The sequence below is a fragment of the Perissodus microlepis genome, chromosome 15 (genome assembly GCF_051167445.1).
Source record: "Perissodus microlepis isolate ML-2025 ecotype Zambia chromosome 15, ASM5116744v1, whole genome shotgun sequence".
NCBI classification, from domain to species: Eukaryota; Metazoa; Chordata; class Actinopteri; order Cichliformes; family Cichlidae; genus Perissodus; species Perissodus microlepis.
This window is the reverse complement of record NC_140475.1, coordinates 14,380,883-14,502,778: the sequence shown is the minus strand read 5'-3', so window position 1 is coordinate 14,502,778 and position 121,896 is coordinate 14,380,883. Positions and strand designations below refer to the sequence as shown.

The 121,896-nt window shown below is 40.0% G+C and overlaps 8 protein-coding genes across 14 annotated transcripts; 3 read left to right on the top strand and 5 right to left on the bottom strand.

The window, feature by feature from the left end:
• Positions 1-3,538: 3,538 nt before the first annotated feature.
• slc35b2 (solute carrier family 35 member B2) lies at positions 3,539-13,590 on the bottom strand. 2 transcript variants are annotated; one of them, XM_084952441.1, is made up of 4 exons: positions 13,502-13,590; positions 6,643-6,830; positions 6,384-6,544; positions 3,539-5,451 (listed from the first exon to the last, which is right to left on the bottom strand). In XM_084952441.1, the coding sequence occupies exons 2-4, from the start codon at positions 6,719-6,721 to the stop codon at positions 4,519-4,521; spliced, it is 1,173 nt and encodes a 390-aa protein (XP_084808567.1). In that variant the 5' UTR covers positions 6,722-6,830; positions 13,502-13,590; the 3' UTR covers positions 3,539-4,518. The 2 variants fall into 2 exon arrangements, with proteins under 2 accessions (XP_084808567.1, XP_084808566.1); XM_084952440.1 differs by lacking the exon at positions 13,502-13,590 and adding an exon at positions 8,694-8,981.
• On the bottom strand, positions 12,970-21,628 carry nfkbie (nuclear factor of kappa light polypeptide gene enhancer in B-cells inhibitor, epsilon). The gene is made up of 6 exons (XM_084952443.1): positions 20,796-21,628; positions 17,571-17,673; positions 16,014-16,224; positions 15,627-15,715; positions 14,601-14,849; positions 12,970-13,839 (listed from the first exon to the last, which is right to left on the bottom strand). The coding sequence occupies exons 1-6, from the start codon at positions 21,113-21,115 to the stop codon at positions 13,771-13,773; spliced, it is 1,041 nt and encodes a 346-aa protein (XP_084808569.1). The 5' UTR covers positions 21,116-21,628; the 3' UTR covers positions 12,970-13,770.
• A 5,165-nt stretch (positions 21,629-26,793) lies between these two features.
• Positions 26,794-34,715, top strand: tmem151ba (transmembrane protein 151Ba). The gene is made up of 2 exons (XM_084952439.1): positions 26,794-27,390; positions 29,521-34,715. Exons 1-2 carry the CDS (start codon positions 27,301-27,303, stop codon positions 30,961-30,963), a joined length of 1,533 nt encoding a protein of 510 aa, XP_084808565.1. The 5' UTR covers positions 26,794-27,300; the 3' UTR covers positions 30,964-34,715.
• An 82-nt stretch (positions 34,716-34,797) lies between these two features.
• Positions 34,798-40,679, bottom strand: drc5 (dynein regulatory complex subunit 5). The gene is made up of 4 exons (XM_084952442.1): positions 40,439-40,679; positions 39,781-40,349; positions 38,180-38,629; positions 34,798-35,661 (listed from the first exon to the last, which is right to left on the bottom strand). Exons 1-4 carry the CDS (start codon positions 40,533-40,535, stop codon positions 35,482-35,484), a joined length of 1,296 nt encoding a protein of 431 aa, XP_084808568.1. The 5' UTR covers positions 40,536-40,679; the 3' UTR covers positions 34,798-35,481.
• Positions 40,680-46,125: 5,446 nt separating this feature from the next.
• On the bottom strand, positions 46,126-52,627 carry rnf8 (ring finger protein 8, E3 ubiquitin protein ligase). 2 transcript variants are annotated; one of them, XM_084952437.1, is made up of 10 exons: positions 52,391-52,627; positions 52,042-52,170; positions 49,608-50,062; positions 49,295-49,502; positions 48,229-48,291; positions 48,026-48,115; positions 47,829-47,936; positions 47,504-47,708; positions 47,346-47,381; positions 46,126-46,545 (listed from the first exon to the last, which is right to left on the bottom strand). In XM_084952437.1, exons 1-10 carry the CDS (start codon positions 52,514-52,516, stop codon positions 46,343-46,345), a joined length of 1,623 nt encoding a protein of 540 aa, XP_084808563.1. In that variant the 5' UTR covers positions 52,517-52,627; the 3' UTR covers positions 46,126-46,342. The 2 variants fall into 2 exon arrangements, with proteins under 2 accessions (XP_084808563.1, XP_084808564.1); XM_084952438.1 differs by having other exon boundaries at positions 46,477-46,545; positions 47,497-47,708.
• Positions 52,628-53,594: 967 nt separating this feature from the next.
• Positions 53,595-63,641, top strand: aida (axin interactor, dorsalization associated). Of its 3 annotated transcripts, none has more exons than XM_084952860.1 (11): positions 53,595-53,951; positions 54,676-54,742; positions 54,833-54,886; positions 56,370-56,424; positions 56,786-56,849; positions 57,155-57,258; positions 57,417-57,425; positions 59,847-59,969; positions 60,133-60,255; positions 61,189-61,306; positions 61,403-63,641. In XM_084952860.1, exons 1-11 carry the CDS (start codon positions 53,845-53,847, stop codon positions 61,500-61,502), a joined length of 924 nt encoding a protein of 307 aa, XP_084808986.1. In that variant the 5' UTR covers positions 53,595-53,844; the 3' UTR covers positions 61,503-63,641. The 3 variants fall into 3 exon arrangements, with proteins under 3 accessions (XP_084808986.1, XP_084808985.1, XP_084808987.1); XM_084952859.1 differs by having other exon boundaries at positions 57,414-57,425; XM_084952861.1 differs by lacking the exon at positions 57,417-57,425 and having other exon boundaries at positions 53,596-53,951.
• A 1,337-nt stretch (positions 63,642-64,978) lies between these two features.
• mia3 (MIA SH3 domain ER export factor 3) lies at positions 64,979-85,487 on the bottom strand. 2 transcript variants are annotated; one of them, XM_084952858.1, is made up of 28 exons: positions 85,291-85,486; positions 83,531-83,664; positions 83,362-83,448; positions 80,323-83,275; positions 78,773-79,081; positions 78,183-78,313; positions 72,892-73,023; positions 72,653-72,674; positions 72,475-72,563; positions 72,306-72,383; positions 72,076-72,186; positions 71,915-71,986; positions 71,711-71,815; positions 71,493-71,615; positions 71,298-71,385; positions 71,137-71,201; positions 70,945-71,035; positions 70,642-70,780; positions 70,283-70,445; positions 70,136-70,171; positions 69,961-70,028; positions 69,543-69,628; positions 69,166-69,279; positions 68,580-68,639; positions 68,448-68,493; positions 68,263-68,338; positions 67,431-67,809; positions 64,979-65,743 (listed from the first exon to the last, which is right to left on the bottom strand). In XM_084952858.1, exons 1-28 carry the CDS (start codon positions 85,409-85,411, stop codon positions 65,484-65,486), a joined length of 6,138 nt encoding a protein of 2,045 aa, XP_084808984.1. In that variant the 5' UTR covers positions 85,412-85,486; the 3' UTR covers positions 64,979-65,483. The 2 variants fall into 2 exon arrangements, with proteins under 2 accessions (XP_084808984.1, XP_084808983.1); XM_084952857.1 differs by lacking the exon at positions 68,263-68,338 and having other exon boundaries at positions 68,447-68,493; positions 85,291-85,487.
• A 1,872-nt stretch (positions 85,488-87,359) lies between these two features.
• taf1a (TATA box binding protein (TBP)-associated factor, RNA polymerase I, A) lies at positions 87,360-94,083 on the top strand. 2 transcript variants are annotated; one of them, XM_084954141.1, is made up of 11 exons: positions 87,360-87,580; positions 89,006-89,179; positions 89,486-89,649; positions 89,935-90,048; positions 90,142-90,340; positions 90,569-90,690; positions 91,601-91,759; positions 92,060-92,126; positions 92,378-92,501; positions 92,594-92,748; positions 93,298-94,083. In XM_084954141.1, the coding sequence occupies exons 2-11, from the start codon at positions 89,053-89,055 to the stop codon at positions 93,378-93,380; spliced, it is 1,314 nt and encodes a 437-aa protein (XP_084810267.1). In that variant the 5' UTR covers positions 87,360-87,580; positions 89,006-89,052; the 3' UTR covers positions 93,381-94,083. The 2 variants fall into 2 exon arrangements, with proteins under 2 accessions (XP_084810267.1, XP_084810266.1); XM_084954140.1 differs by having other exon boundaries at positions 87,360-87,584.
• The last annotated feature ends 27,813 nt before the right edge of the window (positions 94,084-121,896 follow it).

The following is a 121,896-nucleotide window of genomic DNA, read 5'->3' as shown; positions in this document are numbered from 1 at the left end:
TCATCCCTGCAGTCAGAGTGAGAGCTCACAGTGACTGGTCCAGTGGGGGCTGAAACCAAAGGTCAATCTGTCTGCAGCTCCTATTATACCCCACCTCTCGTTTGTTTTTTTCTTTTTAAATCTCTCTCACTGAAAAGAAGAGTGCTAAGACTGACGCAGTGACGCACTTCTACAACCCAGATGGGGTGTAGGACTTGTGAAAACGAGAGGTGTAGGGAAATTCCCCAATTGAGCCGCTTTGAGATCGATAAACCAGGGGGAAATGTTTTCTGGCACTTCACAGTCAAACCCAGTCTTCGTTTTGATGTTCAGTGAATCATAATAGTGGACTGATTAATGAATCAGTGACAAGCGCAAAGAGTACCTCAAACGTATTTCGAAAATTATATTTGCTGTCTTGCCGCTCGATGAGACAGGAGAGGGTGGAAGGGGCACGGGAGCCGTGGCATTTCGGAAAGAGAATCAAATGATTTGAACCGAACAACTTGCAGTTATGGTAAAAACGCAGGCCCCTAAAGCTTTGAAGCACAGCAACCTCAGCACTGTGCTGCTGCTGCTGCTGCTATCGCTGCCAATACAGAAATATACATTCGCTTCATGAAAATCGATTATCAGCTTTTTTTTGCAGATGACACCCACCTTTACACAGATGTAAATCCTATTCACCAAAGCCAAATTTACTCCTTTGAAATCTGTATCTCTGACATGAACAGATGGCCCAAAGTAACCTCCAAGGGACAAAAGACAAAACCGAGATTCTAGTTATTGGTTGTGAAAGAGCAGAGAGTAAAACTGTACTTTGATTTTACCATCTCGGGACCTCACACCTCCTGAAAGTGTGTTGTATGTGACTCAGACTGAACTTAGTAGCAACATAAGATTACTGAAATAATATCACCAGATTCAGACCTGCCAAGTGTGCTTTATAACCACATTGAACTTTTCATACATGTTCAGAAAAAGTCGGTAAATCAAATACCACTCATACAAAACGTGACACCAATTTTATCATAGACTAACCTTATGACAGTCTGCTTAATATTTCCACCAGTCAATCACCAGTGGGCCATTGGGCAAGTGGGCCATTGGGCCACTGGTGATTGACTCATTATGAGCAAGATTACAGAAAAAGTAGAGTAAAGTTTCTTCCTGCTCGTGATCCTGTAACAAATCTCAGTATACTACAATGAAGGAGGTCTTCATTCCTGAAATGCAACTACAAGCGAGAAGCAATTTGCTAAATTAACTATAATCAAGGATGCACAGGTGTATTCCTGCAGAAATGCATAAAACAGGCTTGATTCATGTGGCACACTGTTGGAATTTACAAATCACATCACAGAAGAAGGCCCATAAGGCGCACTTAAAATCTTTTAGTTTTCTCAAAAATCTACAGTGCGCCTTATGAATGAATTCTGGTTGTGCTTACTGACCTCGAACCGATTTTATGTGGTACACAGCGCTCACAAATCTGTCAAAAAAGGTTTTAGTACCACTTTGGTAAAGTACGAAGCCGCACCGATCATTAGTCAGGAGCCTCGCAGAGTGATCTGGGTCCAAAACTATGCCTGCTTCAGGTCCCAAAGTCAAATGACCACTGCAGTAGGGCTTGGCCATATCATACCGTTCACGGTAATACCGGTATGTTAGGCAATAATAAGAAAATTTAATATCGCGATAGAATATGGGTAAAACGTGCATGCGCAGTGCCCTTGTTTTTATACGCACATGGCGGAAAAAGCAGGGCGGCGACGGAAGGGCGAAAGCGGATTGTTTAAAGCTGAACTAGAATTGGTTTGTAAAAATGGTGCAACTTCAGTGGTGTGGAACTGGTTTGTCTTTCTTCCGTCAGATACACACCAAAGCACATTTTTTGGTAGAGCATGCAAGCGGGCCGTCGTTATTACCGAACTGATTTTATGTGGTACACGGTGTTCTGACAAACCATCCTACTTTGGCAAAACGTCCTACCGTAAGTAGTTTATGCACATTTCTGCTGTCACAGAGTAATTCCAGCACAAATGTAAGTAGGTATGACGGTTTGCCACTTAACTTTGCCCATCAGAGTATGCTTGTAGCTCATATTCACAAAGGTAGGACGGATTGCCGCATTGTGTGTGTATAACCTCTTTTTAAGTTTTGTGGAAATTATACATGGTTATGCTCAGGATATGTTGGCCAATTTCCACTGGAAATGCCTTTTGGTTAAACTGTGAGCAAGGAATTTGCATTTGCACTGTTAAATTTTTATATAGCTTCAATGCACATAAAAAACAGCTGCTTGTTTAAGTGAAAATACATCAATGGGGTTTTTTTTGCACTAATAAAGTTGTGGAGATGTAAAGTATTTTGTCTCATGTCAATTATATCGTCAGTTATATCGTTATCGCAAATTTTCAAATATATATCGTGATGAATATTTTTGGCCATATTGCCCTGCCCTACACTGCAGGATCACTGAGAGTTAAAAACGGTCTAAATTCTTTCATCTTTAATGAAATGATCAGCGTTGCTGCTTTACCAGGTGTAACAATTAAGTTTAACATCCAAGCATCCATGAAAACAGGATTTATTAAATTTAAATAAGTTAGAAGTTAGCAGGAAGTTAGCTCGCTAGTTACCTAAGCATGATATAGCATGTTCTGACTGAGAGATTTCTGAAAAAAATTTAAACGTACAGCTCTGCTATCACTTCCAACATAAATGAAGACAGAAAACTAAACAGCAGTGACTGTTGTAGGGTTACTGAAGTTGGACTAGCTGGTATATAATGATTTGCTATGACATCACTAGCGACACAGCTATGTTAGCATAAACACAGTGAAGCTGGAGGAGGAACGCTTACTTTTTCCACTCGAAAAAAGTTAACGTGAGGGTTTCTGATGGTTAGGGATAAATGCAATCGCAACGCAGGATGCTGTAAATGGACCAAACTTGAGTCATGAGAACAAATGAATTAATCAATCCACAATACGAGATTAGTCATTAATATACTGCAACAACATAGGAACAGAGCAGCTGCAAGAGAATTCAACATTAATTAATCAATGGTACGGAAGTGGAGAAAGCAAGAAAAATGAGTTGAGTAAAGTTTGACTTATCTGACTGTTTCGTTTCGCTTAATGCGCCTTATGTATGAAAACAGTCCCATCCATCGACAGTGCACCTTATAATCCGGTGCACCTCATGGTCCGAAAAATGTATAATTCCATTTAGTTTCTTTTTGTATTTTTCACCTGGTTTTACCCAATTTGATAAAAATGATAGCTTCAAAGAAATTGCTCATTTACACAAAAAATGGAGTGTATTAGATAAAAATGATTCAAACCATTGCAATGAACTCCCTGTAAATACCAGGTTCTAAGATTGTGGTCAATGCCATTGAATGTCGGGCTGAGGCCTAACAGGAAAAATGATAGGTGACGTCCAATAACTCTTTGGCGACATGGCTGGTTCGATTTCTCCAGATGTTACTACCCTCTTTTCAGTCTCCTCTGGTTAAATAAAAACAATGTAAACATCACTGCAAAACACTTGATAGTATTAAGTTATTTTAATATTAATCCAGTTATCAGAGGAAATAGTAGAATGATAAAAACAAGGTACCAGTTACATTGCATTTCCCTTGTATGCACTCCGTTCTGCAAACTGACCCAAGGGTCTACAGTATCTTCACATCATTTGTGACAGCAATGAGGCATCAGAATCATCCATTCAGTGTTCCCCAAACATTCACATCAAAGCAGTCCTTTTACAAAAGTACACAACTGACAAGTTGGCTTGAAAAAACTGATTTAAGAGATATATATATATTTATACATTTTTTTTTTGCCCAAAGTTCAAAACATTAAGTAAAACATAGTGTGGAAAAAAAATTCTAAAACAACCCACAGCAGCATTCTGATTCTTTCATTATGACCCAGAATTTTGTTTACCTGAACCCCAACTGATGCTAGCCTATGTGACATGTTAATATATCTTAAATTAAACAAATGTATGCAACATGTTTTGACACCATCTTAAGCCACATAAAGACCCCTGCTCTCCAACACAATAGGTTGATAGATAAACATCTGGCTGCTGCGACTGAAGGATAACCCAACAAACGGTGCCATTAGCCTGGATAAAGTTAAATAAGGGACAATATCAGTAATGCTTGGGAAATAATGCCTAGCTATTAAACTCGTACATTTTCCATGGTCATAGAAACCCTAAACTGGATGCATGGGCAACGTATGGAGGTTTAAGAAAAAAAAAAGATAACAAAGAGCTGAAGAGGCAGTTTGCAGGCACTCAAAACTTCTCTGACCTAACGAATCACATGAACCCCTTGGGGGTACCTTGGTGTAAGAGTAAAAACTGCAGAATCCCTTTCTGTACCATTGCTAATAAAAATAAAATTAAAAAGAACTGAACGGTAAAAAAAAATTAATAAAAGAAAGAAAGATGCACACAAATAGACAAATAGCACCACAGAAAACGTGGTCTTAGTTCCCAGTTTGGTGCGACTTTGGAGCGCTACACCTTCTGTGCAAGCGGCTGCGCTCCCCGCCGACCTGACTTCATACGGCTACGTGCATACACCCGTAGGAAAAGTGCCAGGAACACTACAACGACACCAAAGCCACCTACTAAGGTAACAGTGTGACCGTAAAGGAAACACGAGAGAAGGATGGCGAAAGCCTGCCGTAAGGTCATAATGATGGTGAAGACGGCAGCACCAAACTGGCTGATAGTGTAAAAGATGAAGAGCTGACCGCATGCCGAGCACACGGACAGCAGCACGGCATGAAAGGCAAACTCGGAGTGGCGGGTCATGAAACCCAATGACTCAAAGAAGGCACCCTGCTCCAGCAGCGACCCGACGGTGAAGAGGCAGGAGAACAGGTTGACTCCAAACATCATCTGCACTGATGACATTTTGTACTTGAACAGGTTGTCCTGCCAGTTGGAGGTAAAGCTGTCGAAGACGATGTAGCCGATGAGGATGATGACCCCGCTGAAAGTGGTGACGGTGGATGGATGTTTGTCGGTTGTGCTTGAGAGCAAAAACATGCTGACGCCGACCGAGATCAGCACAGCAGTGAAGTACTCCCAGTATTCGTAGCTTTTATGGGACACGATCTTGCCCATGAGCATGACAGGAATGACTTTGGAGGCCTTGGCCAGGACTTGAGTGGGGAAACTGATGAACTTGAGGGCCTCGTACTGGCACCAACTGCTCAGGATGTTGGAGAGCGAGGCGAAGGAGTACTTGTACATGGGTGCTCCATGGCGAGGCTGCTTGAACATGACGCACCAGATGCCCGACACAGTCAGAGCAAGGATACGGTTCATGAAGACCAAGAACTGCGAGTCCTTAAATTTCTCTCCCTCCTGATCTGTAGTTGCGGCTCCGTAAGAACGAGTCATCACCCTCTCCTGGAGGACTCCCCATGTCAAATATGAAACCTAAGATAAGAAAAGAAGTTTATTCTTAACACTGAGTTAAATCACTTTATCAAATAAGAGCGTTAAAAGAGTTATTTCAGGTGGTGTGAATTTACTCTTTTTACATTTAACCGTGTTACTGTCAATGGCTGAATTAAATCCATCATTTCCCCTATTATAAACTCACTGCCTGTATATTGAAAGGAAAGCGGAAGTATTCAGGCCCTTTACTGAGTACTTAGCTGAAGCTTTGAAGTTTTGTACACCTCGTTTTTGGAAATGTTTTGCCATTCTTGACTGCAGAGTATCTAAAGCTCTATCACAATGGAAGATGAGTGTCAGAAATTTGAGATCTCACCAGCGATGTATGTTTCTGTTTGAGAAGGGGGTTCAACTGTGCCACTCAAGAGTTATCCCAAAGCCACTCCAGTGTTGTTTTAAAGTCACTCAGACAACACTGGAGTGGGCTTACAAAGAGGAGAGCCTATCTGAGCTATCACTGGGTGAGAGGCGGGCACACCCTAAGCAGCCATCCCCGGTCGCCAGTCTAATTCAACACAAGTGAAATTTATGGTCCAGCAGGTGTGGCGTGTTTGCGATCTGCTTTAATCTGAGGATGTCCGGTCTGCCTGTAGTGAGCTCTGTTATCAACGAAGGCAGAGAACAAAGTATCTAGTACGACTGGTCTGTGACGACGTTACCATCATGCCGCCTTTTTAAAAAAAATGAATTATACAACCTTCACTCCTTGAACAAATCTTGTAAATAACTAATTTGTCTGCATGGATCAGTACCTTTATTGCTGTACTGCATTGTGCTGGGTGTTGCTCTAAATACAGTATCGACAAACAGTGGCATACTTCAACCTCCAAACATTGGGTCCTCAGAAATAGGACATAATGTGGTAGCATTAGCATATGCAATTAATGACTGAAGGTTTTGGGGGAGGATACCTGAAGTCCGGCAGCGCAAAAGATTAACTTTAACGCCTGTTTGAGTGTTGAACCCGAATCAGCCTCATTCCTGCTTGCTCCAGACGTGTCATCCAACAAGCTGGTCTTGGCCTCGTTTCCAAACACGCAGGTCTTTATGAGAGGAAAGCAAAACCCACTCCCTAAATAAACGTGAGAAAGACAAAAGCCCAACGAGTTTTAGATCAGCAGCTTTCGTCCATTTAAAAATAAGACAGTAAAATTCTCTCAAAACCCGAACCTGTTTCTGCATAATTGGTGCGCTTGAAATAGCTAATGAGGAGGTAGCCAGGGATGATAATGGTTGAGTATCCCAGCATGTTGACGAGAAAGCGGAAGAGCCAGACATCGTGCCAGCCATCCAGCAGCGAAGGCTCTTCTGCAGTCACAGCGGAAGGGAACAGGAGCAACACGAGTGCAGGCCAAATCCTACAGGGTGACACAAAACTACCAATCAGGCTACATAACAGAAACAATATCAATGAGAGTCTGCTGGTGATTACAGCTTATACACATAAACAAGACAGTTTACATTACTTTATATTTTAACAAGGCTGATGATAAATATTAAATGAACAATACACAAATGTTGTTTATGTCTGCTCATTTAAGCATCTAAAATTAAAGCTAATTTGTGAGCATTGCATTGGTTATTCAATTTTCACGCACTTTCATTAAAATCTAATCAATCCTCTACACGGAGTAGCGATTCTTAGCAAAAATGAAAACATGCCCGTAAAATGACATACACAGTTTGGGTGAAGGTTTGATTAAACTGACCAATACTGTAGAAGAAAACACCATCACATTATGCATCTTCACAATATCTTTAATAATTATCTTTCCCTGATCTGTCTGTCTGTAGGTGGATCTGTCTATTTAAGATCCACCTATATGACGGAACCACTACACCCTTATTCTCCAAACTGGGTTATCAAGTCCTCAAATATCTCCCTTTCTCTGAAACTAAGGGGGATTCTGCCTTCCTTCCAGACCTGAGCCCCAAAACTATGGGGCAACTTACCACTCTCTGTGCCTTTAACTCTGTAGCATCCTTTAAAAAAAGCAGCTTTTTCTTGAAAATAGTTACACACAGTTTGTAGCATGTTAAAACTTTTTTTTTTTTTAAATAAATAGGGCAATTTTTTCAGAAAACCTCCTCCAGAGCCAGAAATCCCACCTTAAAACTTTTTTCCAAGCTAATAACATAATAATAAAGCATCAAGCATAGTGTAGTCTGGTTGTGGCTACAGCATGAGAGCACTGGATGATGAAATGAGCTGATGGAATCAGTTAAAACAACCAACTTGCTAACTGAGCCGTGACGACATAAGATGTGCTTCATCACCCATTCCCACAAACAGCTTAAGTGTTACTAATGACTAAAGGACACCTGTGGTGAAACTCAGGCTTCCTGTGAAAAGGTGTGCTCCTTGCCGACAACAGCACTGAGATGTATCCCATTTGGAGTGAGGCAGGGCCTCCTCCTGTGGGGGCCTGTGAGCCCGGCTAACACAGAGCCTCTTTGTGTTGGGACTCTGCAGCGCCCTGGTCAGCCAATAGCCTACTGCAGGGAGACCTGGGCCCTGAACAAGAAGCTTATTACATGAAGGAATGCACTGCACCAGACAAGCCATCCTACATGCTGCTACGCCATAGACACACAAACAGAGAAAATGAGCACTTGTTTAGATTGACGTGTGCACATATATGTACCACTAAAACTGGAGCAACAGGTCTTCATTACAATAACGGAACTGTTTCTCCCAAGTTGCTAAAAAAAAAAAAGGCTGGTGGGGTAGATGTAGAAAGTGTAGAGTGGAAAAACACCAATACTTGTACCAGTAGTAGGTATTTTTCCATAGGTGTTGGAACCATTTATTAAACCTTTAATGAATGCACACTGTTCGATAACTCTTGGGTTAGTTGCAGTAAATTGACTTGGATATGAAACATATTTCAACATATTTGCCTGCAGACAGACACGCCCACTATCAAACGGCCGTAGACTGTACAGAAAAAGCGGACTCTCTCTCTCACTCGCTATAAAACTAAATTAACCTATTTTTGGTAAAGGCTGGCAAACGAAAGGGTGTTTTAGTCGGACCGTTAGTTGCTAAATTAGTGTAAGCTAATACCAGTTCCGTAGGCTGCTTACAGCTTCAAAAATCTGCACCCGTAAGGCTGCATCACAGAAAGGTTCACCGTGAGCTGAATGAGCCCATACCTCAAACTCATCTTCAGCGTGACACATTTTCCCGGTTAGCTACACTTCTGTCTGAAAAATATTACCTCCGTGAGAAAGAAGGCATTTTCCCTGCACTCCGTGGCCGACACCCGGCGTAGCACACACGCCGACAGACTCAAGCGTCCCCGCTGTGACACACCATGAAGCCCCGTGGGTCCGCCAGGTGAAAAATGACTAAATAATGAGATGCTGTTTTCTTTCAGGCTAGTCGCCTTTAGATCAGAGGTCTTCGACTTTTCCTCAATAGCCGATGTGTTCACTTTAGCAGGAAAGGCCACCTCCTCTTTACTCAGCAGCATCACCACAGGATGCTGGCGAGAGATAACGGCGCCCTCCCGGCGGCCCTGACCCCTGTCGGTGTGGAGGAGGAACTGCAGAGCTGTTGGGCTATGACGTGTACAGACAGCAGAGCACTGAGTGGGCCCACCATAGCCCTGTGATCAACTATTGTGATTGGAATGCCATGAATTTTCACCATGGTGATCTTTTGTCCAGTATATCCACCATCTCTCCTGCGCACATGCCCAAACCATCTGAGCCTCGCCTCTGTTTGTCTCCAAAAGGCCCAACCTAAGCTGTCAGTCTGATCTACTCATTTCTAATCCTGTCCATCCTGGTTACGCCCATCTTCAACTCTGCCACTTCCAGCTCAGCCTTCTTTTTATCAGTGCTGCTGTCTACATCATCATCTTGTAAACTTTCATACTATTGCTGCTGACACTTATCCTGAGCCAAACCTCAGCCCGGACACTCATTTACACTCACTCCACCTTGCTTGCACTCTCTCCTGCACTTCTCTTGTGCATTGTCCTTTGCTTTGGATGGTTAACTCCATAAGTAATTAAACTCACTTCCACACTCTTGCCTTTCTTTCTCTCTCGCTGCCTCTTAACATGCTTTCTCCCTCTCCTCTTTGGCCAACAGTAGCACAAGTTTCTCAACCAATCTAATATTGAAATCTTCTTTGGGCCAAGATTTTACACCAGATGGTGGAAGCTATAGTTTGGAAGTATTCTACTCTATACTCCGTGTTATTCATTTTAAAGCTTGACATACATACTATTTGTCACATTTTAAAGTATAAATATACCACTGGGTTATATTGTGCTACGCTATGTGTTATTATAGATAAAGCCACCCAGTCGTAAGTAAGAAATTAAAACAATCACCAGCTACAAAGATAGACTAATAGACATATTAATCAAACATTATAATCCAGTAGTCAAATGTATGCTTTAAATAATCATTCTGCATAATTAGTACTTTAGGTACTTTAAGTGTATTTTGATGCTAAAACTGCTGTATCTCTTTGAGTACACCACTTTACAAAACATTTATTCAACACAAAACAATGATTAAACTCTTGTGTATTGCTTTTTCTTTTTTTAATCAAGTACAATCTATAAGATGGCACATGAGCCTAAAAATCATACCTGAAATAATTATCTGCTCTAGTTAAAGAAATACCTAAATTCGGACCAAAACATATCATATTTGTGGTGGAAACGTAAATACATAAGAAAATTAACAATCCAAAGATTCAGATCTTTGAAAATGAATCAAACAAACAAACAGGGGGAAAAAAGATTAAAATGTAAAGATACGGGTCTTTACTTCGATGCCAGTGCTTCCCACTGCTCAGTGTCTGAAAATCTTCATAGTCTAAACTTTTAAGCTGTTGTTGTGTTTCTTAATTTGGCTTTTCCCCCCTGCTCATAGAGATGACTGTCTGGATGACATTCCTTATTTTTATTGATATTTAAGTAAATACAAATAAATGCAAAAGCAGCAAACAGATCTTCTCTTCTTTACATGTAATGACTCATTTCTCCCGTTTCTTGGAAACATGAAGCGTCGCATATAAGACGTGACATACTGTTTTTATATGTATATATAAGAAAAAAAAGATTAAAATGTAAGGATATATATAGTTTTTGAAGAGTTCCAGTCTAAAAGACAGTAAACAAGGCCCAGACAACCAAAACATCCACTCTATGCATCTCTGAAGAAGGTTAAGCTGTGCTGGAAAGCCTTATGCATGAGGCATTTCAAATGAATCCTACTTCATAAACACGTGCACAGTAAAGCACTTCCTTCATGCCAGTGAGTGAGCATCTAAATAGGCTGCTGTCATTGTTGCTGATAAACACATCTGAGCTGCTTCTTCAACGACGCCACAGTGCCTGCCGTACCCCTGACTCACTTCTAAAACAGGTCACCAGTAAGGAATTCCGTTTATTTTCACGCAGGGGAATGTGTGCCCTCGTTCCACTACACCTAGGTAGTAGAGAGACTTTCCGTCATTAAAAAAAAATTCAATACAGCAGCTAATCATTAACTAAACCAAGATATTACAGCGAAACCGTATTTCAAGATATCACATAATAGCAGCTGATATATTTATCTGAATAATATCCCACGTAGGCTATGTTGCGCCTTTCACTGACCACAGCCTGAAGGTGGATGTCTGCAAGAATGGAAATTCCGGCATTCCATTAGAAAGAAATGTTATTTCCAGGAGTATTAGTCAGACCTGATGAGATAATTGACCTGCTGAGTGTATTATGCATACTATCATCATAGATGTTGATTGAGAAGGATCGCACAGAGCAGAATACATGACTTGAACACACCATTTTTAAAACATTTTGCAGCACTAGCATGCTCTTAAATGTACATAACACAACAGTATCAGTTTTCCAGATTACACTTGAATGGGGAAGTAGACTGGTATAGTTTCATAATTCTGTTCTAGCTACTGACCACAGAGGTTTGTCGGTTTGGTAGCTGTTGCCATAAGTTTTGTTTGTGCACATGTGATAATGAAAGATGAGAAAATCCCATAAAATTAACTGTTATATTCAATATAAAACTTAAGTTGTGCTTTGCAACCGTACAGCTAATTTGACCGGGAAATAGATAAAGACAAATCTGCTGCTACTGCTTCTGCTGTCATGTTTACCTGGTCAAAGGAAAGTAATTTTGTAATTGCCAGGTAGTTATTCAGGACAATATACCTGTATGAACATGAAGTGAACCTGTTCTGCGGTGGGTATGTGTTTATAATAGAAATCCAACCAACTGGAATTTCCACAGTTCCACCGGTCATTGGACTGTAGGAACCACAAGGAAGAAGCCACTTACAGGAAAACAAAAATAAACCGTGTTTCCAGTCAGCTGATTTTTTGTTGTTAGGAGCATTCCTGTACAACATAACATTTAATCATCTCACCTTTACTTTCATTTAAGTGGAAGCTAAAATATATCTGCATCACCTGTCTCTGTGCGTATTTGAAACACCTTGTTTTGAAGCTTTCAACAACTTGGAATTGCACATGTAAGACCGTTGGTAAACCGTGTCAGGCTTGTGCACGTGCACACATTAGATAGAGATGCATGCTTGATCGGACACCCTCTTTCAATTCTAAGGTTTTATATATGAGGAGATTTTAAAAAAATCCAGTTTTTAATCAGGTTTTAAATTAGTTAAACAGCCTCAGATGAACAGCAACACGTGGCATACTGGCAGTATGTGAAAAATTTGGTATTCAGTATTCCCCATGATTCCATAGCTTGTAGAAGCATTTTTGTTTCTATTTCACTATCACCCGCTCACATCGTTACGGAGGAATTTTGCCTTTCCCTTTTTACAACGTTGCCTCAGGAAGTCTGTGGGGATTCGTTTAGGCCCCGCCTAGGCATTTGGCAGGTTCAGGTCTGGACTTTGACTCAGCCATTGCACTCCCTTGATTCTTTTCTGTTGTAGACTTGCTGCTGCGCTTGAGATCATTGTCCTGAATAAGCTTTAACCGCTGAACAGATGGTGTCACGTTGGGCTCTAGAATACTTTGGTAAACAGAGGATTTTACAGGTGACTCAGTGAGTGCAAAACAAACTCAAATCATGACTCCTCCACCACTGTGCTTGACAGTTGGTCTGCACACTTGTGAAGAAATGGCTGTATAATCCTTCCCAGATTTGTCCTCCTCTGTCGTCATGTTAACACACACCCTAAAGTTTCAGAGCAGCAAACTACCAAAGCTTCTATTTTCATAGAGGTGCTTACACTTGCCCGTGCTCAGTTAAAGTTTACTTGATTGGCTGCTGTTTATCTATTTAGTTCCTAAAGAAGTCAGACTTAGTTTTTCACACATAAATAATGAAACCGTGCCACATTTTGTAGTTTATCTGAAGCTGTATTCAGCTAATTTTAAGATCTGATTTTTTTTTTTTTTATTATGTGCTGATATGTAAAACCTTCAAAATTAAACACGTCCTTTTCCATGACTGTTTTTGCAATTAAAAAAGACACAACATTCATGAATTTCCTGTCTTTTTATTACAAAATAAATGAACTCTTAACTAGACAGGCCAGTGTAATTACACAAAGAACAGTTTCTGCTGATGAAAGCTAGGTTGAGATAAATAGTTTCACTATTTCAAGCAAAAAACAAAAAAAAACAACTACAAATCAAAAAGATCAAGCTGCATTTCCTGTTATATACATTACATTTTTAACCACTTGTCACTTTTTTTTTTAGCAAAAGCAGAGATGAGAATAGTTTGTTTTTGCAGGATTTACATTTTTTTAATATCTGTTCACACCTGATTGCATTCTTCCAAAAATCTCTTTTATGCACTACAGTGAAAGGCCACATTTTCAGAGTTAAAAACAAAATTAAAAAATAAAATTAACTTCAATTTCAATGCAAAGTCACTGATAAAGTTTGAGAAACTGAAACTATGCATTTTGCATACTCTATTTGTAGCCACTGAAACCAGGTCAAAATGATAAAGAGGTAGATTTTTTTTTGTGGGCACTGAACAGGTTTAGAGACAGTCTGGTACTCACAGTGAGGTGGGGTTTTACAGCTGAGTACAACCATCTCCAGAGGCATGCGGAAGGAAGCAAAATAACCAAGCTTGTAAAATCTTTCAATTAAGCGGTACTACTCTGTTTAATCAGAGCGAAGTGAGATTTATACTGTGCACATACTTGTCTAAGCATATGTATACTAATCAACAATGTTAGCTCAAAATATAGGTTTTTAAATTTTTTTTAAATGAGCTGCAGTGAGGCTCCAGACAATTAGAGGACTGTTGTTCAGCCCGTGACTCAGCTCAAAACTTCACGCCAACCAACGACCTTCCAGAGATCTGGATGTCATCAAAAGGAAATAGAGCCAGAATCTGAAAGACAAGAACAAGAAGCAGGTCTAACTTTACTGATCCTTAAATAATGATTAGAAAAAATACCAGAGAACAGCATTTATACAAACGCTGCCGTACAGATGACTTATCCCTTATCTAAATGTCTTTCTAGGAAACCCAGAACTAAGCAGAGAATTTAGAGCACAAGAGGTCAAAATTGAAACCATGAATAGTGTTTGTCTGTGAGCTTCATACAAACTGGAGTAAAATAAATGAAAACAAATGAACCAAATCCACTTCTGCTGTGACTACTCTGCTTTTTAAAAGAGTACCAGGTCCCCTGCTTGTATGCTTTGGTAGGTTATTCTGAACTGGTAGCTTAGTGATGTTCAGGGTAAACCCAGCCTGACATGATGTTGACGTCAAGACTCTGTAGGGGCTATAACATCTGTTGCAGATGGGATGGCCCCACTAAATGTTTGTTTTAAAATGTGCACCATTACTTGAGGGGGGTCGTTGAGTGCCCCAGACTTTTAAACCACTTAAAGAGTAAACGAAGAATGAGTTCAGTCAGGCAGTAGGAGGAGGCTTGACAGATTAGGTTTAATAAACCAAACAGTGTGCAGTTGAGTTAGTGCACAGTTACCACTGAAAGTCTGCAAAACTTACATATTGCTGGTTTTGTTTTGTGGGGGTTTTTTTGTTTTTTTAAAACAGGATTTAATGGGTGAAAAATAAAAGACAGTCTTATTATTTAAAATATGTACAGCAGTGCATTTCAACCCTTGATATTTGCTTACATCATCATTGCCGTCAGCCAAATCCAACGCCGTCTCGTCCTCCATGTTTCGCAGCATTTTGTCGGCGCCATTCTGACAGAGGATGGTGGCGATGGTGGCGTCCTGTCTCCCCACCGCAAGATGTAGGGGTGTGCAGCCATTAAACATTGCAGCGTCCACATTGGCTCGGCTGCCGAGCAGCAGCTTCACAGACGTGATGTCATGCAGCTCCACAGCGAGGTGAAGAGGCGTTTTGCCGCTGGTTCCTTCCTACGAGGGGAGCGGACGGAGAAAAGCGATGAGAAATTCCACAAAAAGGGCAGAAATTCATTACGAAATTTAAACAGTTTCACAGTTTTCTTTTTGCAATTCCACATTCTTGAAATCAGCGAGTAAAAAGGTCAAAGTACATTCTAATTAGAATAATGAATAATTCAATACATCGGACGTGAGGCAGACTGATATGTTAGGCCAGTGATTTAAACTAAGAGGAATGTCTGGGGTGGTTTCGGGACTGCCACGTTCCCTACCATCAATAGAAAGTTAAGAGCGGCCGGCCAGTCTGACCTAATCATATCTCAATTCTAATTATGTCTCACTGAATCTTGCAGGAAGCCCCGAGCTCAGCTCATATCACTATCAGCATTGCACAGGTGCAGCTGATTTATGATAGGAACACAACATAAGGTCCCAATGTGGTAAACACAGTTTAAACAGGACGTATGTGATTATAAATGCAGACATATGACTGGATTAAACAAGTACGGAAAGCCCTCTTAGGGGAAAAATAAATAAATAAAGATTGCAGCTTTGCTTCCACAAAAACAAACTCATCATCCAGTCCTTCAACCTTTTCCTTTTCAGTGTTATGAGTGGAAGTCTGCAAGTGCAGCTGCACTGTTTGTGATCATTTCAGGCTGAATTACACGAGTGCAAAAAAAGGCTTTCTGTTTAGTGTGAATTCTGCCTTTATGCAAAATTTAATTACACAAATACAGCTCATATGATGCATTGAGTTAGGGGTGGGTGGGGGATCCACAGACTAACCTGTATATTCAGATCTGCACCCTTTTTGATCAGGAGCTTCATAATTTCATGTTGCCTGTTCAGTGCAGCCAAGTGAAGACAGCCAAGACCTGAAATTACAAATGTTGTCTGAAATCTGCAATGTGGAGCTCACTTTTAGGTCAAACAGTTTTTACAAACTTCAAGCAGAATACAGACCAACACTGTATCGATACAACACAAAACATGTTCTACATCAGTGCTAAATGTGGGCGTTATTTCTTCTGCTACTGTCCAAGAAAATCCTAATGTATCTTTTAGGAGGACATCAGGGAAAGACAAGCTAGTTAAATAAAACAACTTTTGACTTTAATGCATAAAAACTCGCATAAACAGATTTAGTAGCAGCCATGACTGTTTTCCCCTCACCTCTCCAGTTCTGGGTCTCGAGGACCGGAGCTAACTTGCTGGGAGAAACGTCTTTGGTCATCTCGGTTGCACACTCTAACTGCCCGTGCTGGCAGGCCACGTGGAGCGCCGTGTTCCCGTCCTGGTCCTGCAGCTCTATGCTGACCTGTTTCTCCATCAGACTCTGCACCACCTCTCTCAGGTTTAGGTAGGTGGCGAGGTGCAAAGGGCTCTGAGGAACAAAACAAGAACTTTACCTGTGTGTCTCTGGTTAAAATAAACAAAAACACGTCAGAAGTTCATATTTAAGTTGAGATGTTAAATAATCTACTACAATGTTGAGTTGATATTAAGCAAAGACACAAAAAAAATTCTAGCTGTCCATTGATTCATCAAACATACTGACAATAACAGGTTGATGGTGGTCTTATATATTTCTTCAGCTGTTGTCCTTATACCATGTCACTTCTCCTTCACAGCTGCAGCTTCCCTGTATTTCCAAGAATGCTCTTATCCTCATTTCTAACTCCTCATTATTATTTTTGGACTCTAGTAGAGTAGCTTAGCATGAATGATGATTCTGAGCGTTAGAGTAATCCAAAGCTTCACTAAAATGTCGGCTCATTGAGATTACCAACCTCATTATACCAAACTTCTGACATGTTTAATGTGAGCACCCATTACTGAAGTGGTATAAATATGAGAGGAAATAGGTAAAAGTCTAATAGTTCCCTTTGAAAATCCCCAGAGCGCCGGCCTGTACCTGCTGCATTCAGGTACAAGTGAGGAAAAGAGAAAACCCTTTCCGAGAAATTGAGTTTTATCTTTAATCCACAACAAGTGATGCGGTTACTCTGCACTGTGGTTTACTGAGACTGCTGTAGGTGTAGAGTATGATAGTGCTGTCTCTCTCTTTCCTTTTTTTAAAAATGTGTTTTGCATTTTTTTTTTGTTATCAGAATTTTGCTGCGAGACTGTACTCACAGGACCACGTGTTAAAATATGGCAAAAATCCCTAATCCATTTGTTTTCCTTTTCCTTCAGAAATAAAGATGCATTTTTATTTTAAACCCCCTGGGTTGCAAACAAATTTCTTCTTGGTAATGTGTCCAAATGTGAAATCTTAGAATGACTACTAAGAGGAAATTAGGAAACCAAAAGAGCCCAGCACAGAGCTAACTGAGTCACTACATGAAGTGCTGAGTCTCAACTTCACATGTTTCCTTTTGACAGTTCTGCAAGTTCAAGTTAAGTCTCTGGTCGGACTTCTTGAAGGACTGGAACAACTCCTCCACCCACATCCACACAAGGATACACTCCACAGCTCCCTGTGGTTCTATTTCTACATGAAGTAGAGGAGGGGAGTTTCCATTCAAAGTCCCTTATGAGTTAACACTGGAACCACCCACAGTGACGTCCCCGAGTGAGGACGGACTGCAAATAAAGAGGAACAAGAGTTCTCTGGAAGTACAGAGATATAAATAAAGCCACCGCTTCCACAATCAAGGTGCAGATGAGGAAGTATTTGTGGATTAAAAAATTCCAGCAGAAGCAACTTGTAGGACCTGTTGCACCTACCTGATATAAATTATTTTGGATGTCCAGGACTTCTGTTGGGAATATCTGTATCAACTCCTTAGCAAGTGGTGATATTTCGTGGATAATTGCTAAGTGCAGGATTCTACAGGAGTGAGAAAGAAAAAGAGAAGATGAACATTAACCGTTATGCCTGGAAAAATCTGCAGCCCTACTTTATCTCAAATTGAGCAACTTACTCCCCCCTCAAAAAAAAAAAAAAAAAAGCAAAAAGCAGCGCTGTGAATTTCAACAAATGTTGCCTAACAATTTTCCTCGGTATTCATTTCAAGAGACTACCTCGAAATGTAACACTTAGTGGGCTGAATGGCAAGACTGAGTCGTTGGGGTATTGAGCAATACAAAAAATTCTAGACAGCGCAGCAAGGTGCTGGTGGTTTAAAAAAAAAAAAAAAAAAAATCAAACATCTGTGAGCAGATATAATCGCACAGACTTCAGTTTAAACGCTTACAGCAAAAGACAAAACAAAAAGCACGCCACCCAAAAAAAAAAAAAAAAAAAAAAAAAAAAAAAAAACACAGTGGGAAGTTGTAGCAAACAAATGTGTGCGCAAAGCAGGAAATGGAACTGAGCATTAGTGCTTAATTTAGACTCAACAGCAACACAGTGAGGGCCCCATCTGGAAAAGGGATCTTAACAGATTAAAATCAAAGTTTGAGGCTTCAAGTTCTTTAAACTCGCTGCCGAGTCCAAATTCTGTGGACGTCAGGTTTTATCTTACGGGCTTGAAGCGTTGATGTTTTACTGCTGCACGATTCGCCGCAGCAGTTACTTCTCTGTTAGTTTAGCAGCGAGACGTTCTGCTTTCAGAGTAAATGTCATTTAACCCAACGCTGGACGCCGCGGGCTGCTTCAGACGCAGACAGAGTGGGATCAAAAGTTCCCACGACGTCTCGCTGTACACTCAGCTTTGAACGCTTACAGTGCCACATGTCTAATTATACAAAGTAGTAAACAACGTGGCATTTATCGATTTGTTAAATGGTAAATGTGGTTACTTTCTTTCAAAAGACCCACACCAAAGGGGGGAAAAAAGAATTCAGTTTTATTTAGTCACAAATTTAAAATATCAGTGTTTCAAAAACTAATGTGCAGCGGTAGCGATAATACAGCTGCTTTTTTAAAGTGATCAGTTATTGAAATCTATAAGGATTAATCATGCAACTGAACATTTTGTTTGCAGCTACTGACATTGAGAAACAAAGAAAAAAAAGATAAAGTACCTGCATAAGGTTTATTTTAAAAAGGTGACAATATTTTACGCTTATTTTTGTCACAAAACAAGGGGAAAAAAGCATTTCTTGTAGTTACTGCCATAAATACATAAAACGTATTACTACTTTACTATTATCAACACCGATTAAGCATATAAGTTGGCTTTTTTTTCCACTGAATTAAATATCTTTGGGCTGTTTGAGAAGAAGCAATGAGGAAACAGATGTGGGGCATTTCTCACTGTTAGTAAATTAGGAAGGCTGCAGGTGACGAAGTGCATGATTCCTTGTGCATTTCTAGGAATGTAAAATTCCCAAAAACTGTAGAGAAAATGAAAATAAATGTAAAAATACAAAGCTGCTTGTGAGTGTTAATCCATCGCTCCAGTACCCCAGTAATGGTTAAGATGAGAGGATACTGCACGAGAAGCCACATTACATTTTTGTGATGCTTAAATGTCAGCTACGTCTGCAGACTGATGGAGCTGCACTGACATAAACGTGTCAGCAAATGTCTTTGTGTGAAAGGGACTTCCTGGTTTGAGTAAGACTTGAATGAATAAGAACTTAAAAAAAAAATCCCACAGGGGAAAATTAGTGTTTGCATGATTCTGTCAGTCGAAGCAATGCACTGTGGTGTGTTTCAGGTGTTTTTTTTCCCCCTCCACCAGGTATCTATAGTTAGGGTGTGAGAATGAAACCATGTGGCCCTAACAATCAGCAAGCGGAAATGAAAAGAGGTCAGAGACACAACAACACTTGTGCAGTGTGATGTGACTACATCAGGATCACACCGGCTGGTCGTGGCTGCAGGATTCATTAAATCGGTCTGCTGGTTGATGACGCTGCAACTCTAGATGAGTGGGTCACATAAGAAACAAGAAGGTCTGCATGGGCTGATAAGGTTGTGTGTGTGTGGAGGTTGAGGTGTTTAGATTGTGTGCAAAAGTTTCACTGACTCAAATTGAGAAATGAAGAGCAGCGAAAAGCCGCTCAGTCGCAAATGATTTTTTTAGCTGTCTGGAAGAAGGAAGGGGGAAGAAAGTAAAAAAAAAAAAAAAAAAAAAAAAGCAAGGGGGAAAGAAAGAAGCCTGTGAGGAATGAAAACATGCGTACACACTGTCCTGTCCTGATCAACAAGTTTCTTGGATGAAAAGCGGGCCACACAGCTACCTCACAGCATGTGCTTTGTCTGTGCTGCATGGGGGAAGTCCAGACCTATCTGTTTCACTTCTGTTTTCTGACTGAGAGTCGACAACTCAATGGAGACCGGTCACATATGCGACAAGGACAAAGTTCATTATAAAAGTCTGCAGTATCACACTCTTATGAAATCCCCTTTAAAACCTGTATCGCCATGGGAAAACTGTGCCTGAAATTTAATGTGATTTACAGACTCCAGCTGCAGTAGAAATGCCATTCATGAGGATTTTAAGTTCATCAGCTTACAGCAGACTAAAAAAAAAAACAAAAAAAACAACAACTGAGAAGCTACTACCCTGCTCAAAATTAAACCAGCAACTATTCTGGTAACCTTTAAATTATTCTGTGCAATATTTAGAGCAAATACACAAAAAGATCTCTAATTACAGGTCACCAATTATAAAAAATATATGTACTTTTTTTCTTGTTTTAAATCATTTTGAATCGTACATTGTCTAATAAATCCCCATCACTACATATCAGGCAGTGATCCAATTAAAACTAATGTGGTGGCACTAATGTACAAATCACTAGACAATGGAAATGATAATCATAAAGAGCTTGTGCAAACTAACTGTAGGATATTGCCAACCATATCAACTAAGGATAAAAATCACGGGTGCCAAAAAAGCTGGTGAAACCTCTAAGAGAGAAACAGTTAAAATGCAAAAAGGTTTGTATTCACCCACCAGTGTGCAGCAGCATTCCTTTCAGCAAATATTCTAGCAAGCTGAGCAAGAATTTTTAATTTTTTGATGGAAATTAAATGAATAACAATTAAAAACCTACGTGTCTCCATCCTCTGTAATAGTTGTAAGCAAGTTCTCCTCCTGCTCCTGCTCAGAGAGTTCAGAGCTCTGTACTTGCTGGTTGCTGCTGGAAATCGTGCAGCCCTCCACTATATCCGACAGACTCTCTACCGTGAGAGACGAGGAACCGTAGGCTGAGTCCAGCCATTCCTCCCCGCCGGAGAACTTGTCCCTCGGCCCGAGGTCATTGCTCGGCCCCCGGGGCTCCTCCGACTTCACTATGGAGCGGTACGACTCAATGCCTGAGTCTGTGCGGTTATCCTCCGGCAAGTGTTCTTTAGTACAGTCATGGCTCGCCATGGTAGTGCTGCTGTGGTGATGATGATGGTGGCCTCGCTGGGTTTCCCCCTCCCGCCTTCCCCGAGGATTTAAAGGCTTCCTGCGGGCGCTGTAGCCGCTCGGTGCTCGGTGATGTGACCGGACAGCCCGGTGACACCTGTGATAACCGCCGCACCGTCTTCGTGAAACCAGAGGAACGAGCCGCTGCGTATCATGCCATTAACCGACAACACTGTGCCCTCTGTGTAGGAAGAGGCGTTCACTTTTTACCGATTTAACGCGTTTTAAAAAGTTTCGAAAACATGGTGTATCGGGTTTAAAACGAGTGAAACGAGACACTAACGACTACCCGTCGACTAAATATCCGGTAAATGCGTGAGCTCCAGGCGGAGAGCATATGAGCAATGAAAGGCGAGAAGGGGAAGAGCTGACATGTGAAAGGCAAAGCTGTTTTTGTCACGCGGGGGAATCCCCAGTGGCGTGATCGAACGCACACACACAGTATGTTCCCTCGCGAACACGCGCGCGCAGAAACGCCGGAGAGTCGGGTGTGAGAGCGGAATTACTTTGTGATTATCAAAATAAAAGCACACTATCTAAGGCTTATATATATATATATATATATATATATATATATATATATATATATATATATATCCATTGATGACTTTCCATTTCGTGTCTTCTCATTTTTTTTGTTAAGTTCATTTATTAATATAATATAGCCACAAATCACAACAGCAGTCTCCTCATGTTGTATAGAGTAAGGTAAAGACCCTGCAATAATACAGGGTAAACCCCAAAATTAAAACAACCCCCTTGGGCAAGCACTTGATGACATTGGGAATTTAAAAAAAAAACTCCCCTTTAAAAGAAAGAAACCAGGCTCATGGAGGAACAGCCATCTGCAACCATCTTTTGAGAGCGAGCGGAAGAAGACAAGACAAAAGACATACTATGGAAGAGCGTCAGAGATTAGTAATAACTAATGATTAAATGCAAAGTGGAGTGTGAGTACATAATGAGTGAAAAAGATGAGTGAAGAAGAAATACTTAGTGTATGGGAAGCCCCCAGCAGCCTAGGACTATTGCAGCATAACTAAGGGGGGATTCAAGGTCACCTGATCCAAAAGTAGAGAGAGTGTCTGTCTCCTGAATCCAAACTGGGAGCTGGTTCCACAGAAGTGTAGCCTGAAACCCGACGGCTCTGCCTCTCATTCTACTTTTAAATATCCTTGGAACCACAATTAAACCTGCAGTCTGAGAGCAAAGTGCCCTATTAGGATGACATGGTAACAGTTTGCAGGCTTCTAACTAACTCTTACTGGAATTTATTTTCAGGGGCATGTCCAGAGGGGGGCATAGGGTGACATCTCCCCCCCCCCTCCAAAAAAAAAAAAGACTGTTTGTTAATCTTACAGTGCTAAACATAGATAAGACCTGTTGTCTAATGTAATCATGATACCTACAATCACGAGATCTGGGTAGTGGCTGAAAGAATGAGATTGTGGAAGAAGTTCAGTAATTTGGGAGGGATTTGGAGATTAAAGTGATAAACACATTAATAAATCAATAAGGAAACGACTAATAACTATTATTTTAAAAAATGATAATGATTCTGAAAAAGGACGATTCTGTATAATCTTCATTTTCCATTAAGTGCACTTTGATGCCTCGCTGCACAGTCACAGTGGAAAAACCCCAAAAGTCAAGGGGATAAGGAGGAGTACAATCAGTAGCTTTTCCCACACCCTCTCCTTTTCCCCCATCGGTCTTTATCTAAGAGTAAAGTTGAACTATTAAACTCCAGCTTCGCTCAAATGACTTCAGTAAGCTCATCATTCATTTCTGACTGTCGGCAGTGTCAGGAGAATCCCCGCTCATGGGTTTTTGCAAAGTTGAAATACCTTTAATGCAGATTAGTGTCTATTCACATCATCCAGTGCAAATTTCACTTTGTGGCTAACATGAATACATCTTTAGGCTAAGAAATATGAAACATGATATTCGCTTACACAAAGAGTCTTTCATGTAACATCATTTATATTAGGGCATAGAGCTACACCAGCCTCAAATTGTATTTACTTCTGATCAAATATTCTGATTTCCAGCCTCCCCTCTTCCACCCAACCTGCCCTGTTATTCTTCTATCCTGTTCCACCCCATTAATAATTCCTGGAAACACCCCTGTTTCTTTCATATCAACATTCAATGAGGTTTAGGCCAATAAACGTGCAAAATAAGAAATATACAAAATGCTTAATAACAATACCTCCCCCACACTATGAAATCAACCTTGTCTAGTGTGCTAATAAAAAAAACCCAGTAAATATATAATCAAATAAATGAACTGTGTTGGTTTGCATTTCCAATTTTTGATGTTTAAGTCTCAGTTGTTCTGAGAACCTTAGTCTTCACTGTGTACCACAGCTGCAGGGATACCGAAAGCAGCAACATCACATACAATAACGAAAAAAATGAAACATTAAAATCAAAATACCAAACAACTTGTTTATGTGATTATTCCCCGCTTGAGTTGTGTGATTATTACTGCCTCTGAATGATGCATGAGCCCATGCACACTTTCTTAAACAGCATTAAATGAACTGCTTTAACAAAACAAATACTCAACTGTCAATAAAACCAATTGCAAAATCTGATCACAGAACTAAAACTTGCTAACACAATGACATGTTCCTTTAAGCCCTTTTGGAGCATATGCAGGCCTCACATCTTCACAACTTGTAATCCTGGTGACACCCTGTGCAATACGATTTACCACAGAGGCTACAAATACTTTGGAAGGTATGCTTGTCTGTACATGGACTAATTATATCACCACAATAGCATGTGTGCAAGATGCACTCATCAGACTTCACATGTGTGCAGTAGATATCAAAATAAAGTTTGACCACGGGTGTCATCTGACCCATAGAAAGGAAGAAAGTTCTATTATTTTTGTTTGAAAGATGCCATATAAAGTAACCTTCATCCAGTGTGCATTTACAAGATCAACACAAAGCCAATTTGTGTTTATTTGTGATTTTTTTTATAAATAAACCTGTTGGCCTATTCATTAGGTGTGATAGAAGAGCTTATCAGTCTGAGTCTGTCTGCGTCAAAACAATCACTCGGAACTGTGCAAGGTGCACTCATGAAACCTTATTGATGTGTATTTGGTATCAAAACAGCGGGGGAGTTCAAAGGTGAGCGTGGTTCAGAGCACAATCACAGTAAAGTGTGATAATCTAAGTATGGGATCTAAGTCTGACTTACATAGAAGTATCAAATCTCACTAATGTACTCATTCAGAACACAACAAGCATCCCACTGTGATACTCCGTTCATCTGGCTTTTGTTTTTGAAGTCCACAGCGGAAGTCTCGGTTTTCAGGCTTGTCACTGGTAGCAACAATAAACCACAAGCACATTATTATTCATTGAGCTTTAGTCCTTTTTCTAAGAAGCTGCAAAACCAGAGCTTGGTTTATATAAATCTCATTTTGCTGGATTTAAAAGTGAGGAGACATTAAACATAAGCAGCTACTGATATGTGCTGAGGGGTCCTGTCTGTAGCAGCAGCAGCTCAAAGTGTCAGTCTGTAGTTGTTTTGCATGCTTTTGTGATTGATGCAGTCAAATAAACAGAAGAAAATATTCAGAGCTTTCCTTTTTTATCATCTGTATTTTTACTTTTACTTTTTTGAGACACTTCCTGTGGTTTGGCCTTTAGAGGGCTCACTTACACAGCTGCTTCTGTACTTTAATGGGAGGGGGGTAGGTCCATGATGAAAACAGTCTACAACATAAAACAATGCTGACTGTTAGAAGGAAGCATTTAGTGCTGTTAAGAGTTACCATCTGTTTTCCTATACTGTTGTGTTTACTTTTTCCACTTTACACCAGGAGTCCAGTCCAATGTCCATACTGTGCTCTGTGCTAAACACAGGTCGGTGTTCCAGGATCATACAGGAAAGTGTTCTTGTTTAAATAGGGCTGTGCACAACAAAAGCAAGGATAAATATTCAGTTTTCCCTACTTGGTCTTCTTATGGTCTCTTCTTTCACAAAAAACAATGAAATTATGACAAACGCTTTGGGGCAATTCTGTCTTTTTGCCCTCTTCTCCTTATTCACAGCATTAAGTAAACCATATCTCAGCTTAAACTTGAACTTTTGTACTCTTTTTCTTTTTGTCTGAAAGCTATATTTGGTGGAGTGATGAGATTAATTTGCTAAGAATTCAAAATACAACTTTATTGTAGAATCATCACATGTTCTTTAGGAAGTTTATTTGAAATGAAAAGTGGAATCATCCAATCACATGACAGCAACTCAGTGCATTTAGGCATGCTGACATTGTCAAGATGACCAGCTGAAAATCAAACTGAGCATCAGAATGGGGAAGAAAGGTGAATTAAGTGACCTTGAAAATGGTATGTTTGTTGGTGCCAGATGTGCTGGTCTGAGTATTTCAGAAACTGCTGGGATTTTCCCATGCAACTATCTCTATGATTTGCAGAGAAGAAAATGAGAAAATATGCTTTGAGCAGCAGGTCACTGGGTGGAACTGCCTTGTTGATGTCAAAGGTCAGACGAGAATGGGGAGACTGCTTTGCGCTGACAGGAAGGCAACAGTAACTCAAAATAATCACTCGTTACAACCAAAGTATGCAAAAGAGCATCTCTGAATCCACAGGACATAGAACCTCGAAGCCGATGGTCTGGAGCAGCACAAGACCACACCGGATGCCCACTCTTGTCAGCTTAGAACAGGAAACTGAGTGTATAATTCACACAGGCTGAACAAAACCGGACAACAGAAGATTGGAAAATTTTTGGCTGCTTTGATCGATTTCTGCTGTGACACTTGGATGACAAGGTCAGAACTCGACATAAACAACATGAAAGCATGGATCTATCCTGCCTTGCATATAGAGTTCAGGCTGCTAATGGCGTGGGCCACTTTGGGCCACTCGAGCGTCACTTAAACATCACAGCCTGTAGCCGATTGTGTCCATCCCTTTATGACTACAGTGAAATTATTTTCTAATGGCTCCTTCCTGTAGGATAAAAGCTATTAAAGTCTGACCAAAGTGTCTAACTAAAACACTTTTCATCGCAAACGCTGTCTCATGTTTCATCTTGTACAGCATGTCTTCAAACTGCGGTGGTGTCCAGGGTGGAAGAGAGGGACCCAAATGCAGCACACATAGGCAGACTAAAACGAAAGAGAGACATTTATTGACCCATATAAAGTCCAAATGGATAGATCCAGGGAATAGCCAATATACACAAACAATACATAACAAAAACCCACAGAAATAAAACAGCTGCAAAAAAAGGAAACATGACCTGGGAATTATATTTGCATTATATTATCTGATGATTAGGCCCCTGGTTATCTTTTGGGGAGTCCCATTTAACAAACGGTTATCTTGTCTATTATGTTGGAATTTGTATTTTTGATTGATTTGCGAATAAACTAAACTAAACTAAACCCTTTGACAAAAAGAAACAAAGCCATTTCCAAACAAGCCAAAAAATCATACCATCTGAGGAGCATCACAGGTGGCTTATTTAATTTCATATATATAACGAATTTAAACCCTACGTGAGCTTTTACTATTACTGTTTTTCAAAGAACTTGCTTAAATACAGATCAGAATAAAGATCTCTGCTGAGAGGAGCCACCCCCTCCTCAGCAGCGGCAGCAGCAGCGCCCCTCTGTGCTGTTGTGAGTTACGTGGACACGTACGTGCGTGTTATTTACATCGTGGTGTCGGGCTGGCTGCTCGCATGTGCCGCTGCCTGTCTCCTTTGTCCTGCTTCACAGCTTCACTGGGTGTCATGGGCCCTGCCTGCAGGGAGCGGAGCTTTGTCACTTCCCTCATCACACTGGATCCCTCGCCGCAGCAGTCCTCATCACCATCACCATCGCATCGCGAGAAGAGTCACAGCCTCTCAGTCTTCTTCGGAGGCACAATGACCGCGTTCCCGTAGGCTACACCATGCGAAGTGTGCCCACCTGAAACAGGCAGGGGATGCAGCATCCTTTGAGCCCTTCTGTTTGGGTTCCTGCTGCACTGGTTTCCTGCGGATGATGCGCGGAGGAGTTCGCGGCGTGTTTATGTCTCACTCTGCTTTGGAAAGCCCCCATCCCATCAGGAGATCCATGCACCACCGGTCTTTGTGTTGTTGTTATTACCATGTCCCCAGCATCGGCTGCAACGGCAAGTGAAAGCGCCACCGCCACCACCACCGTCCCCGAGGAGGAGACGGAAAGCCCCCGGGAAGAGGTAAGAACTGTTTGCAGTAAATTAAGGCTTTTGAGTAGTGTGGCATGTTTAAGTGACAGGCTGCCTCTGTGCATGCTCACTGTAATAATCTCACTGTAATAATCATTTGGCTTTTTTTTTTTTAGATTATGATTTAAGTGTTTGCACAGCACTTAAAGCGCTTTATTTGCCTATTATACGAACCCATGCGCGCACTCGAGCGTGTGAACGCCATGATTACGCTCCTGGCAGGCTTCCAAAATTAGGTTTAAGAATCTATCACGGTCCAATCAAGTGTTAAAACAAAAACTTATTTTGCTAATATCTTTCCAGAAGATATTGAAAGTCACGCAGCATTTAAAAGACATGTTGACGTTACTAGGGCGGGGAGAAGTGAGATGTTGTATTGGGGGGGGGGGGGGGAGTCTGTAAATTTCCCTTAAGGGAAAAACTAAAACAGATTTGGAAACATAAGGACTCAACAGCAGTTTTCCTGAATTAAACTATAACACCCAATTCCTCTCCTTCTTCTCCAGTCTTCCCCTACATGCACACATGCTGGGCAAGTTACATATCCATTACACAAGAGAGTCTTTTTATATAACCTAGCTGGTCTTATTATGTCAAGAGAAAGTGTCCATGACTGCGAGAGGCACTAAAGGCACCACGGCAGCCTCCTGAATGTGAAAACTGTACAGATTTGAACCTTCTTGAAACTGTTTTTCCTTTTAACCATAGCCACTTTCATATTAAAATCTATGACTCCTATGAGTGCAAACTGTAAAATTACATTAGGATATAAGCACGTAAGGTGGTGTGCTGAGGTGATTCTCAGTTGTTGCTGTCATGCAAAAGGAATTTTCACTAAATACAAAACAACACTGAAACCAAATATTAAAAAATTATACAAGAGCCTTCAGCTAACTGTACACAGAAGACTTTTAGAGCTGTTTCATACAATAACTGCCTTAAATATAAATGTAACTCAGTACAATTAAAAAACTGGATTCTCCTTTCATATTTTAGGACCAGCGCAAGGTTTTTCTAACACATTTTTAATCAGATTGTAAAATGCAGAGATGCATTTGCTTTGCAGGCACATAATCAGAACGATATCTCCTACTGCACAACTGTTCATCATTAACCTCGAGCCTGTAAAATGTAACAGTAGCCACAAAGTGTGCCACGTAGTATTGGTTGTAATTTTCGAACGTGGCCAGAATGCCGGTGAGCGAGCACTCCTCCTGCAGGAGGTTTATCTTAGTGGGGAATTTCACTGTTAATCCCTTTTGCTCTGTGGGGTGTAGCCTTGGGTTGGCAGTGTGCTTGAGGACCATGTGACCAAGGTCGGGAAGTTAATTATGATGCAAGAACATTGATTATTTATGCTCGTCTGTCACTCGAAGAGCACAGAGCTGACATGTCGAGTTCAATAAATCAGCGCTGTGATAGAGCAGATGCTTTTTTTTTTTAATGTGGTGTTTAGAGGCGACCTATAGATCAAAATCTAGACATTTACAGTCTAATCTGAAGTGTTTGAAGTGAGGTCTGTCATGCAAATGTTTTTTGAATGAATTTAGTGATAATCTTCCCCTTCCTGGGACTTTTGAATCTCTGCCAGGTTTTGTGTGGCTGTGCTCCTGCAGGGCGTAACCAGCTCTCGAGCTCTTTGATGCAGCCGCTGGGGTTTGCTGTGCCCCGAGGAGATAAAGGATGGCACCATCTAAATGCTGCCCAAGTCAGACTACAGCCTTTTTTTCTGCCTGTCTGCCTAAATGTTTTTGACTCTTTAAAATCATATCAGTTCTTTCAAGTCTTCAACTCTCACGTGACAACAGGATTTCTTTTGCATTTTAATGGTAATAATGAAGGAATCGTCTGATTATAACATGCACAGAGCAAGAAATGAGCAGTTGGCTCTTGGCTCATGCATAAACTATGCAAAAGCACTTACAACGAAGAATATTTCCTTAAATATTTTATACACATGAGCCGCTGCTCCTTAACTTTTTGCCTACAGGTATTTAGGTTGTGTTCATCAATGCCACATTAAAATGTGCCATTCATTTAAATCTTCAGGTATAGGTTACTCCTTCTTATATTATTATGTTAATACCTGTGTTTGTAATCATTTCTTTTTCTCTTTTGCAGCAACTGCCTCAGAAACAGTCTCTGGCTAAGTCCTTGTGTCAGGAAACTCACTGGAAATGCCTGCTGCTGTCACTGCTGATGTACGGCTGTGTCGGGGTGATGGCCTGGTGCCAGGTGACAGAGGTCACGCGCCTCACCTTCAATAGCGCCTACAAGGGAAACTCTATGATGTACCATGACAGTCCCTGCTCCAATGGCTACATCTACATCCCCCTGGCCTTCCTGGTCATGCTCTATGTGGTCTACCTGGTCGAATGCTGGCACTGCTACACCAGGAATGAGCTGCAGTACAAGGTTGATGTGGACAGCGTGACGGAGCGCATGCAGCGCATGCAGCAGGCTACGCCTTGCATCTGGTGGAAGGCCATCAGCTATCACTATGTCAGGAGAACGCGACAGGTGACACGTTACCGTAACGGAGATGCCTACACCACTACACAGGTCTACCATGAGAGAGTAAACACCCACGTAGCCGAGGCGGAGTTTGACTACGGTAACTGTGGGGTTAAGGACATCTCGAAGAACCTGCTGGGCCTGGATGGTTTCCCCATCACCAAGCTGAGGTTCACCAAGTGCTTTAGCTTTGCCAATGTGGAGTCTGAAAACTCCTACCTGAACCAGCGGGCCAGGTTCTTTACAGAAAACGAGGGCCTTGATGATTACATGGAGGCACGTGAGGGGATGCACCTGAAGAATGTCGACTTTAAGGAGTATATGATTGCCTTTTCTGACCCTGATCACCTTCCCTGGTATGCTTCCAACTCCACCTTCTGGGTAGCGGCTGCTTTCACCTTGTCCTGGCCTCTGAGGGTGCTGACAGAGTATCGTACTGCCTGTGTGCACTACCATGTGGAGAAGCTGTTCGGCTTTGACTACGTGCCAGTAACGCCATCTGAGGAGCGGGTGTATTGCAGACACATCCCACGGGTCAACACAATTGACAGCACAGAGCTCGAGTGGCACATCCGCTCCAACCAGCAGCTAGTGCCCAGCTACTCTGAGGCGGTTCTCATGGACCTGGCCCAGCTCTCAGGGAGCTGTAACAGCTACTCCTTATCCGGAGGCTACGGTAGCTACAGGCAGAACTGCGAACGCTGCCACCGTGCCATAAGCAGCTCCTCCATCTTCTCCCGAAGCGCCCTCAGCATCTGCAACACTGGGAGCCCCCGCATCCCGTTCAGCGCCAGCCGCTTCTCGCTGGGTCGGCTGTACGGCTCCAGGCGGAGCTGCCTGTGGAGGAGCAGCGGGAGCCTGAATGAGCAGTCGTGTCCCACAGAGAGCACGCGCTGTCTGTCAGGCCAGCAGGCCAGTGAGGAGAACCCTCCAGCCTATCAGGACGCGCTGTACTTCCCAGTGCTCATCGTGCATCGCAACGAAGGCTGCCTCAACCACGACCACCGCTCGCTGCACAGAAATGGCTCCTGTGTAGAAACTTCACTCTGATGACACGAGCTAAGGCCAAGGAAACTCTTCACACATGGACTCTTGTGTCTCTTTAACACAGAGATTTTTTAAAAAAAAGAGCATTCTCTGAGTTACCACAACAAAGGATTTGTTAACATTTCTAAACATACTGTCACCTGACACAACAGCAATTACAACAAAGTATGTGTGTGGAATTTATCACTCAATACATCAGGGAAAAACAGACCCGATGAGACTGTTGTTTAAAATACACCGAGGCTTTAAAGGATACTGCCAAAGTGTCATGTGCAGCCCTAAAGAGTCTGTTGAGATTCAGATAACCAATGAAAATCAAGGGCCATCCCATCCTAGTATAAATGCCATATTTACAGATCTTAGTGACAGACAATTTACAAAGATATGAGTAACATTTCCCGGTATATGAAGCCTGAAATGGGCTTTGACTCAGCAGCAAATTAAAAAATTAAATGGATGCCAAACGAGAAATGGAACGCAAAGATAAGCAACCTTGTCAAAACACACTAACGAGACTAAGTAGTTTTGCTGAAACCAAACACCCTAACCCTCTCATGGCTCTTATCAAAGTGAAGTCAGTACAGTCGACAAATACAGAAATCTGCATGTTAACACATTTTGATCCTGGATGATTTAATGTCTCCATTCAAAGTTAATGCTCATGGAAATCCATTCAAAGAGAAAAAAACTGAAAATAAATGTGCGGATAAAACATTCAGTCAGCTGATATGTGCTTGGCTGCAATGACATTAAACTCCGTGGCTCGCCAAATATAGCACAGGAGGAGTTTGAATAATTTAGCAGACGAGGGCTGAAGGACACGAGGATTTAAAACTGATTCATAAACACTTCTTTAAACTGTTCAAACTGTACATTTTGTAAAGCAGTAAAAAATACCCTCACTGCACTGCTGAGAAATCAGTGTCAACTCCGCCAGTTTAAAATCTTAAAGATCCATTTAGGTTCGCGTTGGGCAATATTTTCATTGAGCCTACCTCTTTATTTAAGTGCCTAGCATCAACCGTTACTGACAAGCACAAGCTGCAATGACTTCTCATCTCATCTCACTATCCTCCCATTAAAACAAGCAGAAGAACACCCCAAGGTTATTGAAAACATAGGCAAAAATGCACAAGTTTGTAAGAATCAGACACAAAATGCTTTTCAGATTTCTTTTTCACATTACTCACACAGCCAGCCCTGTGCTGCTGCTGCTGCTGATGCATATCAGAGAGACAGCTAGAGAGCTGGCCATCGAAAACACTCGAAATAGGCAGAGGCCTGGATTCACTACTGATAGTGTCAGATTTAATAATATAAAAGGATTACTTTAAAACACTAAAACCTACTTCCTCTCAGCTGAGTGCATGCGCTATCTGATGGGAAATTTACTTTTGCAGCCAAGAACCGAAGCAGTGTTTAATGCAAACAGTGACAAAAGCCACTCCCTGCATCACAACCCATCGCTCAAAGTTTGGTTTATTTCTTCCAGCACTCCTTAATATTTTTGGACAGTCTTTTAGCCACTTGAAGGAATGGAGGCTAAGCATAGAGGACGTCCATAACGACGGATGTACATGGATCACACTCCCATTACGGCCATCACTGAATACTATGAACCTCACCTGTGTTTAGACATTTGGTGTTGAGATTTGCCTTCCCGATAAAGTGATCAATCAGCCATACTCATTACATTCCATGTGTGTTGTTGTGTTTGGAGCTGTGGACTTAGACACAACCCCCTCATAACAGACTGAGTCACGTTTAACTAACAATTTTAACCTGTTTTCACAACTCAAGGTCATCTATGCAACCTCACCCCAAACTCAGGATAGTATTCAGGTCAACGATTCTGCTTGCAACAACATCCCGATAATTCACTCATGTTCTTATCTGCACATAAAGAAGGTAGAGGTGCAGATGCAAACATCTCCAGTCATTGAGTTTCACTTCTGCACTTGCTATTCATAAATCCATCACTTAGTCTGTGTGTAAAGGTCCGGTAAACTGCAACGTTTTAAAGTCGATTTTTGCTAAAATTGATTCCACCGTGAAACACAAGAAAAATGCGGTATCTTAGCATGAAAAACAGGTTATTACCAGAGAAATCTTCCACTAGAAAAAACATCTGCATTATCAAAGAAAACAAAACAACTCTTCAGAATAATACGTCTCATATTACCTCTCTAACAACTTAATGCGGTGGGTTATGAACAGCTTCAGGCTCCTGTATTCAAGATGCTAACACCAAAATCTCACCGGAAATCTTGAGATAGGGGGACATTTATGACAAGTGTTTGAAATTAATTAGTTTAATCACAGAAAAACTGAAGTGTACAAATGGCAAGTTATTATTTTAGGCTCTCTATACATCTCTATTTTGAGTGGTTCCAGTGTGTATGGTAAACTATTCACAGAACAGATGTCAGTGATCTGAGCTAAAATGGCTGGGAATCAATTGAGCTAACAAGTTAATTTTTAGCCCATTCAGATTCTTTACTTACTTATTTTGTAGCTGTGAAGGACTGGATCGCAACCGAGCTCGTGCTGGTCAGAAGTCAGAGACTCAAGTGGACGTGCATGACTCAGAGGACAACACAAATAACAGCATGCAGTCTCCACAGGGCATTTAAATGTACCGAAATGTCTTTTTTGTTATGTTAATCAAAATATAGGAGGATGCACTGGATGTCAATGCTAAAGTCACTGTGCCACCAAAATCATCACAATCTCTCCTTCATCATCATCATCAAGCCTCTCAGGTGGCTTCACTGTGATATTCATACATAGTCCCGTGTAAGAATAGAAAAATGTGTTTACCCGTGAAATGTTTACGCAGCAACAGAAACAAGCTATTTGACCGATTACAATCTGACTGAAACTTTAAAAGCTATACACTTTTCCTCTATAGATGACTGTTAGAATAACATTTCTGCAAAGAAAGCAGCTATAGCCGTTATCATGTCTTATGAGGTAGATTAGGCTCGTACGATGATTTGTATTCTTTCACTCAATGATGCTTTGGGCCTCATCTTTTTATACTTCCATAAATCTGTGGATTTTTAACATTGTAGAGCAGGATGGCTTTGTACTGTAAATAAATAGAGACAGGAGTGTAGAATGTCAGTACATGTGGATATTGTGTGCACACATGCACACAAACACACACTTAATGGTAACTGGAGCAGGGACAGATTTGATGTGTTGCTATTAAATGGAGAGAAGCAGAACAGTCCCCCTAAAAAGGCTGTTTTGGGATGGTTTTGTTTCCCTTTAAACACGTTTTTAATCATTTTAGAATACTTTTTTTAAAAATACAAATGCTGTTGGTGTGATTTGACTGCTTTGGCATAAGGTATATCTAAGCATAAACATATGCTTAGTGATTACTAAGGATCTAAATATAATAAATCAGTATCCTGTCATAGATTTTTCTGCTTTTTGGCTAAATTAGTCCAGAATAACCTCTATTCAAATGGCTCTGGAGACTGATTTGTGATTTTAGGTGTGACACCTGTGACATACACCTGATTCATGGCTATGACTGTAAATTACATCTGACTGATAATTTTGTTGCCGCCTAGTTCAAGAGTTACACTATTTACCAGTAGATTATAGGTAAAAATAAAACAATGCAAGTCTGTATGTATTCCAACACCATCACGACGTTGCCTTGATGTTACATAAGGACTGAATACCAAACATGTGTATCAAAGTAGAACAAAAAACTCAATAAACTGAAATGCTCACTAAAATATCTGGTCTATTTGTTTAAAAATACACAACAGACATGCCAGAAAGACTATGATCACTGATCTGAGGTCAACTGATGCAACCAGTGTTGCATGTTTGTGAGCCAAAGGAAACTTTGGATACTGTCAACAAGTGTAGTAAATAGAACAGAAGCAACAGTGTGCTGGTCCATCCCCTCGGTCCCAAGCTCATTGGTTCCTGTTGCTTCATATGAATCAAAACAGGACATATTTATTCACACTTACTCATTGTCTAAAAAGTCTCAGCTGGAAGATTTCTGGAAATGTTACTCGAACTGGAGTAAATGTGCATTGATTGTGTTTTCAGGTGTCCACAGAGCACACAGAAAGGCAATTAAATTCTAAATGTCATCCCTCCCCCTGCTGGCTATGCAAAGTGGGTAGATCCCGATATAAACTTTGCTCAACTTGCAGGAGACTGTTTGAAACAACAACTAATGACAGCGCAGGATACCCATGATTGATACATGACCTGGTCTGCCAGCAACCAATCATCTGCTTCAATCATTATGAATTAAGTAGATATCAGACAACTCATTTGAGATAGTTTAAAGATCTTAATGACACATCATATCCTGCATTTTTCTCACGTTAGAATTAATGTAGGGCTCACTTACATCTGTTGTGTTTTAGACCAAATTTGGTTGAATTTTGCTGCATATTTTTGTTTATTGTGGTTTTAGATGAATACGTTCATCTATTGCAAAGACAGACGGCTGATAAAGATGGGTTTATATTATAAAAACCATCAGTTGGCATTCTCAGTATTCTTCTCTCTTGGGTTTGTTTCTTGTTTTCTAAACTGGTTGTTCCAAACCATTTGGTTAATGACGGAAACTCTCCGCTCTTCGATGCCTGTCAGGTGGATATTGCATTCTGTCACACTGGTGTTGTGAGACATCGCCTCCTCCAAAGCGTTCCCTCCAACCTGCACAAATGCAAACACACACACACCTAAAAGCTCTGCTGATGGCCTCAATAACCTTGGAAAAACATCTCACTGCTAACCTTGCAGTTCGAAATACGGCACACTTTATAAGCTCCCCTTTGCTGGTGCTACCAGTCTTTTGCTGTTTTTTGTAAAACAGACATTTCTATTTCTGAAACCAAGGTTAAAAATATTGATGGTACTGCATGTTGGATTTCTGCTATGTGGGTGATTTTTGATCCTCCGCAGTGTATTCCAGTCAGAGATACAATATGCAGTTAAAATCCGAAGAAGAGAGCGCATGAGAAGGGGGAATTCAGATCTACCTCTCTTGGGGAAACAACACTTACTCAGTTTTCCATTATTACATGTTTTCCCACACATATCTATGAATAATTGAAAATCCTAGTACTTTACAGCTGCTCTGTTGACTTCACTGTGCTGTGTCTGCACAGGCGTAAGCATGCTTTGAGAGTTTTTCAAAATAAACCAGCATTCCTGACAAATTTAACAAGAAGTAATAAGTGGTTACAGTGAAACCATAACTTAAAATAACAGTTTCACTCTTCCTCTCTTTCTTTTTTTTTTAAATCAATTATCAGTTTTATTAACTTATTGATATACTGTTTATGAGCCATGTTGACTAAATTAAAATAGCTTCTTTGGTCTAAACAGAAGTCAAAAATAATTAAAGAAGAAATAATATCACAGAATAAAAAAACGCATACACTTTAGTAGCTCGGACAGATGGATGTTTTCAACGCTATCCTTAATTGTTGCTGAGTAAAGTTCTAATAAATGAATAATCAGTTAATTATCAGTTAATTATTTTACACATGAAATTACATGAAAAGATGTGATATGGTCTTTACAAGCCTACGATGGCAATAGCCTCCTACATGGCATAGAGGACCTAGAGGGCGAGATGAAGAGAAGGGCACTATGCAAATAAAATAATTTTGGACCTACTTCTAGACAATAAGAAGAAATGTATCAACTGAATGTCTGAATTTAAAGGAAACTATTCAAATGTCTTAATTCTTATGCAAGGACACCCAATTTATCCATAAAATGTTTGTTTGTTAATGGTCTTTTAAGGATTCACTTTCTTGGTGGCACTTGGTTCCAGATTCAAAATACAACACTAGGAACATAGTTAAATCAAAAGAGAAACTTGGATGTGCATGTGAAAATAAGGAAAGTTTTGAAGTCTAACCTTAAAATTAAAGAGTGTGTCTGTCGCCTGATACACTATATTGCCAAAAGTATCCACTCCCTCATCAAAATTATTTAATTTAGGTGTTCCTATAAATTATATAATTGTATAAATTGTATAAAATCAAGCACCAGGACATGCAGACTGTTTCTACAAACATTTGTGAAAGACCGGGTCATTCTCAGGAGCTCAGTGAATTCCAAGTGTAATGCAAAGCGTTGAATGCAGTGGTGTAAAGCAAGCCGCCACTGGACTCTAGAGCAGTGGAGATATGTTCTCTGGAGTGATGAATCATGTTTCTCCATCTGGCAATCTGATGGATGAGTCTGGCTTTGGCCTCATAGTTCTACTGAAAGGAACTCTTAATACCAAAGACATTTTGGACAATTTTATGCTTCCAACTTTGTGGGAAAAGTTTGGAGATGGCCCCTTCCTGTTCCAACATGACTGTGCACAAGTGTACAAAGCAAGGTCCATAAAGGTCTCGATGAGCGAGTTCAGTGTGGCAGAATTTGAGTGGCCTGCACAGAGTCCTGACCTTAATCTGATAGCTTTGGGATGAAATAGACTGGAGACTGCTAGCTAGACCTTCTTGTCCAACATCAGTGTCTGACCTCACAAATGTGCTTCTGGTAAAATGGTCAAAAATTCCCATAAACACACTATTAAATCTTGTGGAAAGCCTTCCCAGAAGAGTTGAAGCTGTTATAGCACCAAAGGGTGGGCCAACATCATATTGAACCCTATGGATTACGAATGGGACGTCACTTAAGTTCATATGCGTGAGAAGGCAGATGAGCGAATATGTTTGGCACTATAGTGTAGCTCAAGGCTTAGTCTCCAATTATAGGAACTCTGAGCATAAAGGGCTCTGTTGGGATAATAATCAAACCAAAAGGTCTTCAAGATATGAAGGGGCATGGTCATTCAGGACTTTGTATGTACTTTGTATGTGCGGACAAGGATTTTAAATTCACTTCTGGATTTAATTAACTAACAAGGCAGAAACATGATCTTTCTATTCCTGTTAGTGCTTTCTTGAATATAGGGTTGTAGGGTTTTAATGGAAATTTTATCTTTGTCAACGCAAATTTCATAGGATGGTTAGGGTGCAGAATTTATACATTTTGGATAAAATGCATTCTGCAGTCTGGAGAAATGCAATCAGTTTTCTTTCAATAATAAAACAGCCACATAATAAGGAATTACAATAGACTACTTTTTCAGCATCTTTCTGAGACAGCATGTTTCTAATTTTAGCAGTTTTCCTTGCTGCAAAAAGTAGACTTATGGCTCTCTTACCTCACCCAGTGTGTTGCAGGAGAGATTGATGCTCTTCAGGGTGTTATTCTGTGCTAACATACTAGACAGGGAAAGCGCAGTAAGCCAAGTCACCCCATTGGCTCCCAGTTGCAGGTGAAGTAGGGTTTTGTTGTTCAACAAGGCCTTACAAATAGCCTGACCACCCTCATCATTCAGACGGTTCAGACATAGGTTGAGGGACACAAGAGTTGTGTTCTTGGACAAGGCATGAGCTATAGCCTTGGCCCCAGGGCCGCCAATATTGTTGTCATACAGGTTAAGGATCTCCAGCTTGCTCTTTGTGAGCAATTTGCCGATGGCTCTGGCTCCGCTGTCTCCAATCACATTGTGAGAAAAATCTAGAGTGCGCAGGGAGGTGTGGTCTAAAAGGTACTTCACCAACAAACGACACTTTTTATCCTCAAGGTGGCTTAGATGGAGCCTAAAGAGCTGAGGAAACAGTAAGAACCTGTGATGGGTCTTTCCAAGCAACACACAAAAAATAACATGCTTACGCATCAGCACCACACGATCAGATAAGTAATGTTTTATGGGTAAACATTGAAAAATTAATCAGGACACCCTCAGAATATGCTTGCCTTCATTTTTAGTGCTACAGGCTCTCAAAGTACAAAGTGGATGCTGGAAATTTGGCACTTTTTAGATCGGATTAAAATGTATTTTGGGGGGGGGGTGTACCATCATACCATTGTGTTTCTGTTGGATAAGTAGAAGAAAAACAGATGGAATAGATGTTCGGATAGACACTTAAAAACTGACTATCCATACATACATCCATACATAAAAACAGTTATTTTATCAGCTTTTTTGTTCAGCAAAATTTCTTCTATAATCAACTTTAAGCATCAGTATTGGAATATGAAATAGATAGAGCTTGGTTATTCAGAAGAGTAGCAGCTCTACTCAGAGCTGCTACTCTTCCACATTGAAAGTCCATGTCAGGGGCTTCTGGCATCTGATTAGGATACCTAATGGATGCAGGTGAGGTATTTGGGTGTGCACTAGTAGAAGAAGGTGCCAGGGCAGACCCATTACTCACATTAGAGATTACATCTATTGGCCTGCTTAAGAATGCCTTGGTGTCCGCCCAGATGAGCTCTGAGCGTCTCTGCTAAGACTTCTGCCCCCCGCAGCCAGAACCCAGATAAAAATTAATGGATAGATTGCAAGTATTACAATATTACACAAAATGCATTTGTGCATTTTTTTCTGAAGAACTTTTGACACATCCTTTGATGTTGATGCTCAAAGTTGGTCACAGGAAAACAACTGCAATGAGCAACAAGTAGATTTTGACTCTTGAGTGCAACACTTGTCCTGGGTTTTAAAACTGATATTTTGCTGTAGCTTTTTGAGCTTTTTTGTTCCAAAAATATCCTGCAGCTATCCTGCAGGATCAAACTGCTTGAAAACAAAATAAGGTGCCAAATTTCAACCCAATCCCACTCCTGTTATTTGAGGGCTTGTGTAAATGGAAAAAACGTACATAGAATGGGGATATTTCTGCACGAAGTTGGGCGGGAGCTTTTTTCAGATAGGATATCTGGAATGGGTACTATGTCATTTAATGCAATACTTACCTTTAATGTCTTACAGGACTTAAGTGCCTTGGCAAGGGACTCACAGTCCCGGTTGGTCATCTCAAACATGCTCCATTCAAAGTTCATACCACATGATTTGACTTTGTACACCAAGTGCAGCTCTTCCAGGTTTGTAAGCTTGCCAAGCAAGATCCTAAAGTCAAAGTGGTCCATACCAGATTTATCATCCTCATTTGCAAGTGTCAGCTCTGATGCTTGCTCCTCATCCTCCGTCTGCGGCTCCTTGACAGGTGGCAGAAGCTGAGCAATGTTTAGCTTCTTGATGTGGTCTTTACAAAGCGTGACCATGTCTAGAACTGTCTTTGGCTCTGTTATGCCTGGAACGAAAAGTTCAATGATGTTCTCCAGCTGCCTTTCAAAAAACATTCGCTTCCAGCTTTCGCCGTAATTAGAGACGTCACAAACTTTCCACTTCTGCTCACAGCATCGCTTCCAGTAAACGCCATCTGGGAAAACATTGGCTGCGAAATGCAGAGGCAGGGAAAGGGACACTCTGTTCTGAATGAAGTCCTTCTCACTGGATGTAAGCTCTTCATATATTGGCCTTTCTGCAACAGGTATACATTTTGCAATTAAGTTCCAGCTTTATTACAAGTGAGATTATAAACTTCTGGATAATAGCGATACTAAAAACCACCTTCAAAGTTGTTCACTATGCACTGGAGAGAGAGGTTTGACAAACTAGACACTGTAGCCAGTGACCAGTCTAGATCTTCAGCAATGATCCTCCTCATGTTACTGCAATCTTCACTTTGGATAAGATTATCCCTGGAGGATAAAGAGAGGCATTATAATATAGAGATAAGGCACTTAAGTGAAATGTATGGGGAAAATACAGAGCTGTATTTGGCCCCTTCCTTATTTCTAACTTTTTTGCATATTTGTCACATTTACATATTTCGGAACATCAAACTAAGTTTAACATTAGACAAAGATAGCCTGAGTAAATACAATATGTAGTTTTTAAATGATCATTTCATTTATTAAGGGAAAAAGCTATTTAAATCTATCTGGCCCATCACCTTACAAATAGCCTGGTGATGTGAAAAAGTATTTGTCCCTTAAATCTAATACCTGGTTATGCAACCCTTGGAAGCAAGAACTGTAACGAAACATTTGCAGTAACTGGCAATGAGTCTTTCACATCAGTGTGGATAAATTTGGGCCCTAATTTTGGATGAATATTTTCCCAAAAGTCTTGGGGATCATCAAGGTATTTTTTGGCAAACGCGAGACGAGCCTTTGTATCGTTTTTGTTAGCGGGGGTTTTCTCCTTGGAACTCTCCCATGGGTGCCATTTTGCCCAGAATGAGTGGTCACTGTCCTCTTGGAGTAACTTTGCTATGGCGGCAACTCCTGGGAAGGTTCATCGCCATTCCGAGTTTTGTCTATTTGTGGATAATGGCTCTCACCGTGGTTTGTTGGAGTCCCAAAGCCTTAGAAATTGCTTTGTCATTGACTGATAGATCTCAATGACTTTGTTTCTCAACAGCTTTTTTCAACCGTGGCATGGTGTGTTACTTTTTGTGGTCTTTTAGTCTACTACAATGATCACTGCAGTGATCAGTCCTGGGTGTGGATAGAAAATTGAACTCAGCTTTCTGAAAATGTGGTTAAAATAATAATTTAACAAACGGGGTGGCAGGCAGGCCAGGTAGGTTCAAATAGCTTTTCCCCCTTAATAAATAAAATAATAATTTATAAACTGCATCAGCGTAGTTTAAATTCAGTTAACGAACTCACTTACTTTGATTACATTTTGCGATTACGTGCAGTTTTTATTTCCTAATAATGTTCGAATAAAGTTATTACAGTAATTTTACAAAATAAGTGCCAGAAGTGGACTAAATAAATAAATAATGAATAATAAAAAAGAATAAGTCAATAAATAAATCACACATTTAAAGTTTCCTTCATAGACAGATATTATATTTTCAATTGTAGTTATATGGTGAGTCTAACTAGCTCAGCTATTGGGCTATTGAGTTGCTTTTGAAGCTGGGCAGAAGTTGCTAGCTTCTGGCCAATACGGTATCTTACATAGTTAGCTTAAGAGCATGTAGCTATCGAATAAAAACTTCTTCGCGGAGCTATTTAATATTTGTTTTATGTCATTTAGTTAGATATACACAGCCTAATCCTTGTCGTATGCATGCTAACATACCTGCAGTACTGGTTTAGGGTTCATCTGTTCCCATGGGAACGGAACGCAGTGAGTTTACTTTAACGTCTCTGGGAAATTTGAGTTTTTACTCTGAATGTTGACCGATACCTCGATGTACGTATAAACGTAATGTTTATACTGTTTACTGCTGTGTTTAGGGGACAAAAAATAAATACAAAATTTAATTTTCCATGTGAAATGTACGCATTTCACATGGAAATCATTTTCATTTTTGTGAGTCACCAGTATATGTTCGGGAAAACAAATTTCCGATTTTCATGAAATGAAACAGTTTTTCTTAAATACACAACACAGACAATGACAAGCTATAGTATTACTACTACCACTACTACTACTAATATTAATAATAATAACAATGAGCTGTAGAAAGAGAAGAAGAGTACAATCATAAGTTGCTTAATTTGGGAATCAAAGCTACCTGGAAGAAATCGCATGTTTAAATAACATCCAGTATTTATACAACCACAGCTTTATTTTCACAGAGAAACGAGTGCTTTGTGTTTAGGTTTGCATCTGAGGAAGCAGTGATCATGCTGTGAAACACTCAGATGCCACCAAACTGCCAGATGGACCTTGGGTCTGGACCATGGGCCTTTTGGAAAAGAGCACACTGGAGTGGATCCATCTGTCTCACAAGCAACACAAAACAGGTGCAAGGCTACTGTGTAGGAGGTGAGGAATCTGTAAATACCACCTTAAGAGACTCATGGTTGTTATTAAGCAAAACATCATTTAAAGCCAAGTTATTTTACATGGATAGAGGTGGAGTCACAAATTTGTAGGAGCTAATTGCACTGAGAGAATGAGATGTTTGAACTTGACACCACTGTTATCACATAAGCCACAAATTACACTTAGAGCATTTTTTCATAGTCTGAAAAGCATTGTAGCATTGTAAAGACGGAACGAGAGTGTGTAGCCTTGCTGCTTTGATGCAGTGGAAAGATGTAACACTTAATTTCATACATTTGTGTGAATCTTTGCTTTAAAGTGCCCGAATCAAATACCAAGTAGATGCAAGATAAATTTGTTCCTTGAATTAATCATCTGTGGACTTCATCAGCTTTCATCAGTTGTGTAACATTCAAGCATGGATGAAAGCAGGTACATGATGCTGCAATCCTGACTCTGCTCCCCATATGCTTGGGCGGAGAGAGCGTGACTGAGTAACAGTTAGATAGCTGTTACTGGCATCGTGAGGTTGCTTCCAGGAGTCGGATGGCGGCTCGGATGGAGGAACGAGAGGCTCCAACTGTAGCCCCGAGGCAGTCCATCACTGTCGTCCTCGTGTAACGCGGTCTGACAGACACACGCGTCCCTCGTACTCCTGCTTTAATGGACTGGCGTGACATCAGGCATCCACAGCACAGAAGGCAAACTCACTCTGTAGGCTGCTGTCCCAGTGCTCTCTGTGGAGTGAATCACAGTGTTCGAAGGGAGGGGTTGTCACTGCACCACATAAGAGGTGCACATGTTTACTGATCAGAGTGGCATCTCTGATGTTTTGGCATGAAGCAAACAAGAGAAATGAGAAAAACAAAAAATTAAAAGTAAAGAGTGTATGAGCAAGTTAGGCTTTGTAAGTACGATTTTAATTATTACTTTTAACTCTTAGCTCTGTGATGACAGTGAAGAGTGGCATCCCTAATGTTTATCTTATGGACACAGTTCTGGCTATGAGCATAGAAGCCCCACCCACCAGCAATTCAACCCTACTGTTTGCCAGAGGTATCAAATCAGAAGATGCAAAAGAAAGAATAACATGCCTGGGTACTTTTACTTTTACTTTCTGGTAATGCATTGACCATCCAAGCATTGGGCAATGTAAGTATTTTATTTTTAAGATATAATAATAATTAATTTAAGAATGTGTGAATATTTACATTCGAATCGACCTTTCCCCCCCTAACAAATAGTGCAGCGCGGCAGGATATTTGCTTATACATCTTCCTGAATAATTGCTGTTTCTCAGGGATAATAAGTGATTTAGTTCAGGAGCATTAGATAGATGCAGTGATTATAGTGCAATTAAGACCTCAACCAAAGCCAGGCCATGGAGTTAACACAGGATCAAAGCTGTCTGTCTGCAGTCTGAGGACTGTGTGCATTAGCACCGGAGCAGCCGGTGCCATCTCTCTTTCATTTTCTTTCAGATCCCAAGGAGCTGTTGCATTAGTTACCAGGCAACAGAGCGTGTGTCTAATTACTAAAAGATAGAAGGATTTAGCAAAATAAAGTGCTTCTTTCCAAGATGGAAATCTATTTTTAAATGTGACGCCCACCGCTGGTAGATTTAGAAGTGTAACATTGAGAAGCAACTCATGATCTCATGATCTTTTTCAGATGACAGCTCTAATGGTCAAGGGTCAGGATGACAATAAAGCCTTTTGGAAGTGGTGCCCTTTAAATATCGCTCTGTGCACTTCAACAGCCCATGTAAACATCCTAATTTTAAAAAAAGAAACATAATCTCAGCAACTATGAATCATGCGAAGCTACTGAAAATTCCCACACTATGTTAAGACTTGAAGTCATTCAGTTGTTTGTTTATATGAGGCTGAAGCAGTGAGAGCTGAGGTAAACTGTGGAGTGCTGCCAGACTCTTCTGCAGGCCTCTCAGCTCCACAGCCTGTCTGCAAGGCAGGGCGACTCCCAGGTGACTCAGGGCATGAATTGAAGGCAGGGAGCCACAGAAAACAAATGACAGTATGTCGTTTTAAAAACATGTTGCCTTTATTTTTTCTAACACACTGAGACTTGTTAGTTTTGTTAACCTATTAAATGCAGGAGGATGTTTTCCAACTGAAGAACAAAAAGCTTAATGGATTTATGCTAGTTAACCAGCATTAATGTGCTTTTACCTCTTTTTCTTTTAATGGAAAAACAAACTGAACCAACAAAGCTGACGAAGGAGATTATGTTTGATCTCAACACTTCTATATAAGATTCAGTTTACTGGGGTTCAGTTAACAGATCTTCTCTTGATTTCTAATCCCTGACTCACAGCCAGAAACCATGGCAGGCTATAATAAATGAGAGTAGCTCTGGAAAGTGTTACTATTACAGCATCACCACATTATAAACTGTGCTGCAGCCCATCAGCATAGACATATTTCATCATAGGAGATTTATATCCATCCGTATATATCCATTCTCTTCCCCTTATCCAATTCAGGGTCACAGGGGGCTGGACTCTATCCCACTTGAAAGGCAGATAGGTTGTCAGCCAATCCCGAGGCTAACATAGAGAGACAGACCACCATTCACAGTCAGCCAATTAAGATAATATGCATTTCTTTGGACAGGGGGAGGAAGCCAGAGTACCCATAAAGAAGCCAGGCAGGCACAGGGGGACCATACAAGATGGATATGGACCCAGGATCTTCTTGCTGTGATGTTGGTCTCCTAATTGCAGTTTTTTCTTTTTCTGTTTTTAATAATTACATTTTTTTAAATAACTTAATAACTCCACAGTATTTTTTGTCATTATGTTGTGAATAGTTTTTTTTTTAAAATCTGAATGCTCCATCTGCCTATCACTTTGCTGCTGGACCACCCGAATTTCCCCAATGAGGGTCAATAAGGGATATTTCTATTCTAATCTAATTAAACATCCCTTTTCCAAAGCATAAAAGAGCCACTAGATCCCCTTTTTCTGCCTGTATCTGCTTTTGATAACACAATAGTTGTCTGGTCATAAGGGACTGATGTTGCTGTGGTACCAGCTTTAAACATTTGTTGTTTAAACACATTGTTTGAACTGTGAGGCTGTTTGCGAATGTAACTCAACACCAAGGTGACGACTTTCAAAACACAGCAAATTTTTAGTTACCTGGGCCAGTGAATGTTAAAGAAGTGAAACATGTATCACTAAACGCACGCAGTACACCTGCAGCTATTGGTTGAGCTCTAAATTTGCAAGTGTTTGGTCAATAATGGACGAATCAAAATACTTAAGGAAAAATGAGAGGATTACCCTTAGTGCTGGTGGCACCATATAAAAAGACAAATCACTATAGTTAAAGTATGAAGCATGGCTAGTACTGAGTCCCAGAAAACATTCTAGTAGGATTTCTGTGCCACTGACAAAAGTTTGAATTCCCAGGTTTACTTGAAATATAAAGAATCAGAAATTGAACTTGAAATGCATATGAATAAACTTTATTCATTTAGTTGAAAATAAAGACAACACAAATGATTATTTTAGAAAAAAAAACAAACAAAACTAAACATAAACCTCCCTGGACCAAACTTTGCATCCTCTATCCTAAATGTCCCGGGAACATTCCATGGAAAAGCAAAATTCAACAGCAGAAAAGTCTAATTCCATATTACAGCCCAGAGGAGAAAAAGGGGCTAATCCTCATCTTCATCAGAACTGTCATCAGAGTATCCACTGTACGGAGAGCTGGACTCCAAATGGATGCTACTGTCCGTGTCCACAGACAACACGGAGCTGAGGCTGCTATCTATGGACACCATGCTGCTATCGCTGTTGCTGTCGCTGTTGCTGCTACTGTCATCATCGGGGATCACCATCACCTCTGCAGATTCAGCTGCTGTGAAACACAAAAAGGCAAAAAGTTGCATTTTGCAAACATTTCAAGAGGGACTCTCAAGCTCTTTGTCAGACTTTAAAAAGATGAGATCAGCATTGCTCTGTCTTTCAAATTGGAAACAAACCTGATGAAAACTAAAACCACCAACATCAGGACCAGACGATGCTCATTTTCACCACCACTATACCGCACATTAATAGACTAACTCAACTATACATAATGTTGTAGCTCCTTCTGTAGGAAAGCTCAATTTTTTTGCAATTTTAATAGAGAGAAAATGCTTCATTGTGCTGCCATCTTGTGTTTGAAAAATCCACCTCTCCTCATCACAACCCCAACTGGTGCTATAGGGTGATGATTTGGGGTTGTTTTAGAGCTACGGGACCTGGGCACCCTGCAGTCTTTGAGTCGACCATGAATCCTCCGTGTACCAAGGCAATCGAGAGTGAAATGTGAAGCCATTTTTTGACAGCTAATGCTTGGCTGAAACTGAGTCATGCAACAAGCAATGATCACAAGCACAGCACAGAGACTTAAAGTCTTACAGAAAATGGTTACTTCAAGTTATTGCTGCTAAATGACTACAAGCTATAAGCTACTGAATCATGCGGTACACTCAGTTTTTCATAGGACTGAACAAAGTTTTATTTTTCACTATGAACTAAAAAGTGACATCAGCATATAAATCCACAGACACCCACAGATGACACACTACTGAACTCCTCCCCGTTGAATAAGCCGACCGACTCTGTTACTGGACTCAACAGCATCAAGGAAACATTTCACTGCTTTCCACTGACCTGATCTGATGACTTCATGGTCAACAGGTCGCTTATCTGAAACAAGGAAAACTTACTCTGAGTGGTTTGTGTTTGTAAGTGAAAGCAGACGTCATAATCCCACACATGCATCTCTGACTGTATTTGATGTAGGACACCACTGTTAACGCACCTCTCACCTTTCCTCTCAGAGATGAGGGTCTGCCGCCTCGCCTTCATGTCCAGGCTCAGGTTTTCCACCATACGGTCGATGCAGTTGTCCAGCGCCAGACAGCGGGTCTGAGACTGGATGGCCTGCCGGCAGATGGGACACTCATCTTTCTTTTTGCGCCACTGATTGATGCAGTAACAGCAGAAGCTATGAGCGCAGTTCAGAATGACGGCCTGCAGGGGATCGACCAAGGTGATGACATTTAGAGGCGTCTAGTATACAAATCAGCTCAAAGACAAAACAACGTATAATAAGTTTCATAATAATTGCTTTTAAACTGTAATCAGTTCTACCTCAATGAAGAGCTCTGAGCAGATGATGCACTGAAGCTCGTTCTCCAGCACTTCGGTCACTTGTGTAACTACTTCCTCTTTTTGGGCTCTTGCCTTTTCCTTTTCCTCCTGTAACAGATGAAATGGAGTGAAGCCCCGAAAGCAAAAGCAGGTGGAAATATGTGAAGGGAAAAAATAAATGCATTAATTAAATATACCTTTGTCACCTCCAACTCCTTGTTTTTGGCCAAGAGAATCTCTTCAAAGCCTTGTCGGGAGAGCGCAAGTTCACCTATCACTTTCTTTTGCTAATGATTTGTGGAAAACAAATTCACATATTAAAACGTATTCTGCTTTACCAAAATGCAAGCACTCTAAATAATAACAGCTACTGCACACAAATTAGTTTGATCCTACATACTTCTTGCAGGGCCTCTTCAAGCTGCTTTTTTAAAAGCTCCTCTTGTTGCTGCGTTTTCTGCTCCTACAAGCATAAAAGGGTGAAAGAGAATATTTTGAGTTTTGCAATTATTTATGCAAAAATTGTATTCTTTGGATTATAGGTGCAAAAGTATTGGGCCTACACTGCTTAATCTTTGGTATTTGTGAAAGAATGGACCTTTCAAGAGAGCTCACTGAATTTGAGTGTGGTGCTATTGCAACAAGTCAAGTTGGATTTATTTGTACAGCACCATTCAGACACGAGGAAATTCAGAGCACTTTGCAGAGGAAAAGAAAGACACATAACCCCCCAATATGAATGCATACTCACATACAATCATAATAAAATATAATAACACTAATAACAGTGGGAAAAACATCCAAGACTAGTTTTTGTCCATCTGCTGTAGAACTGCTCATCACCATGAAACATGCTGAAAGCGTATCAGCATATCATCCCAATATCTGTGCATCTACTTTCACACAGAGGCTGTATTTTCCCTCTATGTGAGCGTAGAGGCCTGTGTGTTCCTCAATGGATATGCCTCCACAGACCATCATGAACGCAACACCAAATCAGTTGTGCTAAACAATGTTACAGGCAGCACAACATTTTCCAGTGTCTATCATTCGTGCTTTGGGTCAACTGCTCTCATCCGCGAAAAGGAGAGACCTGCCAATTCTGGTATTCTATAGCTAATCCCAATCGGGCACCACAGCGCAGGGCAGTGAGCACAGCCCTCAGCGGAGGACGTCAGCCCCTCAGGCCACCCTTATGAGTCTGTTTCTGACTGTTTGGTCAGAGACACTCACACCAGAGGCCTGCTGGCTGTCAAATAACTAAAATTTAATGACAGATTTGATTTATAATAGCAGCTTACAAAGCAGTGCCAATCAAGCATGAACTCTCACTTGTAGGAGCTTTTAAAAAAAAAAGTAACAACAAGACAACAAACAGAGGCTATTTTTAAAATGGGTGCTAATGAAGGAAATCCTGTACATAAAAGACACTACAACAAAACAAAACAAAACAAAAAACAACTCACCTCTAGCAGCCTTTTAGTCTCACTAAAAGACTTCTCTAATGTCTCCATCCTGTGCATTTTAGCTCTGAGTGTATCTAGCTGACCCCGCAGCTCCCTGACCTGCTCCTCTCTGAGCGGGTCAGCCTGTCGGGGCTCCCCCTCCAGGGAGGCGACCTGCCTCTGGGTGTTATCCACCTGCTCCCTTAAGAGCAGAATGTTCTGACTGTACCTGCAGACAATAAACAAGGAAAATAAAACTTCGGAGCAGTATTTTTCACTCACTCTTTTATTACTGGGTACATTTGTTTCTTATATTGCTGTTACTCTGGCTTACATTTGCAAGTTGTCAAAGTCACGGGTAGCACTGGAGCCATCTGAAGGTCGTTCTGCTTGACGGTCATCTCTGCCAGGTCTGGTTCCCTCTGGCTTTATGTGACTGAGTCGCTGCTGACCTTTTAGCGGAGATAAAGGGCAGGGCACTGCCAAGGACTTGTCTGCAGAAGAGCAGCGGTAGAGTTTGGGCTTCGAGGTAGATGGCTCCACTTCTTCCATGGTCAATTTCCTCTTGGGCTTCTTGGATATGTGGGCAGATTTTGAAGTTACTCGCTCTACCAGTTTCTTTGCCAGGAAGCGTTTAATGTCTCTGAGGGGCTTCTGGACGACGACATAGTCAAACTCTGCTTTGTTTCCAATTACAGGAACTCCGAGCTGTATGGAGTCTCCGAGCCTGACCTGATGGGCTTCATCGGAAGGCAGACGAGTTCCATTCACCCAAACACCATTAAGACTCTGAGGGAAAAAAACCAGAACCAATATAATACACTGGTACAGAAACATATTCAAAACTGAATTAACTTGAGAATTTAAATGTACTTTAAAGTCACAAATGCCCAAACTTGTGGGTCATCCACTAAATTTGTAGCATCTGGTGTGACCCAGAGCCATATCCCAGCTGGGAGACAGGAGTCATTTTCATGTGGTGGCATGACAGAGGTGGTCGACAGATGTCACGAAGGTACCGTGGATTGTTTGTAGTCCACGTGTCTTGTACGGGATGTTCGCACAACAAGCCTACACTACTTAAACATCTTGTCTCCAAGACATTTACGCATGGTGGAGAGTAAACTGTTTAAGGATATTTCCTCACACCGAAACAATTTCAGGAGCCGTCTCAGCAGGTGATTCCACTCCTTTGTGTCCAGGACACTGAAACTCTTTTCAAACATGCAACATTTTACAATGATGTCATTCTGCTGTTGAGACTGTAGGTCATGCCCACGTTAACGTTCCCCACCACAGCTTCATTCAGAGACACATACAAAAGGGATGGGCGACAGAGCAGTACTAATTTTTGTACATGAGATTACCAAAGACTACATAGTTGAGTTCAGAAAGCAAAATGAAAGCAAGTATGAAAGACAGTGATTTATTCATGAACTGCACGCGGATAGGTTGAGGCTGAAATGGAACAAACCGACAGGTGTTACAACCGAGAGCTGACAGAGAGAAACTTTGGACTTTTTAAGCAGATCCCAGATAAATACACTGAAATGAACCCATAACTGGAACTGGTATTTTTCCATTGTATTGTACACCAGGATGTGTTGCATAAGTCAGTGCTAAAAATGAACACATTACTGATGCTTGTTGCACTTTTGATTCCCTGCTGCAGAGAACTTCGAGTCAGTATCACCGCTGGATTTGAATTCTTCTCTCAAAAAGGAGAACTTTCAATACATAAGGAGGCATGCACAGAAGATGTTGGTCCTCTTTGAATCTAACTTCATACGTAAACAGACATTCTTATTAATGAAGTTTATCAAATCCCACCTTAGTGCTGACAGTGAACCGGACTTTAACACACTTGTTAAAGGCCAAAACAGACTAGATTTCATTCACTGAGTAAGGAAGAAAAAGGCAAAACTGCAGATGAAGTAATTTACACTACAAGTAAAATACCATAGCATGGAAAGTTTGCATAAGGATGCACACTGTCTTAATCTTTGGGGAAATGTTCATTAAATAGTAATGATAAAATATTGGCGCTTTTACTTAATCTTTCTCACATTTTCATTGCCTAACATCTAATCTGATTTGATGTTGCTGTTGAAGGTCCTGAACCTTTGGCCTTCTGCATTTTAGTGTACCTCAGAACATAAAACAGTATATGATTAGTATGGTATTGATGTTCACCTTTCATCTTATGTTGCTAGAGTTATAAAGGTTTGAAACTTTTGCTATTTGTCTATGTATAATTTGTGGTATCTGTTGCACAGTTTGACTTGTTGCAATACTTATTTTGCCGTTATTATATAAAGATGTGCGTGACAAATAAATACCACGAAAAGATATACAGAATAACATAAACTTCCTACAACACAAATGGGCAAAATTGGCATTCCCTGACATCCTTTTTTTGTGATGAACACATAAATACATAAAAAAGTTGACAATGCTGATGCTCAAGTGTATTTATGGCTTTATGTCACAGTAAACCAGACTGACTCAAAACTTCACCAAATGCCAACATAATACTGGTGGGTTTTAAAACATGAACCCATTCTTAGCTTTTAGATATTCGCAAACTAATGGGGTTTGGCATAATTTAGTAATATGCGCATCATGTTTTAATTTCGTGTGGCTCTATTTACTTTATCCACGTCAGCATGCCTCCCTTAGAGAAAGTGCTGCCCATCCCTGCACAGGACTTGTACCAAAGACCTCTAGCACAGCTGTAAAATATATTTCACAATAAAGCTAGTTGTCACCTTCTTGTCTGTCACTGTCCAGTGGCCGTCTTCACTTTGCCTGAAAGTGCAGTGCAGTCTGGAGATCATCAGGGGACAGGTGGGAGACAGTAGTTGGTAGGTTACATCCACACCACGTCCAATGGTGATCTGCACAGCCAAAAATAAACATGTTAGTTAGCTCCAGTCTGCATCTCTCCGGTTTTATAAAAACGGACAGGGACACTCTTCAGCTTAAAACACTTCTTAATTATTAACTATAAATTGGGGGTAATGTTCCCCCAACATGTAAACTGGAATCTGCCGTGAACTTCAGCAAGCTTCATGTTAGTATAAATATAGCACGTTAGCTAACATTAGCAAGCTGCACCTCTGTGTTTTCGAACAAGCGAAGCCAGTCTGAGTTCCTCCCGACTCTCATCAGACAAAAAACCTCCGAGTCCGGATATTCATCGTCTTCAGCCGCACAGCAATCCTCCGCCGTCTCTTTATCCATCTTATCTCATTCTGTCAGCGGCCAAGTCGTCCGAAAGGACACCACTAGCTGCGCTGTTTCAGCTCCTCCGCCACATCCCGACATACTGGGAGAAACCGGAAGACATTTCGATTTCTTTCAAAATAAAGGCCACAGATGTGCTTCAACGCTTATCTTTGGACAGCCCACGAATCACTTGGATCCCTCTAAAATCATTTAGTTTTTTTTATTAATTCAAAATTTATTCAGCTTTTGCAGACCCAAAGTAGAAATATTACGGTGTCCATGAACATATTACAGTAGGGACAAAACAAGAGGTAGAGTTTTACGTGCGGGAAACGTTTCGTCACTCATTCAAGTAACTTCAGTCTTAGCTGACTGCAGGTTTCATTCTAAACAGTGTATTCACATAATGCGAATATACTGTTTATAGAGTTGCTAATAAGGTCTGGGATTTCATTGCCTGCATGACTGAGCAACCATCAAGACAAATAAATAAATAAATGAAATAACACTTTTAAATTTCATAATAAAAAGTAATCATGTGGACCCTGTTAGTGTTGTAATAACACATGTTTAACTTGAAACCTTTTAATTATTCCTACATATAATAAGTTTGTTAGCTTGCATTTTGTATTGCCTTAAGACACTGTAGACGTCTATAATTTCTTTTGTTTTGATCTCTTTTGGTAAGCACATTGAGTATAAGTGTAAGGAATGGTGCTATATAAATAAAACTGATATTACACAGTCACAGTCATATTGTATTTTATTATAAATATTATTTGGGGGGGGGGGGGTTTCGTTGGAGCTTGTGTTTACTGTTTTTTTAAAATTCAAAACAGTGTCGTGAAAGATGCTTATACCTAAAAATAAAAGAAAAAAAAAGAAAAGAAAAAGTGGAGAATACATAAAAAAAACCCAAAAAAAAAAAACCCAAACAGCCAAACATGAACACTGGTACTTTGCAGTATTTTAACTGTAGTCCTGCTTCATAACTGTTGCTGGTGTATACAGTTGTTAAAAATCCCTGCACCTTTAAATAAAATAGCTCTTCTTTCTCCCCGCAGCACTCAAACGCGCCGCAGTGCTCTTCGTCCATTCGGGCGACCCCGAGTCCCGAAACGCGCGCACCCCGAGCTCCAGGCGGGACTTCCTTTCTCCTGCGGATGCGCTGATATTAGGGTGAGCAGGCAGAAAGGGCTTGGTCGGAGTGTCACCGGTCTATCCGCGCGCCTCTGGACAGCAGATGACCTGGCCGACGACTCCGCTGCCGCTGAAGCCCCGTAGATGAATCTCCTCCTCGGCTATGCTGCCCTGAGAGCGCCGCGAGTATCCGCCCCGCCAACATGTCTGATGTCAACAAGACTATTCAGAAATGGCACGCCAGTTTTAAGAAAGGCACAGACTTTGACTCGTGGGGACAATTAGTGGAGGCTATAGATGAGTACCAAATGTAAGTTGCATTCAACATGTGTGTCCTGTGTGTCCACAGCGCTGGTTTAACCCGAACGCAGTCCGGGCGCTGTGCTTCTTCTTCAGCTTTTTTTTTTTTTTTTCCCTTCTCTGGGTCGCCTGTCCCTAAAATCTGCAGGGAAACATGTAGGAGACAGTAGGTGCAAGAAGTTAGCCCGTGTGCTGTCAGTCAGCTCTCGGAGCAGTAAATAAACCCTACCATCCATGACGTGATGTGGCAGTTGTTGCAGTGGGGAGCAGATGTGTTGCCTGATGCATCCTAGCTCCGTCCACAGCAGCACTTTAGAGTTTAAGGGAGAGTCCGTCCATGTAGCCTGTCATGGAAAATCGGTCGAAGCTGCGAGCAGTCTGTTTCATTATGTGTCATGCAATGCAGAAACGGGCCAGTATTCCTCAGAGTGTTGGGAAACAGTCAGCCACACCCTCTCATTGTTATGGGTGGGTTTCATCTCTTGAGTGAGGAATGGTTTCTGCTTCTCAGACCAGATCTTTGTCTTTGCAATTTCCTTAAAATGCGCCCAGCTTCTCTCCCAGTTAATAGTTTATTTAAAACTGCACTAACAATGCAAAAATCTAGATCCCTGCAGCGGCTTCTACTGTCCGCAGGGGGGCGCACAGACACACACCTTACCTTATAGGAGTCTTGCAGGGTCTTGCAGTGAATCATTAACGCGTCTAACTGTGCTTCATGTGGGTTCGTTTAGTTTGGCAAGACAACTGCAAAAAGAAGTCCAGTCAACAAATTCATCAGACTTCACCGAAGAGCAGAAGGTAATCATTACATCCGCCTGCAGCTTCTGCACCGGAGTGTCTGTCACTTTACTTAAACTAACGAGTGTTTTTTTTTTTTTTCTTTTAAAGAAAACTCTGGCAAAGATTGCAACATGTCTGGAGATGAGAAGTGCCAGTTTGCAGGTTTGTATAGGAGTCTGCATGATTAGTAGCTACAAAAAGGAGGCCATATCCAGGTTTTCAGAGATGCTGAGGTCATCGTTATTATATAAAAGTAAAATTTGAGCATCAGCAGTTTTACTTATGCATATAACACTTTTGAAAGTGGTTTTGCGCAATAGTTCTCCAGGCTTTCTGAAGGTCTTTCAAAGTTTGTCTTTGGACATTGGCCAATGGTCAGGTCCACTCCTTGCACCTGACCATTTCCAAAGGGAAGTTTTTCCTTGTTAAGTCACTTAACACTAACCTGTGACTCATAAAAAGGCACCTAATTCAAGGGATAAAACGGTCTTGTATCTACACATAACAGGCAACTTAGCAAATAAACGATTTAAAATGTTATCTTTAGACACTTTGAGTTTTAAAAGGCATAAAATTGTGTTTGTTGGACTAAGTGATTCCCAAAGAGCTATTAACTGAAAAGGTGTCCTTAAAATAAGATAAGGAAAAGTGTCAAGTATAGAAGAAAAGAAGTGAGAGGCCTAAAATACAAAACAGTACTTCAAAGCCTTAAGAAACCGGAAAAAATCCAGCAAAAACCTGACACACGGACCTGAGAGATCCATCTGACCCTTCAGCTGAGCCATGTACTGTTCAACAAAGCCTCATCAGAAATGGTCTCAGTGGAAGGGTGGCTGTCAGGAAGGCGTTCTCAAGGAAAGGAAACGGGGAGAAAAGGCTGAGGGATGCCAAATTAAACAAGAACTGGACTCGAAATCAGTGCCAAAAGGTTTTATGGAGTGATGAATCCAAGTTTGACATTTTTGGTTCAAATCATCATCGGTAAGTATAGAAGGGGTCAGGAGAGAGGTGTAGCGGTGGGTGTCTACACCCATCTGTAAAACCTTGTAATGATTTGGGGCTGCGTTTCTGCCAGTGTGTGTTAGGGATCTTGTTAAAATCGATGGAATAAGAACACAGAAAAGTACAATCAGATTCTGGTCCGTCCAGAAAGTGTTTGATAATGGCTTTGTTTTTCTGCCCAAACACACTGCCAATGCAGGAAAAGTATTCCTGAATAGAGAAACACACAAAGAGTCACTGTCAGTCATGGATTGACCTCCCCTGAGCCTGAACCTCAACATTAATGTGAGATAAGTGTGAGACCGTCTCACATTGAACAGAAGACGACCAACTTCCAAGAAAGAGCTGTAAATGTCATTCAAGAAGCCTGGAGAGCTGTTTCTGAAGACTACCTAAAGAAACCATAAGAAAGCTTGACTAAGAGACTTCAGTTCATGATGAATAAAAGTGATCATAAATCTTGGCTTTCAAGCTCGTTAGAGTTGTTTTTGCCTTGTATGCTGTATGTTTACACACTTTTCTATTTCCCATTATGAATAAATTAGGGATGGCTCAAGACTTTTGCACAGCGCTGTAAAAAAAATTACATTATTTCCTGAGGAAAAACAAATACTGAACATATCTTTTGTCTGGGTTTCTTCAGTGCACTCAGTCAAAGGAAGAGTTCAACTTAGAAGACCTGAAGAAACTGGAAACCAGTAAGTGTATGACTGGGTTTTTTCCTGGCTCGAAATGGGCCTCTAAGGGGCGACTCTGCAGAAAAACATGATTGGTGTGTGTACAGTAAAGGTGCTGAAACTGTGTGGCCTTATTTGACAGAACTCTACATGCATTTCTGGGCATTTTGCAAACAAATGTTTATTACACTTTAGTAAATGAAAGACGAATTTAAAATGTTGATCTGGTGATTTTTTTTTTTTTTTTTTTTTTTTTTTTCCTTTTGCTCTGGGCTGTGGAAACAATTTCTCTATGAAGGAAAAACACTGATGGACAATTTACTGGATATTCTGACATGTTTTAATAGTGATATAATCAACTTAACTCCTTTTTCTTCAACAGTAATTAGAAATGTACTCACCTACAACAAAGAGTTTCCATTCGATGTTCAGCCGGTGCCATTAAGGTAAAAATCCATCACTGGTGTTATTACTGCTTTGGGCTCATGCTGCATGTGTCATTGTGTCTCAGCATTACTGGATTTACAGATTTTTGTGAATTAATACAATAAAAGAATAACTAATAGATCAACATGAGTCATGTAATCACACACAAGCGTTGATAATTTTATCTTCAGGTCTCTAAAAAAAGTGTCTGTGAAGGGGGTCACAAGCTTTAAATATTTTCCTTACAGGGATATGTAAACTTTATCAGTCCAATGAATCAGGTGTTTTGGGGGGGCGGGGGCGGGTTTGTGTTCCTTGCCATCAGGAAAATCTTTGCTCCAGGTGAAGAGGAGAACCTCGAGCTGGAAGAGGAGGAGGATGCCACTGCAGGAGCAGGTTCAACAGAAGCTTTTCCACCACGAGCTCCTGGTGCGTTACACCTGTTTATCACCTGCTTGAGTTCACATGTCATTGTTACATGTTATCATGTTTTGGAGGATCGCTTGACCGTGTGTTTTTTTTTTTTTGTCTTTTCTGTTGGTGCCGTGCATGGCTTCGCCGCTCATTCCCGCCTGCTTCATTAGCAGCTTTGCAAGGTACAGCTTATGAATGAAAGGGGTCTGAATCTGTCCTCTATTGCATGACTGTGAATATTCCTGCCTCATTCAGAGTTAATTTTAGAACTAGATGCGTATATGTGACTGGAAGGTGAAGTTAATGATTCACTCTTTCACCAACAGAAAGCTTTTCCACTGATCAAGGTAGCCTGATTCCATCAGCTTTGGCCAAACAGTTTTTTTTCAGAGCTCATTTATTAAAATCAGAAATATTTCCTTTATTAGAGTTAAGTACTTTATGGTAAATGTGAGCTCTGAGATAATTTCTGTCCTCAGAGGATGTGTTATACCCAACCTAACATCTTGTTCCATCATCATTCCAAAGTGAGGTTTTGAAAACTCTAAATATACAGTTGTGGTCAGAAGTTTATACATAGTCATCATGGCATGAATGTCATGGTAATTTTGGGCTTTTAATAATTTCTTTGACCTGTTATTTTTCCAGGGTGGATGGATTGTACAGCATGCAGCTTTAGTGACTTTAAAAAAGCAAGAATTGCTTGCACAAATTTTTATTTATTTGGTATTTTGTCGAATCCACACAGGGTCCATGCACCTACAATGACACTTTGTTAAATGTCCCTTAAGTTGCACCTTAAGCAGACGCTTTTGGTAACCATCAAGAAGCTTCTGGCATAATTCTAATTGGATATTTGAGCACTCTTCCCAGCAGAATTAGTAGAGTTTATTTAAATTGCTTGATTTCCTGGAGGAGAGCTGGCTTTTAAGCGTAGTCCAAAAATAGGGAAGTTTATTTTAAGGGCTTAATGTTAGCCTGCTTCCCATTTTCCTAGTTTTAATTTGCATTTGGGAAGATTGTCCTGTTGGAACACCCAACTGTGACAAAGTTTCAACCATCTAGCTGCTGATTTGAGGTTAGATGGAAGGATTTGGAGGCCCTAGAGCGTGATGCTCGACAGTTGGTACAGTTTTCTTTGGTTTGAAAGCCTCACCTTTACGACCCCAAACATACCTCTTGTCATTGTGGCCAAATAACTCAATCTCTGTCTCATCTGACCATAACAGTTTTCTCCAGAAGAGATTTGGCTTGTTCATGTGGTGCAAATTTCAGTTGAACTTGAAGGTGTGGGTTTTGGAGCAGGAGCTTCTTTCTTGGTCAGCATCGTCTCAGTCTATGATGATTGTGTCACCGTGGACAGAGATGCTGGTGTTTCAGACGTTTCCAGTTCATGTGAAGTTTGCGCCTCATTGGTTCCTGGTTTTAAGTTGTTTGATCCAGGAATCTGCAGTTGTTTAGAAATTTCTCCAAGAGACCTTCTTAACTTGATCAATCTAATGAGTCCCGTCAAACAAATCTTTGTTTTATGCCGGCAAAGATTTTCTGCTAGTTGTAGTCAATAACAACGGCTAACGAGAAGTTAAAAGGCCTCAGCCTTGCTAAGTTAAAAGACATTGTTGATTGTATGCGAATGTATGTATAGATTTGAGCCTGTTTGTATATCTTTGACCCTATGGAGATGAGAAAAAAATGCGCAATATATTAAAACTTGTGTTATTAATGCTGTATGCTGCACTATTATTCTATCCTGGAACAGTTCACAGAAACCATTAAAAAGCCAAAAAACTACCACGGCATTCATGCCCATGATGAGTGTGTGTAAACTTTTTTGATCCAATTTGATCCAACAGAAAAGAAGCACAATAAATTCTGTGTCCAATTTAATCATAATGAAACCAAAAGTACGTGAGATTCTCGGGATGGGGGCGAATAGAGGAACCCATATTTTTGTGCTTACAATAGCTCAAACTATATATAAATGTGAGTAATGTACAAGGAGAAGCAGACTTCTTGGCTCAAATCCCAGCAATTACTTGCAGCCCCAATTTTAAATGAGCCTTAACTTTGATTTAAGTAGTCACAAGGGCTTAAAACACACGTGCAGGACTGCCAGTCAGATCCATTAAACTCCACAGTGTACGGTGGGAAACTTTGCCCCGAAATTAGGTTCAAAACGACAACATAATTTGGTCATGTGTTTCCTATTTCCACTGTTGATTGGCTCGTTGGCTGTGTTGTGTTCCCTTCTGTTTTAATGTGTCTTTATCTTCTTTCAGCTGATGGTTTTTGGTTCACAGCTACAGCTTTGATATTTTTTTGGTTCACTTTATTTCCTCTCGCCAGCTTTGTTTCCTGCTGCAGTTCAAACTTTATTTAGCTAAAGAGATTTAAACCTCTGTAAACTAACTTCTCACTGGCAAACTGCCTGTAGACAAAGCCCCAAAGACAGATATCCATCAGGAAGTGATAGGGACTAAAAGGAGAATGGATTAAACACATCATTACTATGGATTGATCAAAATGTGTAAAACTGGAACTTGAAACCAGTTTTTAAAACCAGTTCTAACTGCTAATATCTTCTGACCTTTGTCCTTTTATAGGTACCTTGTTGCCACGGCTACCCTCAGAGCCTGGGATGACGCTACTTACAATAAGGATTGAAAAAATTGGGTTAAAGGACGCCGGACAGTGCATTGATCCTTACATGACCATCAGTGTCAAAGGTACAGATCCCACAGTGCACGCCTTCAGCCGGCTGGCCTGGAGTTGCTTTTATAACCTTCACAGCTGCTGCTTTCAGATTGGACACACCCTCTTTTTAGCTGTACTCCCACGCTCTCTGTCCCCTGTACATGAAAACCTCTCCGCCTTTTCCTGTGGCTGCAGATGTAAACGGTGTCGATCTGAACCCGGTGCAGGATACCCCCGTGGCCACCAGAAAGGAAGACACGTACATTCACTTCAGTGTGGACGTGGAGATCCAGAGACATGTGGAGAAATTACCAAAAGGTAGTCCCCGACACACGCTGGGTTCACAGCATGCCAAGTAATTTGTGTGATTTTTTTTCTTTTTTTTCTTTTTTTTTGCTTAGCGTTTTCCGAGTAGAGGCAACAGAGCTCCTGCGGGGAGGAGCGGACGACTAGAAAATAAACCTGCAGTGAAAATAAAGCTGTTTTTACACATAAACAAAAACTCCAGGCAGTCCTTCTCACATGTAGCAGATATAAAGAGATGTCTCTGTCAGTCATGTTGATCCTAGAATAAATAGCTGACTGTGTAGTTTGTGCAGGAGCCAGGAAAGAAGACCGCTTGCTGGCTGTGAATTCTCCACACTTTACTATTAGTTAATGGTTAATTATTACTGCATAAGTGGCACCTATGTGACCTATGTGGCACCTAAGTTAATTCAATTCAATTAATTTCCGTTCTATTTATATAACGCCAAATCACAACGGCGCCTAAGAGCGCTTTATATTGTAAGGTAAAGACCCTACAGTAACCCCAACCATCAAACACCCCTCTTTGAACAAGCACTTGGCGACAGTGGGAAGAAAAAACTCACTTTTAACAGGAAGAAACCTCACGCACAACCAAGCCCAGGAACAGACAGCAACCTGCTGCAAATTTAGAAATATTGTCACCTAGGATTTTGAAATTGATACCATGAGTGTATCGCTTAAAAAAAATCTCATGCAAGTTCTTATCTCAGTTAACTCGATCTCAAGGTCAGAGGTTATGTTTTCTGAAAATCTTGTGAATGCGATAACTTGGGAACAAGGGGAATTTGAAATTGATATAATAGGTGTATCTCTCAGGAGGCCGAGGAGTCCCTCTGGCCAGCACCAGTATTTTTCCTGATTTAATGTGACTGGAATTGTCTGTCTAAACATATTCTCTCATATCCTCCTTTAACATTTGAGGTACGTTTACATTTTTTCCAGGAGCAGCTATCTTCTTTGAATTCAAGCACTACAAACCCAAAAAGAGGTTCACCAGCACAAAGTGTTTTGCCTTCATGGAAATGGACGAGATCAAACCCGGGCCGATCGTGATTGAGCTGTGAGTCTCGCCGTCCAATGAGCGTTTTCCAGCGTGAACTGGAGAAAAATCTTCTCTCGATTGTGGAGTGAAAACTGCTCCTGTGTTTCATTTCAGGTACAAGAAGCCCACGGACTTTAAGAGAAAGAAACTGCAGCTTCTCACAAAGAAACCACTTTATCTCCATCTTCATCAGACGTTACACAAAGACAGCTAAGTCGGACCACACTTCGAACCTTCGAAGGCCTCATCCACATCCAGCAAACTGTGGTGTTCCCCCTCATCGCATCAAGCAATACTAAAAAAACAACAACAACAAAAAAACCTGTGGTATTTTTTTTTATTTTTTCCATGAGTATTTGAAGAAAGTAAAGTGAACGGAGCTGGATTCCTGTCGCATCAGCTCACACTCAGATTTTAAAGTCTTTGATTTTGTTGTGAAGTGTAGGAAATACCAAGTTTTCCAGAATCCAGAAGTAGCATGTTCAAACCATCTCATTTCAGTCTTCCGTAGCTCACTGATTTTTTTTTTTCTTTTTTCGGGGGGTCAGGAAGAGGCCGTGAGCATCGGCATCTGAATCCTTCAATGTTCAGTTTAGACTTTTAAGTTCGGCAAACCAAGGAAGACATGAAATAAATTAAAGACAAAACAGCGACAGCTTGTTCCATTGAGCCACAAAAGAAGTGCTTTTTGTAATCCGGGTGTATTTATGAAGTCCGGAGTGCACTACAATAATAAACTTTTATCATTTTTAGTTATGAACGGTTCATAATCACACATCTAAAACAGGTATAACAGACGCAAGAGCGACGAGTCCTGACGTTTCCTCATTTTGTCTTAAAACTAGTGAATTAACAGAAATTTAAAGGGGCACTAACCTGACAAAGAATCTGTTTACTGCCTGTCGCAGACTCTGTCTCACAGTTTTGTTTCCTGCTTTAACATTTACAGTTCTTGACATTTAGCAGCTTTGAATTAAAGGTGGCCTATTTTGCACAGATTCAGCTGCCGCCAGCTCACTAAGTAACATGTTGTAAGTTTCCCCGCTCAAAATGTCAAACTGTATCTGTTTAAACTTACACTCACTGGACACTTTATTAGGCTATATCTTCTTTTCTTTTTTTTTTCAACTGCACATCCACGATGCAAATGCCTGTGAGTTGTTCAACCACATCCTAAAGGTGCTCTGATGGATTGAGGTCTAAGGACCGCAGAGGCCATTTGAGTGCAGTAAACCCGTTGTCATGTTCAAGAAAGCAGTTTGAGATGGTTTAAGTTTTGCGATCTGGTGTGGTATCCTGCTGGAAGCAGCCATTAGTAGATGGGAACACTGGTCATAAAGGGATAGATGTGGTCAGCAACAATACTCAGGTAGGCTGTGGTGTTTAAACAATGCTCAGTTGGTACCAAGGGGCCCAAAGCATGCCATTCCATTCACCAGCATTTGAACCAGTGTACCTAACGAAGTGCAAGTCATGCAAGAATTGTGCCATCAGAAGTAAACGTGCATATCATTTGAAAAGTACATTTTTAATTTTCATTTGTAATTAAACACTAAGCAAACTCAGTCTGCACTTCATACTGGTTTAGTGAGTAGTCACATTCAGGTTTATAATGATTCAAGTGGGGCCATCACAGGTAACATCTACAATTTAATCAATGTTTTTTCTTTTTAAACTTGTAGCACATGTAAAGTGATACTGGTTTTAAAAAAAAACGGTTGGGTTTTTCAGAAAAATTCACAAAGGGAGACGTTTAATGTCCCTATAAATCTGACAGTGGCCACGTGTCAGCGTGGATTTAGAAACGTAGAGGGAAAGGGATGCAGCACGGTCTGCATACTGTGGAAGTGTCTCGCCATGAAGCGGATGTTTAGCACCGGTTTTTGTGTTTTATGGGGCAGATACGCAGTGTTGGATCACATGCTGTCGTAACCACACAGAGGGTTTTAATCCACTGTTACGTTGCAGATTTCGTGTTGGCTCTGTGTGAATGGGATTACGTTCAGAACTGTTCTCATGCTTTTGTGCTCTTCTTTTTATTCTAAAGAGAGCTCTTTCTTTTCTCGAGCTTTTCACATCTTTCTTTCCATTTTGACTCTATAGATGTTCTTCACTAAAACGTCTTGTAATTTTTGATTTTTAGATTTTATTTTTGTAATGTCACAAAAAAAATCTGGACTGTAAATTAACTGTAAGATACACTAACTGATGAATATACAGTAACCGTGTGTATGTGTGAAGTGCTCTGATGTGGCAGGAGTGAGAACTGTGGAGTGTTTTCGTTTTGGCAGAATGAAGGAAATTGTATCAAACATTTACGGCGTGTTTAATTTCTAATAAACTATAAATGAGGCAGTGTGTTGATTTATTTGAACTGATATTTTTCAAGTGAGGAAAAGTTTATACATTAATATACTGAAATTGAAAAGTTAATATCAAGAAGTGACGTGTTGCTATTAAGTATTTCAAACTCTACGAATAAAAATGTTTAATGTGAAGATGATGTAAAGACAGAAAATTGAGTTATAATTAGCACAGATCAGCACGGATGTATGACTACTTTATGTAGCTGAGGCATCATGTTTTGCTTCTTTAACATTTTGTCAGATTTACAAACCAAAAAAAAAAAGGAAACAGGAAGGTTCCTGGTTCAAATCCCCTGCTTTGGCCAGGGTACTTTCTGTGCAGGTTACCTCTGGGTATTCCAGCTTCCTGAATATTCGGGTAAATGTGGTTTGTAAGAAGGTGGTGGTCAGTAACACCATATCCAAGAATTTCCACCAAAAAGCCAACACCACAATGTTACTACGACTGACATCAATGGCTTTAGGAGGGGCTACTTGGAGAAATCTACCACTGAGTGCCAGATCCAGCCCACAAGACACCCTAGTTTCTATCACATAGCATACAATCCTCAGAGCACAAAGGCAGAAGTGGCCCAAAGCCAGCGCTGAATCCGAGATGAAGCATGAATGAGAGTGTCTTCTAGGACAGTGAGAAGCAGTGTGTGTATTTACTCCTTACACATTCTTTTGGTAGTGGAGTAAGCGGAAAAAGCCTGAAAACTCACATGAACTCCCACTCAAGCATAAAAAACATCTTGGGAAGTCTGAGAAACTTTTTTTGCACAGGTGGCCAACTTACTGACGTCATACTCAGACACACGGCGGGTCAAAGTAAATATTTGGTTAACTAAGAGACGTTTTTGATTAATGGAGCAAATTCACGTATTTCAAATAATTTTTTTCCCCTCATTTTTAATTTGAATTATGGCATTCTGTTGTAACACTTTCCCTCCACATAGAGGGACCTGGATTAGCTACAAAAGTTACATTTTAGCTGTAAACCAGAAAAAGAAACCCCAGGTAATTAAATAACAAAAACTGTCATCATCACTCTGAGCAATAAAAATGCAAACACATTGTCTCTGTACGTTTTCACATTCTGACTTAAAAGCACATTAACATGTTGGTGGAACGACTTCCCAGCTCAGCAAATCAGATTAACCGAGCAGCTTTTTTGTCCTTGTCCCACCAACAGCACAATCACTGAGCAGTAGACAGTAAATACGAAACAGGAGCTTTCGGACCAACATGTTTGTATAACAGCACAGATGTACGCCTTATTTCTTCACATATATTCTTCATCGCACACCCTACAAAAACATCCTCAGTATTAACATACCACACACAGCTTTTATATTCTTTATTAATAAAAGTTCTACCAACATAGTAAAATAAGTTATACATCTGGCCGTCAAATTACACATTTGCTTTGAAATTTGTACGTAAAGCAAGGGCTTTGGGAAAAATCATGGTATTCCTGAAATGCTAGAAGCTAAACTCCCTCCTGTTTCTCCATTTTAAAAAACAATTTCCACAGGAAATGACATTTTAAAAAAAAATCTGCCCCTTTAAAAATCATAGCTATATAATTTTCTTAAAGATCAACACAAATGAAAATCTGGCATAAAATGAAGTGTTATTGCACAGGCTGTTTAGAAAAGTGGCAACCCTTTCAGCTCACATTTCAGACATAACTGATCATTCTTTAATCTGCAGGCCTCACTGTAAGAACATTTGCATCTGGACTATGAAAATAATCATGATCTTTGTTTGTACTGGATCTGGGTTGTTATTGTGACAGGTTTAGTTAACGGGGGTGTTTGAGTCCTCTGCCATAGCTGGTGGCATATTTAAGGCTTGACCATTTCTGGCCTGGCTGAGTCCTGAGGGGCCTCCTGCTTCATGTGCAGGTCTTGTCTGGGGACGCTGTGAGCGGCTACAGAGTTCTGGAGGGCATCGGGTGCAGGCAGGCCATAAGCATCACCAGGATGTGCTGGATGAGGCGGGGCACCTAGAGGCAGGTCCACAGGTTGGCCAGGGTGGTCACGTGGTAATGGGAAGCGCATGTCAGGAGGGAAGGGTGGACGAGGTCCCATGGGCCCACGGATACCTAAACAGGAAAATCGCAGGGAAATGATGGTCACACACACAAAAAGACCAAAGACCAGGTCTGTACTTCTTTCAGGAAATAAAGAAGCCTTTGCCTTCTTCTGCCTCAGGGTCTTCTTACACATAGACTTTAGTAGCCCAAGTAGATGAACAGGGACCAGAATATATTCTGCAACTCAATTTTTTTCTTTTCATTTTTAAATCAGCACCACATTAGCATCTGCATTTCATTTACTTGTGGACAATCCCCTCCCTCCTATTCTGAAAGTTCAGCTACTGCTGACCAGCTCGCCCCGGCACTTCCTGTTTCATGTTAGTCAGCCAGGATGAAAACCACTGCAGCAGATTATGTTATTTGCCATTTTTAGAAGGGAAGCATAAAGTTGGCATTATTTAATAAGAGATAAGCATTGTGTGTGTTCATCTCGTAAGTCCAAGGAACCCCTCAGCTGCTACAAACAGAATCTAAATCTGCCAAAAGCTGAGCTATTAGAAAGCCAGAATGCCACCTTAAACTAGTTAAAACCGAAGAGTTGATAAGGCGAACTATATGAATGGCTTCTCTGATCAGTTTATTATATATTTTTTAAGTCCAAGTAAGATTGGCTTGGTATGACTAGAAATTAATGGTGGCAAATGTGAGAAAATGTCATGTATAAACATTAAAAAAAATATATATATATTTTTTTGTTAAAGCCGTAACTCCTCTCATCATGTGGTACACTGCACTACTTTCTGCTCATTTACCATTATGCTATTATCCTCTTTGTTTATGAATGGCTGCTCTTCATCAAATTTTAAGCATTGCAAGCGGCTACAAATGGAGTCCATTTCCGGGCTTTACCATAACACTGCCTCTACTTCAATCTATCTGGCCTCACTCAACTCCACTGTGAATCATGTCTAATAGCTTGCTGCTCTTCTTCTGCATGATGAATTGGAATCTGAATCCGAAGAATACTGAAGATGAGGACAACAGACTGTCTGTTGGCAGTTCAACTGATCTAAGTATGTCCCAGAGTTTGTGTTTTACTAGAAATGACAGTTTTCCAATTCTATTTTACTAGTATTAAGCAAAGTCGTATAGATGAGTTTGTCCTGTAAAGAGACTCATCCACCTCTCAAATGGCTGAAGTCATGACAGAGAGCATCTTTAGCGTGGTTTTCAACTCAATTCATGAACTGAAACATCTTGAAATGTGTTATTTTGGACTAGAAAATAAATCTTTTTGATTTAATCTTTATTTGACCTTATGGACAAAAGCCATTTTTAGTTTCCTATTTGCGCGTTATTTTTTTTTTATTTATTTCATTTTTATTCTGACGGTCCTGTTGAGTAATGTTGAAAATATATTTGATTATTTTCAAATTCATGCTTCCTGGGTCATTTTAATTTGTTGAGGGACAAGACAACATGGTGAGCCTAGAGCCTGAGGTTTGCACACAGGAAGTGGAGATAAGAGTTATGGAAATAATTGTTGACTAATCAAAGAAAAATTGGCAGCTTAGTCGACTACATAAATAAACGTTAGTTACAGCCCTACTCAGTACAACTATAACATTTTAATGAACTTTTCCCATTTTGGCTAAAACTAAAATGAGAAAGTCTGGCATATAAAGAGGTCCACATCAGGTTTATATGGACCTAAAAATATAGTGTTATAAATATAACAAAAAGTTGAACGTACCCTGTGGAGGAGGCATCGGTCCAAAGTGATGAGGTGGAGGGGGACGGAATTGCGGTGGGAGCGGACCCCGGGGATCAATGCCTGGGCCAGGGCCTTGCCTGGGGGGAATTGCAAGTCCATTGGGGGGTCCAAACTCTCCTCCCATTGGTCCAGGCAGGGGCATACCTGGGTGTCCATTAGCTGGTAGGGGAGGACCTTGAAGAGGAGGAGGGCCAGGTGGGAGGTGATATGGGCCAGGTCGTGGTGGTCTGTAAGCTATGGGTGGTGGCAGACGGCCAGGAGGGAGCATTGGATCATAGGGTGCAGGACCAGGTGGAGGTCCGTGGACCATGGGTCCAGGTGAGTCCCTGATTGGTGATGCTATGAAGGATCCTGGACCCTGGAAAACAAACGTACATGACAATTTGAAGTGACAACTTTCATGAGAGTATAGATGGGCTAACACTTTGTCATGCAGTGAAGTGATCCAGAAACCACACAGTGCATTTAGCCAGGGTTTAATCACATGACCACTAACCACACACCATGGTTATTTGGATTAAAAACAAGCCACTTTCATAGCATCTTGATATATGACACACGTACTCTGCAATTTTTCATAACCCCAGTATTTCCAAGACACATTTTTGAGTTGCTGTTTCTTTCAGTGCAGTGAGATGAAAAACACACTAAGCCTAAAAAAATGTTTAGTCAGCCCCAGAGAAAAAAAAAAAAAAAAAAAAAAAGAGCCTTTGATCCCCTTCCAAATCCAAATCCAGCTTAAGGGAAGAGGATGTGGAGTGCTTCCAAACACCTTCACACCAACACCTGGACTGACAGCATCTGTACTCACTGCCTCTGGATTCTCTGTGGTGACCTCAGCCTTAGTCTCTGTTTTTATCTGTGGATCTACTGCTTGCGTCTGTTTCAGATTAGGACAAACACAGTGGAAATGCAGCAGGAGCTCTAAGTCTACACATGAAAGGAGAGATGGCATCACATAAAAATGGGTTTGATATGATTAAAAAGAAACTTACAGATGCATCCAAGTTGGCTGGAGATGAGCTACGTGGGCCCATCATGTCTGAAAGAGGGGAAACAGCACTGCATTAATAACAGGTTCAAAATAAACACAAACCCTTCGAAATGCATAAACTGCAGAGGACATACCCATCCCAGAGATGTGTTTTTCAGGGTAACGACCATGGGGATCTGATGGAGGGCGAGGACCTGAGGGTAGAAAAACACAAAACTATGAATAACCAAAACTCCATGGAGCCCCTTCGCAGGGAAAACACAGCCGCAACACACAAAGTAAGAGGAAACAAAGAGACTGTACACCCTAGGAAAAAAAAATTAATAAATCAGAGGTACAAAAAAAAAAAAACCCAAACCCTTGCATTTAAATGAAATCATCTTTGATTTCTAAGAATAACTTATTCACACATACAAATTCAGCAAATCTTCTTCCACAATCTAATCTTGTTTTTAATGAAACAAAAGCAAAAGCACATTTCAACAGAAACAAGCAAATGATCCAACTGGAAGGGGAGGGAGGGGGAAAATAAGAGCTGGTACCCGAAGGAATCAGGATGCAATACACACTAGGAAAAAATATAAAAGGAAAACTTGAGGTGAGAGAGCTGAAAAGAAAAATAAAGTCAGGAGGGAAAGAGGAGAGAGATGAGGTTGTAACGGAGAGTGATGTTCCACTTGGGTAAAAAGGAAGTGGGGGAAGCAATCCACTTGGACTCACCAAACGGGTCAATTCTCCGTGCAACTGGGGCAGAAGGAGGACGCCTGGGACCCTCAATCATTATAGGTGGGGATGGTGCACCCCCACTCACAGGAGAGGGCCCGTATGAGTCACCTGTTACAATTGAACCATCAATTTACCAAAAGAAAAGAACTGCAGCTGACAAAACAACACAAGTCATGCAATAAAGAGGGTCACTTCAGGGTCTCCAAGAAAAATCAAGCACATGAACAGGACAAATACACAATCAGAACACATATGAGGCAAAACTGGAGCCCCCCCGCCCCGCAACAGAAAACAGTATCATCTTCAGTGGTTCTTCAGGATGACAGCTGAGCTGATGGAAATAAAATAGAGGGTGAGATGTGCCTGCTTACCTTGGCGAGGGCCTGCAGGCTGACCAGAGTTTGGTCTGAAGAGAGGAGCGCGGCGCTCATTGAGCTGAGAGGTGAGTACAGCCAATCTGTGAATAGGAAGAAAAACAGCTCAGATGCAGTTAAACTGGGCTGTGACTAACGGCAATTTTAATTATCTGATGAAAATGTAACAGAGCCAGTGGTGACGTCATTAAATAATTTCACAGTTTGTCCAAAAAAACAAACAATCAATAGCCTCCAATCTATTCAGCCTGAAGTCACATTAAGCAGTAATAGGAACAGCTATGATGTGAGGTAACGACTAAACATTTTCAGGCTTTCGCAACTTCCTGTATAGAAACAGCCTCATTATGAGTAACAAACAAAATTTCTGATACTCCAGAACAACAAGGAAGCTTTAACAACTGCCAAAACTCACTTTTCACGAAGCTTCGATGATTCGAGCTTCTCTTGGTTTAGAGCTCGCTCTGCATTACGAGCGTTCACCTGCAGGCAGCACAAAGAAGCAGAGTAATGCTTTAGCTCAATATTAATCTTACGCAGACTGAATAAATTATTTATCGCATCTGTAAATAAACGGTGTGGAAACATACCCAGTTTGAGTGAGTTTTGTTCTCTTGCTCTTTGATCTAAAGAAAGAAAATCCCATTCAGCCGAGATTCAGATTGGAGTAATGTTTTTATTTTGTTGGCTAATCTGAAAACGTTAAGATAAAAAAAACAAACAAACACACAGTCTACCTGCTCTTTGTAGACTTCCTCAGTCTTCTTCATCTGGTCCTCCATCTCATTAATGCGCTGCCTTAAAATTTTAACCTGCTCCTCGGCTTCAACAGCTTTCCCTCCAACCTCCGACAGCAGATTCTCTTTGCTGCGCCGCTCCAGCTCCTCCTTCGTTAATTTCCTGTGTGCGCAGAGAAACACAGTAACTCCCAGTCCTACAAATCACGACTGATGAGAGGTTTCACTTACTCATCATCATCATCATCATTCATGGTTTAAAGACAGCAAGTAAAATTTACAACTACAAAAATACAGAAGACTTTCAGACATTCACAACAGGAAGTAACAATTTCGAATCTGCTGAAGACTTCACTTACTGCTGCAGGGCATTTTCCTTCTGCTGATACATTTCGACCATGATTTCGTTTTTCTGCTGGAGGATCTTGAACTGGTTTTCAATGTGGCTCTTCTCACTTTTCAGGGTTGAGATTGCATGTTCAAGCTCCTGGTGTTGCTCTGTTTTAAAATAAAACAAAAAGGAGTTTAGTAGGATGCAGATACCCAACTGAATTACACAACTTCTTAACCCTTGTGTTGTCCTCGGGTCAAAAATGACCCCTAGGTGTATGGCAAACAAGTGTATGGGAATCCCGAGGACATTAAACAAATTCACAATGTACCTTCCATTGCCTTCCTGGACTTCTCTTCATTCAGTAGTTTTGTCATGAAGCGATCCCGCTCTTCTTCAACTACAGCAAGAGTGGTCTGAACCTGTAGGGAAAAATACAAGAAAATGCAATAACATTTAGAAACCGAACAATCCTCTATAAACTAAAATATAATAAGCTTTACAACATCTGTTGATATCTCACCCTAGAAACATCCATCATCTGTTTGATTCTGTTCTTTACGGCCGTCTTCTTGTCTGTAAGAGACACTGAAAGAACAACAAAACACTATATTATTAAACAGCGGTTAATGAAACTACTCACCGTATTTCATTCATTAATATTCTGATAAACTACAAACTTACCAGGTGCTACTTCACCATTGGCCAAAACTTTGGTGTCACCTTTTTGTAAATCACAAGCTTCCAGGTCAGACAGAAGTTCAGACAGCACCTGAAGTGGACATATTGTGCAAGAATGAGACAATTTAATAAATAAATAAATAATAACAAAAATCAGGAAGAGTTATGACAGTAGTTAGTGAAAAAAAAAAAAAAGACCTCCACATTGTGATCTTTGAGCACCACAGAGTCCTCCAGTTCTTTCTGGGACTTCTGATAGACTTTAATCTTCTCATTAAGCTCTGTGTGTTTTTCCTCCCAGCTTTTAATGGTGACCTTCAGCTGTTAGAAGAGACAGAGTAAAAAGCATAAATTAAATCTGATTAGATATTCAGATTAATGACAATATAAAAGAGAAATATCCATATCTGTCTTACTGTTTTGTTCTCGTCCTTTAACGCAGCAAACTCTTTCTCAAGACATTTTTGTTGAACGTTTCGGGCATCTTCCCGAATCTTGGCTTCATCCAGGAGAACAGTAGTCTATGGATGAAAGAAAACCGTTTATAAGATAAATTAAAGCTAAAAGGTCACAGTAACACTACGGCGTTTGCAAAAAAAATATCCCAAAAGGATTTGTACCTTAGAGTGCGCTTCCTGCATCTTTTTCCTGTTAGCTTGTAGCTTCTCGTTTAACTTCTCTAATTTCTCAATCTGTTAAAAATAAATAAATAAATAATTGCAGCATGAATCAGCGAAAAGAACGCAAATAACAACGAGCAGAAAGCAAATGAAACACTTACTCTTGTTTCATTTTGGAGAGTGTTTGCACGCTCTTCCTCCAGTAGCTGTGCGTATTTGTCCTTTTCCTCTGCCATCTGTTTATTCAATGTTTCAGCCTGTAAGACTTTACTCTGCAAACAGTAACGAAAAAAAATTAACGACAACCCTTCAACAAATAACTGAGTGTCAACAAAGATTCAACCCGGTTACGTAAGACTAAATACATATGAGAAAGACTCTTACTGCTTACCTCTAGCTCTTGCATCTTTTTCACTGCACAACTAACAGTTTCCTTTGACTGTTTTTGATTTTCTTTCAGTTGTTCAGTCTTTTACAAAAAGAAGAAAACATGAATCAGATGTGTTTTGTTTGTTTTTGTCCAGGAGAAACTCAACAACATTTCTCTTTCTGGGGCTCACCTGTTTCTGGAGTTCAGCCATTTTGGCAAGAGCTTCATCCTTTTCCTTTTTGTGCACCTGGATTTGCTCTCTGAGTCTTTTTTCATCCACTTTTCCCATAACACAAAGCACACAATCAATGAGCCCGTACACATATGCATTTTGTCATGTTGTGCAAAAATTATAACTGAAAACTTACCGAGGTACTCTTTCTTCTTTATCTTTAAAAATAAAATTAAAAAATCAATTTTAAATCTTACAGTGTATAATATCATCCAACAATGACCTAAATATGGAAGATTTTATACTGTGTATAATTCAATCCAATGGGAGTATAACCCAGGGGGATACAAAGCCTTATTAAATCAAAGCTCATACAAATAATATTGGCATTTTACTGGCGCCAAATAAACAGAGCAGCAATATCACAACACTTACTGCCAGCACAGTCCTCCAGAAGAAGAGGGTGAAGGTCAATACTCCAACCAAAGCAGTGATGACAACAGCTTCCCAAGGACAGCCAAACAAAGTTTCTCCTGGCTTCCACTCTTCTGGCAGCAATGAAATCATCTGAAGAGACAAAAAAAAAAAACCCCACAACCACAGCTTTAACTCTGGAGAACGAAATTAAACTGGAAACAGATGGTTAAACTAGCACTATGCAATTCAATTATATCGATTTCTAGTTACAAACACAGCTTTCAACAGTGGTGAAAAGAAGATTGAAAAAGAAATTGATTGAAAATTATTTTCATAGTGATGCTCTTATTTTGTCTTATAACTTGATTGCACTTTTCCTTTCATATTCTCATTTTGCCTATCACAACATCACTTTTTCCTCTCAGTAAAAGCCTAAGTTCAGGCTATGGCATGAATACTTTGGTTTACAAAAATGTTTTTTTTGTTTTTTTTTTTTATTTAGCTCAAAGACACTTAATTAAAAAGAGACAAGAGAGTTACCATGTTTCAAAATGTATCAAAAATAATTATGACTATAAATCTGGCTGTAAAATAAATAAACAAAAAAGCCCAATGGAAAAACAAACTCTACAATATACAATAAAAACACTGCAGGAGCTCTGATTAAACATCAAATTAAATCTACCGTTAGACTAAGACACTGTGCATACATTTACCAAACTATGACACTTCAGTAAAGAGTCATCTGTAACTCAAATAAGCACTCATTACAACCAAGATTAGCAAGAAGAGCATCTCTGTCCCACAACGAATCTTAAGGCTGAAAGGCTACTGCAGCAGCAGAAGTGCCACTCTTGTAAGCTAGAACAGGAAACTAATGATATGACTGACATGGGCTCAGCAGGATTGGACAACCAGTGTGTGAATGTGTGTGTGAATGGGTGGATGACTGGTTGTGTAAAGCGCTTTGGGGTCCTTAGGGGCTAGTAAAGCGCTATACAAATACAGGCCATTTACCATTTATAACAGAAAACTGGAAAACATTGCCAAGCCCCCAAGTATTTATCTAATAAAGTGGCAGCTGAGTGTATGTGATAAAGGACACAGGATCGATATAAAAACACAAAAAGATTAGTCTACACTCTCAGTTTAGTCACCAAAATAATTCTGTTGGTTATTTATTAACATAAAAATAACATGTTTTTCTACATTGTTCTATACATACATTTTGAAGTGATGTAGCATTTCATACATTACTTGATTAGGGAGCAATTCATACTACAAGCTTTTCTCTTTCACAAGCTAGGTGGGTTTCACTTTATAGTTAAACTAGCTTCATTTATGCCCAGTCATACCAAACCGAGCATATTAGTCCAATCACAAAGAAACCTTTGAACTCCCCATGAGACAACAGTAGCAAACACATACATGCTCTCACTCCGTGGCTCTAATAAAATACAGGGATTACAGCTGCCTTAACACTAATGGCAAATATTAAAAGCCTCTCTTCAATTTACTGCTTTTCAGTTCTAAATGTTCAATACAAATTCAACAAAGGCTGGGCTGTAAGAAAAGTTAGACAGCAATGAAAAGGGCACAGGACAGTGAAAGGTCTTCAATCAAATATACAAGACCCGGTCGACTGCTGCTAATGCTAAAGGCAAGTTTGGTGAGTAGATTTAGGACAAGGAACCATTATCCATCAGCCACCTGCTAATTAACACGTCATGGTTAACCCCACAGGCCGTGACAGCGTAAATAATAATATTCATATAGGTGTCAGTCTGGCATTTTTTTTTTTTAAATACTGTAATGAATACTTACATGTTGCAGTTCCTTCACAAAAACTACATATGTGTTCTCCGGTTCCATGACAGGCAGGGATAATGTCTCCCTCTCCATTCTCGTGTTTAAAAACAAGAACGGAACTAGCCAGATGCTAGTTTGACAGGTATCAGCTAGCTGCCTAGCACGTTAGCTATCCACAAAGTAACTGTATCGTTAAGCAAACGCTCGGTATTCAGGAGTGTTAATGTCTCCCGCGTATGAAAGACAAATAAGCGGTCGTTAGACAAATGGACAACGTAAAATAGTGGAGATAGGAGTTGGTAACAACGACTTGCTAACGGTAATTAAAGATCACCCGTCAAATCCCATTCACAGCCGTTATCGTGAAGCAACGGTCGTTAGCAGAGTTGGTGGTTCTGATTATGGATAACGACTGTAGCGACCAAAAAAGGCTACACTAACTCAACAACACATTATCTGCCTGTACATGCCACAATAAGGCCGTTAGCCCCAGCAGCCAGCTCAGCACCGGCTGTGTTGAACTTCAGCCTGTACCGCGACAGTCAACAAGGCAGGGGGAGGGCCGGAGGGGGCGTTCAGGGAAAACTGGAAATTTGAGTTCTCACATAATGCACCACACTTTCAGAGCAGTAAGACCGACGTCTATGTAGGGCGACCAGAAGTGTACCCACACGATTTTAATCCTCTGTCCCACATTTTGGCTGGCTGAACAAGTCTCTAAAGTCATGCAAGTCTCCAGCTCCCCAAAAACTATATGTGGGGAAAAGAGTTTATTCATGCGGAAAAATGTGGGATGGTGGAATGCAACATTGCAATTTTTGGTATCTATACTGTATATAATATTGAATAAAGTATACTATTATATAAAGTATATACAGACCCAGCTTTGCCTGCGTCAGTACTTTTAAGAGCCGCATGTAATGATTTATGAGGTGAATCTGAATACGTTTTTATGACAAATAATTGTGAGTTTTGCATTAATTGGTTAACAAATCACAAGTGCACCTTTGACTGTTTTTCCCACTTTTTGTCTTTTTTTTTGAAGCGCTGGAATTTAAATGTGCCCTCCTGGCAACCGCTTTCTGTCAACCCCTGTTATTTTAAATGTGCTTAATAAATAAAAATGACTTGATAGTGAACCAAAAAGGGTTCTTATACTATACTTAAATTACTTAAATATTTTCATGTTCAGGATATATTTTTTCAGTTTCAGTAAAATTTAACACTGAAGTAAGTGTTAAACTGAGTGACATGAGAACCAATTACGGCAGAACTGGAAGAAGGAAGATGAGCGAAGTGTGGACAGGGCTGTGGGGATGCTTGAACAGACATACTTAATGTTTGATGTAACTGAAGCGACATACTCAGAGGAGATAAACTAAAGGATCAATCCTATCACACAAGTATTGATCAGATACCAGTACCAACGCCGGTATCTATATAATCAATATTTAGATCGATCCACCCCCTCCTTTTCAGAGCAGCAAGACAACAGTCTGTGACGTCTGTCCCAAATATTGCGACAATGCCCTACATTTTGGCTGGCTCTACAAAAGTCCTCGCCAGTGATTCTTATAAAACAAACTTATAAACAAAACAGTGGATCATCTGCCTCCATTTCACCCTATTCCTTGAATTCTACTCTATCACACCAACCCTCTGATATCCTGCTGAGCATCTTGGTCACTTTCAATAAAATCTGAGCATCTTTAACTCTGTCATCTCCAGCTGAGGCTCCTGTTTTTTTTTTTTTATTAGTGATGAGCATAAATGGAAACTAAAGTTCATAATTGGTCCTATGGAACAGTTTTCTGTACATGCTTCCAACAGCTGTCATTGCAGTTGCTGTCTTTTCAGCTTTTCTGTCTGCTAATCATCTTTGGGTTTTAGCAGGGATGCATCCAAGTTCTCTTTGAGTTGTTTTGTTCTGACACAAGTCCATTTTTGTAAATTAGAGTCATTTAAAATGTGGGACACTGTCTCGATATAAAAATGCTGTACAGTCTCACACTCCTGATGACACTAGTCTCACAAGAAACATTTTGGTTTAAAAATTGATGAGCTGAACTATGAATGCTTCCTTGCTGAAAGTACTTTCATGCTTTCAGCTGTTCCCTTATTTCCCAAGAGGTTGCCACACAGGAGGGAACCACATGTTGATTTGTTACAGATACTACACCGGATGCCCTTCCCACTAGCTTGTGACCCCTGAGGCTAGCTTTGTGTCTCCTCCCAGTCTTGAAACAGTGATCTTATGAACCATTTGCTCTTTGAATGCCTCCCTACTAAAATCCCCAAATTATTACCACAGAGATAGGAGGTGGAAATTTTAACAGTTACAGTGATGCAAACAGGAAATGCAAGACTGCACAAAGGCTGCCACATAGGACCATAAAAAAAATTCAATTTCTCTTTATGTCTATTCTATAGTAATTGAGTTTAACTAAATTAGAGTAAATAAAAGTTTATTTGTGATTGACCTGATCAATGCCAAACCTGTAACCTGCACAGTGTGTGTGTATTCATGTTTTAATTTAGATCAAAATCCCTCTCAGCACTGGCAACACGTCCCACAGAGTCTTCACAAACAAACCCCTTTCATCACATTTAGTTTGCCCGGATCTGGTTACCCTAGCAACATAAAATATGGTGCGGAACGATATCAGAGAGGCCAATACTTTTCTGGACTGTGTACTGCTCATTTACGAGTAATATTTCTAAGCCACTCTAAGTTCAAATAAAATAGAAAATTTTGGTAGGGATGGGAAGCTCGAAACAGACATTTCGACACTGTGTCAAGCCTTCGAAGCCAAGATGTTTTGAAAATCTGGTCTGAAGCGTGGTTCAAATGTTTTGGGTTTTGCTGGAGGTGCTAAGCTGTCGTGGCTGTTGTTCTTCCACGTGATAACGAGGCCTCTGTATGTTAAATGAGTAAATTGTTTCTTCAGACTTCAATCATCCAATCTAATAAACCACACCAAAAAGAGTCAATAGCATACTCAACTCTGCTGCTCACCCCAAAATGTGATTTTACTTATAAATTTGCAGCATTTAAGGGGAAATAAACAAGCACTCCAACAGTCCCAAGAATACTGGTACAACAAAGAAATTATTAACCAAACACACAAGTTTTTTCTTTCCTACTTCCTTTAAAGAAGCCATCAAGGGAACATTTGTTTATTCATTTTTTTGTGCGGCATTCAAACCAGCAACAGATATTCAGCATACGCAGACAGAGGAGATGATAGAGAACTAATTTCCTAGTTTAACTTGTTCCTTAAAAATCTGCATGTTTGTGCTTCTTCCCTGCACATGACAGAGAAAGATCAGAAAAATCTGACATTATTTTGACGTTTTTAATTGTCAGATCATCGAGACTGATTACAGATTTAGATTCATTTGGATGTTGCTGAAATATTTCACAAATTAGATTAGTGAATTAGATTAGTGGTGAATCTAATGTATACAGGATGTGGTGTATGCAATGGAGGTACACTTACCACAGTGGTCCACTCTGCAGTTTTATTCGTGATCATTGCAAGGATGCAGCCTGTGTAAACAAGCCCTGTTGAGAATAACCCCACTTCTTCTTCGTGCACTTCGGACACTGGTTCCATGGAGTCCATAGACCCTTATCAAACAAAATTTAACAGTTAGTAAGTCTGTTTGTTATGGCTGGATTATGTAAAGCTCTTCTATTACAGAATAAAGTTAAATATCAACATAAAGGCAAAACCATATGCAACTAATATAGTGTAACTTTAATATGATAAAACCAGAGGAAGCTTAATGTGACTGATTTGCTGACCTCAAGAGAATATCCCATTTTATTGTAGCCAAAGTCCAAAATTCTCAGAATGCGTTTACATGTTCTAAATATTTCACAAAAGCAATGATATTTTATTAGGAATCAAACATTTATGCTCCTTTTTTGTGACCATGGCACACTAAGGTTCAAGGCACAATTTCAATGGGGAACCTGTATTACTATTTACACCACACAGCCTCTATGTAATCTTACATATTATAACTGTTGGTGGAAACCTGCAATTTAATTCGACTACACCACTGCTCTAAAGACATTACCAACCTGAGGGTGAGTGTTCAACCTCAACACCAAGGCCCATGTCGAAGGCATTTTCCAGGGTGGCTTGAGGCACCTTTTGCATCTCATCAGATGTGCTGAAGCTCAGCGGATTGTCTTTGTTTTTATTAAAGTGTCCACCATCTTCCTCCACGCTAACGTCCGGTCTAACCAGCTGTTCCTCTTCAACCTCAGCTGGCTTTTCTTCAGGATCCGTTATTGTCAGGTTGTCATCGCTCTCGGCCTTTGGTATTTTGTCCAATTCTTCCTCAGCAATGTGTGGGACATCTTCTTTAACATTCAATTCCTGTTCATCTGAGATGGAAACATAGGGGAAAACCCCAATAATGCTTAAATTTAAGATTAAACATTTTAAATCTAGAACTAGCCTCTAGATTGCATGACATCTGCAGAGCAAAGACAAATTCATTATCATGAAAATCCATTTTGGCTTTGTGAAAAAAGAATTATTCAAGTGAAATGCATTAGTAATATGAAATATAGTTATTTTTAACATTACAAGAAAGGGTTAGAGTTATTCTGAAATTCTAATCTCTTATGGATTTTCATAAACCCTTTCCTATGTCAACTCTCAAGATAAAGAAACACATTATGTCTCTTCACTATCAGCATGCAGCTGAGCTGTCCTTGTGGCCCACTGAAGAGCCAAAATACCCAGCGCCATCACTGGACAGTCACGTTATCAGTCTCCTAAAAGATTGACTTAGACTAATGTGTTTTCAGACCTCCTCAAATAGAAGTACATCAACAAATAGATAGGGATAACCCCAGAAAATCCACTACAGTGACCATCTGCTTAATGCTTAAGCTATACCTAAATTGGTATATTGAGTGAAAATGAAACCATTGGTTCAGAAAAACAAAACAGCAAACAAAGTGAGACAAAAGATGGAAAGTTTGGAATTGTTTCTCCTCTGTTATTGTTGTAAAATAGCTTTAAGAGTGTTTTTTCTGGATTGGAGTTTGAATAAAATAAGCAATTTGAGGTAAGTTCACTAAACTCCTGGGCCTTTTTGCTATTTTCTTACCTTTTAAAAAGTAATTTTTTTAATTTTCTGTAATGAAATTATGAACATTTCCTTTTAATTTAGGTCAGAGTCTTATGGCACTGTGTTCACTGATCACTTATCTAAAATTTCACCTCAAAAAAGTTGATTTGACTAGCTGACTACACTGAAAAAACCTAGGGGAAGTTTCTGATGTCAAAGAGAATGAGAAGAAAACCTGTTTTTCTTTCCCTTTGTGACCACAATTAATTGTTGTTAGGATGGTAGAAATCCTATCTCAACGGCTCCATCACTGTTGGGTGTGAACTGAACTCCCTTTTAGCGTGATGACGACACTATCTATTTATCTGGAAACAAGATGCTGGATATCTGCTTCGTCACAAATTCTGCATTCACTTTGATTATAAACTGATGCAATGAACATATTTAATAGCACAACTGTCAATGTTTAAAGCAGAATAAGCAACCACAGAGACAAATAAGCCTTTATGTACTCAAGATACTTCAAGTAATACTGATCAAACCCACCTTTCTCAGTGTCTGATGACAGTTCTAGTGCTAAAGGCGTGCTGTCACTGGCTGTTGAATATTTTTGCCGCAGGCTGAAAGCCAGCTCCTGAAAGTCGTCCAGTATTTCTGTTTCTTCGTCCAAATTACTTGTGTCCATATGGTGATCATAGTCGTGTTTAGTGTCCCGGCTATCAAGCATCTTCTCAATCTCGTCCAAGATAGTGTTCTCAGAGGCTTCCAAGATGCCTTCGAGCGCATTTTCAATGTCCTCTGTAGTACCCGTCTGTGACTGACGGGTAGCCTGAAACTCTATGTCCAGATCCATGAACATGGCCTCCAGTTTGAAGAGATTTTTTAGACCCAGAAGCTTTTGGACCTGCTCCATCTTCTCCTCTGTGAAGTGATCCCACAGCAGAGTCAGTCTCATTACGCTTTCGCTGTATTCTGGCTCTGGAGGTGACACGGTAGGTGGACTTGTTTCGGGCAAGGTTTTGTCTGACTGCGAGAACAAAAGCGCGTTTTCATCTTCAAGTAATTCTTCTCTCTCTTCATCGTTCCCCTCCTCCGCATCCGGAGTCTCATCTTCTTCCATCATCTCCCTTGTATGTAGTGCATCCTGAATCTCTGGCTCATCAACAGGTAATTCTGCTCGACTGTTATTACTTCCTAAATCTGTCATTGAATCATCAGGTATCTGATTAGGCAGGCTGTCATTTACTACATTATCATAATCTCTGAGGTCTGAGTCACTGGACCTCTCATTAGCGGACAAGTCGAGGTGTTTTTCACTTTCGGTCATGTTTTCTTTTTCATCCACTGCACTGTCTAATTCCTGCTCTACAGCAGTAATACTGTCTGGTATTGCTGCCTTATCCTCAGTGACATCTGGATCGTTGTGCACCTCCTGCTCGTCTTTGTCTTCAGTGATCTCTGAATCCTTGGGCACCTCCTGCTCGTCTTTGTCTTCAGTGGCCTCTGAATCCTTGGGCACCTCCGGCTCGTCTTTGTCTTCAGTGGCCTCTGAATCCTTGGGCACCTCCGGCTCGTCTTTGTCTTCAGTGGCCTCTGAATCCTTGGGCACCTCCGGCTCGTCTTTGTCTTCAGCAATCTCTGAATCCTTAGGCACCTCCTGCTCGTGTTTGTCTTCAGTGATGTCTGAATCCTTGGGCACCTCCTGCTCGTCTTTGTCTTCAGTGGCTTCATGTGTGGTTTTTATATGTGTTACATCAGCCTCATGGTTGTCTAAATTATTATCTTGTGGCAGTGGCTCCGTGGATATTCTCATCCGCTCCGTTAGATGCTCTATTTGATCCTCTGCTGATTTTTTGGTTTCATCCTGAGCTTCCTTATGTCCAGTGACTTCTACATCATTTTCATTCTTATCAGACAAAACTTTCTCTGAGTCACTGGTGCTTTCTTTCACATCAGAACTATCAGATGTAGAATTCAAAGAATCTTGAAGAACTGGCTCCATGTTCTCTGGGTCCTTTGGGGATTTTACCGAGAGTGATTCATCATGGGTTTTTACATCCTCTTCCTCCTCGTCTTCCTCGTCCTCATCTTCCTCTTCATTCACTTTTTTTGCTGTCATGTCTACTCCAGTGACAGCTGAAAACACAGCGTCTCCGAGTGATGTCCACATATTCTTCTCCTCTGCTGTCTTTGGTCTATCCTCAGGTGTCAATGGCAGACTTTCAGGATTTTTAGGAGACTCCGGTGTTGGAGTGTTAGAGGATTCTCCTGAAAAAGACAGCAGTGGCGTTTCCTCTTTAGTATCACTATTATTTTTGGGCTGATCTTCCACATCCTCACTGTCGTCTTCTGGATTTGGTGTAACTTTCTTGGTGCTTTCTTCATCTGTTACAACAGCATCAAAAGTTGTCCCAAGGGTAGTTTTTAACTTAGGGATTGGCACTCGCTCATCATCATCTTCTTCTTCTTCTGAATTCACTTCTTGTGTGGTTGTGTCTACTCCAGTGACAGCTGAAAACACAGCATCTCCGAGTGATGTCCACACGTTCTTCTCCTCTGCTGTCTTTGGTTTATCCTCAGGTGTTGCTGGTGGAGTTTCAGGCTTTTTAATAGAGTCAGATGCTGGAGTGTTGACGGATTCTTCTGAAAAAGACAGCAGTGGAGTTTCCTCTTTAGTATCAGTATTATTTTCGGGATGATCTTCCACATCTTCACTGTCCTCCTCTGTATACGGGGTAACTTTCTTGGTGGTGTCTTCATCTGTGATCACAGCATCGAAAGTTGTCCCAAGGGTCGTTTTTAACTTGGGGATTTCCACAGATGGTTGAGTGTTGATGGAGTCTTCTGAAAAAGAGAACAGTGGAGTTTCTTCTTTAACATTAGTGCCACTTTCTGGATGGTTTTCCACGTCTACACTCTCCTCCTCTTCTTCATAAGGGGTAATTTTCTCGGTGATTTCTTCATCGGTGACGATGGCATCAAAAGTTGAACCAATGGTCGTTTTCAACTCAGGGATTTGAACTCCTTCAGAAGACGAGACTGGTTCGCTTTCTGAAACAAAATCATCTTTGGGCACAGACTCCACTTCCGATTTTGCGGGTGTATCTTTGGTTTCACTCTTTTCTGACAAGTTTTCAGGGACAGACTCTGGTACATGTTTTTCCTTAACCTCTTCAGCTTCTGTAGCATCACGTGCAACTTCTGCATTGGACTCCATTATGTTTTGTAAAGGTGGTTCAGCTGACTGATCAAGAACGGCTGAAGAGGCACTTTGATCATCAGGGGCTTTATGAAGCTCCTCCAAGTTATCATGATGCTCAGTTTTTTTTCCATTCTGAGCTAATTCTTCTCCTGTTTCTATTGCTTCTGCTGCTTGGACTTGGTAAGATGTTTTGTTGTTTTCGCTATCATTCTCCTCTGCTGACAAGCCAAGGAGCAAATCTACATCATAATTATCAAACTTGTCAAATCCAGTGTCAAAACAGACAAAATCTGTTTCCTGAGAAGAGATAAAAAAATTTTAAAAATTACATCTTACTATCTGTGGTAGTCACACGTGGATTATCTTCTTATATATTTCCATACCTCAGCTGGAACTTCATATTCTTTATCAGTATAAATGTGGTTAACTGCCAGAAGGTCTTTTGGGAAATAGCCAAAGTTGCTTCCAACCTATTGAGAGTGAACATGTTCAGGATTTTAACTACACAAATTAAATCCAGAGCTCAATAAATATGTGCTATAGTATACTTACACTTCCAGCCCATATGTCAGGCCTTCTTCCTGACAGCTTGTAATATACATAGACGGTTTCAGATTTCTTGAAAGACAAGAACCGACAATCAGGTCCTGAGAAATCATTCACAGCTTTCCCCCGACACAGCAGCACTGAAAAAAAACAAAACAAAAAACAAAGGGTAAGAATGACTTATTCAAAGATTTTATTTGTTTTGGGCTTAGTTCAAGTCACCTCACACCAAGAAGCTGAGTTTGAATCCACTGCAGGCTAAGGCCGCTGTGTGGTGCTTTCATATTGTCCGGTGAGTTTTCTAGAAACTACTTCCTGATGACAGAAACCCCCAGGTTTATTTGCGTCTCAGGCTAGAATCGAACCAGCAATCTTTTGCTTGACAAGCCAACATGTAAACCACTTGGTGATTCTATATTGGCCATAAGTGTGAATGGTTCGTCAGGCCTCCGATAGACCATCTGGAATGGACTGCACCCCAAATATGACCCTGAATTGGATATGCAGAAGAAACTGGATGGATGGGTTCTTGGATGCACCAGATGTAAAACACCGGGCTAAAGCTGATGTTTATACTAAGCATTGACCCTTAGCTGAAACCAGTAATTTTGGTTTGTTGTCATTTCCTACAGCCTGTTGTGTCAGAGAAACAAAGACATCTTAACATTAACAATAACTAATACTTACAGCTGAATGTGCATATCAGTCAACAAGAGGGATGATAGCATACAGGGTCAGTAATTCTTGTACTTATCTGTCGGCAGTTTTCTCCTGTTATGTTGTTAGGTATTTATTCCACACATCTCACTGGACAACTACATTTTAACTACAACATACTTAACTGATGTAAAGCTAAATAACAGAAATGTATGTTGCCACTTTAACAACACGTGCATTAGAAAAATAAGCCCAAAACTGATGCACAAAAAGCAGAAAAGGTGAAGCTTTAACTATGATTCAAGTATTAGCTACTAACCACTGTCTTAAATTTTGTATTTCACTCAGACTTCTTCCTGAGTGGCTGAGTTTCAGCTCTGACTTGTGTTTTATGAGTTACAGTGTGTGATATTTACTGTTTTATGAGTCAAAATTAGCTCCCCCTGATGATAAGTCAACAATAAAAATACGTTCTTATCACCTATAGATGACTTTGAGGTTGTGGTTAACAATTGCTAAATGAATATTCTGTATTGTAAGTAAAACTCCTGCGTGTCCTTTATTAAGTCTTGCACTGAATGTAGAGGTTAAGAGTCAGGAGGCAGGGTAAAAATGTAAACTTTGCTAGCTAGAAGCGTTACAGAAGCATATTGATTTGTGGCAAAGCAGCCCAATCCCACAAATCCACATGAGAGTGAGGCAAATGTGGCTGAACACTATAAACACCGTGGCTTTAACTTCACCTATCACCTTTACCCCGAACATTAGCAGAGGGAGCCGGCCGGTGGCTAATTAGCTGCTAACCTTAGCTTCCACTATCCGGGAGCGAGGCAGGCCGAAGCTGACAGGCACCCAGCCAACATGGGCTGCATCGAAACCAGTAATCCTACCCAGCCAAATGATTAATGTTAATGTTTCCTTGTCCTGTTTTCACAGGGCATCACACATGTAAACAGCATCACAACATTGCAAGAGGAGATCAAGGTCGCAAATATCGACCGGCAACAGGTCAAGAGATAAAGGCAGTTTATGGCTGTAGTATCGGGATGGTGCGAAGACGCATCAGAGAAGCCCCCCTGAGATAATAGTTGGAAAGCCAGCGGACTTACTGCTGCACTCCTTATCGGCGCATCTCTTAATGTCGGAGAACCTTCTCTCCAGGGCTGCGGCTGACATAAAGTTAAATAAAAGTAATAAAAAGCCCTGTCGGTAAACGTGTTTTGCTGCCATGCTGGCAGTTTCTGTTTGACTCCGGATTGACTCCGCTGCTGCTGCTGGAGCATGAGCACTGGGCAGCAGGAGCCGACACGTCAGCACAGCAGATCCGGCTGGGTGTAGGCTCAGGATCGCTTTTCACAGGATGCATGATTGGATGTGTCTCCTTCATGTGGCCGTGGTGGGGGGAAAAAACAACAACAAAAAAAAATAAATAAATAAAAGAAAAGAAAAAATGAAGCAGATACAGTCATAAAGGAGGCTTATCATTTAGTCTAGTGCATGTGCATATTTTCCTCCGAATTTAAAAAAAGGGTTTCCTTATCATGCATACTTGACTATTGGGCATATTTGACTACTACAGTGGAAAGACAACCAAAAATGGTATATGAATAACTAATGCATAAATGCTTTTGATTTATCGTTTAGCACGAAATGACCGTCATAAAAAGTTAACTGATGCCTATTCTGTGCCTCAGTTAACTTTGCATATGTGCGCTTAGGAGCAGTATCTGTGCTGTGATTAATGAGGATGAGCCTGCATTGCAGTTGTGCTTTACACTTTACTGCCGGCTGGGAAAATCATGTACATCATTGCTTTGTGTATGCTGAATATCTCTGTAGTAGTTTTTTTTTTGTTTTTTTGTTTTTTTTAATATACAAATATATCTGCTGTTGATTGCTCCTTCATATTGGTGTCTTGATAACTTGTCCTGATCTTACTATCTTAATATATTCCATTGTTTGCCTGTGGCAGGGATGTTTCCAAGATCTTTTAAATAGGCTGACACAGAGAGGGTAAAAAACAAAGGCGGTGTCGCCCATTGGAAATCTATTATTTGAAAAGAAATAAATAAATAGAGTGGAGAGAACACTGGGTATGATTTTCAGGCTCATGTGAATCCCTCTGCCCTCATAAAAATGGCATCTTATTATATTTTTATTATGAGCATTTATTTAACCGATGATGGAAATTAATGAGATTAACAGCAAACCTGTGCAATGACAGGGAGAAGATGTAAACACCACACAAAAGAGCCCTGTCAGGTTTTTAGTAGCGCTAACCACTGAGCCTCTTTGCTGAGGAAAAGTGGCACTACACAAGATCCTGATAATTGTTTTCTACTAAGTAACTATTCTGAAAAGAGGTAAAAGAAAAATTTAGACCCCGTATAATATAGTTATAATCCTATATTATAAGTGATCCTAGATCATCTGGCTCCATCTATTCCTGTCCCTTGCATCCTCCTCTGTCACCCTTTGCATGTCTTCCCTCACTACATTCACTTGTCACTCACTACATCACTTGTCCAGCATATCTGCCCCTCCTCTGCACATGTCCAAATCATCTCAACCTTGTCCCCTTAACTTTGTCTAGAGTCTCCCAATGAAATCTTCAACTCTGCAACCTTCAGCTCTGCCTCCTGTCTTTTTGTCAGGACCAACATCTCCTAACCATACATCATAGCAGATCTCACTAACATATTCTAAACCTGCCGTTTTACTCTTGCTGCTAGCCTTCTGAGTGAAAGATAATAAGGAACTAAATCTTTAAAATAAATGGTGTGGAGTAAAAAGTTCAGTATTTCATAGCTAAATATTTTTGGAGTAATGGTAAAAAACAAACAAACAAACAAAATAAACAAAAAAAAACGTGAATAACATGAGCTATGTAAAAAGTTACAAAATAATGTATTTTATACACTGCCCATGTTTAATATAAATAAAAGCGTAGAGAAAGTAAAGTGGAGAGGGTAAACAATGCCGATTTGTGTCTGGGGTTTCTTAGCCTTGTTTTTCCTCTTTTTTTCTTGAACGCAGCATTTTATAGAAACACAAAAGCGGAAATATCTGTAAACAGGAGTAATTTTTCTAAGGTTTCTTCGCTTCAGTTCAGAGGAGGAAGGAGAAAAGTATTTGCCCCGCCCTTTCCGGGTACAGCAGCCAATGGCAGCGTAGCTTCCTACTGTACTTCCTTAGCTGCTAACGCATGGCGGTCAAAAACAATGTGTGGAAGTCACAGTAATCAACAGCATAGCAATCCGTTGCATTATATTAATTTTCAAGAGTAACAACAGCAATGCTCGTTGGATAGGACGTTAGCTCTCTGATGCAGGTAGCTGTTAACATCGGTGCGGAGGATAAAAAATTTTCTCCAGAAAAGTCTGAGCAAACTTAAAACTGGTGGGTAAGTCAGAAGAAAACAGACCGTTTCTTCGTTGCTTTTGTGGAAAAATGTTCATTTCTTGATATCTTAAAACTTAAAGTTGTAGTTTTTCGCTGGCCTCTAAATAAGCCGTTGTGAAGAAAGCTAGTGAGTTAGCACCAAATACAGCTGCAAAGAATAGCTCTGGACTAATATGACTGTAATAACACTGGTATATCCCATGTGTAGATGTCCAAAGTTTTATCAATTGCACATTGCCAACTCTAGTATAAAGTGACCAATTATATTATGAAAGTTTTTGAAGCGGTCTTGCTCTAATACACATCACTGAACTTTTGGCAAGCACACCTGTTTAAATGCAGTACTGTGCAAATATTTCAGCCTCTACTAAGTATTGAATACTTTTATTTTGTTGGTTACCTTCTCAGGAAGTGTAGTACACAGACACAAGTAAAGTCCTAAAGTGAATGTTTTTGTCTTTAAAGCAGCAGTAATGCTTCTATGTTCTCATACCCAACGTTTTTAAGCTACTGGGTAGGTTGTTCCAAACATTTCTATAGTGGATTCAAGCTGCCTGATTTGATCTTGTGTCTGTATGCAAGCCCAGATTGACTGCTTTTTTTTTTTCTTTCAAAAATGACTCTGGCAATATACACTGCTTAACAAATTTATTAGGGTTTATGCCACAGCCACCCTAAATGATATTTATTTTCTGATTAAGATGTCAAATTACAGTTATTTACTACTTCTGTTTACTTCCTAACCAGAAGAAAATAGCTCAGCTCAACTTTGGGTATACAAAGTGAATTCAGTTTGTTATTTGACTAATAAATAACAAATGTACTTTTTAGTTTAAACAAGTTTTTGATAATTTCTAACATTTTTTTTCTCTTTTTTTACAACATAAATTAATTAAGCACTGCATGTTTGGAGTAATTGTCATGTTGCACAATAAATTTGGGAGCCATCAGATACCTTTCTGTATGTGGATGAGAATCCAAAGTATCCAAATATTTGCATGATATGGTTTGGTTTAGCATTGTGGGGGCAAAATACTAACCCCAAGTTGCTCTCCGGTGCATCCATCAGAGTATGAATGCTTGTGAAGTTTAGATAGAAAGCACTTACAGGGAAAGACCATAGAAAAAGTGTTTGTGTGAATGGGTGAATGAGGCAAGTTGTGTAAAGCATTTTGAGTGCTCAGATAGAGTAGTAGTGCTGTGTAAGAGCCAGTTCATTTACCATTTTGATAGACAATTTTTAGTGCAGTAGCACTGTGGTATAATTGGAATTTGTTGTCATGCATATCTTTAAATAAGTGTTCATGAAACAGTGACACTAATGGTGCCTGTTTTTGATTGCTTTGTCTTATATAATAATACGTACCTTTTAAAAAGGAGGAAAAATACATTTATGTATTTGTTACTAATTTCTTCTTGCAGATGAGCCGATTAAAGTATCCTGACTGAGTCTAACTGCTGTGCTGATTATGGATGACTTAGAAAGAGAGCTGGAGCCTCACATTGATTTAGAGAATGACTCTGACTCCTCAGAGGACAACTCTTCAAAAGGAGAGAAGAAATCAAAGTTCCCTCTGGTTAAACCCATTTATGGAGGTGGGTTGTACAGAATTTCCACAAATAAATTTTTCTGTTAGACAGCAGAGGACATATTAGATGCAAGACTTATTGCTCACTGATCAATGTATGGTACAGTGTTTGCTGGCTTCTGCATAGTCCTGGATTTTACATTATAGAAAAGTTTTGTCAGAGGTAATTAAGAAATAATTTCTTCACTTTAATGTGAAATAAAAATGTTTTATTTCTTTATTAAAACAAATTTAAAAGGTATCAAAAATGTTTCTATCAGCCTCACAAATCCAATGTTGTCTGAGGTTTGGAACTCATACCTTTCATCTTCAGATCAGACTCAACAGAATGGGTTTCGCCGGACCACCAGCATGTGTCGGGAGCGCATCAGAGAAGCCATGCTGCACCACAGATGGGAGGAGGCAGCAGAATATATGGTGTTCTACCCCCAAATTTTAGAAGACAGAAATCTTTTCACAGCGCAGCCATCTAAGGAGGTAGATTTTATAATGCCTTTGGTCATATATCCATTCATATGGACGTATAAGCCACATAATTGCACACAGTTGTACACCACAGCATGAATGAAATATTTGGTTGCCCGCCCAGGCTGTAAAAGAGGAATTACTTCCATAAAGGCCCTAAACTTAATAGTTTTACAGTTGTTTAGTCAAAGTGCAGGAGTACAAGATGTAGAATTAATGAAGACTTGTTTAAACACTCAGCTTTAAACACAGCATTCATTTTCATCCTTGACGTTAATGCTCTCTTTGAAATTTCAGTTTATTTGGAGAACTGCCACTGAGATCTTTCACCATCATCCCAACTCAACAATGGAAGATTACAACACCATCTATGAGCGAATGAAGCATTCGGGATTTAGACATTACCTAATGGTACTTCAACTAATAAAAGTGGCCGCAGTGCAGTTTTCATGTGAATCTGCATATTTTTTTTTCTTATGAGGTGTTGTCATTTTGTGTTTCTAGATTTCTCTGGAACATTCCTTCCACCTCCTGCTCCACCAGCAGATTGAAGATGCAAAGCGGCATCTTGCTAGCGCTGAGAGTTGGAGGCACGGGAAAGAGACAGCAGCTCAGATTCAGAATATTAAACTGATCCAGGCGTACAGGGGCCTGCTGGATTATATCATCTGGTGTGACAAAAAGTCCACACGCTCCAGCAGCGGTAAGGCAACACGCAGCATAACAGCCCAGAACATGCATTATTTAGGTTTCTCAGTAAGAGGCGTGTAGGAGGCTCGTGTGAAGTCACACTGCCACCTACAGGTCAGACATGGGAACTGCGTGTTTGACAGAGCAATTCGAATTCATTATGTTGGGGAAAAATGTGTTTGTGTGTGAAAACCTGTCTGTCTGGGCTCACATCTTTGATGTTTGGTGCTCTCTTTTTCAGATTATTATGAATCTGATTCCAATCAAACCATGCAAAACTACTTCAGGCAAGCGTCAGTGAATCTTGAGGAGATTTTGAAAAATCCAGGCGTCTGGGATTGTTTCATACTGAGATATGTTGAGGTAAACACTCATTCCTTCCTTCGTTTCCTTCATCCGTCCATTTTTTTTTCTGCTTATCCAATTCAGGATCACAGGGGCGCTGAAGCCTATCATGATGTATTTATGACTGTGTTTTTGTTACCTCTCTTGTGAAGCACTTTGTGACATCTGTCTGTGAAAAGTGCTATATAATAACCTTTTACTTACTTACTGAAGAAGCTTCTCGGATGAGAGGTGAAACATCTTCAAGCAACTTAAAGAAGTCCAGACGCTTTTCTTTCCAAGCTCCTTAGACTACGATGACCTGGATGACTGAGAACCTCCACAGACATACTTACTTACTAATCACACTGTGAAATACGAGAGCTTATGGATGCTACCAGCATCCATGGTTGACCAGCTTTGCGTTTTCCTACAAAATAAGCTGTAAGGCATTCTCTGGTGGACGTTAGGTGGACTCTGACATGCTAACATAACATCCATAACAAGATGGATCAAGGACATTGTGGGGAAATCTGGAGCTACAGTTGAAAAACAAAGGAGACAATTTAGACTTTTTCTCCTTGGCTCTGGACCAGAGCTTTGATATCAGTGACATAGCCCAGTTAGTTCTCTTTACATGGGATAAAAAAGAGTTTAAGATTACGGAGGAGCTGGCAGCAGCGCACTCAGTGAAACCAGGGTGAGATTTGTTCACTGACGTAACCACATGGTTGGATAGACAATCAATAGGTCTCCAAACCTGAGAGGAAAAATGTTGGTATTCTGAAGTGGATACAAGATAAAGTGTTTGAAATACACCTGTGAGTGGAATTGGTACTTTAGCCTCTTTCTGTTTGTCACATGTTGCCCTGTTTATAGGTTTGTTGTTGTTTAGTGTAAGGAAAATATTAGTACTGATTACATGACTGTTGTTTTATTTTTTTGGCAGATGCTCGAGTTTTATGAGCATCATAAGGAGGCGCTGCAAGTCCTGAATGACTATGCGTATGACAGCAATTTCCCACCCAATCCCAATGCGCATGTCTACCTATACCAGTATTTAAAGCGACAAGGTGCTTCGGAGAAGAGACTGATGAAAGTGTTGAAGGTAAAGCTGCATATGAAACTCACTGTAACTAATTACTATTTCAATCAGTGCTTTAAAGATGTCTCAAAAAATGGAATTTAAATTGGAATCTAGGTGTTCAACTGGTATTAATGATTAATATTTTATAGTTTGTGTATTTGTGTATTGAGGGAAAACTGGAGTGATCCCTGTTAAACTTCACACTGAATAAGGTTTTAAATTGGCTGTTATTAGATTTAAAGCTATGTGGACAAAAATGAAAAGACACACTGTATCCAGTTCAGTTTCAAAAGCTTCAAATGTCCATTTGTTTTGCTGTAGGTCCTCCATGCATTGGTCCCCAGCCATGAGTTGATGCTGGAGTATAGCTCTCTCCTGCTTCAGTCAGGTAAAAATGGATTTAAATGTCTATCATTGGCCAAATAAAGTTCAGTCTTGCTGCAAAATTGATGATAAGCAGAATTAAAATCTGTAAAGTAAATGTATAGAAAAGTTATTTACAGCTAGCTGTTCTGTTTTGACAGTACTAAATAGGTAATGTTAATTCCTTTGCTTGATTTCTCCAAGGTTAGAGCCGTGTCTCTAAATCATACTTTCTCTCATGTATTAAAAAAAAATATATGATTTTTGCTCTTTAAGAGAAACAAAGTGACACCCAGAAAGCTTTGGGAGTTGTCCTGGAAATGCTGGACTTCAATTGCTGGGGGAGCAACCTGGAAGTGTGGATCCGTTTAAAGGCAGTGATCCAAAAGCTTCAAAATCAGTATGTGTGGGTTTTTTTAAGTTATATTTTTAATTCGGCTTGAAACAGATCATACTTTATTATCGTTTCTTACTGTTATGTAATGTTAACAGAGTAGACTGGGAGAATGTTGTCTGTGAAAAGATGGCTGAAAGAAAAGACTGGTGGCTTGCGCTGCACTTCACGAGCTTCCATGCCACGAAAGACTCAAAGGAGAACCCCGAGCTTTTTGAAATGAAAGCTTCGCTGACAAAAATCCTTTGCCCAGGTTGGTTTGTGTTCATTTTAGCAGAATTAATTCTGAAAATGATGTCTTGACATAGATCTCATGACTAATTAGTCATTTTTATGATTTAATCACAGTTTTTAAAGGAAAAATGAAAAAAAGCAATCTTGCTCAGTTTTCTAAAATGTTAATATTTTCTGCTTTTGTTAGTTTACTGCGATAGTGACTTAAATAATTTACAGTTTTGGATTGCCAGGTAGTTGTGCGAATAATTACTGGCAAATGTTGAGTATAATAGCAACAAAAAATGACTTGGTTAACAAAAAATGTTTTGGTGCAAAATGAGATTATCAAGCATGCCGACACTGTCACTATAATCTGCTATAAATGTTGCAATAGGACAAAGTCAGTGTACTATCACTCTGCTATCCCCCCCCCATTCTGCTCAATAAAATGTTTTATATTATGTAAAACAGCAGCAACTTTGTCATGTTTTACTGCAAAAAGTCTCCCATTGCTGCTAAAAGCTCACAGTAAACGCTGTACATTTACTCTTTGTCTTCTTGTATTTTGTGTATTTTCTTTTCACAGACCGACCACTGAAGTACAGCGTGAATGGCTCACAGGTGAAGGGCAAAGCTGAGACAAAGAAAAGAAAAGGAAGAAGATATTAAAGCTCCATTTTGTTAAATGTTAACTAAAGGTCCTCCAGCAGATTGTGACGTTCCCAAAATCGTGAGCAAATTGTGCCTAGATTTACTTTCTCCACTGTGTGGAGCTCTTGTTCTGCATTTTTGCACTGGGTATCTGGAGGGTATGATCACCTCATTTTGAAAAGTGTACCTCTGACTGTTAGTGTTCATGTCCGATTTAAGGTTTCTATGAACATTGTTTTATTCTGACCTCAGCAAACCTTTGAGTGTTAAATTCATAAGCATTAGTAGTGTATGTATGTCGCACAGAGCTCAGAGGAGTTTCTCTCTGACAGCTTTGTTGACGTGTCAGAAGACCCATCATCACAAACCTTTGAGCAGCGTGTTGTGAGGACGTTTAAGGAAGACAGACTCGCTGGCAGGTGGTTGCTGCTACACTCTTCCGTTTTTTAGCCGTTTAATGCAAAAGTGTGTTGAGTTTGCTTATAATTGACTTGTGTTTATATTTACACCCATACAACGAATTCATCCATGTCAACCTTTTCATATCAAAAGGCTCCACTTAAACTTCTAGTGCTTCATTTTTTCTATTCTCTGTCTATAAAGATAAATACTTCTGTTCCTATGAATCTAGTATCAGGACATGTTTCTGGCCTTCAAATCCTGGCGTTGCTCTTGACTCCTTTGCACTGAACCATGAAATAAACTCTTGCATTCAGCAGCATGCCAATTTAATAAGTGAAAGTGTTTGTAATGATTCTGTTTCGGCTTGCCACAGCGTTGGCCATGCAGCAGCTCAGTCAGCCGTACTGTATATGTGTGTTGCTTTGCAGTCATTACATAAACCAGAGCCCAAAGCACTTGCCTAACCACAGGAGCAGCTGCAGAACGGATCTGGGAATACGTAAGACATGTCGTTCGAAAATTCAAAACTCGGGCAGTAGCAAGGAGAATCAAGTCAGTAAACGGTCACTTCTTTGGTCTCTGTCCTGTTTGTGACCTCTTTAAAGCTTTTTTTCCCCCCAGTGTTTTTAATTTTTTTTTTAATCTACGCAGATGTTCACAGCTGAAGCAGTCATTTTTCTGCCCTGGAGACGCTCTGTAGGGACTTTGGTTGAAGGTTAAAAGGGCAGTTTTCTTTTTTTTTGTCCAGGGATTGAATTGTTCCCCAACAAATCATTTTTCTCATCTGTTCTCATGCACCTGGTCTCTTCTGACTTTAATTTCTCCTTAAATCTTAGCAGCTGGAGCAGTCCCAACTTAGGGATCATCTAGAGTAACAAACAGAAAGCATCCTTATGACCAATTCATAAGCAGCTGCGAGAGTCTGAGGCGGGTTGTCCCAACTGTTCAAAACACTGTTATTAAAACCTGCAGCTTTGCTCCCTGCACTGTCTCTGTGTGCTTTGCCAAGACAGGAAGCTCAGTACAGATAAAACCATCATCAAAATATTGTCATTTTATTGTGACGTGTTACACACCAGCATATAAACTGGATGATTATTTTATGGATGAAGTATCCAAGAGGAAATTCCTGTTTAAGGCTAAATCAACCACTTAAATCCCACACCCGGTGCTTTGAGGTGCTTAATAAGGATGCACTGGCCCAGTACTGATATACAAAATAATAATTTGGCTGATCCAATGCAATTTATTTTATTTTCTTATAGTATGTATCCCTCTCCCCCCTGGAAAAAAGTCAATGTTTATTATAATAATAACTGAATTTAAAACTCTCCATGCCCTATTCTTTTTTTTTTAACATTTACCCAAAACAATTTATATAACCACAACATTTCCACCACCTTCAGTAAATGGCATATTTACTGATATTTACTTATTTTACAGTAACTTAAACACAAGCGTCTGAAGCATTTTTACAAGGGAAAATATTCAATTACAATTTCAAAGTTTTTTTTAACACGTTCTCACATTTTATTCTACAAGCTTGTACATTTTGCAACATTTTTACCATCATAAATAAAGCTGATATCGATGTTCAGATGCTATACCCATAAATCTGTAGTTCTTGCAAAACATCACATATTTCCAAGAATGCAGTCCTAATTATCCAGTGTGATGAATATGCAGGGTGATGAGGTCAAGGCGCCAAGTAGCTCTAGACTGAGATTTCTAATACAGTGAAGTGGTTGTACCAGGTGGCTGATTTCTGTCTTTACTTGTAATCAGGCCTGAAAACAAACACACTGATTATTATTCTTTGAAACGCTGGAGGGAAGTTCATGCTCTTTTCCAACTTATTTTCCAAGTCATTTCAACAAAATCAGAATGATCCTTCAAGCAACAGTAGATACATTAATGTTAAACAGTCTGAAATATCACAGAATTATGCTCGCTGATCACTAGATATTTGGACATTTTCTGGTATAAATCCGTTCAGCCAGTCGTAGCTTTAAAAACAAATTACTTCACAATTTTGTTGAACAGTATTTGTTTCTAGCTCTGTAAAGATTTGAATTTAGCCTAATTTCAAGCAATCACCAATTCACCTTCATCCACTGAGCAATGTTCTGTTGATTGGAGGCCTAACAGACATCTAAATGGTACAGACACTCAGTTGTGTACAAAATGCAACTTAAACATTCATTATTTTTTTGTGGGGAATTTCAAAATGATAATTAATAGGGAAGTAATGCAACTGGATTAGCAACGGTGTGACATGTGAGTACTTAGAAGCCTCTCAGCAGTGCTCTGACTAACCTGCAGAGGTTCCAAGGAAGCTTTGTTAACAATGAATTACAGTAACCCCAATGTGATGAAATAAAAGCATGAAAAACAATTTCTAGATCAGAGCATGGCAACGGCAATATTCCTTAAATGATAAAAATAAGAGCAAACCAGAGGTTTTAATGTGAGCATCCTAAGTGAAAACTGAGTTAAAAGTTACCTGTAGGTTCCTGATAGAAGATATAGCAAAAGTGGCAAAGGAACCTGGAGTTTCCAATACCAAATCTGTGAGAGACACAAACAAGGATATCTATTTTTTCTTAAGTTGTAAAAAATTGTTATCCATCAAACTTTTAAAAGTGTCTAAGCACCTTTGCAAGAGCCGAAGCTCAGAAATATCCATCTACTGTCTTCCACATATTCTCAGGGTTGTGGGGGAGCTGGTGCCTATCCCAGCTATCATAGGGTGGCTGCTTAGAAATATCTTAAAACTAAACGGAATATGTTGAAACTGAATGTCGCCTGCTTAGCAGTGCATAGCAGTTCTTAAAAATGTCCAGAGTGTCCTGAAGAGGGAGCAGATATAAACAGCAGAAAAAGTAGAGGCCCTAGAACAGAACCTTGTGGAACACCATAGGCAAGCGGATGAGGACTTGAACTTACAAGCAGCAATAGAAAAGTAACAAAGTGTTTTATGGGTAAGATTTTCCAATACTGGTGTTAATGTAGACTTCAGCTTTATTTAAGCCAAATAACATCATGTAAACCAGTGTTAATTTCGTTGACTAATAATTTTTGTCATATTTTTCATCATAACTAAATAAAAATGAATGCATGAGTACAAAAACTATGATGAAAGGTACTGACACTTTCGTCAACTAATAAAAATTAAATGAAAACATTCTGGAGAGACGATCCAATCAGAACCAATTAGGTTGTGTAGAAAGGCGGCACAAGCTCGGAAGTCCTCCAGTCAGAAGCAATCTGTCTGCGGTAAGGTTAGACACGCACAGTTTGATCTGGGTGGGAGGGTTCTGCTAACACGCTTGCCCCCTGTTTCTCATGAAAAATACAACCAAATGTCAGTGCTTGGGAAGAAGGCAAGAGCAGACACATGGACACATTTCACATTTGATATCAAGGAAAATGAAACGCTTTCTAAATCATATGGAGCAACTCACACTGGTAAAACCATGACAAACTTTAACACTTTATATTTTATTCAACTGAATCAACTTTAGATTTAGTCTACTACGATCTTATGATATTTAGTCGATTGAAACTAAAAGAAAACTAAATGATGTTCTAGTCAAAAGACTATGACTGCAACTAAATCAAAAAAATTTGCAATCAAAGTTAACGCTGATGTAAACACAATCATTCAGTACACGTTGGCTTAGTGGCCGTTGATGTAAATGAAATCACATTTGAAGATTAATGGTAGGTGGAGGAAGTAAGTATAGAGCTACTGGCTACTGAGCAGCTCCGCCAGTTCTACCAGCTCCACCAGTTCTCAGCCTACATGAAGCAATGATGTATGTTCATCTGGGAGTGCACTCCAAGGCTGCTGCAACAAATGGTACTGTAAAATCTATCAGGTAAAAAAAAAAAAAAAAATCCTGTCTCCATAGGTTCTTCTGATGACTCTAACAGACCCATTAAAACCTCGTTTAGCCCTGAGAGAAATTTAGTGACGTCTTTGGCCTAACCCCACTGTGAACTGACAAGCATAATAACTGTTTGCGTAATTAATCATCCACGCAGGTTGCAGGCTGAATCTATTTGCTTCTGGGACAAATACACACAAACGGCGCTCAGAGAGATGTTTTAATTTTGTGCTTGACATCTAAAGGCCTTGGATGGTTCTTTGCTGTGTGTGGCTGACATTGAGTTTTCCCATCTCGTACAGCCTCACTCCCTGCTCTACAAAAGCTACACACACAATTGCACATACGCACACACTGCATTGGGTGACTCAGAGTCTCGCTTGGTTGGTCTTCAGGGCTCTGAGGATTTGTAACTTAAAATCCAGACTTGCACAGTGACAGTGTAACATCTCAGTAACTCTGCAAAACATTTCAAGTATGGAAAGGGCTTGGAAGTGGAGCAAAAGAGGGAGATGGAGGGAGAAAGCTCGATAATTCGGCCATGCAATTTGGACTTAACATACTGATGTGTTCACCAGCGCTGCGTGCTACAAGCAGGAAGGAGATAAAACGAAGTAAACGCCGTGGTTCAAAATACGACAGAAGATCAAACTAAGAAATTAAAGGGGAATACAAATCAGCTCATGAATAAAAAGATTTAAAGATTATGTTTGTGCGTTTTACGCCTTTATTTAAGGGTGACAGCGAAGGAAGAGAAAATGGAAAGTAAAAGAATGACCTCGGGGACTACAGATCCTCAAATGGCCTGTAAAGCACCATGGTTAAATACTCAACTTTGCACCAGAAATGTTTATAATTTGGTAGATTACATACAGGTAACAAAACAGAGGATATAAACTAAAATCTACAGTAAAAATAACTCATTAAATATACTTTTAAAACAGTTCTGCGAGAGGCAGTCCCATAGTCTATAATTAAAACCTAAACACTGAGCCACCTCTATAGGGTACATGAGCAATTTGAGCATGAACAACCTACTTACCTACTTTAAACCACACGATAAATCTGATAACAGTCATACATGCATATTACACTTATAAAGAAATGGGGCAACAGTTACGAAAGTACAGAAATATCTGTTTTAGACTGCATAGTATACAAAAGAGGAGCAACACTTCGTCAGGGTACAGAAAAGGATTAATGAACTCACCACATACTCGGACAGTTAGGATCACTGACTGTGAGCACAGAATATCTCCCAACGCATTTACATTTGTTTTGCAATTTTCAAGTGAGCTCATGCTTTAAAGCTAGCATCACAAGCTGATGAATGACCTCCTTTTAGTTCCAAAGTAACACATGATAGGTAATTCCCAAAGACTGACTTGCACTCATCCATTCCAAAATCAGTCATGCTACCACGATCGCTGTTGATACAGTAAAGCTATTCTTAACTGAATAATTCATATAATCATGGTCGTTACTGCAAAAACTGAATGGCTTACTGTTACAACTAGAAGTAAAATGATGTCACACGAATTCAGCTGAGGAGGCACAGTGACCTTTCTGTAATGTCGATGCTGGTGGTACAAAACATTTTTTTCTGTAGCTTTTTTCCACATTAATGTTTCAGTTTATGATTATTAGACGTGTGTGCTGAGTGACTCTTGCAGAAAGAGGTGGATACAGTCCTAGCTGTTTGTGAGGCTTTGCCACAGATAATTTGATTGTACGACCTGTTGTTTGGTTAATTGTACTGACACCCCATTCACAAAGTCTGTGCTCCAATTTTGGTTAGTGATGCTTAGCACTAATTAACAGGTGTCTGTGTGATGCACCTGTAGGGTCTTTGGATGCACCTTAGTAAGACCTCGGTCACACAGGTCTAGAGACTGGTCTACAACTTGCTGGTACCCTGCAGTCACTTGCAAAAAGTCGTATTCTCTAACCTGTTGAAAAGGGAACTTTTACTTTGCATCTAATGATCTTCATTTCCGGTTTGCGTTGCACTTTTGTAAGTTTCACCACCGCTTCACTACTTGTTTTTGGAAACAAGTTGGCCTCATGCATGCAAACTACTGGTGACCGTGGGATCCTGCTAGTGGCCAAAGCAATCGCAATGAGGATATCAGCGCTGTGTAGTGGTGTATAGATTCTTGTGACCAATTTCACATGAGCAACCACCAGCAACTGGTTGCATAATACTTTTATCTTTATCTCAGCAGCATTTGTACCCATGCATGCACTCTATACTACTCTGCTACAGAGTCAGTGCTGTGCTGACTTTAAATCCTCTCATGATGAACTGCTCTGTAGCAGAATAGCCGGTGTATTCCAGACTTAAGATGGCCCGTTTGAACAGCATGATAACAAGAGTGTTTCGACACACTCGCCATACATTCAGATATTTAGACAAAAATTGCTTGAGGGGAGGCAAGTCTTGTGGAACTTGTGGAGAGAAAAAAGGCAAAAAAAAAAAAAAGATTCCCAAAATATCCTCCCTGTTCTGTCTGTGAAGTTGAAAGTGACAACTGCAATACCTTTGTTCTCTGAGTGCAGCTGCAAAAATAGCTTTCAATAATGTATTAGGAGAATAAAAACTGTGAGCTGATTTCTGGGGAGAAGGCGCTCAGCTCTGTGTGTGTGCCAAGACCAAGAGCTTTCTCTGCTGTGCACAGACTGTGAGAAAAGATCAGGCTGGTGAACACAAACTGATCCTCTTGACTTCTAAGATTGCTCTACTTATCCAGCTGGGAATAAAATCTTGGCCTTGGAATAAACAGCTTATTCCTATACATATATTAACGTCTGATCTCAGCGAACAATTGCTCAAATGGGATAAATTGAGCTTCTTTCTGAAATTTTGTGTGTGCATAGAGTTATGTGGACAACTGCTGTTTTCCCATCTGAGCAGAACAGCAATGTAATGACTCCAAAATGCAAAGTGCCTTGACCAGCAGAGCATTCACCTGAGGCTATGAAGGTTTAATTTCTTGTGTGCCTCAGTGTGATAAGTGGTAGTCCAAATGTTGTGACTTTCCTTCAAGCTCTGCAGAGGCCGGCCAACTGGAGCACAAGCGGGTGGGGGAAAAAACTCCTGAGTGATCAGAAATGTGAAAAAGAGAGCACAACTGAATTCCAGGCGGGCATCAATTATTAAGCCATGGAAGACAGCTGTGACAATATATCTTTATTGCATCTAGAAAGAAGGGAATATTTTAACAAACCACACACAACTATGAATCTACTATAAATCTAAACCAGTGTGTCAAACCTGTTGTAGTTTATGGGCCATATACAACTCAATTTGATCTCAAGTAGAATGAACTAGAAAAACTATTACACGATGACCTACAAAAAAATAAAAAATAAACTCCCAATCATGCCCTTTCTTTTTAAGGAATAAAAATATAGTCTGAAAACCTTTGAATTTAATGCACCATCAATTGGCAAAGCTGATGTGAAACAGCTTAAGATGTCTTTAGAAAAAAATCACCAATTTCGCCTTCGTTTTTCCCAGTTCAAAGTCTACCATCATAACTTAAGGAAATGTGTCAGAGTGGGTCCTTGAATTAACCTTTCTTACTTTGCTTTGCTATGGCAGGCCATGTCAAAAATGCTGATAATAATTGAGGCCCCTGGTTTAGATTAAATAATCAGTTTTCCTGGTTGATATACATTCCAACGGATGACATCAAGTGCCAGACTTAAATAACATCATACAGATTGTTCTACCTGTAGATTGTAGGTTTCACACCATATCTAAATATGTTAAGAGATGTTGCGTTCTACCTGATGGGTTTGTGATCAAACCCTATCGAGTGTTTGCTGTGAGTAAGTTCAGTTTCAGCCTACAGCAGGTCTGCTGGTGCTGTGCCTAAAAATGCAGTCCCACATATGCTGTAACAACCTATAAGGTCTTTCCAGAGCCACAGATGACTTCATGTAACTGTGTTTTCTCTGAATACTCCAAATAGTATTACTTATTATGAGGAGACAAAACCTTACCTTATAATACAGCATTCTGGCAGCAGCATATGAACCCATCACAGTAGGAGAAACACACATTAAAATGAATAATATTCATTTAGCAGCCACAGTTTTAAGATCCTGGTATTGTTCATGCGTTGACATTATAAAACCTGTGCCTATGTTTTTTTTTTGTTTCATGTTTTCCTTTCTTGATTTTTATGGTATTACTGTTATTGTAACCAAATGAATTTGTGACCCATTTAATTTTAGAAACGTCTAGTATACTCCAAATCATACTTTCTTGCTTGAGAGACATAAATTCAGTCCTGCATCAGGTCACTCCATGTACTTGTAGCACACTGTTTGAACCTTTTAACTGCTGTTTCAAAGTTTAGCTTCAAATTTTTTTATTTGAGAGGACTCAAATGGAAGAATCTGTGAGTAAAGCATCTGGACGATCAAATAAGATCTTTTCCATATGTGGGCATCTTTTGTGAGTCTTTAAATGCCAATCTTTTAATTTATGCCCCTTTCTTGTCCTTCTGATGAGTGTTGTGGCTAAACTGAAAAGGATAATGACTCTGGATTTCAGTAAACATGTAATCTTTGATCTTTACCACCCATTATGTTTCTTTTTTTCTCAAGTATAAAGAAAACATAATGAATATTTATATTACTTCAGTGGTGATGTCATCAAGGTGATATCATCCACCAACACAGCCAAACACAAATTTATCAAGCCTGCAGCTTGCAGCTGAGGCACGCTTCCCACACAGTGCATTCCCCCGAAACTCTACAGGTGTAAACTCAAGGTAGGCTGAATAGTTCTTTGAAATAATTTTCCAGAAACTAACCTGTCAGCTGCGTACGCCACAATGACTCATGTAGGTGTATATGTGCCCACTGACTCATGTTGCCCCCACTCATCTATAATTCTGTGTAAGTACAATGAGCAATGAACAAACAACAAGCTCAACCTGACCCAAAGAAGCCTTGTTTGTTAGTGTACCCAGACTGCATAGATGGTCTTTGTGTGGTTGGAAATACAACAAAGCCTGGTGCGTTTCGAATGAATGTGGGAGACAGAGCGTGTGGCCTTGTCTGTCTCTTTGCATTTCCTCCTTTACTCATCATTGTGTGAAACAACACTTCCGTTGCCCCCCACACACACATCTGGATGGCTGTTAATGGAGATAATGTGGTTGATTTTTTTCCAGATTATGCAACAGTGACATCAGTTAAACTTTGTCATTTAGATATTTATTGTGGTGACGAGTTATTAAATGCATTAGTAAAAAAAACAAAAAAAACAACTATAAGCAAATATATGAAAACTGTGGAAATACATCCATTAAAGCTGTTCAGGGCTTTCTCATTTGAACCATAAATTATATAATATGTGTGGACAACATGTCATCATATCCTGCTCTTGAACAGAAATAATACTCAAATGCTGGTGACGTTATTTTTAGTAAGTCAGTGGGGATAAGTAGGAAAACTCCAGGTCTGAAAAATGGAGTTCATGCAGTTCCTCTAATGACCTCTTGTGACTGTCTTCAAAACCAAGCTATAGACTCTGACATTGAAATTGTTTATAACATGTTTATAGATTTGGTCTGTAATGTTAACTTCCACCGTCATACGGACTGTACTGTGATTAACCTGTTTGGCTTTTGCAGTTTTGGAGCATGAAATTTTCCATAACAATTTTCCATGTGTATGGATGCAGCTTACTAATCAACCTCAATACAGTCTCTTCTAGCTCCGAATAAAAAAAAAGAAAGAAATGTAGATGAACCAAGTGTTGACATTGAGGCTTGAAAAATCCAGAGTACAGATGGCTGCAACAAGTCAACTAAACTTTTAGACGTTGCTGCCTTTGCTAGTCCACCACCAGGAATACTAGTCCATACTAGTTTTTCTGCATTGTTCTGACACAGCATTTTTCTGATTTTAGAGTTTAAGAAAGCGGTCTTACATATTTGTTTAAAATGCACATTGAAGCACATGTCCCAGTCATAAATGACCATGAAAGATTTCTCACAGTGTTGAAGTTAGGGCTGGGCGATATGGCCTAAAATCCATATCGCGATATAATTTGAAGCATGTGCTGTAACGATATATATCACGATATATTCTTTCTTCTGTATAACGTATTTTCCACACTATAAGGCACACTTAAAATCCTTTAATTTTCTCAAAAATCGAGAGTGTCCCTGATGTATGAATTCTGGTTGTGCTTACTGACCTCGAACCGATTTTGGTGTGCAGAAATCTGTTAAAAAATGTTTTAGTACAACTTTGGTAAGCCGCACTGCTTGATGGATTGTCAGAGCATTACGGCTGCCGTAGTGAGGAGCTTCGCGGAGTAATCTGGGTCCAAAACTGTCTGCTTCAGGTCCCAAAATCAAACGAACACTGAGAGTTAAAAACGGTCTAAATTCTTTCATCTTTAATAAAATGATCAGCGTTGCTGCTTTACCAGGTGTAACCATTAAGTTTAACATCCAGGCATCCATGAAAACAGAATTTATTAAATTTAACGGAGTTACAAGTTAACAGGAAGTTAGCTCGCTAGTTTCCACCTAAACATGACATGCCATGTTCTGACTGAGAGATTTTTGAAACTAATTAAAACGTACAGCTCTGTTGCCACTTCCAACATAAATGAAGACAGAAAACTAAACAGCAGTGGCGTTTGCAGGGTTACTGAAGTTGGACTACCTGGTATATAATGTTGTGCTACGTGATTGCTAGCGACACAGCTATGTTAGCATAACATTAGCACAGTGAAGCTGGAGGATGAACGCCAACTTTTTTCCACTCGATAAAAGTTAACGTGAGGGATTCTGGTGGTTAGGGACAAATGCAATCGCATAGCAGGATGCTATACACGGAACAAACTTCAGTCAGGAGAACAACTGAGATTATTCATCCACAATACAAGGTTAGTTATTAATATACTGCAACAACATGGGAATAGAGCAGCTGTGAGAGAATTCAACAATAATGAATCAATGTTACGGAAGTGGAGGGAGGAAGCGCAGTTTTTGGCTTTCCCCATATTTCAGAAGTGCTTCATCTCTTTGCTATGACTGTCTGTTTGCTATGACTATCGTTGGCCAAATTTATATCGTTTCTATCGTATATTGTTTATATCGCCCACCCCTAGTTGAAGTGGTAATCCCATCCAGAGTAGATATCGGGTTAGATGCTATGTTTCTAATTGGCCAATTGGTGTGTGTCATCTGACTCTGTGGATATATAAAGCTGGGTGTCACCTGTATAGAAATGAAAATCTATGCTATGGTTTCTAATAATACTGCCTGAAGGAAACATGTAGAATGTAAACAGAAATGGTCCCAGGACAGAACCCTGTGGAACTCCACAAATAACCTTATTGTGTGAAAAAGACATATGTACATGAACAAACTCTTCTGCAGTACTTTGATGTCTCTCTCTCTCTTTAAAAAAAATGTAAACAAAAGAACAGTTATATGTCAGTTTTATTACAATAAACTGGAATATAACCAAGAAACCAAGGCAACTGCGACTCCCACTGCTAAGGTTACCCAAACTGATCTGGCACTGTGGGTGTTTGCAATTTCATGCATGGTGCAAACTGCTACGCATTTCAGCAACATCTAAAACATGGTTTGATTAACAATAAATGTGATATATGGTTTTATATTTGTCCTAAACTATGAACAAAATATATGTTTTGACAATTTTCTTTAGGTTTTCTCTCTTTTAGACAAGTCAAAATTTTTCTCTCTGTTGTTTAAAAGACTAGCAAATTAGGAACATCCATAATCCTAAAATGGAACTCACCCACCACATTTTTGACTGTCTTTGGTGGGTGTTTGCTATGTATGAGTCATTTTCTAGATAAAAACGATTGCTGACTGGTTATCTGTCAATACCAATGAGCTACTTTCAATTTATAGATTATGTGCTCTTTTAGCTTACTTAACAAGGGACAGGAAGGAAGCGGTGTCTCAATAGCATGTCTCCACCCACGGTCATTGCTGTGCAGATTGTGGTTGCAGTGACATGATCAGCAGGACAAGACGGACGCCCATTTTCACAATATTTAACACGACTGCATTGGTGAAAATGACCAGCTATTGGCTTTTTTATTTATTTTACAACCAAGAGATAGAATTTGACTACCATCATGATGTTTACGTTTGTTTCTTCCCAGCTTAATGACTTGCAAAGAGATTTTTTACACATCATTTAAAAACTATTCGGTATGAGCATCCACTTTTATAAGAGTAGATGTTGGGCTGAAAATATTTAGCATAATATGATCCCTTTAAAAATATCATTACAACACAAAGCCGAAGTCTGAGTACAGAGTGAGGAAAGATTTTTCTTATTTTGCATCTTCAATAAAACGTTTAGTATGTCAGATCTTTTTTGTTTTTTTTTAATTCTTACCCATGTCCTTTTGTCTTAATGGATATCTTGGTGTTGTTTTGTATATTTCTTGTCAGCAAATTCCAAGAATAGCAGAACAAGAGCAAAACAAACAACAGGTTTGTCCATCTGTTAACACATCAAGATTGTGGCGCACAGCCCCACAGTCCATTTGTTCCTCCTGAAAACTAATTTAAAAAGCTGTTCGCAGAACTCACAAGTTCTCCTCAAATGGGAGTAAATACTCTGTGTTCCAGTTAAATACATTCTCAGAACACAAAGAGAGTGTACCACATGTAGGCTGCAGATAAACTGCCTATGTCTGTGATAATGAAGGAACAACTAACCTAGTCTAATAGTGTTTCTGATTCATTTGGAGCTCTGTGACACAGAGATATAAATAAGACATGCTTTAAAATGGCCAGTTTAATGTTAGTTGTGGTCTTTCACTGTGTTCAATAGTAAGAAAAAGTAAAAGTAAAATTCTGCCTTTATGTTTGTTCACGGTAAGGCAATCAATTCAAGCTTTGTAAACTCCACTGAATCTGTCTGCTAGTAAATTTTCATTGCCTGACCTCACTCAAAACTGTGTGCTCCTTCTTTTGTATTCAAAAAGCTCTGATGGTGTGTTATAGGCTGACATTTCACCGCTAGCCTTTCTCTACGCTGGCCTTTAAATTTGCTGTTTGTGTGTCTTTGTCCTGTGTTTAAGTGTGTGTTAGGTCAGATTAACAAATGGTAAGGCCGGTGGCAGCCTGAATAAAAGCATTAACCAAGGGACAATGGGAGCGTGAGACTAAGCCCTTTCACAACCTGTCTGACAGCTTGTAGCGTTGATGTCATCCTCTGACTCAGGCTGTTACCACCGCCGCTGTCACCCTGGACGCTCGGATGCATGACATCACCAAATGACACATATCACTCTCCACTACTGCATCTCTGCTTTCATTTCTCTCCCTTTGTCTCTCTGTCTCCAGTCATTTGCATACTCATCAGCTTTCCTGCATTGTAGGCTTCCACTTTGTCAGACTGTGAACAAAGGGAGAGCAAGAAAGGACATCATTAGTTTCCCAAGGAGACTTGGATAAAGGCAGAGAAAACACAAGAACAAAGATAGCAGCGGCTTCTGATGTGCTCCCAGGAGGATATTTTTAAAAAATCGAGTACATGATCTTTTAAAAGTGCTTACCGAAGGAGGCTGCAGGTTGCAGAATAAAGTCATTATTACAATTTGATATTTCACAAAAGGAACAGTAAATAAGTTACAGTAAATGTTTGAGTTCATTGCCATAAATCTCACATGCGGTGGACTAGAAGGGTATTCATACCAAGACAAATACACCATTTCACAATATTCTCCTTTAACGATGTTCCTCTTTGCTACCAAGTTATATGAAGTTTGGCTTAGTTTTTGACTAATCCTACATATGCTGATAGACAGAAAAATGTTAAAATCAAATCAGTAATCAGCCAATCACATGGCAGCAACTCAGTTCATTGAAACATGTAAAAATTGTCAATATGACCAGTTGAAATTCAAACCGAGCATCAGAATTGGGAAGAAAGGCGGCTTAAGTGACTTTGACTGCGGCTGTTGGGGTTGTTGGTATCGATATGGACCAAAATCTCTGAGAAATGTTTCCAGTACCTTCTTCTTGAATCAATGATGTGATGAATTAAGATTTAAAGAAAAAGGAAGGTCTAACCCAATAATACCAAGGTGTGCCTAAGAAAGCTCCTAGTGTGTATATTTCACACAGACTACATAGCAACAGGTGAGCGATAGCCTAATAATTTTCAACATTATTTAAACAGGAATTTAAATTCTTGGGATGAAGAATGTCTTAAGTGTCAAGGACCAAGATAGGCAGGATAAACCAAGCTTGTTTTTTTATGATGGGAGTGCGACTATGGCAGAGAGCATTCTTGGGAAGAACATACAGAAATGGCCTTGTTAAAAAAAACACTTGAGTCACATATTATTGTAATGCTTAATTGGAAATGACGAGGAATGGTCATTTTAGACAACCAGCTCAGAGAGTGTATACCAAGAAGGCCAATGCTGTGTCTCATAATTCGAAAAACATTTATCTGCAACAAAATTTATAAGATTCATCCTTGGTTCAGTTTTTACCTCTCCACCAAGTTTCATGAAATTCTGTCACACAGGTTCTTTGTAATCTTATTGATAGTGAGACAGGCAGACACATGTGTCACTGAAAGTACCTCCTCTGTGGTAAAGGAACTAAAACAAGAAAGAGTCACCAAAGCTCAAAGTCCAATAACCAGACACAGACAGCTTCTTTATCAGTGGACTGAGTTTACTCAGTAGCCATCACATGATGTAAGCATGGTCATGGGGTCATGTGGGGAAACCCATCTTTAAAGATAGCTTTTAGTGGAGATATCATGTTCAAAGGTAAAAGTCATCCATTGATCAGATGTGGTCAGGAAACCCAGAATAACTTCTTTAAAAGGGTCTTTGGCTAACAAGGCTAACACAAAAACAAAGACAAATTAACAAATTACATGCATTATTTTCAGCAACTTAGCCAGTGCGTGAGTTTTTTTCCCATCTTTCACTCTTTAAAAGTCAGTAACGCCCAGGTCACTGCATGTTTTCATAACAGAAGATACTTGACACCAGAATCTTTACTAGTGGAACTACTTGCTGTACTGGTTTAGTGTATGCAAAGCATTTGTGATGATGTCAGTGTCATGTCTCGAGCTGACCTAATTTACACCGTGTTGATAAAAGAGGAAACTTCACCACATGCAAATAAATTTTCCTACCTGGCTGGAGGATAACGCATCCCAATTCTTTCCTACAGGAGCGCTTTGGGACACAGTGTATGTAACCTTTCTTGTACAGGGAGTGCAGAATTATTAGGCAAATGAGTATTTTGTCCACATCATCCTCTTCATGCATGTTGTCTTACTCCAAGCTGTATAGGCTCGAAAGCCTCCTACCAATTAAGCATATTAGGTGATGTGCAACTCTGTAATGAGAAGGGGTGTGGTCTAATGACATCAACACCCTATATCAGGTGTGCATAATTATTAGGCAACGTCCTTTCCTTTGGCAAAATGGGTCAAAAGAAGGCTCTTGACAGGCTCAGAAAAGTCAAAAATAGTGAGATATCTTGCAGAGGGATGCAGCAGTCTCAAAATTGCAAAGCTTCTGAAGTGTGATCATCGAACAAGCGTTTCATTCAAAATAGTCAACAGGGTCGCAAGAAGCGTGTGGAAAAACCAAGGCGCAAAATAACTGCCCATGAACTGAGAAAAGTCAAGCGTGCAGCTGCCAAGATGCCACTTGCCACCAGTTTGGCCATATTTCAGAGCTGCAACATCACTGGAGTGCCCAAAAGCACAAGGTGTGCAATACTCAGAGACATGGCCAAGGTAAGAAAGGCTGAAAGACGACCACCACTGAACAAGACACACAAGCTGAAACGTCAAGACTGGGCCAAGAAATATCTCAAGACTGATTTTTCTAAGGTTTTATGGACTGATGAAATGAGAGTGAGTCTTGATGGGCCAGATGGATGGGCCCGTGGCTGGATTGGTAAAGGGCAGAGAGCTCCAGTCCGACTCAGACGCCAGCAAGGTGGAGGTGGAGTACTGGTTTGGGCTGGTATCATCAAAGATGAGCTTGTGGGGCCTTTTCGGGTTGAGGATGGAGTCAAGCTCAACTCCCAGTCCTACTGCCAGTTTCTGGAAGACACCTTCTTCAAGCAGTGGTACAGGAAGAAGTCTGCATCCTTCAGGAAAAACATGATTTTCATGCAGGACAATGCTCCATCACACGCGTCCAAGTACTCCACAGCGTGGCTGGCAAGAAAGGGTATAAAAGAAGAAAAACTAATGACATGGCCTCCTTGTTCACCTGATCTGAACCCCATTGAGAACCTGTGGTCCATCATCAAATGTGAGATTTACAAGGAGGGAAAACAGTACACCTCTCTGAACAGTGTCTGGGAGGCTGTGGTTGCTGCTGCACGCAATGTTGATGGTGAACAGATCAAAACACTGACAGAATCCATGGATGGCAGGCTTTTGAGTGTCCTTGCAAAGAAAGGTGGCTATATTGGTCGCTGATTTGTTTTTGTTTTGTTTTTGAATGTCAGAAATGTATATTTGTGAATGTGGAGATGTTATATTGGTTTCACTGGTAAAAATAAATAATTGAAATGGGTATATATTTGTTTTTTGTTAAGTTGCCTAATAATTATGCACAGTAATAGTCACCTGCACACACAGATATCCCCCTAAAATAGCTAAAACTAAAAACAAACTAAAAACTACTTCCAAAAACATTCAGCTTTGATATTAATGAGTTTTTTGGGTTCATTGAGAACATGGTTGTTGTTCAATAATAAAATTATTCCTCAAAAATACAACTTGCCTAATAATTCTGCACTCCCTGTATTTACCAAGAGTCTGACGGTCACATTATGACTGAAAACGCAATAATCCCCTTTTATTTTTTTTTAAGTGTTAGTCTCACAAGAAAGTCATTTACCTGGTTAGAAGATCCCCCAAATTCATTGGAAATCCAGAATTCATGAGTACACGAGTATCTATTCTACGGGTTTGTACTTCACACTTGTGTAATTTTTCTCTGAACTAGGATTGTTTTGAATTTGCCCGTAGGTGTTTGCCTTAAACTCAAATTTTAGATAAGCTCTGAGAAGCTTTCTGCCTTCAAAATAGTTTTTCAGTGTCATACCTCTAATACATAAAGAACTGTGCTGTTTTTAAATTTTAGGCCTTTTAGATGATTTGATTCTTATCTTACCAAGAATACTAGAAGGCATCTGATTGATTTCAAATTCTCTCCTTAACCTGAAAACAACACATAGAGTCGCACTCATAACGAAACGTCTTCAGACACAAGATGATGTGTCGTGTCAAGTTTCATGCCATGATATATATTTCTCAGTAGATCCGATTTTTTGTTTGCTGTTGAAGTTCATGGCTTTACAAAACAATTGGGTGCAGAAGTCTGAATTTATTTTGGATTTCCTCTAATCCACACAAGGTCAGAAATAACCATACAAATAACAATACACCGCCACTAATGTGTACACTTGATTAAATTGATGATCCTGGAATCTGCAGTTCTTTAAAAATGGTAAGGGATTGGTTCTTATATAGCGCTTTACCACTCAAGCCGACATGTTTCATTTATCTACTCACACCAGCACTTTTTTCTATGCTTTTTCTAGCTAAGTGCTTTCTATCTGATAGTGATGCATCAGAGAGCAACTTGGGTTTGCCCAAGGATACACTGTAATGCAGACTGGAACAGCCAGGAATCGAATCACTAACCTTCCAATTAGTAAATGACCTTCTGAGCTACAGCCATCCCAAATGGGCCATTAAACTTCCAAAATGGTTGACCTCAACCCTACATGAAAATTTGTGGGCTAAGCTTAAAAGCCAGGTCTTTGGCAACAATTCAATTCAATTTAAATGCTTGTCGATAGCTACTAAAAGCATCTGGTTGAGGTGCAACTATCTAAGGGACATTTAACCAAATATCATATATTTGATCCTGTATGTATGTCTTTGACCCTGTGGGCATTAGAGAAAATCCAAAATAAATACACACTTGTGCACCCAGTTCTCCTTTTTAAAGCGATTAGATATGCTGAACAACAAATCCACACTGCCAAAAGAACAGTTAAAAGAAATCATAAAAGCCCCAAATTACCATGACATGCCCACGATGAGTGGATCTAACTTCTGATCCCAACTGTACATATTACAGTTTTGATTTAAATCTAAAATCGAGTTAAAATGCAAACTTCCATTTCTTTTTGGCTAACTACCTTAAACAGCACAAAATCAGTGGTGACATCATTTTGCTGCGCTCTGTATGAATGTAATTGGTGAATAATAAAACAATCCGTGGCATGTTTATGAAAGCTTCCTCGCTTTAACTGTCAGTGCATCATTCTGCATAGTGAAGCTCAAACATCCAAGAGAATTAACAATGTCCTGAGGAAAATACAAATACAAAGTTCAGCGCTTGTTTACTTCTCACTGAACATTTAATATTCATTAGCCTACTCAGGAAAGGTTTTGCATATGCTATTCTATACACCTGGTATCTGGCAAGTTTTTCCCAGCAAAATCACCCTCAGTCACACAGGAAGTGGAGCGTTTTACATTTCTGACAGCTGCAACAGCTTGTGTAGAATAAAATAGGCAGGATGGGCAGTTAACATGAGCTGTATGTGCAAGTGAGCCTGGAGAGACAAAGAAATTAATACTAGAAACTCACAGAATATCACTTTCTGTTTGTTGCAGTAATCGTCTAGAGCTGGGGGGGTAGCTGCCAAGAGAGGCTAAAGCTCAACCTCCTCTTAAGAGCTAAAAGGGCCTGGCTCCCACAGAGCCATGCAGCAGGTGACCTCCCCTGTCCTGGAAACAGTTGCTATTTAGACACGATGAGCAGCGGGCGCAGAGAGTCATTGTTATTTATATTGTCTTATCCTTTTGTTTGTATCAGAGGTCGAGGGCAGCAAGTGCATCCAATAAGTTTCTCCACTTGAAGGTCAAGGCTGAGAAGTTTGGTTTATAACCTTTGAGAGGACACGGACGTTTATTAAACACACGCTCACTGAGGGTGATGGGTATAAATATCAGGGAACATTATGCAAAACCCCCAGCCGTGTAAATCCATCCATGTGTATGATACGCTTCCATCCTGGGTTAAGGTCACAATTAAATTGGGATCCCACTGCAGGCAGAATGACAGTATTTGCTATTATTGAGAAAGCATGACCAATACTTTATATTACACATAAAGAACTACAGTGTATCGGAGACAGTGAGGTTCCCTCCTTGAAAATACAGATTATAAGCATGAGTGTGTATGCGAGCAAGTGAGAGCGAATGTTTAAATTTTTCTGATTGTTAACTAAACAATATTTGGTAGTTGCTAAGTGACCGTGAGGATGAGTCACCCTTCCTCAGGCGGAGGGACATGCCAGCTTGAATGAATAATACTGAGCAGACTAGCCCAACTCAGAGAAAATAGGGCTGTTATGAGTTTGGTGATGGAGCTGTTATTGTTCGGTGTAAACCATACCTCTTCTGGTAATCTGTCACAGTGACGGCCCTCCTCACTCAGGCAACACTTTCAGGAGAAATTTCTTTTTTGATTTTCACTGCATGCAGTCATCGGCTAATTCAGTAGTTCTCAGCCTTCAGCTGGAACTCCCCTCAGAGGTGGGCATCACAAGATGACTTATGAAATGTGTTATAAATGTATTTCTAATTATAATTTAAACACGCTGACACAGTGAGCTTGGTTATTTTGGGGATTTAATGTGTTTAATTTCTGTCATCTTTAACTAAACCAACACATCACTCTGGGATAATATCTCATTTAAGTGTTTCTTTTTAATTAAAGTTGAATACATTTTAATAAAACAAAAAAAGCTGCTAATTCTGATGAAAATAGCACACAGTGGATATATTTGAAATGGCACAAATGTTGAAAGAGGGTTTCAGAAGACAAAAACTTGTCTGCAAACACTCTCAAATGTGCGGAAGCTCGTTTCTGCCACTGACTAGGATTTTTTTCCCCCTGATTTGCAGAGGTAAATTGAAATTTAATGTAATCTTTCTGAATTTTTAGTCTTTTTTTTTCTCAGAAGTTTGAGTTAGTAAGTCAAAATTTTATACAATAACCTGAAATTCTGATCTACCTTTATTTTGAAAGCAAATGTCCCCTGTTTCCAGTTTCTCAGTATTTAGATTTAGTCTATCCAGTTGTTAAGTGATGACGTGATGAATCCTACTTCCGGGCCTAAAGTAGTCTGCGCTTAATATGGCTTTTGTGTTGTTAACATGTTTAATGTTATGTATTTTCTTCTATTTAATCTCAAAAAGCTCCTAAAACTGTCAGTGATCACTGTTGACCTCCCTCGGCTTTTATTACCGCTAATCATTTATTTAAGCTCAGTTTTTAAAACCTTAGGATGTAACTACAGCCCAGCCCATGCAGCAGTATATGAATGACTAACCTCGTATTGTGGATGGATTATCTCAGTTGTTCTCCTGGCTGAAGTTTGGTCCTTTTACAGCATCTTGCCATGCGATTACATTTGTTCCTGACCACCAAGAACACTCACGTTAACTTTTATCGAGTGGAAAAAAAGTTAGCTTGTTTATATTATGCTAACATAGCTGTGTCGCACATCATTATATACCAGCTAGCCAAACTTCGGTAACCCTACAAACGTCACTGCTGTTTAGTTTTCTGTCTTCATTTATGTTGGAAATGATAACAGAGCTGTACGTTTTAATTTGTTTCCAAAACCCCGCAGTCAGGACATGCTATATTGTATTTAGATAGAAGCTAGCGAGCTAACTTCCTGCTAACTTCTAACTCTGTTAAATGTCATAAATTCCGTTTTCATTGATGCCTGGATGTTAAACTCAATTGTTACACCTGGTAGAGCAGAACGCTGATCATTTTATTAAAGATGAAAGACTTTAGACAGTTTTTCAACTCTCAGTAATGCCATAGTGATCGTTTGATATATGGACCTGCAGCAGAGTTTAGGCCCAGACACGGCTAGTGACGTCAGACTTAACGACCAGATAGCTGCAAGTCTCCAGCACTTTAAGTGCAAACAACTAGTTATTTTCTCAGTAATGTGAGTAAGTAGGATTAATTTTTCAGATAATTACCTCAGATCTTTACTTATGGGTGGAGAAAGCCCCAAAACGTTTTACAGTTTGTTCGAGTGGCAGAAAAAAAAAAGATTTGCCAGACATTTTGAGTTATTTTCTCAGATGTTTAAGTTCATGAGTGAAAAATTTGATTCATGAGTGCAAGTATAAGTATTTAAAAATGAGTGAGCTAAGTATCAATATCATGGTCCTTGTTTTCTGCTGGGTTTATTGCGCCCCTTTGTGTCTCTGCTTTTCTTCACCCCCCGTCCTCTCTCTAGCTTCATGCACAGTGCTAGTGTTAATTACTTAGTTGGTTACTTCCTGTTTTACTTGAGTTTTCTCAGCTTAGTTCGGGTTTACGTCCTGTTTTTGTCCTTGCCTCACCCGTGCCTGGTTGTTTGCACCTTTGTTCGATTGCTTTCAATCCACCCACTGTGTCTCCAGGCTTGCCTCTAGCTTTGACAGTCATGCTTCACAGTCATGTACTCCCTCTTTTTTTTTGCGAGGATTCCTGTGTCCTGCCTTTAGATTACCTCTCCAGACGAGCTTCTAACAATAAATTCAAAGAAGACATTAGTTAAACTGTTGGCACTGATTTGCAGTTGAGGCAAAGAAGCTGTAGTTGATGTGTAGTTGATGTGAAACAGTGAAAGAGCCTGTCAAAACTCAATTACAGTGGGAAATGAGAAAAACCCTGACATTTCAGTTTGACTGAATCAAGCCAAAGTGTCTGGTTTAAGTTTGACTTCTTAAAGCAGCTGGAGTCATTTAGGCTAGAAGATGTATTCTTTTAACGTTCAAACATTAAACCCGAATGTATTTGTCGAGTTAAATAACAGGCACTCAAATCGTTTTAAATGTCACTCAGTTCATGTGTTAATTTCTGTCTTGTCATCATCGGACGTCCTATCAGCTTCAAACTGGTGGGTGAAATCTGATTTTATGCTGGCGCAGTGACGACTAACAGTTCACCTCAGCTCTAACATGTGTTTACCAGTGTTGGCTACCCTGTTGTATCACTGATCTTATCACACGCAAGTATTTTAGGATTTTCTCAGTGCGTGATGTTGCTAAACTAAAATACACGCTGAATTGTGAAACTCCTGTTTGTCACATACTGTCAGTTTGTACAAAAGTTTAGACAGGAAACCGAATTTCCATCCAGCAAAATCCAAAAGTAAACAAAGGCAGTCACGGCGTGACAGTATTTCCAAGGGAGGCGCCATAATGCATCGACAGCCTGGGCTGACAGTTTTCTTTTTCTTTCTTTCTTTCTTTTTGTTTTTTGTTTTTGTTGGACCCTCGAAGCTCAGACAGTTCGTGCAATGATAGTCACACAGCCTTAACGATGAGTAGAGAGTGATTTTGGAAAGCCGGTATCGGTGCTTGGTTAGCATCTTGCTCATTCAATTAAACTGTCTAATGAACCTAATGAAAAAGATTTCCAGTGACGGTGAGAGTCATAATTGGCCCATTAAGCTTAAAGAGGTAAGATATGTTTGAGGCTGCGTGTTGTTTGCGTTGCAGCCTAATGGAAGAGAAGCTGATAAATATGCACAAAGTGAAGAAGCATATAGGTTGACAGGCTGTTGAATCTTTGGCAGTGTCCCTGCTTGCCATTGCTGGACATGTTGCTTTTCAAGCTGTTGAGTCTGCAGTAAGCCCATCTGTGCCATTCCCTGTTAGAAACCATCAGTAGCAAAATTTTTCCATTTATTAAATGCTCAGCATTAAAAGAGGAATAAAGTTAATAGCCAGATGGGATGAAATACTAGAGGGAGAGGCCAGCGTTTTGCATGTTAAAGACTAAAAAACAGCAATTAGTAAATGGGCTAATTTGTAATTTAAACACTTCTTTCTCGTGTCTTTGCTAAATGAATGCATGTGTGAGAAGTGTCTTCCAAGGTTACATAAGGTTGAGATCTTCCTGTTTAGCGCTAAATGTGTCTCTGAGTCTGCACCTTGCTGAAGACAGGAAGTGGTTTGGGTCTTTCATCTGGGCCAGTGAATACCGCACCTCGATCAGTCACATTTTCCATGCTGAGTGTCAAAAAAAAAGGGCCTAACCACTTCACTGTGTTTGAGATCAAAGTTTGACATTATCTCACAACAGATACACGAAGCCACACACTGTCATGTTTTCCGTGGTGTGACATTTATAAAAGGAAGGCAGTTTATTATAATCCAGTTCAAGATCTCACAAAAGAGAGAAAATGGTTGCCACATTAGCTTATCGTCCTGCTGAGCATTCAAAACGAAATAGAAAAAAACAAATCTCACCGCGTCATTGACATCATCAGAGGCAGCAGCAGCATCCACCTGCTGCCAGTTTCCTATGACAACAGGTTTGAGAGATTAGAGATATTGATTTAACTGTGTAAATGTAAAAAGACAGATGCTGTAAGCAGCATAGAAAATGTCTATGAAATGATGAAAATGAATGACTTGGACAGATGTAAAAGCAAAAACCTGAAGGCTAAATGCTATCAGTGACTGTGGGAGGTTGTATTGAACTTTTCTATAAGTGGTTTTTGCAACAGAAACATTTTTCGAGAGCGTAATTACATCACAAGTATCAAAAATGCAGCTAAAGAGACATTTCTCAAGAACCGCTGGATGGGATGAACTGCAGTAGCTTTGGTGATCCTAAAGAGTTTCTGCCTGGGGTCATCATGGAATCTGAATTTTAATTTAATGAAGCTATGATCCTATACCTATTAACTTTGAAGCAAAAGCTACACTGTCGTCAGATGATGTCTGATCATCTTCAGTCAAAACTTCAAGCATCCAGTTTTCACACGACCCTGTGCAAACCTGTGATAAACTAAGTACACCCCCAATTCAGTGTCAGCTATAACATAAAGTCATTGTTTTTTATATGACTTATCAGTCACACCATTGTGAAGGAGTGTTAGTCCACTCCTCTTTGGTGATGTTACTTGAGTTCATTGAGGTTTCCACAGCATTTCGATGTGGTTGAGTTTCAGACTTTGGCTGACCATTGGAACAGCTTGAGCCTTTCCTTTTTCAGTCATTCTGTTGTTGCTTAAGATCTTTGTCCTGCTGCATGACCCAATTTCAGCAAAACTTTAGCTGTTGGGCAGTTAGCTTCACATTTGACTCCAGCATACTTTAGCATACAGAGGAGTTTGTGGTTGACTTTGATTGCAAGGTGTCCAGGTCACGTGGAATTGAGTGTGACATTTGGTACGAGGTATTTGCCCTGATATGCTGTGTGTGGTTTCCTCCAAATGTGGCGTTGAGAAAAGACATTGTTCCAGAAGTCTTGTGATTTGCTAATTTGCAACTTTGCAAACCTAAGCCATGCTGTCATCATCTTTTTAGAGAGACGAGGCATTCTCTTAGCAACTCCCCCCAACAAGCCACACTTGTTCAAGAACATTTTAAATTTAACATGGTAACTGAGGCCTGAAGAGTCTAGGATATAGCTCTTGATTTTTGTTTTGCAGTTTTCTGAGCATTGCATAATATGACCTTGGGAAATTGTGTCAACACACACTTGAGTTCTCCAGACCAACAAATTCCCAAAACTTCATCTAGAGGTGCTCACACTTACTGATGCCGATGCTCAATTAAACAAGTGCATTTGATTTTTTGTTACTAATGCTCTCAGTTCTCATTGAAGCAGTAAGGGTGTTTTCACAGGACTCTATGCAGAGCTGTGAAAAGCTAAGTACACCCTTACAAGGATCAAACAAAGACTATAATTGGTCAATATACAGGAAGTACAAACACAAACCAGAAAGCCCTTACCTACAGATTCTGTATTAATGTACATCAACTCACACACATCCATTTATCAGACTACGAAAAAGTATAATAAAAACAACACTTCCCTCGTGTCTGCAGCTGTCTGCACACACACACACCCACAAATCATTATAATAAAGTTAAAATCAGTGCAGTTTTTGATGTATTTTTTTCAGTTTGGTTTTTATTGTTTTAAAATAGTTTAATCTCAAGTCTATTTTTCATTAGTTTCAGTGGTAGTTTCATGCTTTACTACATATTGTATTGATGGTATTTGCCAGAGGTAAGATTTAGAATATTTAGTACAGGTATGAAAATATCAACAACTTGATTCACTGTGATTTACATACCTCAGTCCAAATAAACTGTGTTTCCTCAGATTTGTCCTTTCACTTAGTTTTCTAGTTTAGTTTTTTCACACTTTGTTTTAGCATTTAGTTTAGCTTAGTGAGGTGTTATATCTACAGAGCTGCTGATGTGAATTTTGACACATCTTTTGACACTTTTGTCATATTTAACATAAAGGGGAAATGTTTCTATACGAGTACTTATGCAGTGCCGTATCTGATCGTTGCAGTTTGAGCATGAGCAAACTTTTTTCTGGTTTGGTTAACTACTCAGAACACTCAAAAGAAAGGCAGATTATGGTCTTGGTGAAATTCATAGAAAGTCTAGAGGTGACTAAAACCACAGTCTACTGTATCTTTTAGATAAAATTTACCTATTGTGCTCACAGTGATTATTTGTACATACGATGACTTCAGGGTTTCATTTATCACATGAGCATCCACCATGTTACTCTGCACACACACACACACACACACACACACACACACACACACACACACACACACACACAACTTTATTGCATATGCATACCTTGCTTGTTCAGGGTTTGACCTCGTTTTGCCTTCAGAACTGCAAAAATTCGTCATGGTACAGTTTCAACAAAATACTGAAAACATTCTCGAGAATTAATTAATCAATTCTGATGCTCGGTTTGAACTTCAGCTGGTTGTCTTGACCATGTCTACATGCTTAAGTGTACTGAGCTGCTGACATGGGACTAGTTAATTAGATATTTGCATGAAAAGTTAAAAACTAAAGACTTAATAAAACATGGGCAATGAGAATACATATATATTCTCTGATATGTTCCACAAATACTTGCCACTCTTTCTAAAACAATATAAAAACAACTCTGGGACCAATTTTATCTACTTGAAAACATATTCAGAAAAATACGTGTGTTAAAAAAAAGGCAAAGGTAACATTAAGATGTTTCGCTTCAGAAATCTGTCATCTGAAATCTTTCATTCTTCAGCTGAATAAACTGGGTGTTTCTAGGAACCAACATTCTTTCCCCTTAGCCTGCCAGCATCTAAAATCTACTTCGCCACATGTCATTATCAGAAGCTCCTGATCATAAACACTTTTAGGAAATCGCTTTCGAACATTTGATGATATAGATTTGGTTCCTGGTAATTCGTTGCAGCTGCTTGATCATGTAAACAGTCAGTGTTGGTGTAGACCGAAAAACTCTGACAGAATCTTGGTGTCAGCTTGACATGATGTACGTGACTTGACCAGTTATGTAAATTTAACCGGCAGAACTGGTTAAATTTACATAACTGGTCAAGTCACGTACATCGTGTGTCTGACTTCCCACCAGAAGCTGTTCCTAAAATGTTGTTCCAAGCTCCTGTTTCTCATTTAACATCTTATTTTAATACCAGTAAAATGTGACCGGCCTTCATTAGCGCTTCTTGTTATACTTTCACCCAGTTTTTTTTAGATTTTTTAAGCCCCCTTTCTGTTTGTGGTTGTCGTTACAGTGAATAAATCATTAATGGATAAGAATCCAAGCACCCGAAGTGCCCACATATTTTGCACGGCTCTCTAAACTTTATGTAGCTCTTATTTTAGATACTACAACCACGTAAATGTCAGCATTACAAACTTACTTGCTGGCATTGCCTTGCTTATGAGCTTCATGAGAAAGCAAATTTCAGGCAGTCTAGTGGGTCTTTTAATGATTTCTTTTGCTTTTAAAGGAAAACTCCTTCAGTCCATTTCTTCAATTTACTTAGAAAAACTCGGCATTCCCAGAACCATCTCAATATCTTTCTAAACCACACATATATATATGTTGATGTAAAAAAAAAATAAATTCAGGGATTCTTAATACTGTCTATTCTTTTTTTATTATTTCACTACCAGGGATCTGCTATTAATAAACATGGATGTTCTGCCAACCCGCCCTGTATAAATAAAGGGTAGATAAAATAGCAGATAGTTTTAATCTTACCAGGTGTTCATAAGCAGTCTGAGTGTACCGGCTTGTTCTGTGAGAAATACACAAATGATTCAGTAGTACATATCTGCTAAAAACAAGTTAGTGTGATAAACCATTTTATTTCATCTTCACACATTGCTTTGCTAAACAGAGTGCTTACATTAACATAATATTATAGTATGATACCAATAAAATGGTCTTCTGAGTTTGGCCTGGGGTGCTGGTTCACTTACACTTAAACACAGTGAAACAGGAGTCTGTCACAACGGGACTGAACGGACTCACGCGCAGGCTCTAGGTCTTGAAAGCACAAGAGTCTTTATTACAATACACCAGGTGATCTATTTACAAAGGTGAGGGGAAAGCCGGGCTCCGGGGGTCCACACACGAACGGGAAAGACGCCGAAAGTCACACACACACTCCGTCCACTCCTCACGCTCCTCTTCACACTTCAATCACTCAGGTAACACAGGGGTTGGTCCATAAAATCTGTACACAGAGACACGAAGGGATTATAAAGGCAAATCGCTGAGAAAACACTCTAGAGGTAACCGAGCTGGGGTTACACTGACGAAGGTCGGTAACGGTCCAGCGACGAGAAACACAGAGCTGCCACCTTATAAAGGAGCTGGAACACTCTCGTGATGAGCCACAGGTGCGTGATCGCGACCAGGTGCGTGGGCCAAGGGCAGGAGCCCACAGGTGAGCTCCGCCCAGGCAGAGGGAGGAGGGAAATAGGGGAAGGGAGAGAGCAGGAACAAAAAAGAAAATAAAAACATATGTAGCCATACTGAGCCGACCGGGTAGGCACAGGGACCCTGACAGAGTCACTGGGAAGCCAATCAGCTTTGATCATCTGCATCCATTTATAAATAACTGTACAGACTGCTAATAATAGAAGTGATAATACATGCTTCTGCATTGTTTCAGGTTGCCAGTGAGGATAAATAGAGTGCTCAGATTATATTTGGGGTTCGAAGCCAACGAGACCCTTCCACCACAACATAGGTCCCCGTCGTTCAGGGGCTGCGCAGCCAGCCAACTTGGCACTTGCTTAACAACACTCCTGCCAAAGACACCTAC

Bases quoted from the DNA above. Each gene is read 5' to 3' on its own strand.
- slc35b2 (XM_084952440.1), bottom strand. From the start codon at position 8,713: ATGCCTTCTTTCTCACGGAG. The intron at 6,831-8,693 runs GTAATATTTTTC...GTCACCCTGTAG, and splicing joins ATGCCTTCTTTCTCACGGAG to GATTTGGCCTGCACTCGTGT. The intron at 6,545-6,642 runs GTTCGGGTTTTG...ACGTTTATTTAG, and splicing joins CACCAATTATGCAGAAACAG to GGAGTGGGTTTTGCTTTCCT.
- nfkbie (XM_084952443.1), bottom strand. From the start codon at position 21,115: ATGGCGAGCCATGACTGTACTAAAGAACACTTGCCGGAGGATAACCGC. The intron at 17,674-20,795 runs GTAGGTTTTTAA...TCACTCCTGTAG, and splicing joins ATTACAGAGGATGGAGACAC to AATCCTGCACTTAGCAATTA. The intron at 14,850-15,626 runs GTTAGTCTGTGG...CTCCCCTCGTAG, and splicing joins GTGCAGATCTGAATATACAG to GAAGGAACCAGCGGCAAAAC.
- tmem151ba (XM_084952439.1), top strand. From the start codon at position 27,301: ATGTCCCCAGCATCGGCTGCAACGGCAAGTGAAAGCGCCACCGCCACC. The intron at 27,391-29,520 runs GTAAGAACTGTT...TCTCTTTTGCAG, and splicing joins CGGAAAGCCCCCGGGAAGAG to CAACTGCCTCAGAAACAGTC.
- drc5 (XM_084952442.1), bottom strand. From the start codon at position 40,535: ATGAGGAGGATCATTGCTGAAGATCTAGACTGGTCACTGGCTACAGTG. The intron at 40,350-40,438 runs GTGGTTTTTAGT...TACCTGTTGCAG, and splicing joins CATAGTGAACAACTTTGAAG to AAAGGCCAATATATGAAGAG. The intron at 38,630-39,780 runs GTAAGTATTGCA...CTGTTTCCTCAG, and splicing joins AGTCCTGTAAGACATTAAAG to CTCTTTAGGCTCCATCTAAG.
- rnf8 (XM_084952437.1), bottom strand. From the start codon at position 52,516: ATGGATAAAGAGACGGCGGAGGATTGCTGTGCGGCTGAAGACGATGAA. The intron at 48,292-49,294 runs GTGAGTTGTTTT...TTATGCTTGTAG, and splicing joins AGACTAAAAGGCTGCTAGAG to GAGCAGAAAACGCAGCAACA. The intron at 48,116-48,228 runs GTATGTAGGATC...ACAAATCATTAG, and splicing joins TTGAAGAGGCCCTGCAAGAA to CAAAAGAAAGTGATAGGTGA.
- aida (XM_084952859.1), top strand. From the start codon at position 53,845: ATGTCTGATGTCAACAAGACTATTCAGAAATGGCACGCCAGTTTTAAG. The intron at 54,887-56,369 runs GTTTGTATAGGA...GGGTTTCTTCAG, and splicing joins TGAGAAGTGCCAGTTTGCAG to TGCACTCAGTCAAAGGAAGA. The intron at 61,307-61,402 runs GTGAGTCTCGCC...GTTTCATTTCAG, and splicing joins GGGCCGATCGTGATTGAGCT to GTACAAGAAGCCCACGGACT.
- mia3 (XM_084952858.1), bottom strand. From the start codon at position 85,411: ATGGCAGCAAAACACGTTTACCGACAGGGCTTTTTATTACTTTTATTT. The intron at 83,449-83,530 runs GTAAGTATACTA...CACTCTCAATAG, and splicing joins CTGACATATGGGCTGGAAGT to GTTGGAAGCAACTTTGGCTA. The intron at 83,276-83,361 runs GTATGGAAATAT...ATCTCTTCTCAG, and splicing joins AATATGAAGTTCCAGCTGAG to GAAACAGATTTTGTCTGTTT.
- taf1a (XM_084954141.1), top strand. From the start codon at position 89,053: ATGGATGACTTAGAAAGAGAGCTGGAGCCTCACATTGATTTAGAGAAT. The intron at 89,180-89,485 runs GTGGGTTGTACA...TTTCATCTTCAG, and splicing joins GGTTAAACCCATTTATGGAG to ATCAGACTCAACAGAATGGG. The intron at 90,691-91,600 runs GTAAACACTCAT...TTTTTTTGGCAG, and splicing joins TCATACTGAGATATGTTGAG to ATGCTCGAGTTTTATGAGCA.